At 41.2% G+C, this 144,179-nt stretch overlaps 3 protein-coding genes, 2 long non-coding RNA genes and 1 pseudogene across 12 annotated transcripts in view; 2 read left to right on the forward strand and 4 right to left on the reverse strand.

Moving 5' to 3' along the window:
- Window positions 1–1,024: 1,024 nt before the first annotated feature.
- Window positions 1,025–67,469, reverse strand: LOC101159301 (solute carrier family 12 member 7). Of its 7 annotated transcripts, none has more exons than XM_020712608.2 (26): window positions 67,153–67,469; window positions 38,646–38,740; window positions 37,913–38,044; window positions 32,702–32,848; window positions 28,761–28,815; window positions 28,485–28,615; window positions 24,076–24,317; window positions 23,758–23,969; window positions 21,794–21,961; window positions 16,073–16,171; window positions 15,753–15,810; window positions 14,840–15,014; window positions 14,650–14,768; window positions 14,392–14,490; window positions 14,066–14,185; window positions 12,645–12,749; window positions 12,215–12,383; window positions 11,673–11,868; window positions 11,421–11,590; window positions 11,186–11,317; window positions 10,284–10,391; window positions 9,918–10,034; window positions 6,208–6,383; window positions 4,675–4,689; window positions 4,060–4,193; window positions 1,025–3,058 (listed from the first exon to the last, which is right to left on the reverse strand). In XM_020712608.2, exons 1-26 carry the CDS (start codon window positions 67,382–67,384, stop codon window positions 2,967–2,969), a joined length of 3,498 nt encoding a protein of 1,165 aa, XP_020568267.1. In that variant the 5' UTR covers window positions 67,385–67,469; the 3' UTR covers window positions 1,025–2,966. The 7 variants fall into 7 exon arrangements, with proteins under 7 accessions (XP_020568267.1, XP_023805659.1, XP_004080951.1 ...); XM_023949891.1 differs by having other exon boundaries at window positions 67,158–67,357; XM_004080903.4 differs by lacking the exon at window positions 67,153–67,469 and adding an exon at window positions 54,394–54,684.
- Window positions 67,470–80,499: 13,030 nt separating this feature from the next.
- On the forward strand, window positions 80,500–83,741 carry LOC110017267. Its single transcript, XR_002292625.1, has 3 exons — window positions 80,500–80,761; window positions 80,858–81,069; window positions 83,146–83,741. It is a non-coding gene; the product is annotated as an uncharacterized LOC110017267 (long non-coding RNA).
- LOC101159540 lies at window positions 81,905–84,695 on the reverse strand (annotated as a pseudogene).
- A 10,669-nt stretch (window positions 84,696–95,364) lies between these two features.
- map3k8 (mitogen-activated protein kinase kinase kinase 8) lies at window positions 95,365–102,112 on the reverse strand. 2 transcript variants are annotated; one of them, XR_002292617.2, is made up of 9 exons: window positions 101,948–102,112; window positions 101,080–101,430; window positions 100,825–100,995; window positions 100,057–100,318; window positions 99,237–99,343; window positions 98,393–98,545; window positions 96,459–96,705; window positions 96,198–96,380; window positions 95,365–96,134 (listed from the first exon to the last, which is right to left on the reverse strand). XR_002292617.2 is itself a non-coding variant. In XM_004080905.4 (8 exons), the coding sequence occupies exons 2-8, from the start codon at window positions 101,401–101,403 to the stop codon at window positions 96,256–96,258; spliced, it is 1,389 nt and encodes a 462-aa protein (XP_004080953.1). In that variant the 5' UTR covers window positions 101,404–101,430; window positions 101,948–102,112; the 3' UTR covers window positions 95,365–96,255. The 2 variants fall into 2 exon arrangements, 1 of the variants encoding a protein (XP_004080953.1); XM_004080905.4 differs by having other exon boundaries at window positions 95,365–96,380.
- Window positions 102,113–102,330: 218 nt separating this feature from the next.
- mtpap (mitochondrial poly(A) polymerase) lies at window positions 102,331–121,031 on the forward strand. The gene is made up of 9 exons (XM_023950112.1): window positions 102,331–102,540; window positions 106,241–106,416; window positions 106,492–106,722; window positions 106,817–107,041; window positions 107,115–107,326; window positions 108,594–108,820; window positions 111,818–111,910; window positions 112,016–112,089; window positions 117,442–121,031. The coding sequence occupies exons 1-9, from the start codon at window positions 102,390–102,392 to the stop codon at window positions 117,778–117,780; spliced, it is 1,728 nt and encodes a 575-aa protein (XP_023805880.1). The 5' UTR covers window positions 102,331–102,389; the 3' UTR covers window positions 117,781–121,031.
- Window positions 121,032–136,139: 15,108 nt separating this feature from the next.
- The window catches only part of LOC111946667, a 13,728-nt gene continuing 5,688 nt past the window's right edge, over window positions 136,140–144,179 (reverse strand). The window contains exon 3 of the long non-coding RNA XR_002872390.1: window positions 136,140–138,753. This is a non-coding gene — a long non-coding RNA (uncharacterized LOC111946667). The remainder of the gene's footprint in view (window positions 138,754–144,179) is intronic.

A 144,179-nucleotide genomic window follows, 5' to 3' on the forward strand; every position in this document is an offset into this window, starting at 1 on the left:
TCAGTTATTTATTCATATGTACTTTTATTTTTATTTTATTTATTTATCCATTTTATCTTGTTTTATGAACCGACTCGTTCGCTGTGGCGACCCCTGATGGGAAAAGCCGAAAGAGAAACAATCTTGTTTTATGAACTTGAACCTGATTTTTAACGCATTATTTTAATTAACCTTATTTTAATGTTTTATTGTTTTTATCAATTTGTTTACTTGTTTATTCTCATTTTTATTCAATTTTATTTCCGGTGCTTCCTCAGTTGCATCCTCTCCCTCTGGGTCGGCTGCTGTTCAGCCACTGCGGCTTAAGATGGGGACCTGCATCATCTCTTAGCTGTGGTGGAGCGGTCCCCGCCTGTGATGCTGCATTTGGCTGTCTATGCGGTTGTTCACGGAGGGGGAGGTTCCAATTATTAGCTTTTCCAGCATCCTGTTGTTGTCACATTGGATCCAGCTGTCAGGAACTGGAGGAGCTAAAATGCAGCAAATTGGAGGCAGAAATGTAAACATTTAATAAACCTTAACAGGAGAAAAACCGTGGAGAAACAAAAAGCAGATAAAGCAGATGACCTGACGAGGCAGAACTGAAAACCAGACACGTCTATTCAAGATAATTCACAAAAATAAAGACCGTTGTGGATGATTAACATGAACCTGGAGTGACTGATAGAGGACAATAACATAAATATCCTCCAGTGTTTTATTGCTTTGATGTCTTCCAAGTCTATGATAAAGTTTATGAACTCATGTTTACAATCATTTGTTTACGTAAAAATTACAATTATTTGAGGATTTCAAAATTGAAAGGAGTCTAAAAATCTCAATAGTAGATGGTTGTGTTGATTTTTTCCCCCTTTTGTTTACAAAATGTGCTTATATTTTTCATAAAAGCTGTAATATCTTCCCCTTTTTGGATATTTTTAAAGAAATACAAATGAAAAACATCTCTATTTTTCACATCTGAAATTACATTCTGACTTTTGTTGTGACCACAGTTGTGAAAATGAAAAACAAACGGCCAAAAGAGTTTCTTTCAACATTTTTAATATTTATTCGGCGAGGCACAGAAGCTGTAAGCGCGCTACCTTCTTAGCGTGGGTGACTTCCTGGAAGAGCCAGATGACAGCAGAAACACAAAGATGACACACACACACACACACACATCCCTTCCGCTGGTCCTCCGACAGCTCAGCTCCTCCCATGGTCCACGTCTTCATCACCGCTGTGTGGTTGGAGCCCCTCCTCTCCAGCTGGGTTCTCTCCAGTCACCTCAAATTCCATTTCCGATCTTATTTTTGTGTGTTTGTCAAACGGAGAAACCACACTTAAAAACAACAGACATCCATCTTTAATAACTTATTTATACAGTTTTCTTAGAGTGAAACAATCTGGGTTTTCTGGTGTTTTCTCTTTGGTTTCTAAAAAAAAAGGTCAACTAAACAATGAACTTCATGTAGCATCAGAATTCCTCCCTTCATATCACTCTGTGTGTTCTTGTGTTCTTTCAGTCTTAAACGACTAATCTTCACAAAGTAACTCCGGCATCTTCCTCTCCTGCCAAACAAACATTGAAGGTAACAGAGGATCAAAAACAAAGCAGTGAACACAACAGAGAGAACTACAGTCACACGGAGAAGAGAACACAACGTACACCGTTTTCACAAACCACGCCTCGCCTTTTCCAGCGCAGAAAAACAAAACAACAACAACAACAAAAAGGAAAAACACGGCGACTTGCTTTACAGAATACTGCTCGGCTAAAGGAGAAAAAGAAACTGTGGAGGCGGGATCTCAATCCCCGCTGGGCGAGTTCAAATGCCCTTCAAACTGTGGAACTTTTTGGTTAGATTGAAAACGAGAAACTCTGTTCAGATATTTACCTAAAATGAGCTAAATGATACGTCCACAGTTTCTTTTTGTACTAACTTTGGCACTTTTTCCTCCTATGATTGTGTAGTCTGGGACTTAAGAGTCTAACATTTTTGACCTTTAATATCATAAATCAACACGAGGCATAAAAATACTAGAATTTGCGCTGAAACTGTCAGAAAGTGGTTCGGTTAACCAAACGGACCAACGGTTAAGTGCAGGAGAGCCTTTGTGCAAAGTGAACCGTGACAACAGCAGTACGGGAACAATTCACATCCTGTTACTCTACAATTCTCTGTTACATTTGGTTAAATGCCAGCGGTTCAGAGGGGAAATCGGATTTTGTATGTGCAAACCCTCCGGCTGATACGCCTGCTGTTAAACAGCTATAAGATTCAAAACATAAAAAGGGAACATAAATGCATTTGTTCCTGAACGAGCACTCGTCCTGACGGCATCAACACACACACACACACACACACACACACACACACACACACACACACACACACAAGCTCCTTTGTGGCTTTTGTCCTTCTTTTTTTAAAAACAGTGGGAGACAACTGGGAAAGTGGGCCGTCTCAGACTGTGAGCCCGCCCCTCTGCACACACCTTACGCCTCCGTCATGAAGCCACCTCTAAATCAGCTTCATTCACAGAAAACCGCCATCCTAAGGCTCCGTTTGCAGCGCCACCCCTTAAACTCATCTCAGGTGCAGAGCCCATCGCACCACACAAGAACAGAGTCCCCGCCCACAACCCACGTCCAGGTCGGGGCTGCTCAGACAGCCACCACAGCAACACACGAGGGGGGGGAGAACGATGACGGAACAGGACAGAAGGGGTTCAAAGAAAGAAATAAATAAAGTGTCTCTATGCTCTATGTTCCCTGTGGAGGGTTCTATGGCCCGGCATAGACACCCGGATGTTTTTCCACGCCGTCCGCCAGACACGAGAGGTCCCACCTTCCCAACCATCAGCCCCTTTTCCGGCGCAGTAAAAACAAAGAATCAAACAATTTGGGCCTCTGGAATGTCCGGTGAACAGTTTCCATGGCAACATGCCTGTGTGCAGGGTGGGGCACGAGTTTCTTCTTGGTTTTAAGAGTAGATGGTGATGACCTCTCGGCCGCCCCCTCGCACCAGCAGCACGCGGTTGAGGCCTTCCAGGAGGACCTCCAGGAACTCCATGTCTGAGTCAGCAGCAGTCAAGATGCAAACCTGAGCTCCGCCTTCATCACAGACCAACACAAACATTGACGCAAACAATTCATGACAGAGTTCCTTAACCCTATTTAGACCGTCTTAGTAGAGGTAAATACATTCTGTTAAACATTTAAAGGACATGCTAGTTGTTGTGACAGTTTCTCACCAGGTGGTGGCAGCATAACAAGCAGTTAACCCTGTAACACTGGAGATGTGGGCTAAATAACACGCTCTGCTCTTTAAACTACAGTAAATCTTTGACCATTAACATGATCAACGTGTTTGAGCATTTCACTGCTGTAAAGTGTTGCCTTTCAGTGCAGAGCTGATTTTCTCTGCTTCAGAATCCACTAGAATTAGGTTAATTGTGTAAAGAGTTAAAGAGTGACAGAAGTGGGAAGAGCACCAACACTGGAGCTAAAGTTCTGGTTACAGCAGTGGTTTCCAGCCTTTTTCAGGCAATAGACCCCTTTATTATTTTCACAGACTGGTTTGGTCTTTTACATGCAGTTTCCTCTTTTATTTTGAAGGCGAAGGATGTTCTTCTGTTCCTTCATTGGCTCTTTTCTGTAAAAACAAACTTTGCAAATCTGTTGGTTTTGTCAACCTTGCTAGCTCAGGGTTTTTTATTTAACAAATGGTCCAGAAAGTATCGGAGGTATTTATAAGACGTGACATTGGTCAATGATTCAGATGTGGGAGAGAATTCAGAAGTTTATCCAAATAAAACTTCCTTCATAATCAGATTACAAATAAAACAGAAAAGAGGTAGGTCGTGATTTTTTCTCCGGGGCCCTGTGCCAACGGTCCCACGTACCGGTACCGGTCTGCTGCCCAGAGGTTGGGGACCGCTCACAGCTGGGGGTCATTTCATTGTGTGGAGGTGACTTCTTGTTTGGATTTCCATGAATGGATCCCTCTTCAAAGCCTTTTCCTTTGATTGTGGGGCAGAAAGCTTTACCAGACTGTTGGACTTGGACAAGGATACAATTTTCGTCTCCTCCCCTGTTCTTTGGGGGGCCGGGCATGTTGAGCAGGACCAGATGAGCCCCCTGGGATTTGTTGACGACCACCTCGTTGAGCTTCACCGCTGTATGCATGCGGCGGACATTCGACTGGTTCCTGGTGGGGTGAGATGGTTGGACGGAGGAGAGACGGCCGACGTGAAAACAGAGTTACGAAAATAGAACTTATAGTGTAAAAACGTGTTAGCATAAAATACAGGAGGCTCGGTTAGGGGACTGAAGCGCTCTGATGGTGGAATAAAGAGGCAACAGTTAAAGACAGAGACGTGCAAACTAGATTTCAGCAGTGTTTGTAACTCTGAAAGCAGGTCCCGCCTCTTTAAATGCTGCCTCTTCGCCATCACTTCAACAACACAAAAATGTCGAACTGCCAGAAGCCACACCATAGTCAAACGATTCGGTCAGCATGCGATTTATGCACCACGCCGGCAAACGTGTTAGTAATCAGACGAGGCTTTTCATGCGGTCTGAGGCTGGACGATGCAGCAAACACAAACACCACAGAGGAGCACAGAGAAAAGCTAGAGTCACCACAGGAGCAGTACACAGAGGGCGGGGCCAAAGAGAAGGCAACTTACAGACTCTCCCACTCTCTAGAAGGAGGAAAATGGGACAAAACAACAGAAACAGGCTTAGATGCTTCTACGTCAGCTCTGCAGCTCTTCAGCACTGCGTGCTTCCCCCCATGAGCTCAGACGCTCCGAGGCCAGGTGACCCCAGCTCATCTGGATGGTGAGGTTTCATGATGGCACTTTTGGACTTTTCAACTTAAACTACCCGAACAAAAGTAAACGGCTCATTTTTCAATGTGAAAATTCTGACTTTGTGAAACAAACAGCTGAGCTTGTGGATTTACTTCATCATAAACATTTTAATAAATCTCTCTCTATAAATGAAGCAAACGAGGCAAAGAGAAAAAGAGGAGAAAAATTTGATTTTTGAAAAATCCGATTTCATAGAAAAGAGATATCATGATGTTTAGATAAAACTTGTAAATCTAAAATAAAGTAAAAACTCCCTGAAATTTAGACTGAAAAGCTTCTAGAATTAAGCCAAGGAGAGTATGGGGACATCTTGTGGCCAAGAGCTGTCATGACACCCTCTATTTGGATTGACGGTTTCAATCTGATGTTTTTTTTGTTTCGGTACTTTATTTATCCTAAATGTTGCAACATGATTTTGTCTGACTAAATAGAAGCAAATTATAGATTAGTCACAATAAAAATGTTGTAGCTTGCCATTTAAGTAACTTCTCAACCAAATTATGTTTCCTTAAAAAAGTGTTTCTTTAAAAAAGTGATGCAGTCTGGTGATCCACAGGAAATGTGGATTCAAAAGCAGAGCTGCCGAAAACAAAGCAGGATGGGAGACCGTTTCCACCAAGAAGAAGGAAGTAAAAAAATATGAAGACTGTAAAAGAAAAATCTAAACTGAAAAAGAGTTCCGACATCCAGAAGAAGCAAGCCGCCCTTTAGAGGCAATTAATGTAAGTTTCTACTTAGTGAGGACTCACCCGTCTGCAGTACAGATGACGTTCATGTGACTAAAGAGCAGCAGAAACATCTGCAGTCATGAATAAGATGTGAAGGAAAAAGGAAATGACAAATCCTCAGAACGTCTGTATAAAGGAGATTCAATGACGATGAAATGATGTCAGTGATGCATCTCACTTTAAGAGGAGGTACATTTGGTTAAACCAATTGTAGACGTATTAAAGCTAGAATGATCAGCTGTCAGGTTAGCATCATTTAAGTGAGTCGAATTTTACGAGGAACTTTTCTTGAACAGTGAAGATTCTTTAACTTTGAATTTGAAAGAAACAGGAATGTGGGGACACAAAATGAGGATGTTAGAGTACACGTGTGCACGTGGCCCGGCCATGCACTACTGCTAAAACACTTGAAGGTGTACACACATGCAGACATACAGCATGTTCCCCTTCATCGGATCAGAACCAGCCGCCTGGCAGCACATGCGGTGAGGCATCCTGATGCTTCACCTGCGTGAAGGTCGCTCGCCATGAACATGAAACCACACCATCCCGGCGACCCACGCCACACTCCACACTGCTCGGTCACCCGCTCCACCCGAGCCGCTGCAGGCGGACTTACGGCTTCATGTTGAAAAGGTCGCGAACGGCCACGTTGGCGTTGCACTCTCGATTACGGTTTCGCTCAGTGAAGAGTTTGTCTTTGGTCCAGGTCATGTGCACGCGCTCGGGCCCGGCCTCGGCTTTGTCGTTCGCTGCGGCGTGGGAGGCCATGTTCCTGTCGTGGATGAGCTGGGCCTGATGGGAAGAGGACAGAGTCACCTGTGAGTGGTAGTGGGGGGTCTAATCAAAGAAAGGTGAAAGAAAAAAAAACACTATAAGGGGCTGTGGCTTTCACACGTGCACAGACAGCAAACACAGGGGCTGAGATGTGGATGAGGGGAAGTGGAATCTCTGCAGACACTTTAAGAAAAGTCTCTCACATGACATGCATTCAGATGACACCATCATCTAGAAACAAAAGACGACAAACTAAGAGATTTAAATCCAACTAGTCTTACATGATACCAAATCAGTTTATAAGACTCCCTCCAATGAAAATGGTGTTTTTGATCTTTTAACATGTTTTTGTGGCATTTTTTTTGATGGACTAGATGGATAGAGGAAAAAAATAAAGAAAATTAAGCTCAACGTTAAGGATTTCTTTATTCAAATCAGGAGCAGATGAAAAAGTGCAGTTGGATTAGAAAAGGGGGCGGGGTTGCTCCCCACCATCATTCCTGCTCACAACTCAGAGGTGAATTTTGAATGATCTCCTGCCGCTCTGCAGAAACTATGTCCTCCAAAACGACACAGGTTAATTGATTTCAGCTAAAATCGGCATCATCATAATTAAAAAACCACTGAGAACGCTTTTGCAATAGATCAAAAGATGTAAATTCAAATTTACATTTTGTGCAACTTTTGATTAGAAAAGAGGCTTTACTGTATAATTTGACATGAGAGTTTATTTTTAAAAAGTGCCACTTGTGTTTTGTGTCAAATGACATAAATAACTCCGTAGACTCTGAATGACTAGAACAAGCTGAGCTGCGGTCAAACGCCTGCAGGTCCAGAGATGACTCAGCCCCCCCGCCCTTATCTTTCCATCAGATCTCCTGTGCTTCTTTAAAACCAGACTTGTTAGAAGCCTTTTTAAAGAAGCATCCTGAATATGTCTCAGATCAGATTCATTGAGAGGAAAGAAACAGCACAGATGTTGGGGAAGGACTGGAGTTCATCAGGTCTAACAACAAGCAGAGGAGAGCTTCATATTCTGGCTGCAGAGCTTCAGAATAACAATGGAGGTTTTGAACTGCCTTTAACACAACACTGACCCTGGTAATGCATGACTCACAACAGGGGGCACACTATTGACCTCATCAGTCATGGTTTACTACCAGTGTGCCCACTGTTGTGGACCTGCCTGTATCTGACCATTACTGTCTGCTTACATCACTGGTTTTAAAAAACAAGAGACCTCTGTGAGAACGGTGAAGAAACGCTCCTTGACTCCTGAAGTGGTTGAAACGTTTATTACATCTGTTCGCTCCTACTCTCCACCTGTCTTCCCGGCCCCCCTGTGATCTACTTGTTGAACGTTTTAACAGTAAATTAAAATCCAGTCTCGACTCAGTTGCTCCAAAAAAATCTAAAAAGATAAGAACCAAAGCCACGCCCCCCTTGGAGAACTGAGGAAATTAAAAAATTGAAGAGACGTTGTAGATCTGCTGAAAGACTTTGGAGAAAACACAAACTTGAAATAAACTATGACTATACCAGAACCAACTAAAACTATATAATCAAACAGTAAAATAGACCAGAAATTCATACTTTGCAAACATCATCTCTGAAAATAAAAATAACCCCAGGCTCCTCTAGCTGGTTTAACCCTTGTGCTATCCTAGGCACTTTACCATTGGGAGTTGGGTCATCTAGACCCACTAGACAGTGCTCTGAACCTTTTTTCTTCAATGATTTGAGATCTTCACTGGTGTCCATGGATTACATGAAATCTTTCCACCTTTATCCACCTTTGTCATGGTAGGGAGAACACGTCAATGTAAGGGTGGGGTCATCTAAGATAGCACAAGGGTTAAATGTCTTAACGGTCTTGCGCCTTCTTATTTATCAGATCTTTTAGTAAAGTATGAACCCTCGCGAATCCTGAAAATCCTCTGGCACTGGTCTGTTAACCATTCCGTATGTAAAAACTAAAACCTATGGAGAGGTTGCGTTTCAGCACTATGGCCCCCGTTTATGGAACAGTCTGCCAGAGGACCTGAGAGCCGCAGAGAGCATTAATGCTTTTAAAAAAAGGCTAAAGATTCACCTGTTTAACCTGGCTTTTAGCTAATTATTTACTACCACTATTAATGTATTTATTTGGTTATTTATTTGTTTATTTTTATTTATCCATTTTATCTTGTTTTATGAACTTACACTAGATTTTAATGTGTTATTTTAATTTATCTTATTTCAATGTTTTATTGTTTATTGCTTTTATCAATATGTTTACTGTTTCATTGTCTTTTTTTATTTTTTATTCATTTATTTTTTCCGGTGCTTCCTCAGTTGGGACCTCTCCCTCTGGGTCGGATGCTGTTCAGCCTCTGCGGCTCTGGATGGGGACCTGCATCACCTCTTTGCTGTGGTGGAGCGGTCCGCGCCTGTGATGCTGCATTTGGCTGGTCATGAAGCTGTTCACAGAGAGGGAGGTTCCAAATATCAGCGTTTTTGTGCTCAGCCTATTTCTTATTTCTCAATTCTCATTGTCTTTCCCCATCAATTAGGGGGTGGGATATGTGTAAGAAGTGGGGGGTTGTGTAGGTGTGGGGAGGGGGGCCCTATTTTTATTTTTATATATTTTTTTATGCTTGTTTATTTTAATCTTCATGCTTGTTTTGATATTATTTATTTTGTTTTGCTTTAATGTGAAGCACTTTGTGTTATTCTTTCATATGAAAAGTGCTTTATAGATAAAGTTTGATTGAGTCATCATAACAGCAGAGGAAACATGTACTGAATTATCTTTTATGCACACTGGAAACAGACGGCGTTTGTCGGGAAAGGTGAGGTGGGGTTGGAGGTGATGACATGGCGGAGGTGGAATGTGAAGACAGTGATGTTGAACACAGAGGAACCAGAGCGACTTAAACCTTCACCCCAATGGTTTCCAGCTAATGTGACAACACTGTCCTCTCTATGGGCTAACAGCCCGGGGTGGGGATCGGGGTGTGTGCTGGACCATTGAGGTTACAGGGGGCGGGGCCAGGGTTTCAGGCTGGGCTGGAGTTCACAAAGCAGCTCTCAATTGACTAGACAGTAGGCAGCACTACTCTGGTGCCATTCTGGAAGTTGACATGCTCAGTAACGGCTGATAGCTGGTTAAATGGTGCGACTACAGCTCCACACTGAGGCGCTCTGAGGGAAACCAGCAGGTTTGAGCTGCAAGGAGATGATCCAGAGCAGCGGAGAGGCTGTGATGAAACACCATTCATCTAACGGCGTCTTTCTGCTTTGTATGGAAGATTGAACAAACACCTGAATTCCCTGCAGCTAATCCTTAATTCAGTTGTTTATTTAGGAATCTACTTTAACAAACAGCAGGAAGATAATCTGATGTCCAGATGATGGAGTTTTGGCACGTTGGCTTTTTTAGAGTTGGGTGAGTCCAAATAACTGTCTGTCATTGGTCAGAGGTCACCTGCAGGCACAGATGGAGCTTTGTGAAGACAGCCCTGCGTTGTCTAACAGTGGGGGGGCGGCTGTGGACGGTTCAGAATCAGCTACCTCGTCTTCCTGTGTGTCCTCTGCCGTGGAGGACTGGCGGCTGAGGCTGGAGCCCTCGGTGGCGTCCTGGTTCTTCCTCCGAATGGAGCTACGCGACTCGTCAGTGATACTCTGAATCTGCGTGGGGCGGCGGGGCCCCCACCGCCAGCAGGTGAACAGGGAAAGGGGCCAGTAGTCATTTAGCTTGGCTCAGCTTATTTACGTTTGTCTGCTACTTATCACTCAGAGTGTTTACGTTGTCTCAGAGAAATGCATCTGACTTTGTCTGAGTCTGCATGCACAAATGTAAGATGGCCGTCTCACTTCTGGACCCAGAAACCAGTGAAAACAGAGAACAAGTGCAGGTGGTGCTAATGTGTGCTTCACCTCTCTTTCTCTCTCAGTCCTGGAGAGATGCATCTGCTTTAGCATCTGAGACCTCTGCTCCATCACCAGCGTCTTCTCGTAGGTGAAGGCTGAGATGTCGTTGTCGTGCTGCGGAGGAAACGCACACATGAAGGAGCCAGACATCATAGAGAAGTGACCTCCAACCTTTTTCAGGCCGCCGACCGGTTTGATGTCAGACAATATTTTCACAGACCAGTCTGAACGGGACCGAGGTTTCCGTTTAATATTTTTAAGCTTTCCGTTTCAGAAAAAACAATTTTTCCATTTAAAATGCTTCTGCAAAAAATTTTGATTAAAAAAATGTCAAAAAACATCAGAAGTTTGTTTTACAGATCATAAATGAAACAAAGTTGTTGATCCGTAAAAGTTGTTTCTGATTTGTCGCTGCGTTTTATCAGGCTGAGCGTGGAAACAACTGTCTCAATAAATCCATATTTAGAGGAAAACAGCTTTATTTTTCTTTGAAGTCAAAGGCTTTTCTTCGGTTTCTTCACCGACTCTTTTCTCCCCGAAGAGACATTCCAAATATGTTTTATTGTTGGTTTTTTATTCGCTTTTTAGCTTTAGGCCACCAACTTTGCGGTCCGAGCAGCTGCTTTAAGTCATGTGACGCATCAAAATAGACTGATGTGGTGAACAGAATACCGTATTCCCTTTTTCCAAAATAAAACAGTACCAGAAAATAAACTTAATGGAAATAATCAGAGTTAGCATATGCATTTTTTTGACCCACGGATCGGTACCGTTCTGCAGTTGGGGACCACTGTCATAGAAGACACTCTAAAAAAGTAGTTACTGAAATTCCCCAGCAGAGGGCGATGATCTTTATGATGTCATAAATCTTTGGCCCTCTTCCCAGTACATTTCCATTCAGGTCTCACCATCTCCACCACTTCCACCTCAGCATTGAGTCTCAGGTGATAGAGGAACATCTGGAGATCTTTCTTCATCTGGATGCTGTTGTCGTCCATCTGTGCTACGGTGAAGATGCGCATCTTGCACTTCCTCCAAACCTGCAGGATAACAAGTTGAAATGATTGTGGAACGGGCGAGCAGATATCTGCAGGAGAGCAGAATTATTGAGCTTTGAGGATGAACACCACCCAAACCACCCACCTTGTGCTGCCGCAGCAGGAAGGGCAGCAGCATCAACATGCCCCCATCATGGACCACCCACCACACATCGATAGTGCCCTCCCCCAGCCGTTCCTGGTTTGTTGGAAAACTGTCCACGTTCTTTGCTACGAGCAGAGCCAGGTGGGCAGCGGTGGTCTCCCTTATGGTCTCTGCAGAACCCACACCCTCAATGAGAACCACACCCGTGCAGAACTACAACCTGATTGTTGTGAACGTTCTCCTGCAGGTCACCTATGAAGTTCCTCCAGGACTGCGGGTCGTTGGATTGCTTCCAGGTTCCAGGCCAGGCCATCAGGACCGTGTTGTGCTTCATGCCCCCCAAACCTGCGGACTGGATGAGGTGGGAGACGCCATCTCTGAGGTTGGAGGAAACCACCACGTGGCAGAAACCTTTGGTGCGCTCAGCAGACATGGAGGACTTGATGTTCTGCATGAAGAAGAGAAAACAGGTGTTTAGATCCAAAAACTAAACAGAGACACAAATTATGGTTAAAAACAAACATAAAGAAAATGAAGGGTGCTACAAATCTCAAATCAATCCAAACTTTAATTTATGTTCTTCACTAGTCTAACAAATAACCCACTATTTGATATAAAAACCTACAAAACCTATAAAACTGGCCTTAACAAGTGCCCCAGTAGCTCAGCTTATTGTCTATTATTAAACCCCAACATTTACCACCAGGGGGGTATATATCATGGATTTGTTTACAAAAAAAGGGCAACTTGCTGTGCAGCCTCTTGCACACCGCAGCAGTGTCCTGCCTCTGTACCTGCTCGGCCTTCTTGGCCTCCGTCTCTTTAGTGAGGTACGTTCCCTCTAAAACGTATCCCACGATGGTCAGGCCTTTCCCCGCCTTCAGCTGCGTGGTGAGGGACAGCAGCCGGGGGTGTTTGACCGCTTGATCCGAGTCCAGGTTCAGGAGCACCAGCATCTGAGGTCTGTCGATGGTGAGGAGGCAACAGAGAGTCAATGCACTGCAAGGCTTCTGCTCAGCAGTGGTGATGAAAGCAGCTTTGACGATAGTCTGTAGCTGTCATCGCTGCTCAACAAGGCCGGATCGGACAAAAACAGGTTCCTTCAAGTATCAACTAAAGAAACACGGAACTTGACAAAAGTGTTCAGAAGTTCTGCTGGCGTTTGCTTTACACGACAGTGAAGAAACTCAGCACTACATCAGCTATTAACAGGATACTCTGTACCTCCAGTTCTTTGTGTGAGGAGGAGACTCCTCCAGCCGAATGAGGGCGTAGCGAGCAGCGTTAAGTGAGAGACCCCGGATACCATCTCCCCACTCCTTCTCTGCCCTGTTGATGGAAGACAAAGACGTTTCAATTTACTTTATCCGTTGTTCTGTGCTCCTGTCTGTTTTTAAAGATCCATTCCAATCATCTTTGATCTATTGTGAAAGTGTTCCCAGTTTGGCCAAAATAAAAAATGTCGTTTTTAACACTCACCAACTGCCAGCATTTGTTGTTTGCAGACTAAATGTTTAAACTAAATTAGCCATGTTTGTGAGCTCTTCATCAATGCTCCTCCCTACTGTGTGCACGCGAGCTAAACAAGTGCACGCGATATAAGCGTGTGGTACCCCAAATTCTCCCTTCTCTTGAAATAATGCCCCAGATAACTGGAAAATGCATATAAAGAGCTCTAATTTTCATAGTTCCTGGGGGAGGACCCCCAGACACCCTCTCAGTCCACACCTCGTGCCTTTGGCGCTCAGATGGTTGCCTCCACTTTCCTCCACAGTGGCTTCCTACTCTTGAGGCCTCTGATAAACTCTGGCTAACACGTTCAGGTGTTGGTCAGACTGACATTAGCTTATTAACAGAACTGAAAGGGTGTGTAGGCTAACAAGTCCTGACAAGCAGGTATCTCTCACTGTTTCTTCACGGCTAATTTGTTTGTTAAATGTGTTGCGTGTGCCTGGTGTACCACGTCTATGTCCAACATCATACTGCTGTCCACTATCTCCAGCATCAGAACGGTTTCTCACCCCTTTCTCAACCAAGTCAGTGGCCTAGTGGTCACGTGTCTGCCCTTAGACTGGAAGGTTGTGGGATTGAGTGGTAAAAACATCAAATGGTTCCTGAGCACCACACAGGAACCATTCAGTGAATTAACTTTGTCAGTCATGACACCCAGGTGTGTGAATTATGAGCTTCCCTACACACTTCATGGGTTTTTTAGACTGGATGTTGCTCCATCAACTTTGTCTCAATCTGTCCTACAGTGAGATTTCACGATTGCTTTACAAATAATCCCTGATCCAATCTGGGTGGGGCCCATATCTTTCCTAGTAAAATACAGAGCAAGAAATCCTGTCACTTTATAAAAAATCCTTGATTCTTTAAAAAACAGAGTGAGGCCACAAGAAAGAAACCTGCTAAGAACGAAGTAGGAGGGGCAGGACACTGTTTTAAATTGGGGGTGGAGCCTGCTTGATTGTTAGAGACGGACACAATCACACTGGAGCTTCTGGAGATAGTCACAGCTCAGGCAACTTTCTCAGTGAAACACATCCCTCTGTTTTCAAAGAGCCAGGATTTACATCAGTAACCAACATTTTTATGAGTTTGTTCTTAAAGCAGAGACTTCCAGAACCCAAAGGTCGTCATACCCTCTGTACTCTATGTATTTGTAGATGCAACCAGCGATCACCATAGCGATGATGGCATAATACCAGGAAGAGATGAACATTAGCGCAAGACACAAGCTCATTCCCAAGAAAGACAGAGTCCTGCAGAGAAGAGAGAAGAAAGATACGTAAAAATCTCAGGGAACTTCAAACCCATTTATGAAAATATTCAATAGATCAAATCAGGACTTTTTAAAGTGTTGCAATATATCTAGACATTTTTGATTATGTGGAATGACATCTTCTGATGATTTGTAAGGCTCAGACATAATACATTTATTAAAAAGTGTGCACATCGTCACACCCACCAGTGGTAGTACTTAAAACGGGGCCTCCAGTTTGGCGTTCTTAGCAGAGTTTGGACCGCACAGGCCAAGTTGACGAAGAGGTAGCACATGAGAAAAAACCTGTGGGAAGAGACAAGCCAAAGCGTACAAGTCACTCATCTTCTAAATCTGCACTTTATGACTTACTGTGGGAGGTTTAAGCCACAGAAACCTTCAGGGATCACAGCATTGCGCTGATAATCTGCTTTTATAGAAAGATGAGTGCAAACAAACACTGACATGGACAGGATGGGAGCGACTGAGTCCAGCGAGGCGATGAGGATGCCGATCTCACAAATGGCGGCGGTCAGCAACAGAGCCCAGGTGGGTTCTCCGTTAGCTTTCCCGTGACCAAACACCTTAGGGACACGCTCAGAGTTAGTGGGAGCACCAAAGTGACTTTCACATCCGTTTGTATTCGTTTACCCACCTGTAAGAAAGGCACAATGCCATCTCGGGCAATAGCCTGAAGCAGGCGGGGGGCACCTGTCAGACTCTGCAGACCCGCCCCGCAGCAGGAGAAAAAGGAGCCGATCACAATAACCCAGGGGGAGGGCCAGGAGAGCGTGCCTATGACCAGGTTCCCCTTCACAGAGTCACCAAACCTGCAGTGTACAAGCAAGCATTTGACAGATGGTTATTGCCATGAAAATGATTTTCTACAAGTTGTAAAAATCTTTTTTTCTCCTCAATAAAAGAATCACCTTCATATTTTACTAAATATGCACAGCAGATAAACTAACATGTCTTAAATGTCTTCATGTACTTTCAGCATCCCATTGCTCTGAATAAATGACATCCAAACTACCATTAGAATGTCAGGATTACTCTGCTTGATCCTCTTATATCTTAACAGTAACTGGAAGATCTATAGAAGTTTGGATGAGGAAATAAATTTTGAATCCATTAAGCTGCAGATGTTGGGAAATCAAAGACTTGTGCTTTAAAAAGTCCTAATTAATGGAGTTTTTGTGTTTCCGTATGAACCTCACAGCTCTTCTAATCAGGATAAAAAGATGGAAGGTTTAAAAATCCCAGATATGTTTTATACACATTAAAAGGTTTAAACCCACACTGGTGAAGGACAGAGAAGTAAAGCATATTAGCTACAGTAAGTTTGGGTTAAAGAAACGTGCACACATCTGGAGCTGCAGTCGGCACCTGCTGCATCTGGAAAACCTTCTTAATCAGCATGAGTGACTTCACGAAGCTCAACGTCAATCATCTTCATGACAAGCTTCACCACTGTGAGAACCTAGGCTGTAGTTTCTTAAAGTGATTCACTAAAAGTCAGTTCCTTTGCACCAAAGCTGTTTAAGTGTTTGACAGAATTTGGACCTCACTTGTCTCGAAGCAGCACTCCCTCAATGCAGGCACCAAACAGGATCACACAGGATACGTCTGAAGATCTGCTCAGGACAATAATCCACAGGCGAAGCTTTAGACAGACTACAGGAATGACACATATGCTAACTGCTGGACTTTATTTGTCTTTTCCCATGGCTTAATTCCTATTCTAAGAGCCTCCACGTTAAGAATTCCTGCCTGTTCCTGCAGCTGAAGGGCTTCTAGAAGGCAAATGCATATCAGCAGAAAAACAGATAGCTCCAATATTTAAATAAAGCTTGGACAGTTTTTGCATTCATTCATAACAAAAGGACACAAATGATGGAGGTGGTGGTGATAGCCAGGATGGTACCGATGGGGATGGACCTCTGTGCATCCCTCAAGTCACCTGAGCGGTTAGAACCGGCCATGATTCCTGAAAGCAGCCAGAAAAACAAAAAATTCAGAGCAGTGATGTGTGTGACAGAACAGTGATGTGTGTAACAAAACACTGATTTGGGTGACAAAACAGTTATGTGTGTCACAAAACTGTGAAGTTTGTAACAAAAGAGAGATGTGTTTGACAAAACAGTGATGTGTGTAACAAAACAGTGATGTGTGTTACAAAACAGTGATGTGTGTAACAAAACAGTGACTTGTGTAACAAAACAGTGACGTGTGAAACAAAATATTGACGTGTGTAACAAAACAGTGACATCAGTTACAAAACAGTGACGTGTGTAACAAAACAGTGATGTGTGTAACAAAACAGTGATGTGTGTAGGAAAACTGTAAAGTGTGTAACAAAAGAGAGATGGTGTAACAAAACAGTAATGTGTGTAATAAAACATTGATGTGTGTAACAAAAGAGTGATGTGTGTGACAAAACAGTGCTTTGTGTAAAAAAAAAGGTGATGTGTGTGACAAAACAGTGATGTGTGTGACAAAACGGTGATGTGTGTGACAAAACAGTGACGTGTGTGACAAAACGGTGACGTGTGTAAAAAAACTGTGACGTATGTGACAAAACAGTGATGTGTGTAACAAAACTGTGAAGTTTGTGACAAAACAGAGACATGTGTAATAAAACATTGATGTGTGTAACAAAAGAGTGATGTGTGTGACAAAACAGTGACGTGTGTAACAAAACTGTGAAGTTTGTGACAAAACAGAGACATGTGTAATAAAACATTGATGTGTGTAACAAAAGAGTGATGTGTGTGACAAAACAGTGACGTGTGTAACAAAACAGTGATGTGTGTAACAAAACAGTGATGTGTGTAACAAAACAGTGATGTGTGTGACCAAACAGTGGTGTGTGTAACAAAACAATGATGTGTGTGACAAAACAGTGATGTGTGTAACAAAACAGTGACGTGTGTAACAAAACAGTGATGTGTGTGACAAAACAGTGACGTGTGTGACAAAACAGTGATGTGTGTGACAAAACAGTGCTTTGTGTAAAAAAAAAGGTGACTTGTGTGACAAAACAGTGATGTGTGTGACAAAACGGTGATGTGTGTGACCAAACGGAGGTGTGTGTAACAAAACAATGATGTGTGTGACAAAACAGTGATGTGTGTAACAAAACAGTGACGTGTGTAACAAAACAGTGATGTGTGTAACAAAACAGTGACGTGTGTAACAAAACAGTGATGTGTGTGACAAAACAGTGCTTTGTGTAAAAAAAAAAGGTGATGTGTGTGACAAAACAGTGATGTGTGTGACAAAACGGTGATGTGTGTGACAAAACGGTGATGTGTGTGACAAAACAGTGACGTGTGTAAATAAACTGTGACGTATGTGACAAAACAGTGACGTGTGTAACAAAACAGTGACGTGTGTGACAAAACAGTGATTTGTTTAACAAAACAGTGACGAGTGTGACAAAACAGTGACGTGTGTGACAAAACAGTGCTGTGTGAAACAAAACTGTAAAGTGTGTAACAAAAGAGAGAAGTGTGTAACAAAACAGTGATGTGTGTAATAAAACATTGATGTGTGTAACAAAACAGTGATGTGTGTGACAAAACGGTGATGTGTGTAACAAAACAATGATGTATGTGACAAAACAGTGATGTCTGTAAAAAAACAGTGATGTGTGTAACAAAACAGTGATGTGTGTAACAAAACAGTGATGTGTGTGACCAAACAGTGGTGTGTGTAACAAAACAATGATGTGTGTGACAAAACAGTGATGTGTGTAACAAAACAGTGACGTGTGTAACAAAACAGTGATGTGTGTGACAAAACAGTGACGTGTGTGACAAAACAGTGATGTGTGTGACAAAACAGTGCTTTGTGTAAAAAAAAAGGTGACTTGTGTGACAAAACAGTGATGTGTGTGACAAAACGGTGATGTGTGTGACCAAACGGAGGTGTGTGTAACAAAACAATGATGTGTGTGACAAAACAGTGATGTGTGTAACAAAACAGTGACGTGTGTAACAAAACAGTGATGTGTGTAACAAAACAGTGACGTGTGTAACAAAACAGTGATGTGTGTGACAAAACAGTGCTTTGTGTAAAAAAAAAAGGTGATGTGTGTGACAAAACGGTGATGTGTGTGACAAAACGGTGATGTGTGTGACAAAACAGTGACGTGTGTAAATAAACTGTGACGTATGTGACAAAACAGTGACGTGTGTAACAAAACTGTTAAGTGTGTGACAAAACAGAGACATGTGTGACCAAACAGTGACGTGTGTAACAAAAGAGTGATGTGTGTGACAAACCAGTGACGTGTGTAACAAAACAGTGATGTGTGTAACAAAACAGTGATGTGTGTAACAAAACAGTGATGTGTGTGACCAAACAGTGGTGTGTGTAACAAAACAATGATGTGTGTGACAAAACAGTGATGTGTGTAACAAAAAAGTGACGTGTGTAACAAAACAGTGACATGTGTGACCAAACAGTGACGTGTGTAACAAAACAGTGACGTGTGTGACAAAACAGTGATTTGTTTAACAAAACAGTGACGAGTGTGACAAAACAGTGACGTGTGTGACAAAACAGTGCTGTGTGAAACAAAACTGTAAAGTGTGTAACAAAAGAGAGAAGTGTGTAACAAAACAGTGATGTGTGTAATAAAACATTGATGTGTGTAACAAAACAGTGATGTGTGTGACAAAACGGTGATGTGTGTAACAAAACAATGATGTATGTGACAAAACAGTGATGTCTGTAACAAAACAGTGATGTGTGTAACAAAACAGTGACTTGTGTAACAAAACAGTGACGTGTGAAAAAAAATATTGACGTGTGTAACAAAACAGTGACATCAGTTACAAAACAGTGACGTGTGTAACAAAACAGTGACGTGTGTGACCAGACAGTGACGTGTGTAACAAAACAGTGACGTGTGTAACAAAACAGTGACATGTGTGACCAAACAGTGACGTGTGTAACAAAACAGTGACGTATGTGACAAAACAGTGATGTATGTAACAAAACAGTGATTTGTGTAACAAAACAGTGATGAGTGTGACAAAACAGTGACGTGTGTGACAAAACAGTGCTGTGTGAAACAAAACTGTAAAGTGTGTAACAAAAGAGAGAAGTGTGTAAAGAAACAGGAATGTGTGTAATAAAACATTGATGTGTGTAACAAAAAAGTGATGTGTGTGAAAAAAACAGTGCTTTGCGTAAAAAAAAAGGTGATGTGTGTGAAAAAACAGTGATGTGTGTGACAAAACGGTGATGTGTGTGACAAAACAGTGCTTTGTGTAACAAAACTGTGAAGTGTGTAAAAAAAAAGTGCTCTGTGTAACGAAACAGTGACATGTGTAACAAAACAGTGATGTGTGTGACCAAACAGTGATGTGTGTAACAAAACAATGTGTGTGACAAAACAGTGATGTGTGTAACAAAACAGTGATGTGTGTAACAAAACAGTGACGTGTGAAACAAAATATTGACGTTTGTAACAAAACAGTGACATGTGTAACAAAACAGTGACATGTGTAACAAAACAGTGACGTGTGTGACCAGACAGTGACATGTGTGACAAAACAGTGACGTGTGTAACCAAACAGTGACGCGTGTGACAAAACAGTGACGTGTGTGACAAAACAGTGACGTGTGTAACAAAAAAGTGACGTTTGAAACAAAACAGTGACGTGTGTGACCAAACAGTGACGTGTGTGACCAAACAGTGACGTGTGTGACCAAACAGTGACGTGTGTGACCAAACAGTGACGTGTGTGACCAGACAGTGACGTGTGTAACAAAACAGTGACGTGTGTGACCAGACAGTGACGTGTGTAACAAAACAGTGACGTGTGTAACAAAACAGTGACATGTGTGACCAAACAGTGACGTGTGTAACAAAACAGTGACGTATGTGACAAAACAGTGATGTATGTAACAAAACAGTGATTTGTGTAACAAAACAGTGATGAGTGTGACAAAACAGTGACGTGTGTGACAAAACAGTGCTGTGTGAAACAAAACTGTAAAGTGTGTAACAAAAGAGAGAAGTGTGTAAAGAAACAGGAATGTGTGTAATAAAACATTGATGTGTGTAACAAAAAAGTGATGTGTGTGAAAAAAACAGTGCTTTGCATAAAAAAAAAGGTGATGTGTGTGAAAAAACAGTGATGTGTGTGACAAAACGGTGATGTGTGTGACAAAACAGTGCTTTGTGTAACAAAACTGTGAAGTGTGTAAAAAAAAAGTGCTTTGTGTAACGAAACAGTGACATGTGTAACAAAACAGTGATGTGTGTGACCAAACAGTGATGTGTGTAACAAAACAATGATGTGTGTGACAAAACAGCGATGTGTGTAACAAAACAGTGATGTGTGTAACAAAACAGTGACTTGTGTAACAAAACAGTGACGTGTGAAACAAAATATTGACGTTTGTAACAAAACAGTGACATCTGTAACAAAACAGTGACATGTGTAACAAAACAGTGACGTGTGTGACCAGACAGTGACCTGTGTAACAATACAGTGACATGTGTAACAAAACAGTGACGTGTGTAACAAAACAGTGACGTGTGTGACAAAACAGTGACGTGTGTAACCAAACAGTGACGCGTGTGACAAAACAGTGACGTGTGTGACAAAACAGTGACGTGTGTAACAAAAAAGTGACGTTTGAAACAAAACAGTGACGTGTGTGACCAAACAGTGAGGTGTGTGACCAAACAGTGACGTGTGTGACCAAACAGTGACGTGTGTGACCAAACAGTGACGTGTGTGACCAAACAGTGACGTGTGTGACAAAACAGTGACGTGTGTGACAAAACAGTGACGTGTGTGACCAAACAGTGACTTATGTAACAAAACAGTGACGTGTGAAACAAAACAGCGACGTGTGTAACAAAACAGTGACGTTTGAAACAAAACAGTGACGTTTGTAACAAACAGTGACGTTTGAAACAAAACAGTGACGTGTGTAACAAAACAGTGACGTTTGAAACAAAACAGTGACGTGTGTGACCAAACAGTGACGTGTGTGACAAAACAGTGACGTGTGTGACCAAACAGTGACGTATGTAACAAAACAGTGACGTGTGAAACAAAACAGCGACGTGTGTAACAAAACAGTGACGTATGTAACAAAACAGTGACGTGTGTAACAAAAAAGTGACGTTTGAAACAAAACAGTGACGTGTGTGACCAAACAGTGACGTGTGTGACCAAACAGTGACGTGTGTGACCAAACAGTGATGTGTGTGACCAAACAGTGACGTGTGTGACAAAACAGTGACGTGTGTGACCAAACAGTGACTTATGTAACAAAACAGTGACGTGTGAAACAAAACAGCGACGTGTGTAACAAAACAGTGACGTTTGAAACAAAACAGTGACGTGTGTAACAAACAGTGACGTTTGAAACAAAACAGTGACGTGTGTAACAAAACAGTGACGTTTGAAACAAAACAGTGACGTGTGTGACCAAACAGTGACGTGTGTGACCAAACAGTGACGTGTGACAAAACAGTGACGTGTGTAACAAAACAGTGACATGTGTGATGTGGCTGTGCTGTTTGTCATTCAGCATTAAGGTGTTTTATGAAGCAGTCTTGTGTGCGCTGCAGTCTTACCAGTGACAGAGGGGAAGTAGATCCCGACAAGCAGTGTGAAGAAACTGGTGATGTCGTTGACAACGTAAGGCATGTAGATGTCCTGGCTGGGGTCACTTCCCCCAAAAGATGGGACCCTCCTGTTTTCTACCAGCATGCCTTGCGGGCCGTACTCGGACCACATGTTTTCTGAAAGAGGAGCAGCAGTTACGTATAAATCCCCCAGCCAAAACAAAAGTGCAGCAATAAAAAGCTGACTGGAAATGAGTACCGGTAGGTGTTTCTGCATTTCTATGAGCGACATTAGACTCTGATGATAACACTACAAATTCAAGTCAAAAATAAAAACTCTAAAATAGGAGAAAACTCCAACACATACATTCCTAAAACTGAGTTTTTCTCAATATGTGACAGAAAGAAAAAACTTGTAATTTTAGGAATCCTTGTGTTATTTTTTAATCCTCTCACAAAATAAATCAGCAAGGAATTTTTTTGGGAGCTTTTCATTTGACTAAACCAGTGGAAGTGAAAAAAACATGGTTTGAAAACATTTCTAGAAAACTAGAAGCCCCAGAAAAAGCTGAGTAAGGAGGAAAAGTAAAAGAGATTCCATCATTTTTCCCATTATCCCATCACATAATGAAAAAACGAAGAGAATGCACGCCAGCAGACAGCTGGCAGTGAGACAGCTGTTACACAACAGAAGCGGCACTCACAGACAGTCTGTGCTGCAACAGATAAGAGTTACTGATCCCTGACTGATGTGCTGCTCATCCCCACAAGTCTTTCTACACGAGTTTTAGATCATTTCATCTCAAAACAAACATCATGTTTTCATTACAAGTATTTACCGTTTTGCCAACATCCATTTGTGGATACTGTTTATCTAATTATCAGTAATCTAAAAACAATATTTGTCATTATTGGAAACCTTCAAACATTTAGTTTTACTACGGCATTAGTCTTGTTTTGCTCTAAAATGTCTGCAGAATAAAATCATTTAAACTAAAACAAGTTATAAAACTTGGAAGTGGCATGTCAAATTATAATATTTAAAAGATTTAACCCATTTTTATATTAATGGCAGATATTTTTAAAAGTGCTAAATGTATCCTGATCAGACTTGATATTTTTAAAAATATAATTAATTAGGAAGCTACATTTGAGTTATTTACAATAACAGCTAAAGGTTTAACTATTCAAATGAGTTACATTCTTTGTTTCCCTTTAGTTTAGAAGACTGATCAAAAATGAAACAAAAGTAGGTTTTTGTAAAAAGACATTTAAAATTCACCACTAGAGGGAGTGCCAAGTTTTGTTTTTCATCTTGAAAGATGAGCACCAGTCTTCTTTTTGTCATTTAGTCATCATGTATGTAGTTTATGGCTGTGTCGGAATTCCCATTCTACTACATAACTACTGAAAAACTATAGAGTGCAGGACTATGTAGTGCCCTGAATTTGAAAAGCAATTCGGACACCATGCCTACTCCTTTTTGTTTTTATTTAAACAGCAAATATGAAATTTATTTCACGAAGTGAAAATCTCATTCATGAGGGTTTTGTGACGACCATTTATGGATCCACTGTGCTCTGAAGATGAAAAGATTGATATTTTGTTTTAAAAATACTTTAAATACGTTTTCTTTGACAAAATTGTGTCTATATTCGCCAATCTAGTGAACATTGATGCATACTGATTTTTGCGACTTCTGGGAGATTTCTGGGACTGTCTTGGGCACTCGATTTTGGAATTGTAGATTCGGACAGCACTACAAAATGGCGAACACACTATGTAGTGAGTAGTGAAGGAATTCGGACACAACTTATGTTTGTTAGGCTGTTTGGAGTCTGTGAGTTTAAACTGTAACTGTCATAATTACTGTAGGAAAGTAATGACATCTTGATGTTAGTTTTAAAAAAAAACCAACAACAATATGACTGTTTTAAGCTGTTTTGAAGCGGCGTCTTTAATGGGAGGCTCACCTGAGATGACGCCGCTGGTCAGTCCGGGGATGCCCTGCATCAGCGTCACGTTGTTGTTGCTAAAATACTCATTGCAGGTGGCGTTGAGCTCAGGACTGTCACAGAACAGCTTCCACAGCGCCGTGGTGACCGTCAGGTTGTCTATGATGTCCGTCTTTAGACACTTGTCAAAATCATTGTTCTTCAGAGTGCGATTGCCCAGCATGCAAACGCTGTGCAGAAATAAAGGAAAAGAAGTCACAAAAATGCTTTCCCTCCCCTCCATTATCAGTTGATCTCAGCATAAAAGATTGCTTAAAAAGAAAAAAAAAGCCTCACGGAAAATCTGGCGGCTCAAAGATTGTTTTGATGACTCCGGCGTAGATGGCAATGATGGACAGAATGACACAAGCCAGAAAGACCAGGGCCAACTTGTTGACATATTTGACCCCAACAAAGACGACCACCGCCATCAGAGTGAGACAGCAGGTGCCGTAGACGCGCATGTTGTTCAGCAGAGCGCCTGCCTCGTCCTCCTTCTTCTCTGCCTTGAAGATGGCTGCTGCAGGCACAATGTAGGTCTAAAAGAGCAAAAAAAGAAAAAAACATTTGAACATCCAACAGGACCAAACAACAATTATTTTTAATTGTACCATGTACAGGTAAATACTTAATTCTGATTGGCAGCAGGGTGTCCATTAAAAAAGTCATATTGCAGCCTTAAAAAAGCTGTTCTGGTGATATAGCCTGAATGTTTTACATTATTGCACTGGACTAAACACCATTTGGTTACAGAAAGGACCAAAACCCGGAACACGGACTCATAAATAACTATATTATTGATTAATGAAAGAAATTGTTTCTTTGTTGATACACATTTAATGATGGATTTTTCTTGCAGTAATAGCAAACTAGGAAACTGCTTGTGGATTTTTTTTTCTTTGAAGCAAACTTCTACTTCATCATCTGGACAAAAAAAGAGAAAAGAGGTGATATTTCCCTCTGAAATGTCGCTTTGAGTCACTTCACATGATTTAGCATATAGTGGTGGACAAAATTGTTGGTACCCCTCAGTTAAAGAAAGAAAGTCCACGATCCTCACTGAAATGATTGAAACGTTCAAAAGTAACAATAAATTAAAATGTATTAAAAATTAAATAATCAAAATCAGCTATTACTTTTGAGTTGTTGATTAACAGAATTATTTAAAAAAAAAACTAATGAAATAGGGCTGGACAAAAATGATGGTACCCATAAATTAATATTTTGTTGCACAACCTTTTAAGGCAATCACTGCAATGAAAGGGTTTCTGTTTTTGTCAGTGAGCCTTCTGCACCTGTCCACAGGTATGTTGGCCCACTCCTCATGAGCAAACTGCTCCAGTTGTCTCAGGTTTGACGTGTGTCTTCTCCAAATGGCATGTTTCAGCTCCTTCCACTGATGTTCAATGGGATTCAGATCTGGGCTCATAGAAGGCCACTTCAGAATAGTCCAACGCTTTTCTCTCAGCCATTCTTGGGTTTTTTTGGCTGTGTGTTTTGGACCGTTGTCCTGTTGGAAGACCCATGACCTGTGACTGAGACCAAGCTTACTGACACTAGGCAGCACATTTCTATCCAGAATGCCTTGATAATCTGGAGATTTCATTTGACCTTGTACAACTTCAAGACACCCTGTGCAGATGCAGCAAAGCAGCCCCAAAACAGAACCGAGCCTCCTCCATGTTTCACAGTAGGGACGGTGTTCTTTTGGTTGTATGCTTTGTTTTGAGTCTACGACCATAGAGCTGATGTGCCTTACCAAAAAGCTCCAGTTTTGTCTCATCTGTCCAAAGGACATTTTCCCAGAAGCTTTGTGTCTTGTCAACATGCATTTTTGCAAATTCCAGTCTGGGTTTTTTATGATTTCCTTTCAACAGTGGTGTCCTCCTTGGTCGTCTCTCATGAGGTCCACTCTGGCTCAAACAACGACGATCAGACACTGATGTACCTTGATCTATATGTTCACCTTTAATGTATTTGGAGGTTGTTCTGGGCTCTTTGGATACAGTTCCAACTATTCGTCTCCTCAAATTGTCATCAATTTTCCTCTTCCAGCCACGTCCAGAGAGGTTGGCTGCTGTCCTGTGGTTCTTAAACTTCTGAATAATATGTGCCACTGTCATCACAGGAACTTCAAGCTTCTTAGAGATGGTTTTATAGCCTTTACTTTTACGATGTTTGTCTATAATTTTGTTTCTAATGTCCTGGGACAATTCTCTCCTTTGCTTTCTGTTGTCCATGTTCAGTGTGGTACACACCTTCTCACCAAACAGCAACGTGACTATTTGTCTCCATTTAAATAGGCAGACTGACTGGTAATGGGTTTGAAAACAGCTGTGATGTCAATTAAAGGACATACCTGAGTTCATCTTGACCCCCTGGGCAATTAGTCTTCTATGGAGTCTTCTATGGAGGTACCATCATTTTTGTCCACCCCTATTTCATTAGTTTCTTTTTTTAAATAATTCTGTTAATCAACAACTCAAAACTAATGGCTGATTTTGATTATTTAATTTTCAAGAAATTTTAATTTATTGTTACTTTTGAACGTTTCAAGTCATTTCAGTGAGCATTGTGGACTTTCTTTCTGTAACTGAGGGGTACCAACAATTTTGTCCACCACTGTATACAACTTTCCTCCGCGGTTAGTCCTCACACACTAGCTGCATTACAGCCACCTACAGGTTCTGTAGCCGTTACCATGACAACGCGTCACACCGCATAATAAATAATAAATAATAATCTCCTTCTTGTGTCTATTAATTACTGTAAATGGACACCTGGAAGGAAATTGACTTCTTGGTTCTTCTGTCATCAGACACGTTGTGTTTTTCACATACCAGACATGTTTTAACGAACGTCTTCCGTCTTCGTCAGAGTCATCATCAGATGATAGTGTGTGACGTATATAAAAACAGTTGATTGTGACTCCGCCCCTTTTGTCCATTTTCTTCTGGAGGATGTTGCTCCAGGTATGAGAGAGCAGGACGGCCTCCTCATCCCGGCTCATGGAAGTGTGGGCTCGCTTTCGTATCATATACGTCACACACTACCATCTGATGACGACTCTGGCGAAGACAGAAAACGTCTATAGAAACATGTCAGGTATGTGAAACACAACCCGTTTATATGATCCGTCCATGAACCAACCCAAGCTGCAGAAAAACCTTTTGAATTGACAAAAACTGATGAAACTTTCAAATCTGTTCATAAAATGAGGGGAAATTAATTTGCAAAAAGAATGCAATAAAAGTTAATATCTTGTTTGTAGAAACATCATTTATATTTATTGTGATTTTTTTATTGCTATGAAACATTCACACTTAACTGTGCATCAGTAAATGAGTAAACCTATATACAAATTAGAGGTAAAATCTTAAGCCCGAGCCCGAGTCAGAATTTCGGGTCAGGTCGGGCACTAAATGACAATCATTACGTTCGGGTCGGGTCGGGCTGGGCTTCTCCCTCGCTGACTTATATATATATTGTAATGGCTGCAAACAATCTCCTTAGGCGGGCGGTTGTCAAACAGCCCTTTATTAATCCTGTATGTCAGAACGGTTACCCCACCGTTGATTGACATACACTGTGGTCCAGCAACTGGCAGAAAGAGGGGGGCGCCGGCCACCCGCAGCTCTGCGCACGTGTCGTGAATGTAATCTTCCCTCCACAAGTCAGCATCTATTTTGTTTAGGTATCCCCGATATGGAGCAGCAAGAGGTCAAGGATAAACTTAAGACAGGGGAATTGAAAAGGCAAACACACACCGCCGTGGCTGATGTAGTTCTCCACGTAATGAAGCGAGTGCGCATCAAGATCTCTCTTTCACTCTCTTTGTCTGGCCTCTTATTCTGTGTTCCAGCGTTATTTCGTTGTGTAAATGCATTTATCATGATCATAAAAATATGTAGATTATTTTAACCTTAAGAAATCTGGCGTTTTTTTCTGCCATAAATACTATGGGATAAATTGAAATTTCGGGTTTGCTTCGGGCTCGGGCCTGCAAATCAAGTTAATTGGTCGGGTTCGGGCTGGGTTTGGCTTTAATGCCCGCGGGCCTGTGTCGGGTCGGGCTGGATTTTTTAGGCCCGATCTTGCCTCTAATACAAATCAGCTGTTGTGCAAATTCATCTGAGAACAACTGTGCAACAGAAACTTAACTGCTTGACTGTTAAACCCGAGGACTTCTGGCCTTTTTTGATATTTAGGCTTCTCTCATCACAATGTGGGGAAGGAAACCACGCTTCTCCACATAAGATTTTTTTCTAAAAGCCTAGTTCTGTTCAAGTTTGTTTAATTTCAGTTTTTTTTAATCCATTATGAAGAAACAGGTTTTCTTTAATAAACCTTCCTATTTCCCATCAGACTGTTTGACCTCGATGCAGATTTTCTCAGAGTCTCCACCACAGTGAGAGGAGTGGTTTGTATTTTTCCCACGCATGAATTGTGAATTTTTCTCTGCAGAAATCTAAGCTCCCAATTATTTGAAAAAAGTTTCATAAGCCTCAAGGTTAATGTGCAGCAAACATTTCTGAATAACAAATTCTACTCCATTTGTTTTTTTTAAAAAGGACATGCTATTCAGCTGAAGTTTGTTTGCTTTATAGTAAGACACCCTACAACCAGATGACCTATTTAGTTTAACACCAGAAACCTAATTATAAGAGGGAAGCCAGGAGCAAACAAGTGTGAAGCGGTTTCCTCACCAGTAGAATCTCAATGGTACCTAAGATGTACATGGAACCAGCAAAGGTTGTACCCAGGAAGAAGCAGAGACCCACAGCGCCTCCAAACTCTGGACCCAGAGACCTGGAAATCATGTAGTACGAGCCTCCAGCTGTGCAGCAAACAGGAAGGAGAAAATACAGTTAGTGAATCTTTGTTGGAATGTGACCGATTTGGCTGAGTTAATAGTTATTATTCACTGTAACTTTCATGAGGAAAAAAGTTTTCAATCAAACAGAAAAAAGGAAAGTTCAAACCTGGAACGACCCCGTTTGTAGCTATTGCACTCATGGATATGGCTGTCAGCATCGTCTGTGTAGAAAAAGAACAAAAGAAAAGTTTGAGCCCCTCAAATCCCGTCTTCTTTCTGCACATGGACTGCTGTGTGCCGCTAAATACATCCTCAGAGCAATTTTTGATTTTTCCATTGAATTTTCCGCCTTTTCTAAACAATAGGACTCTCGTGGGGTAATCTAGCGTTTATTCAGTTAAATGCCTCTCAGGGGCTTAGGCTGTAAATCTTTTTGGATTGGTTATGGATACAAGCTTTTCCGTGAAATCGACCATTGTGGCTGAGGATCTCTGCATCAGCCTGTTACCTAATAGCAAACTCCGGACCGAGGAAGGTCGGTGCAAAGACGAGGGCAGAGAGAAACGGCAGCAACGCAGAGGACAGGAGAGGAAGAAGAAGGAGAACTCTAAAAAGTGAAAGAAAGAAAGGATTTGGGTGCATGAAGGGCAGACAGGAAAGAAAGGAAGAGCGGAAAGAAAGGACAAGGACGTGCCGAAGATAAACCTCCTGCTCTTTTCTGGATGTCCGATTTAAGAAGCGTTGGGAGTAAAACCAATTAGCTCAGTTAGTTTCCACTGAAATCCTAAGCAGCTATTCATCAGCTTGGACTTAACCACAAACTTAAGACGAGTCAAAGGCACGAGACTTTCCTCAATCATGACAAAAAGTCATTAGAAGAAACTTCCATGCTCCACACATTTGTCTCAGCCACTGCTCATGCAGCGGAAGTTCACTAACTTCTGGAGCTACATGATGCTTCTGAACAACAAGTTTGATTAACAAAGCAGCAGATTTCACAGACAGGCTTCAAAAATGCATGTGTGACTGCAGACAGATTTAAAATGCGGAAAGCTAAAAAAAAAAAAAGTCAACAGAAACTCCCACAGTAATGGCTTTATGTTTGATAACTTAAAATAAATTAAACACAACCAAACAGAATAATTAAATTAATTAATGTAAAAGTTTCCAAATTAATTTAGATTTTAAAGCTATTTTAAGCTAAATTATCTTAAAAATATGCTTCTATGGTATTTTTGTTTAGGCATTCAGCCAAATAGTGTAGTCCCTCACTATATCGTAGTTCCTCTTTAGCAGCTCACTATTTTTGTCTATTTAAAGCACTTTAAGCATGCTTATTTTTTTCAACAGCGCACTGTGCTCTGCCTCCTGATTGGCTGTCGGCCTTGTCAATCAACCTCCTCCAGGCGCGCCTGAATGCGTCCAATTAGCGAGATCTACATAAAGCTTTGTTCGCAATCAGATCTTTGTTTTCATTCTATAATACTTCTTTTTCCATGAAGGTTTGAACTTTAAGTTTAAACAAGACAGAAAGTGGGAAAATGTTCATTTCTGTCTGTAATCTGTAATTATTGTAAGAAATAAAGATAAATGCGTTATAGATTTCAACAATCGCAGGTCATTTTTAAAGCACTACTTCTGCAAAAAATGAGGGATAACTGTGATTTTTCCCTTGTAAAAATATCAAGGATGAAATTAATTATAATTAGTATTATACTAATATATGACGTGGACAGCCTTTTTAGTGAAAAATCATAGCAGCTTTGAATAACCAACTTTTGATTTAAGATACAAAGAAATCTGCAGACTCAGTTCATTCATAGAAATATAATAGATAAACAGCATGTCAGGCTTGGTGGCAGAAACCTGAAATATAAACTGAAACATGACAAAACTCTGGGAGCAACAAAGGAGTGACAAAACAGAGCAGAGCAGATGACCTGACACTGAGGAGCTGAGGGTGATTAAATGAAGCCAGCCATGAATCATCAACCTGAACCTGCTGAGACCGACAAGGAGAACAAAACATGTCAAAAAAGCACCACAAAGCCCAAGCAGAGAACCCTCACACAGGATCATCACTGTCAGCAGCTCTTCAAATCATCCGGGTTTGACTGGTGGGTCGTAAACTGTAAAGCGCCGTGATTTAAGAGCGTCAATGCTTCTCAGCATTCCTGTAATAACAGTGTGGACCTGATAACACATTTAGGAGTAACACGCAACATCAACACCACAAACAAACAAGAACTTATTTTTGGAATTAGAGTTAGTTCAGAAATTCACACATTTTATAACATGAGAAGGACTTATGGGAATCATTAATGTGTCCGATTTTAACAGATAGAGTCTTGTTGAAAGATCCGACTTGTAGATAAACTAATTGACTTAAAAGCCACCAGTTGGGATTGCTTTTGGAATGACACCCAAAACATATGTATCTTGTACAGAACCGGCAAGTCAACACACAGTAAAAATGCCATTAACATTACCACGGATACACGCTGACAACAAAAGATTTCTGCACTTGTGTGCTCTCCTAAAGGCCTTTTGTAGGATAAATGTGGACAAAACAAGAGCTGTATTAACTTCTACAGGTGGTGAGATGATGGTTGTCCATTTTCTCCCCGTCACATTTACGGTCTATGCTACTAAAGAAATGAAAAATGGAATTGTCATCATGCCTCACAACACAGGCAAACATTTCTTCTCCTGCTGGGCCTTCCACATCTTTTTGAATGTATTCTAGTGTTTCAGAAAAGAAAACAGAACCAATCAGGAAGTAAAGACTCATGCAAGAAGGATAGAAAAGAAAAAGAAGGTAAAAAGCTGTGATGGCTTTGGGTTGGACAGGAGTCTGGAGCGCTACTCTGTAATCATGTTTGCCTGCTGGATGACCTAGAAAACAGGTGGCTGCTGATGTGGAGGCAGCAGAGCGAAGTCAGATGTGGTCTTAGTAGTGAAAATGAACATTAATCTGTCTGACTAAGCCTGTCGATCTTATGCAACAGGGCGGTGTCAAGAAAGGGTTAACCCCCACAAACCACTCTGGAGAGATTATAATAACAGAAATGGAATTCCCGTCCTTCCAGGGAAAGAATTCATTCAGCTATGAAATCTGATCTAAAGTCAAAGCATGAATTATGTGGTGATGCTTGAAATGATTGCTCTCCATTTGTTTCCAGAGTTTAAGGAGTAAGGATGTACACTTGCTCACTAAGGTTTGTCAGCTACAGTTAGAACACTTTTTTTTTTTTTTTTTTTTTTTTTTCAAAAAGCTCAATAACTTTACCCATCAGTTCTTCAGTTCGTCCTTTCAGGACTAATCTGAAATAATCCAGCGTCTGCTGTAAGCTTGGCAGATATGACAGACAGATTACAAACTAGGTTCCATTAAAGGCAGAAAAAAATTGCACTAAAGAGCAATGTGTAATGAGTCCATTTTCAGTCTTACAGAATCTTGCACAATGACGCCTTTTGGGCTAAATTCTACTTTACAAATCTGTCATATCAGGGGAAAGCTGAGAGCTATGGTTTCCATCTAAATTCCTCCTGAGACCCACCAACAGTCAGGAGTTCACTTCAAACTCACAAAGACAGTCTGAATTAGGGCTGCACAATATGAGGAAAACTTGCGATATGCGATATTAGTGATCAATATTCCGATGACGATGTAACTTGGGATAAATAGCAACAAATAGCAAAAACAACAAAAACATTTCAATCTCACTGCAAAAGTTTAATTTAAATAAGAGTCAAAATACCTTAAATTATTCTCCAAATGACCCTCGTCTACTTAGGAGGGCAACATCTAACATAAAAGCTCCATCCGATTGGTCAGCAACTTGAAGGGCTCCATCTGATTGGTCAAATGCATAAACTGATTTATCTAATTCATTAGATAGTTCAAGTTGCTATAAGATTGTTTTAACACATTTAAGGTTCACCATTTATTACGATTTTTCGCTGACTTTTGCGATATGGATATTGCACTGCTTGAAATCAGGATAACGATAAATTTGCGGTTAATTGTGCAGGTCTGGTCTGAATATTGTTGAAGAGAAAGGTAAAGCTCAAAACTGACGATGATGACAGGGATGAAGTACTCACACATGAACAGCACAAGCCCACAATGACCAGAGACTCTAAAATCCCAGCGGTACCGACGATCCAGGTAAGGCGCAGAAACAGGATCACTCCCAGAATGTTCTGGAGGCAAGGCAGGTAGACACCCATGAAGGTCCCCATCTGAGGGCTCTGCAGAGACAACGGACGGAGCGTTATGCTGGGAGAGATTATTGAGGGGAGATAAGAGAAGATGACAGAACGCAACTATCTGGAAAAAACCTGACAAACTAAAAGAGACAGAAAAACAAACATCTGCTCTAGTCACATGCAGAGTTCAGCATGTTTATGTAGACAAAAAGAACCACCACCTTGACTTCCTGTTTGATGCTCATCTAAAAATGAAGTAATTGAAGCCAGGTCTCTTCACCAGGTAACCCCTAGGTGGGGCTTGATACTCAATGTAAAACTGCCCAACTTCACAACAGATACAGTGGTCCGTCGCAATATCGCAGTTCATCTTTCACAGTCTCGCTGTGATGATTTTTTTCAGCACAACCTTTTAATGTTTAATGTTTTTAAACAGCACATTGTGTTCTGCATCGTGATTGGCTGTAAACCTCAACATTCAATCTCCTCTGTGTTGTGTCTCCTCTACAGAATGTGTTTGTCAAATCTACATTCATTTTTGATCACGATCAGATCTTTGTTTTCATTCTCTCATACTGGACTTGTTTTTCTATAAAGATTTGAACTTTTAGAGTTTAAAGAAGAAAGAAAAGTGTGAAAATGTTTGTGTGTCGGACAAAAGTTTATACACTGTGCCGTGACGGATTTTACAGCCTTAAAACATTTTATCTATCACAGTTTATTTTTAGAACGCAACTCCCGTGAGAAACGAGGGAGCACTGAATATGTAGCATCCTGTCAGGCGATTGACAAATTCGTTTAGACGTATCGTTACGACATTGAGGAAACTTGATCTAGTCCAACACAAACCTCATGCTGTTTACCTGAATACACGTATACAGGGGGGCAAAAAAGTATTTAGTCAGCCAACAGTTGTGCAAGTTCTCCCACCTAAACAGATGAGAGGCCTGTAATTGTCATCGTAGGTGTGCCTTAACTATGAGAGACCAAATTAGGAAAAATAAATTATTGAAAATGACATTGTCTGATTTTTAAAGAATCTATTTGTAAATAATAAAGAAAAAAATAAGTATTTAGTCATCTACAAACAAGCACGACTTCTGGCCCTCACAGACCTGTAACTTCTTCTGTAAGAGGATCATATGTCCTCTATTCAATACCTGTATATTAATGACACCTGTTTGAACTCGTTATCTAAATAAAAGACACCTGTCCAAAACTTCAAACAGACACCCTCCAAACTCCACTATGGCCAAGACCAAAGAGCTGTCTAAGGACACCTGACACCAAATTGTTGACCTGCACCAGGCTGGGAAGACTGAATCTGCAATCAGTAAGCAGCTTGGTGTGAAGAAATCAACTGTGGGAGCAATTATTGGGAAATGGAAGACATACAAGACCACTTATAAACTCCCTCCATCTGGGGCTCCCTGCAATATCTCACCTTGTGGGGTAAAAATTATGACAAAATCCCAGAAAAAGTATTTCAAGGTCCTGCACTGGCCTAGCCAGCCTCCAGATCTCAACCCCATAGAAAACCTTTGGGGGGAGTTGAAACACTGTGCCCCAAAACATCACTGCTCTAGAGGAGATCTGCATGGAGAAATGGGCCAAAACACAAGCAACAGTTTGTGAAAACCTTTGTTAAGGCTTACAGAAAGTGTTTGACTGCTGTCATCGCCAACAAATGTTATATAACAAAGAATTGAGAAATGAACTTCCGTTATTGACCAAATATTTATTTTCCACGACATTTTACGAATACATTATTTTAAAAATCAGACAATGTTATTTCCTGCATAAGTATTTGGTCATCTACAAGTATCTCTGCAGAAACTACCGTGATTTCCGGACTATAGAGCGCACCTGATTATAAGCCGCACCCAGTACATTTTTAAAGGATAGAACATTTTGTACATACATACATAAGCCGCACCTGTCTATAAGCCGGATGTGCCCACATTGAAACATGTGTTCTAGAATGAGGATGTGTATATGCTGAAACCATGGACAGTGTGTGTAAGAAGGAGGGGAGAGCTCGTGCAGCGCAAGAGGGACCGGCTCTCACTCACTCTTGCACTGCTCCCGCTGCTTCCTCCTAAACAACGCAGCGTGCTGACACACATACACATCCTCATTCTACAACACCTATATAGTTAGTTCATAAGTTAGTTAGTAGTTTGTTGTTACTGTTATTTGTTAATAAAGTATACTGCGTTGTAATTATTACTTTTACCGATATTCACTTGCGATGTGGCCGCCGGGGGATTTAGTGTTTGTTTGTTTTTTTTGGGGGGGGGCACGCAATTCCTGCTGCTTCATCCCTGCAGTGACCAAAAATACCACACCGTCACAGCTCTATTCCAAACAGTGCCTGTGTGACGTGGCAGTAACACGGCAGCAATATGGTAGTGACAGTACTAACAGGGCTGGTAAAAAAAAAACATACCGGTAAAAAACACTGAGAGCAGCAGTCACTTATAGGCGCGGGGCTCTGTGCGGCACATGCCTCCTTTGCACTGAAACCATGGAAGTCTTCCCCCTCAGTGTCTGATTGGAATAGCGTCAGACATTCTTCACCACACACTCTCTCAGTCTCTCCTTCATTGTCCCTGTCAGTGTCACTCTGAGGCAAATTCACTCCTGAGTTTGCGCTGTCCTCTCCGTCACGCAGCAGACCGGCTTTTACAAACCCGTTGGTGATGGTGGATAATTTCCACACTACTTTTAACGATTGCTTATAACTTAAAAGCTGCGTCATATGCATTTCTTCTTGCATTTTCCTTGATCTGTTCGTGCTATTCATTCACAAAGCAGGATGTATAAATCAGCCGCATCATTGAATAAACTGCAGGGTTGAAGGCGTGGGACAAAAGTAGCGGTTTATAATCCGGAAATTATGGTAAGTCCTAGAAAACGACACAGGTTTTATGATTTGGGCTAAAAATGGCATGATCATAACTAAAGAACCACTGGGAATACTTTGAAAATAGATTAAAATATGATTGGACTGGAATTTAAAATGAAATAAGTTATGCTGTTTAAAATATTTTTACAGAAAATAAAATTCTGCTGACATGACTGAGGGAGGAACCGAGCTGTCATTGTCATGGTGGCCTGTCAGAAAGGGCGTCGACTTGGCGTCCTAGCATGATGCCCTGTTGGTTTACAGCAAGACGGAGACCTTCTGGGTCAGCTGGGTCGGGGTTTTGGCCAGTTCGTTCTGTCATGATCAGAACAAGGCAGAACCAGATGCTGCAACCCAGAAGGAAGAGGCGGTTAGGTGAAAGGTAAGAAATTGGTTTTATTTTGAAGGAGCCAGAGGATCCAGGAGGAGTCTGACAGGCCACCATGACAGTCATTAATGTTTGGTAAAGTAAAAGCGGTCAGCTTGGGTATTTGTAATTTTTTTGAACAACAGTAAAAGCTGCTTCTGAAGACTGTAGCCGATTCAAACACAAAATCCCAAACAAAAATGAGGCTAGTATGACAATGATGAGAAAAAAACTATAACTATGAAAAACCCTAAAACGATCAAAAAAAGTAATGTACTGCATTTGAATCACTATTCTTTTGCAAATAAATAAATAAACACATAACAATCCCATCCTAAAAACACTTTTATTTTTTATTAGCTGGCTATCTTTAAATATACAGTTAAGTCAAAAAAGCAGTGTAATGTCTGAACTTTATATTTTCTAAATCCTGGTTTAAAAGCATCTGTGCAGCAAGGCTGGACTTTGACTACATTTGCTTTTTTTTACAGGAAAAAATAATGTTGAATTAAGGAAATTACAGAAGTTGTATTTATTTAATTCAAATTCAGCTTTAGATTTAAAAGTTATTTTTGGTCTGAGATAACAATAACCAAACAGATTCCCTCTATCTTTATTTTGATGGGGGAAAAAAACTCATTTGAATATTCTGAGAAAAAATCTCTGTTGGACATGTGACCAAAAACTTAAGAGGAAATGTAAAAAAAAATAAAAATAAAAAGTTAAGATGCACAAAAGAAGAAAATGAGGCTAAAACCAAAGAAGTATTGGGGTCAAGAGAAGCGCAGGGATCGTGGGGTCAAAAACCCTCTTATGTAACATTTGTTCAGCGGATTTGAAAGAACAGCTGTTAATATGCAACTGTACAGCAGGCGGAGAACCCACAGCACCACAAACCCAAACATTCATTTATAATTCAGTGTCTGCTTGAATCATTCTTACAAAGAGCTTTGAACACCATTTGTTCATGAATTAAACGAGAAGTAAACAAAAACCATAACGTTTCAATTGACTTTTTAACCTAATTTGTACTCTTGATTATTGACTGTTATTGATCATCCCCTTTTTTTCCATTTGTCTTGTTTTAAATAAACATTTAGATGCCTCTCCGTGTATTTGTAATTTTGCTTTTGCTTTCAGCTCTTCAGAGTTTGTCAGAATTTGGACTATTTGGGTTACAATCCTGCTGCAGGATGAACCTCTGATCAATAAATTTGCTAAAAAACATCACAAACTAAGGGTGGGAAATTAATTGGGTTTATCGATTAATTCGAATTTGCCCCAGATGATTTATTTTTGGGAAAATCAAGATTTTATTTCCCCAGATCTCTAATCTCTTGCGCTTCCGTTGTTCAGAGTCAAGTCAGTCCGCCGGTCTCTCGTAGAGAGCAGATGGGAAAACAGCATCAAGCTAAGAGGAGCTACATCCGCAAGGCTGAGAGAAAAGAAAACAACCACACGGCAACAGAAAGTTTAACAAAAAGGCTGATTTACACACAGATGCTACGATGCTATCATGCTGTGGTCGTATGCTAGCGCGCTGTTCTGGGTGTCACCTGCATGAAGTCATGGACCGGTTTAGTCAGACTATATTTTCACGGAGGGAACTTTAAAACGTGGTGGATAAATGCAACAAAAGTAATTCATAGAGCATTTATACAAACTGCATTTTATAAATATAATAACAGGCATAAATCCACCTTGTATAGAACTTTATTTCAAGTGCCTTTCCAATGTTACACATTATTTATTTAGCCTTATCACCCAGCTCTACCCCAAACCCAGTACCTTATCAAGATAATTTCGAATAAAATAAAGTTTTTTTTTTCACCTTAACAGCTTTCTTCTTTGGCCCTTCATCTTCATCAGCCTCCTCGTGCTCCTGGGCTCCCTGGGAGAGGTTGGTGTAGTTTGCCAGTTTATTAAGAAGTGATGCCACCATGGGATTGCTGTCCATCTCTTCCTGCAATAAGCAATACCTTCATTAATCAATTTAAGATCATTTCTTTGTAATTTTCAGCCACTATCAGACATTTGTCAAGTCAAATTGAGTGGTGATGGGTCCAAGATTTTGACTTCAACAAAATGCGTGAATTCTGCTTTATTTTGGGTTTAAATTTTGAGTTACCCAACTATGGCAGACAATTAAATACTTTCCAGAGAAGCTGCAAGTTAGCAACCGTTAGTTCTCCCAAACAGACTGGCTGGATGAGCTTCACAGAGTGGAGAGCACAGAGGCCACAGAGCTTCTCTGATGGCATGAAAGAACCAGTGACCACAGAGCAGCAGGACTGCCAGAAGACAGCTGAGTGAAGTCAAGGGGACACAAATAAACTTAATTGTGTTTAAACTCTTTGATTGAACTAAAAACAGACTGGCATTTTCTGCTCGTTTGGTTCACCGCAGTCTGGTCTGTGACGGCAGCACGGCGTGCGTTCAAGAACACTTTGAGCTTCATGAACTCGTTTTAACACACACACTTTGAAAGATGGTGTAGGTGTGATGGCTCTGGGTGTTCGGACAGTTCTGTGAGTTCAGACTGCGCTCTGTCCACATGCACTTACCTCAAAGAGAGCCATGTTGGTGCCATCGTAGCTGTTGTTCTTGTCATGGTCTGTGCTGTTGATGAAGGGGCTGTTTTCCTTTGGGACGCCATCACCTGTACAGAAAACAAGAGCTTCAGCATGTGACTAAAGCTGATAGTTAAACCTGAGCAGAACTTCAGGGCGCTGACAAAAGTAAAGCTCAAAAGAAGTGACTCAAGCAGCTTTGACTCCATCTGAAACCCTGCTGTGGTTGTTTCATAGCACTTACATCTCTGTGTGCTGGGACTTTAGCCTAAGAAAATTAACTGTGGGAAGCAGTCCTTTGACACTGTTACAGCATAATCAAGTACTCAGACTGGATTATAATCCAGCCACAATTACTTTATCTCATGTTACCTTCAGTTTCTGCTGTCAGGGGTTACCACAGCAAAACACCCCAGGATTCACATGTGACTTGGCTTTAGTTTTATAGCAGATGCCCTTTTCTTTTTTTTTTTTTCAAAATCCCTGCATTTACCCGGACTTGGGATCAGCAAGAGGGAACACTGGAAAGTGACCCAGTGTGGTTGCAGTAACTTACAAACCCTTGAATTCCCAGTCAAACCCCATCCAAGGACTAACCAGGCCTCAGACCAAACGAGGCAAAGGGTTTTAGCTGCTGTGTTGCTGCTACTCCACAATAAAGACACCATGCACCACCACTATCTTATAGACATCAGCCTCACTCACACAGATTTTCAGTCAAGATCTGAAACTACTCTTTAGGTCTCATAGATTTAACTAATGCTCTAAAAGTCAAGAAAAAAAACTTGAAATGAGTCACACATCTCAGTTTGTTAAACACAGTATGGATCTTTCTTCAGTCCTTGGTTGTAACCAACATCATTTCTTTCCAACATCTTAATGTGGTAAACTCCCATTGACTGTACATGGGAACTGCATTGAGTGATCCCTACCCCCTCACATTTCAGACCGGAAGTACCTGCTGGCTCCAAGAAGCCAAAATCCCACAGACCTCTCTAGAAACAAACAGCTGTTACTCATATCACTTATATAAGTCAGAATAACCATTCTTACTAAACATGTTCTTGTTAATCCTAATTTAGTTTTCCCATGATATTTTTTCTGAATTGTTCAAGTTATAAACTGGCCAACCAGGTGCCTCAATGACAGCATGTGGTCTCATATTGGAAACGTTTGACAGATTTCGTGTTGCCTGCTTTCAAGTGGCAGGTGTGTGGACTTCACAGAAGCTCACGACTGATTGTACCGATTGGTGTTGACTTAGACCGACTCAGGTCTATCACTGCTCACTGACTATTTCTGGTACCAATATGGCGGCGTCTGTATGGAGAAAAAATGGCAACTGCACTGACTTCATTTGGAGCCGGAGGCAAGTCATTTTCTACTGGGTCCAGTTCTCATATACACTCAATAGTAAAGCCCCATACTCCTCATGAGAACAAAGTGATGCCTCTGTAAACCTTTCAGCAGGCAGGAGACCACTATTCCAATAGGTCAAATAATGGTAAGAGGTTATACAAGAAAAGTGAGTTAGATGATTATAACATTCAATCCTCTTTTTAGAAAAAAAAAACAACTGCTTTTGAATTCCAGTTTCAAGTCCTACCAGGTAGATCCAGTAAAGAAAACTCGAAAAGAATCCCATTTAAAGTCTAAGTCTTATTTTAGGTTTGACAAAGCTGCTGTCTGGGAAACATCACCTTTAGGTTAATGAAGTGTTTAAATTTCGTTTCAGTAAAGTACATCAACACTGTGTCTAAATTACAGCAGGAAAGGAAAAACAGATGAGCCTGCCAGGAAGAAGAAGTCAACACTTTTTCAAATGCACAAATAAAAGGCCTGCTGTGTATATAAGGGAAGCCAGACCAAGTCTCTGCCCTCATTTCATCCTCTATAAAGCATTTATCTGCTGTTCCTCAGTCATTACTCTGTCTGAAACACACATTACAAGTCATTGTTTTATTTTCTCCTATCCAAACAGTCAAGACAATTTCATGGGATTAAACTCTGAGGAGACTTGCTGTGAGACTGCTGCACGTCATAGATGGAGCTGAAACAAGTGCAGGAAGCATTCGAATTGGTCATTTGATCATCTGGGATCTGTGCTAGGCGTCCAGCCGTCATCAGTGGAGCTGTCATGGATGGAGCTCTGAGGAACTTTTCCTGCTCCATCCAGCTGCAGGGGAATAAGAGGCTTGCAGCTTGGCTTAGCCAGCTGGTAATCACACAGAAAGTCATTATGTCCTTGTACAGTGTGGCTCTTTAAACACAGACCTACCACAATAGGTGAGTAGACGGTTTTTAATAAGTGTGGATTTGGATTCTAGTGGATGCAGCAGCTGAGGGGTGAAGTTGTCTTTGAGTGCAGTCAGATGCTCCACAGCACAGGTAATCATTTTCTCAGATGACACAGGCTAAATCCTCTTTGGAACAACGTGGGAGGCTAAAACCGGCAGGACTGTTTCCAAATCAGGTGACGTTTCTGCTTTTAGCGCGCCCACGTGGAAGGTGGTTTAAAAGTCAATCAGGAAGTGATTGCTGATCCTTAAAGGCAAAAGGCTATTCAATGCCACAGTGTAGTAAAGAAAATGCTCAAACATGCAGGCACTGAGCTTTGTTCTCCGTGTCCTAGCCCTTCAGAATAAAACATTATCATACATTTCAAACCAACTTAGAATCAAACTTGTCACTGTCTGTCTGACTCCGAAATGCTTCCTAATACAAACAGCTAAATGTTTCTAAGGTTGTAAATGAAAGGTACTCCCATCCAATATCAGTAAATCCTGCAGTGACCCCCTGCTGCACTCTCATATCAGCACCGCAAAAACCAAAAGATCCAGCCGCCACTCATGTGAAAGAGCAGCCTTCGGTTACGGTAGCAGCACAGAGTATAACCAAAAACTTAAAGAGGTGAAGGAAATCAAAACACAAAGAAACACATGGATCCATGGTGGCAAGGCTATCACACTGACTCATTTATGTAAGGTGGACAGTTGGAGTTAAATGATGACATAGGGTTGGGATTGTGCTGCTATGTATGCAGTCCTGAGGGACGTGCTCCAGTTTTACATACAGTAGCAATTATAAGATACTGGCCTAGTTACAAGATGTTGGCCTCTGTTCACATGAATATACAGTCCTTCACCATCAGGTCACTGACACCTCAAAAGCTGCCAATCACACTGTCCCCATATGGTGACACCGTATGAGACAGAAACTGACAGAGTTTACATTAGAAATACAGGAAAGTTGAGATTGTTTTTCTTGTGATCTTTTTTCCTTTTGTCCATCTTTCTTTTTATGGTTTCATTAAATGAAATTGTTACTGTAAATGTTATCATCATGAAGTTAGGTGAAGAGCAGGCAAAGGAGGGAAATGAGCTGGGCTGATCTGACAGCAACGGATAGAAAAGCAGTTCAAGTACTAAGAGTACTATCCCTAAGATAAACTTTTATTTTTGTAGAGTGCACTTCCTTTCAGTTTTGTAGTCACTTTTTACTCTGTACGGTACTTATTTTGAGATGTACCTTCTACAAAGGAAAGTGAAGGAAAAAAAAAAAGTGCAGCTTTTGAAAATTGAAAATGAATCAGCACATAAAAATCACTGCGAATTTATGAGTAGATTATAAATGACATCAAAATATATATTTGTTAATATTTCATATTGTTGACTGGCTTTTTAGGGCAGTTTCTTACGAATTTATTAATATATTCACATTTTTAAAAACATTTTTTATTTAACTATGAAATTTCCGGTTGCGTTTGGTTTGTAGATAAAACGAATGAGAACATGAAACCAAATTTAAAAAGGAAACCAAAGCTAATAAAACACTACAAGAGGAATTAAAAAAATAAAGATGAATCTTCAGTACTTTTATAAAGTTTGACAGTGAAATACAGATTTTAATTCTGACAACTAATGAAAACTCCTGCCTATAATAACCACACTTCTTTTAAAAAACGCCATAACTTCTCTGATGGTTGTCTTATGGCTCTGTTCTCAGCTCCTCTCCTCTCATTTCAGGCCTCTTCAGCGCTTTCTTTGGTCCCTGGTACAAATGCACTAGCATGTGCATTTGTAGAATGTGCTAATGGTTCGGATCCTGCAACCCATGGCTATGACAAATGACCGTGCACACTATTTTTAACCCCTAAGCTGCATTCTGTGACAATGCAGTAAGCTGCCTAACACTGCTCATGTTAGCTCATGTTCACTGGACCAAAAAGTGATTTACAAAAATGTGTGACTGATGACAAGATCACAAATCTGTTAAAGGTCAAAAATGAATTCTTCATGCAGTTAGCAATGTTAAGGATTAAGAGGGACTCAGACCTTTTTTTAGTTTAATGTTTGTGTTTTGATTAATATTTCTAAAAATGAAAGATTAGAAATAAGTCTGCCTCATTTTTTTTGTTTGATCGTCACAACAAAAGGATTTTGTTTCTGAAATATTTGAACAATTGAAAGTGAACAGTTTGACACTGGACCCCTCAGATACATCAATAAAGACGAGCATCCTTATTCTAATCTAGATAAAGTTGGACAACACTCAAAATCAATCCTCGAGTTCCTTTAAAAATTAAGCAGAGTACAAGAAGGACAAGTGGAGTTTAGTTCCAGTTTTAAAGGACAGCACCAGCAGGAGAGAGGTGAAGAAACCTTACCCTTACGGCGAGAGGCTCCCCTCGGCTCCATTCTGAGGAGCCTGGCTACACAGGGGGGTGGAGGGGAGGGGGTCTTAGCACTGGTCCCAGGAGAACTCCAGTGATGGGGAGCCAGAGTAAAGAGATACCGCAAGTGATGCGTAGAAAAGAGGAATGCTGCCTGTGCTGTGAGGATAAAGTGAGGATAAGCTGTTTCTGTGGATGTGTGTGTGTGCCAGGATGTGTGTGTCTGTGTGAGAAAAGTGGCCTGTGACAACAACGTCAGCGACATCAGCCATGCATCACAAGGCGCCCTCACCCTCCCACCCACAGACCTGCGAGCGCAGACGTACGTGCACGCCCACAGACATGCAGCCTCCCTCATCTGCTGATCTCTGCCACAATTTCAGGTGCTTCGGCTGACGGGAGGTAAAAAAAAAAAAGGGAGGAGGAGCAAAGAAAAGCAAAGCCAGCAGAGGAGTGGAGGAAGCACAGTCGTTTTGAGGAGAACTTTATGTAAATGAACCCAGATAAACACACTGTGATTTCAGACTCGAGACCAAACAACTCGGTTCCTCTTTCCATCTGACCTTCTGTCTGATCGCTCAGGTTACAAAGGTGGGAAGGGCTGATTGATCAGAGCGCCACGGAGAGACAAACTCTGACAACACACAACATCCAGTCCGATTCACAAAGTCCCAGATAGATTTGCCAAAAAATCTTTCAACATAAGCAAGAAAAAGGGACTTCTGTCGTCACGAGACACTGACAGAGATAAAGTTTGGAACAAAACAAGGTAAACAATGGCAGACAGAGATCTGCCCCTGGTGTTACCTTGCTGAACTTAGCACTCTGCTGTCTTCCTTTCTGCTGTTTAATCTGCTCATCTCAGAGCATGCAAAGTGGGCAGTAATCACTTAACCAGATTAGGCTAATCCCAAACTTTTTATAAAACAAGGAGAAACGTCGAACCGGGGAGGCTGACGATAGATGTGGCTCTGCAGCCTAAGTGGCGTCCGTCAGGGGAAAATGCCATGTGTCAGCTGCAGACATGCTACAGTCATTAAAGAAAAACTCTGAAAGTCATCAGAGACCAATAAGGCAACAAAAGAGTTTCCGGAAGAGTCAGGGTGAGAGACTTAAAGTCAATAGAAATGTCAGATAATTGTGTCCAGCCTGGATCTGAAGAACCAAAGTGAAGACAGCGCTGAACATCTGCTGCCGCCGTCATTAAAGTGACAGATGTGGCAGGGCAGCACTCACAGAGGGGCTTCATCACACGCTAAGAAGGATTAAGTCTATCAAACCCTACTTGGTCTGGCATTAGATTGCTGCTGACGGCTAACGGCTGCAGTGGTGTCGCACCAAAGCGGCCTTACAAACCTCTATTACTGTAAGAACATAATGGAAATGCCTCAATTAAAAGCAGCAATTATATAACAGACTATATTTAGGCTGATAGCTGAAAGCTGATTAAATAAACGTGAATTGTTTCTTTTTTTTAAATCTTTTTGTGACAATTATCAGGAACATTGGGTTGCATTTTATTAAAAAGCGAAGTGTTTTATGATGACTTTTTATTAATCCACTGTGTTCTCATGATGAAAATATTTGGTTATTAATTAAATTATTTAAATTCATAATTTTTTGCCAAAAATGTTCAAATGCAATGCATTGTGGTCTATAATGGAATAATTTGGCCGGTAGATTTTGTTTTCCACCAGCCAACTTGGATGGCGAATCAAAAATGAGATTTAAACCTGCAGCATCAAACCAAACGCAAAATCAAAGCAGGGAGAAAAAAAACAATTTAAATCGAATCTAGAATGAAAAAAATCTGAGATATTTTTTGGCCATTTCGCCCAGCTCTCGTCATTAGTTAAACATTAGTCATAACTGCCCTCACGGCTAGATATGGGCTGTCTGTGGGAGGAAATGGGGCAAACTAGTACGGGGCACAAAGGAGCGTGCACGTCTTACATGAAAAGCAAATACAGGAGCCGTGCTCATTTGACAGGGTGAGTGGGGAGTTCAAAAAAGTAAAAATCTGTACAACAAGGCTGCATCTTACCTCCTTCACCCTTCCTGTACCCTTGCATGTTGTTTACGTGTTTGGTACACTCGTATACCCATAGAGAAAAATGTGCAGGAACGTTTTTGCTCTAAGGCTCACCGACCAGCCTTTGACCTTGATATTTCATGCGAGCCACCAGAGTGCTCCGTATAGGTTTGCCTAGTTTTCAGCCACTGGCATCCTGTACCCACCCGTAAGGGCAGAAGTGACAGCACCATTAGCTGGGTGAGAACAGATGAGGCCTCTTCCTCCATGTGGCAACTTTTGTTTTAGAGCCGCATTGAAACTGATAAGAGAAAAACAACTAAGCAGGGAGGGGCTGCACGGTGGCGCAGTGGTTATCGCTCTTGCCTCACAGAAAGAAGGCCCCCGGTTCAAGTCCCAGCTGGGGGACATGAAAAACACAACATCAACGGGGGACCTTTCTGTGTGGAGTTTGCATGTTCTCCCCGTGCATGCGTGGGTTTTCTCCGGGATCTCCGGCTTCCTCCCAGTCTCCAAAAACATGCTTCATAGGTTGATTGGCAACTCTAAATTGTCCATAGGTGTGACTGTGAGAGTGAATGGATGTGTGATTGAGGATATTCTACCCTGCAACAGACTGGCAACCAGTCCAGGGCATCCCCTGCCTACGCCCAAGTGGCCGGGATAGGCTCCGGCAACCCCGTGACCCCGAAAGGGAAAAACGGTCAAGAAGATGAATGAATGAATGAATGAACTAAGCAGGGAGGAGTGAGTCACATCCAGCATAATCAAGAACATCTGTTTAAAGTCAGATTAAATTAAATAATCAACTATTTAAACTTTTGCACTTGCACTTCCATAGGGGGGGCAAAAAGGCCTCAAATTCTGAAAATACCAGATGGTGATGCAGGCACACACATGGCCCAAAGGTCTGGTGATTCATGTTAACAACACGAGTCTAAGGTAAATTACTGAAAAATTGCATATTTAGAAGTTGGGTTCAATTTTTGACAATAATGGTAATCAGAGTATTACTGTATCAGTAATTTGATGGATGTATGGAATACTTCTGTAACCTTTAAAATCCAGCATTAGGAGTGATAACTGCAGTCAAGAGATTACTCCAGTGTGTGATTACACACTGTCCAACTTAACTGATGTGATCCAAACACAAGATGGTTTCAAGCTTTTTGTGTGTTTAGGGTTTACTCGTGTACAGTAATCGTTAGCATGCTCCTTTTAATTATGCCTCTGGGCTTCAAATCTGTGACATAACAAAATCTCTTGTGCAACTCAGAATATGGGAGCAAGAGCAAGGCCAAGAAGAAAAAAAACGAGTGCCATTACATAAAAGAAGTTTAACCAAACTCCCCTTCAATCTAGTCAAAATAACTGCTTATCTTTTTTCTCTTCCAGAATCGACACCGTCTTAAAACACACATTCAAAAATGTTACATGTGCAATAACAAACCTACACATAGTCTTTAAATTGGCTGGTAAATTTGTGTTACTGTTTGACTTTCATCTACTGTTTTACCTCAGATGTTTACACTGATAAGACTGAGGGACTTCTGAACATGTGAACGCTGCAATTCTCATCCTGACCAGCAGGTGTCAGTGCTGATAAAAGATACTGAATCACAACTTTTATCCGCTCTCATTTATTTTGGAGTGGGTTTTTCAGTAACTTTGACATGAATTTGACATTTTAAACGTTTGAACTGCTTATTTCAATGCCTAAAAAACGATTTGAGGGCTTACTGCTGTATATAACTTTTTACAGCATGTTCCAGCCGTTAAATCTGTCTCTCTTAAGTCTGGAACACACACACATCATGAAACCCCTGCTGACAGAACACAAGCACACACACTCATGACAATGCACAGAGAGCCTTAAACCTCCACGTACCTTCCCTTGAGGGTGGTTACTCATTAGGATAAAAAAAGGAATGTTCCACCTTTTCATTTAATGGTGCTGCTGGTTTAATTTTGTCTTAGGGTGTTAGGCTGAATGCTACAACACACAAAACTTTATGTTGCTATGTGTATAGAAAATGACAATAAACTCTTTCTAATATTACATTATAATGTAAACAAATAACCAACTGATCAAAACACTATTAAAACAATTGTTTTTAAATTTAATATTTCCACATTTGGTGGTTTTTTGCATGGTAAAAGCAGTCACCACAGGACAAAAACACAACCATGCATTCAAAAGTTAAAATATTCAGATGTTTTAAAAGTAAACTACCAGTTTGTGTTCCACCCCCTGTGATAATAAAAGACAAAGCTGGTACTTTCCAGAAAAACATATAATATAGGTTTAAAATAAAAGTCGACTATAATCAAATCTTAATTTAAATAATATGTTGTGAAAAAAACTATGGAAACAGTTTTTCTGTTACACACAAGTAGAATGTGTAACAGAATGATGACTGTAAAGCTGGGAGCACACAGGGCTGCATTTTGGATTTGATCGTTTGGTTTAGGGAAATCAGAATCCTCCCAAACAAATCAGCAGGAGTCTGCTGCTGTGGAGGAGGGTGGGTCCGAAGAAAAAAGTACAAGAGAGGTCAGTTAAGGTTTCTTACAGTGCCACTCACATCTGAGGTCTTGTAATACACAGGAATAATTGTAACGATAATGGACTACAGAGTATTTTAATATTATTAAGTTTTGTGATGATAATTTATGTATCATCACATACAAGATAGAGAAAAACACATGCAAGATAGAGTGAAAAGGGTAAAGTGGTGCAATATTTCTGAATACTGATGGTGGAAAACTATTTTTTTTTCAGTGTAAATAAATGTATGGTGAACAAATCCTTAATAATCTTATTTTAACATTAAAGAAAAATTCTTCCGTCTGCTTCTCCCGGCTGGGACGGGCTCCATGTCGACTCACTGAACCACAACGGCATGGAGCCGGCTAACAAAAGAAATGAAAGAATCTACCACAATATTTGGTCTAAAGTCAGCTTCACACAACAAGAAAACCTCCATGAAGTGGTTCACTGAATAAGGATGTATCATGTGACACCCTATTGTGTTAACAATCACATCGGTTTATTACTGATAAAATGAGCAGTATGTGAACAGTATCAGAATACTATGAATATATTCAAGACATATATAGATTATTAATGTATTTCTATACAAATATGTCTAAATGTTTAAACTGTGTAAATTCCAAAATGAGTTGAATCAAATCGAGTGGATCGGAAGCATCGAATCGTTCCAGGCTCTGGTGAATCGAATCAAATTGATTCTGGAAATTATTGGTAATACCCAACACCAGTAAATCCTTTAGCTTGAACATTCATCACACACAGATCACATCTGTTCTTCTCTACTAGTTACTCATGCTATTGCGTAGCAGAAATGTCTGGATTTAAATCATTAAAAAAATTAAAATAAAAAATAAAAACACAGTTTAATTCTGCTTTAACATCAACGACTCAGTTTATCATGTCCAAAACAAAGAAGAAGACAGGGCAAGCAGTGTGCAACAATGGATTACAATTGAAGCAATCTAATTATTTTTCTTTTATACATTTGTCATTCAATTTAGAAAACTGTATTATTATGCATCACTTTCCCTTTATACATTCAACCTTTTCACGTTTTGACGATATGGCTGTTTAACCTTCCATCCAACCCCCTTTTTGAGATTGAAAACTATTGGGCCCCCCATCACCTCAACCACAACAGCATTGTATCAATACAGTGTTTACTACTAAGCCAACTACCATCCCTCTTGTTGTCACTGATAAATAAAGGTGATTTTTAAAAACAAAGTTATGTAGTTATTGCACACCAAACTCATTTGGCACATCTAGCACCTGTGACATATTTGTAGTCAGGATATAATAAATAGGTCTCAAATTACCATGGTAACACATTTTTTATGGTTTGTTTCTGTGGTTATTAAGTGACCCCCCCATCATCAACACCACAGCAGTATTCTGTGCCCCCCCACAGGTTGAGGAGTGTCTTATGCAACAATGGGAAGAGCTGCCAAGTTAGATATCACTTGTTTTTAAAGCTGAAAACAATGGAGGAAAAATGTGACGTGACGCATTAGATACTGTATGTTTGCTTGTTTAAGTGGCTATTGTTTGGATTTGAGGAAAATGATCAGACAGCTTCATTTTATGCACTACATTTCTAGGCAAAAAATAATAATTTTTCTTTGCTTAAACAGTAACAACAAATATTTATATACACAACACATAAACAGAAAGAGACCCGTATTAAATGAAGATCCTCTTCCCTTCAGCCAAATTGCGACAAATGCCATTGAAAATTATGCCACAGAAAAATATGTCTTAGGAGAAAATCACACATCCACGAAGAAGATGGTTGAGGACTGCAATTTTGGAGTTTTTACTGTAATAATTCCTGTAATAAAAACCAATGAGCAAACAGTTGTCTTTCAAAAATTCTAATGATGTAAAGTTTGTGAGGACTTTTTTGCCCAACTCCAAGTGAGAGAAGCCAGAAAAACAATGCTGGACTGATTCAAACATAAATGGAGTTGGTTTTTCTGCCATGAGGGCAATGATATGTGGGAAAACCCATAACTCTGAAACATAATTTATATACTTTATAGCTGTTAATCCAGAACAAGGATCAGTTTTACGGATTTTAACGTGTGCCTGTCTGGAAGCACACTTAAAACGACATCCGCCTGAACACTGATGATGGCAAAGTCTCTGTCTTAATCCTGCTAGACCTGAGCGCTGCCTTTGATACTGTTGATCATGGGATCCTTATGCACAGACTCCAAGACTGGGTTGGCATCTCTGGATCTGCCCTAAGTTGGCTCAAGTCTTATCTAGAAGACAGGAAATATTTTGTTGAAATTGGGAGTTGTGTCTCAGACTACATGGGCTTGAATTGTGGTGTGCCCCAGGGATCGATCCTGGGACCCCTTCTGTTCAACCTCTACATGCTGCCACTAGGGCAGTTAATACGCAGTAATAACATATCTTATCACAACTATGCAGATGATACTCAGATCTATGTGTCACTGACAGCAGGTGAATATGGGCCGGTGGATTCACTCAGCCACTGCCTCCAACAGATCAGTGCGTGGATGCAGAACAACTTTCTCCAGCTAAACTCAAACAAGACCGAAGTTATTATTTTTGGCCCACAGAAACAAAGAGAAAGAGTCAGTAGCTACCTTCATTCTCTGTCTCTTAAACCCTCAAATCAAGTCAGAAATCTAGGGGTAATCATGGACTCTGACCTAAACTTTAACAGCCATATCAAGTCAGTAACATCAGTGGCATTTTACCATCTGAAAAACATTGCCAAAATCAAAAACATAGTGTCAAAGCCAGACCTGGAGATACTTATTCATGCATTTGTCTCCAGTAGGTTAGACTACTGTAACGGCCTGCTCACCGGCCTCTCCAAACGAGGTGTAAAACAGCTTCAGTACATCCAGAATGCTGCTGCTCGAGTCCTGACCAGAACCAAGAAGTATGATCACATTAGTCCTGTGCTCAGGTCTCTGCACTGGCTCCCTGTACCTCAAAGAATAGACTTCAAAGCAGCTCTGCTTGTGTACAAGTCTCTCCATGGTCGAGCACCAAAGTACATCTCTGACATGTCAGTGCCATATGAACCATCTCGTACTTTGAGGACCTCAGGGGCCGGCCTCCTGTTGATTCCCAGAGTCAGAACTTAACAAGGGGAATCAGCGTTTCAATATTCTGCAGCTAAAATCTGGAACAGCCTCCCTGAAGGCGTAAGACAGGCCTCTTCAGTGTTCATGTTCAAATCTAGACTTAAAACATTTCTGTCTAGCCGTGTATATGACTGAAAGGTCCTATCTGGTCCTATCTACACTTTTCTTTCCTTTCCTTCCTTTATTTTTAAATCAATTTTCAAATTTTTTCTTTTCTTTTAAAGTAAATTTTACGTTGATTATTTCTATGATGTATTGTGATTTTAATGCATTCTTCTGTTTTGTGAAGCACCTTGAATTACTTTGTGTACGAATTGTGCTATACAAATAAACTTGCCTTGCCTTGCCTAAAAGTCTGCAGGTCAGTTCATGATGAGAGCAGATGTGTCAGTTTAGAATTTGAACCGATCATAAACCTTTCGCATCAAAACAGGTCCTGTGGCTCTGGTTTGTAATAAATGAAGCATTGTATAGTTAATAACAAGTGAAACAGATTAAAGGGCGCTAGTCTGATGTTAAAAGTGCAGATGCTGAAGCCGTTTACGGAGTTAAAGTGTCAAAAAGAACACCGCATAAAGGGCCTCACCCAACTCCAGCTGACTGTGAAAGAATAGATAGGGTGAAAATAGACAGTCTTAGAGAGGAGAGCATGCTTACGGGATAAAAGCTTATCAGAGACAGCAGACTGAAAGCAAGTAGCTGGTAAGGGTGAGATCACAGAACAGGAAATGGGGAAGAAGAGGTCACTGAGGGCAGGACAGTGGTTAAATGACCAAATGTACAAAAGAATGCTTTCATCTAAAAAAAAGAGCTTTTCGTTTTATGAGGGTGCATGTTAAAGGCTCACTACTTCCTTTAAGGTGTCGATTGGATGTCCAAACATGTTCCACCTTCATCAGAAACGGCTGGATGTTCAGCCTAACAATACATGCATTCTTTCTAATAAATACAGTGCACAGTAACAGTCACATATGCAGATTTTGGTGACATAAACAATCTCCAAACCATCGCATTCTCTTTGGTCCCTTTCTCAGTATGTGCTAGCAGAGATAAGAGACAACTGAAGTCCTGCCAGACTAAAGCAAATGACTGGAAACTGGCTGGTGAGTGTGATTGTTGTTGTTGTTGTTTACGTTCGACCGCTGTTTGTGGTCAAACAGCTGTAGACCCTCAATGAGATTTACATCCAGCAAGATAAAACATAACTAGCAACGTCGTTGAGGAAAAACAACAGTTTTGGCCATAGAGAAGCAATGACTGGAGTTTTAAGCAGAACCAGATCCAGGCGAAGAAATAAACAGAAACACATGACAGAAGATGTGCAAAAACACCAGAGGCTGAGGCAGTGACACCGCGACAACTTCACTTCACAAGGAATGTAATAAGGAGCCATCGTGGACATTGTTTTAAATGACAATAGATACTATTGTAAAAGGAAAATTACACTGCTTCATAAAATGTTGCTCTCAATGAGTATGAATCCATTGTGTAAACTTTCTTTTCCTCCCATTCCACCTAAACATTTGGCTCCCACATCTCTGGAACACTGTGTTCTGTCCAACATCTGCATGCTTAACGCAATGAGGGGAAGCAACCAGTGGCTGGGCTTCCAGACCATTCTAAATACCAGTCATTTAAACAAAGAGATGGCAGGGAAAGCACGGCTGCATTGGAAACAGGAGCCAACAGCTTTGATACACTGATTACTTTTCTTCACCAATCACAAATAAAGCTCAAGTACTGAAGACTCAGTGGTTTCAGATTGACTTTTACCTGTTCCCTGCAAACTTTCTACATCCGTAAACACAGTGCGATTCAAAAGTATGTACATCCCTGGGGTGAAAATACTTAATGGGAAGCAAAATGGAGTACAGAAAAAAAAAAGTTAGGAAAAAAAAAAAGGATGTGAGGAGGGCAAAGAGGAACCCCACGAGGCCAACACAACATGGGACAGAGGTGGAGTCTTACCTCCCCCAACCAGCAATCCAGAGCAGCAATCAATATCAGTGACTCCTGTTTGACTCAGTCATGAGCTCTGCAACATGCGTACATCGTGGAGCCTCCCTGGAAAAAAACAACTTCCCCCTCTTCCAGTTTGCACATATCCCTGTTGCTAAACAATCTGACGTCTATTTACTGTAAAAAGAACAAAAACACGGATGATATAAACAGGCTAAAGAATGGGATGTTACAGTGGATTGAGTTTAAAATCATGGCATGCCAAACCGCTCTTACAGCTGCTGCAGCCGTCAGTGACTTAAAGTTTCCCGTGGGCAAAAACAGGCCAACGGGAAAGTAAAGCATTGTGATTTCTTACATAAACATCATAAAAAACGCTATTCTTTCCCTCACAGTCTGTAAACCTCGTGCTCAGCATGTGGCTGTAATTGCAGCTTCTCAGCAGAAATTAAAACCCTGGGAAACCTTTTCACACTGCTTTGTGGAAAAGCGCCGTAAAAGTCGCAACTTCACAAAAAGAGTTAGGAAAAACAAGGAGTTTGTTAAATGTACACTCCGTGACCTGTCAATGCTGAAAACTGAGGTGGTGTGCTCAGGGTACGGAGTGTCATCAGATAACGGGACACCTGGCTGACAGCGTGGGCTTCATGAGGGGGGAAGAGGAAAGGGGTTTTTGCTCCAACGCCAAATCAATACATTGATTTGTTTCCCTGCAAGACGAGGGCTAATAATTGAGCTAAACATTGGCGGGTCAAAGCTAGTCCAGCAGCCAGACGCGACATCAAGCTGAAGTAAATATCTGATCAACACGAGGGACAAAGCAGCAGCTGCTTCAGTTTATGAAAAGCGTTCACAGAGACATGTAAGTGTCACCAAAACCTAGATATTCTCAGCAACACCTTGAACTGTGGTGGAGAAACACACAATGAAATGTGAGTGGCCTCATCCAGACAGAAATCTTTCATTGAACTCTGTCAGACAGAGTAAAAAGACTGACTGACAAGAGCTGCGGGGTCAGACCAGAAGATATTGTGGAACAAAGGCTCATCTCCAGCTGCCTTGAGTAGCTGGTTCCTATGAGGGACACTCACTCAGTCAGCCGAAGAACAACCAAACCTTCCCTCAAACCCTGTCCTCCTTTCACATTATCCACCCCCATGCAGCAACAAACAGTTTTTCAGAAAAATACAGGCTCCAACAAGCCTTGCAATAAAGCCCAATTCTGGGCTAGCTTTTGAATCTGTAAGAACTTTCTAGAAGAACCCACTTATTTTTACAGTGACAGGATAGACTGGGATCCAGCTTTTTCAAAAAGTACAAGACGTACTCCTGAATTGATAGATCTTAATCCAAACTGTGCACCTGAAACGGGGTAGTAAAGCGGTCTCCCATCTCACCTGTGGCATCTTCCTCTTTCAGCTCACTGATGTCATCCTCTTCCTCATTCCACTCTGCTGCCTTGCGGGTGTTGTCCTTCACCGGGACTACAGTGAAGTTAGTTGGCATTTTTTTTACACCATGTGCTTCCTCACTGCCTTCTGAGCGTCGCGCTGCTGTCTTCCTCCCCTCTGCCTTCTCCTCTTCTTCTCATTCAACCAAGACTTTTTGCTCCCAGCTGTCTGGAAAGACACAGAGTCCTCCTTCTCCTCCGTTTTAGCTTCAGTCTCTAGATTTCTGCTGTCCACCCATGTGACCCCGACCCCCACCGCTATTAACCCAAATAAGGAAGAGCGAGACGGCCCCGCCCAATGGGGGCAGAACATACAAATACATGCTTCCAGGAGCACAACATGACATGCATTTGTGTTCATCAGTGTGTTGGAGCATATAAATAGCTGTTGTGAGCCTGGGGGCAGATCCCTATCCTGGTATGCAGCTCTGTCCCACAAACAACCAAAACAGCCACAGTTGGCTGGTGTTCAAAGAGAGGAAAGAGCTCACCGTGGCTTCATTCAGGAAGATCTCACACCTCTATTATCTCAGCCGGCACTGTTCATTTAGAGGCTTTTAGATGGCAAGGAATTATATTGTTGCAATTATTGCAAAAAACAATGGAAAACTACAGCAAGTGGAAGAGTTTAAAGCTCTAATCACCGGAGCTCAGAAAAAGAATGTGGGATATCTTTTCAAAAGGACAGGAAAGGATGTGATAAAATCACATTAGCACTGAGGTGACCTGATCACCTGCAAACAAAGAAATCACCTCCAGAAGAAGTGGAGTCCACAAAGACATTCTCACATGAAATAACCTCGTGGAGAAAGGGGCTTGTTTGGCTTTTCCACATCCCTTAAAAAGTTACCCACCCCCACATATATAACGTGACAGCACGCCAGATCAATACAGAAAGAGGAAGGGTGGTGGTGGTGGTGGGGAGGGGGGGGCTGAAGGGAACAGGAAGGGAGGAGGTGAAAGAGAAGGTAAAGAGAGAAAGGGACCATTATGAGTTCACAGGAAAGCATGTCCTCTGGGTAACACTGCTAGTTATGCAAAGTGATTTTTTTTTAACTACCTCTTGCAGAGGCTGGAGTGAATCCACATGTTGTCGTCTGTTCTGTCTTTTTCCCCACACAATCTGGCCTGGAGTCACCAGACACAGGGGTAATATTAAATCATCTGTTTTCTTGGCTTATGATGACTCATAAAGAGCTAAATATCCTTCTGTCCAATAGGTAGGTGTGACAGCACATGTGGAGCCATCCTTCACTTAAAAACACTTTAGATCCAACTTCTGCCAGAACAGGGATGTTTTCTGACTGTTTTTAAAAAGTCAAACAACATCTAAACAAAGTCTGACTTTCTGCAACACAAGCGTTCCTTATGCGTGCAGGCTGCACCGGTTCAAGTTCTCTCTCAGGGATAGACAATCAACTAGGGCCAAAACCACAAAGCCCCTCTTGTTAAAGAGTTGACCAGTTGCTGGGACATAATGAGTGTTTTATCGGATTTAGATTTTAAAAAGGCTTGAAGCATTGACTGTATATAAAGAACTGGACAAAGTGACCACTCCCACTTGCACTCCAAATAGGAAGTACCAGCTCAATTTGTCAGAATCACCATTCTTGCTCTGCTACCTTCTTTTTTTTTAACATGTTCTTTCTACAATATTTGTTCTTTATTGCAAGTTATTGAAGTTACTCAACTGACCACAGGGCTCCAGACTAACTTTTTTCACTAGGAGCACAGTGGCCCCTAACTGAAAATTTTAGGGGCGCATACCGTAAATCAACATGCTAACCAAATCTACTAATTTCCACTGTATTACTAATAAATACTTTAATAATAGATGCAGAAATTACAATGTGCTGTTTCAAATTCAGTGTCACATTTTATTCTGCACTTTTGAAGATGCAACAACGAGGTAAACTGACAGCACCATCGCTGTCATGACAGTACAAATAGTTAAGAAAACGGATGGAAATTTATCTTTGTGACACCAAATAGGTGCAGCCAAGATGCACAATAAGCGTGTTTGAGATCACCCAGGTGAACTCAACGCTGCGCAGATCACCTGGTGTGTGACATATATTTTTGTTTTTGCTCCAACATCAACTGTCAATCATCGCAAAAATATCGCGAGAAAGGGGTGGGAGCAAGGGGCAAACCTACCCGGACACAGCTGGAAACTGAACTGACTGAAAGCTGCCCTACAGACTACAAAACAATGCATAATGGGACATGTGTCCTGATGGTTTTTGTAGTGGAGTGACTAATTAAAATAATTTAAAATACCAATTCATTAAAAAAGGCTACATACATTACAAAACCTTAAAATAATCATAAAATATATAATAACACAGATCATACTAAGGGTGAGAAGAATATTAAAACTAAATTGAATGTTAAGGACAACTCCAACTTCCTGTACTCCTTCAGTCTTGCTGTATTCGCCTTCATCTCACAGCCCCCCCGCCTGGTCTCCCCAACGATCCAGGCGAGGTGCCGGTTCATCTCAAACACGTCTATCGTTGCATTTTCCCCACGTATTTTCAGTGTGTCTAAAACTAATGTTGTTTTTGCTCGCACGTGTTTAAAGTTCAAGCCCCGTTAGCTGTCACGCATGTAGGTGAGGGACATTTATTCTCCTCAGCTGACCCGACTCCCGCGGGACAGTTTGCGGTGTGCTGCCGTAACCCGTATGATGCGCCGCCGTAACCGTAACCAAAACCTAAACCTTTACGCGCGCTCGATTATCTCTAGGCCCCTCCCCCTACACGCATTTTAGCCACTCACAGTGGCTTTCCCTATTCTTCTCACACGCAGTGGCCGCCTCACACACAGGCATCACGCGAGAGTGTACGTGCTCGCGTTTCATGAGTATGTGCGCGAGTGTGTGTGTCTGCCTGCGTGCGTGTGCGCTAGCGTCTCATTGATTATTTCATTGATCATTGACGTTCCCCTTCCACGTTTAATGTATAAAAAAAAACGGAGGGTGGGGGGGGGGGGGGGCAAATTTACTGGTCGCACATGTGCGACTGGATGTAAAATTCAGTCGCACACTCTCAAATTTTGGTCGCAAAATGCGACCAATTGCTGCAGTCTGGAACCCTGGACCAATCAGATGGCAAAAGCACCTTGTGCCTACTAGCCCCCCAGTAGAATATTTGATTGACAGATTCTCCCGAGCTTGCTTTCAGTGGGAGGGGTGTGGACTTCGAACAAGCTTTCTTATGACTGGCGACAGTAGTTGTCATAGAAACGTTGATTCAGACCAATCACTGCTGTCTGGCTCCAACATGGCAAGGTCTGTTTCGCAGAAAAATGGCGACTGAATTGGCTTCATTTCACTGGAGCTGGAGGTAAGGAATTTTCTATGTGTGATGTCACACCTGCTCTGTCCAGTTTTATATATACACAGTCAGTGGTTTTCTACGATGTCTGATCATTATTTGGACAGTATTGCTGTCTGAAATGATCAGACAGCGTAGAAAACTACAAACAAAAGGCTAACTTTTGGTCTAAATAAAAGCCAGAGTTTTCTTTTTAGTGAAATTGCTTGGATATAATTAAAAATGTAAGTATCTTAATAAACTTGAATTTTTTAGGATTTGTGGATGCATCGACAGAGCAGAAGTCTGGGCCCCATAAATGGAAATCTTTACATAAAGTTACCTAATCGCCAATAGATGTTAAAGTAAATAGAAATATGTAATATTTAGAACAGAACAATTCTATTTTTGTAAAGTTTAATAAGGAAGTTGAAAATTTTGTATTGAAAACAGTGGGCAGTCAAAGACAACATTAAAAATAGAAGAAAAGGTCTCGTTTTTGCTTCTGTTCTCATACACACAGATATTGTTGCTTACCATAAATGTGCTGAAAGATCCTCATGATCGCAACAGAAAGACTGATCACTAGATACAAACCTGCTTTCTTTTTCCTTTTGCTTTATATAACCAATGAGAAAACAAATTAGATTAAATACTTTCAGTAAAAAATGCAGTATAAAAGTGTTTCTTTTAGAAACAAACAACTTCTATAAGTAGGTCAAAAGTATAAAGACTTTCATTTTTTCACCAACATTTGAAATGTATTGGACAGTCCAGGATGTCAGGCATCTATCTGTTCATGTAATAATACTTTATATTTAATGCAAGAATGTGTTCAAAGTAGTAGTTACAAAGTAACAAAGATAAATTGTTTAAGCATTAAACTCCAGGCTTTTTAAACATCCAAATGATATCATCCCAGTCTATTGTTCAGCTAACAGCAGCTAGATGATCTGCAGTTTTTGTCGGCGGGCTCAGATTTCTCCTCTCCAAATAGACATATTGATTGACTGCATAAGAGAACGGCGGGTGTGAGAGGATATGAGACATCTGCAGAGTGCAGTGAAGGGCGCGGATCCGCTCTCCATCTTTCAAACCAGGCAAGACAACTCTGACTACTGGTATATGCAGCTGACATCTCCATGGTGTTTAGCATGAAGAAAATTGAGTTCCAGTTCTTAACTTATAAACAAAAGGACAATTTCCTTGTTGTCCCTTAGAGAACACAACTTGCATGTTTGCATAAAAAGAAAACCCCAGCTGTGCATTTGCTGTAAAGCTGGATGTGTAGCAGTGAACGCAGTGGGCTATACCGTCCAAACCCAGGCTACATTTCAGTTCCTTACATCTTTACCGTCTTGCTATGATTGACCAAAAAAAGGCTGAGGTATTTTACACTCAGCTCGACAGGACAGGAATCATTTTAGGCCAGTATTTCCTAAAGTTGGGTGTTCATTGTCTTCAGGGACTTAAAACAGCATAATTTACCAGGAAACTCCATGAACTTGGAATAAAAAATAGGGAAAACAAAAAAGGCATTTCTTTAAGTGACAGTATCTAAAGTTTAAACATGTAACAAATATGTATACTTTTCTTATGTAAAAACTGAAAGTGCACATGTGTTTTTCTGTTTCTTTAGGATACAAGAAATATGAAATAAATAAAATAGGTAAAAAATAAAAATATATCAACCCAATAGTGTCAGCACGTTTCTATGTCAGTAAAAAAATCTAACTTTTAAAATAAACAAAGAGAAAGAAAACCCTTGATCTAAGCAGAAGTTGATTTGTTGCATAACATTAAATGTGTGTGTGTCAGCACCACAGAGAGGATGACAGCTTCCAGTAAATCATCAACATGAAACTACAACTCACTGGAGTTCTAATAAGAATTGTGGACTAACAAACCAGCTTCTGTTCTTGTTCTTGTTTTATGAGTTGACATGGAGTAACATTTCATTCCATTATTTTACAATTCCTACTTCATCTCTGGCTTCAGCTGCAAGTCTGTTCCTGAACTACCTAAAAAAAATCCTAAGATTATGCAAAGACATTATGTTCATAATGGACTCTGGATCTAATTTATTCATTCATCTTCTTCCGTTTATTCCCTTTCGCTGCCGTGGCCCTGAGAATAAACCTTTCTGGGGAATAAACCCCGAAAGGGACTTATACCGCAGAAAACCCACTTATGCACGGGGAGAACATGCAAACTACACACAGAAATGTCCCCCATTGATGTTCTGGTTCAGGTCCCCCAGCCAGGACTTGAACCGGGGACCTTCTTGAGTGAGGCAAGAGTGCTAACCGCTGCGTCACCATGCAGCCAGATCTAATTCAGTTAGGTTTTATTACTCCCAAACAATGGATTGGCAAAAAGTTGGTTTAATGATGCTACACTGCCCTCCAACGACCACAGGAAGAATTGCAACTTCAGGGAAAATCTTCTTAATATCTGTTTCAACTACAAAACAGAAAGGAAAACTCCACAGAATGTGGTGAGAATGGAAAATTCTACAGTTGAATGAGTCAGGCTTTTCCAGTGTTGACCAGGAAACCACAGAAAATCATTTCTTTTTAAAACATTTCTGTGACTTGGTGTCATTTGGATTGGAAAGAGGCCATTGTCAAAGATGAACTCGAGTCATATGATGATGATGATGATGATGATGATGATGATGATGATGATGATGATGATGATGATGATGATAATGATAGGAAAATCCTAATTCTTACAACTAGCACATTGAGATGATTTCATAAGAAGCTGTGAAGAGCCCTCTGCATGATAGCCCAAAGTCAAAAATGATAGCCCTAAGCCCAAAGTCATGGGTAGCTGGACCTAAACAATCTCAGATGTCAGAACTCTATCCAGTCATCCATCCATGTAAAGTTAAGGAGGTGGAAGTAGAAGAATTTGACAACAAGCCGAGTCTCTTCATAGCTGGGAACTAAGGTTTTCTCATTTAAATCCCAGCAGGATTTGAAATTAAGGCATTAAATCTGTTATGAATCTAAACCACTGAAGCCAAATTAAAAATATATTTATACCGCGGCTAGAAGCCTGTACTGCATTGGTCACGCTAGTGCTGTTTAACTAGACTGCAGTCATGTCAGCTGCTGATGACAGTGTTCATGACCTCCAGGCTCTGCATTCACACAGAACAAGACACCTGCAGCAAACATCTCAAAACACATTCTGACATGGCATCCTGATGCTTCACTAGATACTAACAATGCAAGCTGCTTAAACTTTCAGGTCGGGAGAAAAAGTGCTCCTCATTAATTTAACATGCAAACAATTATGTGGGATGAACCTCAGAGAGGCACTGCAGGAACTCATTCATGATTGATGTGACATTTGGGAAAAGATCGACTAACTCTGAGAAAAGTCCTTACAGAACACTTTTTTGGATTCAGAATAGTATATTTTTGGTAACTTAAAGGAAATAATTCTTTCATTTTTGAGCTCTCATAACTCCATATGCAAGACAGGTGAGTAAATATAATTTTAGGGTTTAAAAACCAAACAGCAGTTCTGTTTAAAACACCACTTTGATGAAAGGTTATCCTTTTTTACATTACATTGTTACATTACATCTCTCTAAAGCAGAGATACACAATAATATTCCCAAAATATTGCTCTCAACAGTTATGTAAAGTCTTAGTTAAATGGGGGAATGACCCATACAGGTGCTGCAGGTTTTGGGTTACCAGGCCCATGGAGGGTTGTAAAGGACATACCTCCCTTGGGGGAGTGCAGGTATGGCCTGCAGTTCCCTTTAGGCTCATATGGCCACCTCAATGGTCATCATGAAAATGGAACGTATGATTGCTGTGCATGTAGTAAGTGTATTATGATGCATTTGTGAGGCCTTTAGTTGCACACATTTATGATGCATAGGTGATGCTGTCATACGACACCCTTATGTCACACTCTGGTTCTTGGTAAGGTGGGAGTCTTGGCTCCTTACTGGCCACGCACAAATACTGCACGCACGGGGAGTGCAAGTTACACAAGTGCCTGTACGACACCTGGAGGAGCTCACACAAACTACGCTCTGATTGTCTAATTTCCTCATTTCTAAAAGACTCCACAAAGCACTTATCACAAGAAGAGGACAAAAGCTGCTTGTGCAGGACGCAGGATTTTGGGAATTAGAACAATTAAAAATCTGTACAAAACGCCTGTGTCCCACCTACTTCAACCTTACTACCCTTGCATGTTGTCTAAGTGTTCGCTACAACCTGGCCTGTAGAAAAAAATGTACATGAACAGTATTGCTCTAAAGCTCACTGAGCACTTTACAACCTTAATATTTCATGCACCCTGTCTTCGTGGCCCGTACAGGTTTGCCCGTCTTTGTGGCCCGTGTGCACCGGTAGGGGCAGTCGTGCTTAGGACATAAAACTGCTGCAACTGTTCCTAAGTATAGCTGTTTCAGTGTGTCAAATGCAAGGAATCAAACATGCTCACAATGGATTAGGTCTTTTAACACCTTTTGCAGATCTCCATCCCTGCAAAACTTCCTTCATCTGTCACAGACAGTTTAATTTCTTTAAGATGTAAACGTAATCCGAGTCATCCTCAGCATCCAAGACAAGCCATCAGCCACGCTCCGACATCCAGAAACTGCAAGGCATTATTGGCTGACCCTCACTTATTTGGCTCTCTGATTGAGAAACAGAATGTATGTCTATGTATCCTCTACTGTTAATGGGGTACAATATTACCCACGGACAGAGGAGTCTTATATAACCAGATAGTTTATTTCCCACACTGCTTTTCCCTAATTGTTGCATGTCTCAACATGAAACCAGAAACAATGAGATATTTAAATCGCCTGACAGAAGGCGAGCCAATCGAACAGCTGCTTCTTACTAAACACTAATTATGAAGCTTATTTACACTTCAGTGTGCACCAACACCATGTGACCATGCAACACAGCTTTCTGAAGGCCAAACCAGCTGGAACCTAAAATTAACAAGCTTTGTCCTGAGACAGTTTTTATATAACTTCATTTGTTAATTTCACCTATTTTTCTGGACTACAGTGAAAGACCACCATTGACAATGGAAACAAAATTTCAAATTAGATTTTAACACAGGAAAAAAAATATTGTCAATAGATGTGCTTAAAGAATTATCTTCCAAGCACAGGACTGTATCATAGGGATAAAATAAACATGGGGAAACAAAAATATGGAGACGAAAAACAAGAAATATATCTAGAAAAAAAGCATTTAAAGGAAAATGAAAGTGATCGTGGGTAACAACAAAGGTTATTTAGAAACAGACTTTTTTTTCAAACTTTTCCAAAAAGATTTGTCTTTTCCAAGACTTCAGAATGCGCCTGAAACTCTAAATATATCTAGAAAAAATATCATTTCCAAAAAAAATGAAAGTGGTCATGGGTAAAAATAAAAAGTCCTTTAGAATCTGAGATTTTTATCTAAATTCTTTTTTTGAATGATTTTGAGTCTTCCCTTAGATTTTAGAGGAACTTCAAAGGAACCGAAGCATTTTTTAAAAACCATAATGTTTGCTTCAAAAAGAAAACGCTAATATTGACACAAACTGTAAATTCGGTCAAATAAAAGACAAAACTGTTTAGCTAAGAACAGAAAAAATATTTAAAAAAAATATTTTAGTTAAGAAATGAAAACTAATTAAAAGAAAAGATGCTCGCAATAAAAGTAATCCTTAAAAAGTGTACTATAGACAGGCCTCTCAGAAGTGAGTTATTTTATGATTAACAATAAATAGCTTTATGAGTTCATAAAATCTGGGTCATAAACTAATAAATGAAAGGTCTGGGCATTTTTTCATGATGGCATAAATGGCATGTTTAACAGTGCTGATCTCAACCTTAGTCAGGAAAAAACCCCATCATGACATCCTCTTGGCAAACATCAGATATTACACGTTGAATTAAAAAAAAAAAGGAAAAACAAATTTGGAATATTTGGTTTTAGTGAAAATAGCTTTTTCAGATAGAAAATACTGGTCTTTTGTGTTTTTATAACCCCGTTGACAAAAAGCTCTGTGACTAAAAGCTATAAATGTTTTCTTTTTTTATAAGCTGCATATATTTACTTGTCTTAATAAAAATCGCAAATTAACCTTTGAGCCGAAAAAAACAGTGTAAAATCTTGATTTGTGAGCCAAATATCAGATTTTAAAAATAGTCCTCGGGTAGTTTTAGATTATGCAAAACTATTTCCAGCCTCTTTTTAAACACCTTCTCTAAGACAACAAAAACAAAATAAAATATAAGCTAATTTAACCTTTTTTCTAATGGTATACCATGGTGGTACAATGAACACAAGCTGTTCCATGCTTCTAAAAATACCAGTTTCACTGCTGAGGAGTTAAACTGATGAGGAGCTGCCTCCATAAACAGCAAAACATGCAGCAATCATTCATCTACTGATTATAATCCAGTTAAATGTCAGACCCTTGGACAGAGGGGAAATGAATAAGACGCAAAAAAGATAATCAACTTTGTCACTTAAGAACATATCAGTGATTAATAACATGGGCTTTTATTTTGAGGTTAATTTGGAGCAGACACATTATTCCTGAAGATTCCACTGTAATGTAAGGTAATAATTACTATTTAAGAAAAAATGTGATTTTATGGACAAACAAAAAAAAAAGAAAAGTAATCAAAGATAGTGGCATCTGAGAGGGTTTGCATCATGAGCAAATGGAGCAAACATCTTAACCAAAAATCGTGTTTTTAGAGAGGAAAAAAACGGGAAACTGAACTCATAAACTATTCAACCGCACAGAGATATTTCTTCATACTTGCACCAAAAAGGGCAGACAGGTCCCAACTTGTTGTTTTGTTATACAAGTTGAAATTCATGGAAAACATGTACATGTTCCCTTGCTCTGTGATGGTTAGACTTTGTTAACCACACCCATTAGCAATTTTCTAAGCCACAAAGCTGTGCCTGAGAACTTCCCCATGTGATATCATATTTGTGTGTATATTTTGCTCCTCAGGGGACTATTTTATTGTTTCTGAATCAACAATCAGAAGTCTGGAGGGAAAAATCAGTTCACTCTTTTAAGCAAAACACATCCCACATTTCTAAGAGTGCACAACAACTGAGTGGAGTACAGTAATCTTCATGTCTAAAAATATGTTTGAGAATTTAACAGTCATCATCAGAAGCTTCAGCGACCATCCACCCAGACTGCTAAACTGACTCTGGACCAAACAAACCCATAGTCTCCATTTCTACAGTTTTTAAAGGACTAAAAACTCAAGAATGTGTTCATATTAGGGTTGTGCCGATGGACGATATCATCGTCCATCGTGATGGGTGACTGACATCCCGATGGAGAGACCACCATCGTGATGCCACGCCCCCGCCACGTTGCGCGTCGACACCAGAAGCCGCGGTTACATGTACAAAATATCTTGATGGGATCAATGGTCGGATTAGAATCCAACCGTGTAGATGGGCCCAGAAAAATGTTTTCAGAATATAAAAACGTTCACTAAGGTCACAATTTCGGTCGGAATAAATCATTTGCACATGCGCAGTATTCGCACATGCGCAGTTTGAAAACCGGAAGGGGATACAACTTCCGCCGAGCGGCTTTTTTTCCAAACTTTATTGAATGTTACAATTCAATACAAAACGATAACAGCACCGAGCGGCTATATACATTGACATGTCAGCTCGGTAAAATACGAGATGATCTTCTAAACGTGCTTTTAATAATGTTACGGTTATTATGAAACATCTGTTCGCTCATCATTTGAATTTTAATCCATGTGGTCAGTGCTTTTTCTGAACGGAGCCAGGATTAGCAGTATGCTAACACGGGCTAACAACATTAGCTTTGGGTGGCGCTGCACGTAAACGTGTAAGAATAACATCAGCCTTTATTTAGTCGGGACACGACTGGAAACACAAATCCGCGTGATTGTTTGAATGTTTTCTAAGGACTGAGCGACATTTCTGCTTTGATGCTCAAACCGCTGTGTGTGCTGACGATACGAGCTGTGCTCAGACACACGTTTAGACCCGGTTCTGAGTTTGATAGCTCGTACCCCTAGAGCTGCGGGACGGATCGCAGTCTTAAATCTCCCACACATACCGCTCATGTACCCCCCCCCCTTCCCATCAAACACAAAGCTGTAAATCCGCACTCCGCCGGTCCACTTCGCTAAGTGCGGGAGCGGACTACTTCTTTTCTATCTTGCTTGTTACTTTTTCTGTTAAAGTCACTTCCCTCAGTTGGATCATCGCGGATTAACCATTAGTTGGGAAATAAAATGAAAAAAGCAAAATAACGAATAGCAGTTATATAAGAACGAAAAATGTAAAAATACCCCCCCCCCCCCCCCCCCGACGATATCATCGTCCATCCCGATGGTTGACAGCAAACATCGTCAACGGCCAAATTAGGGGACATCGCCCAACCCTAGTTCATATAGTCCTTAGGTACTTGTGACTTTGCTGTGATCAGCTGATTTAAGCACACAGACTTAGTCATGGAAAAGCAACATCCTTAAAAACACACACACACACACACTACTTCTTCATATGTTTGTCACAGCTCAGGGCACATTTCAGCCACACAGAGTAGTGATCCCTAATAACTAAACGCCGCAAAAGCCTGGATCATGTCCACCCAGCACATCCCTGTGCTACCATCATCCCGCGTGCATGCCTGGCTGGTCCAAGCCGTCATCCCGCGTGCCTGCTTGGTCAAGCTGCCTGCTAATTGTTCCGGCACCTTCCATCTACCAACCTGTTGCCATAGAGCGCTTGTTTGTCAGGCTCGTCGAGCAAAGTGCAGCTAGATTGTGTGGCTGACTTCTTTTATAAAAAACAAAAATAGCTTTGACGCAAAAGAGCCCATGTTATTTGCAGAAGCTGTCTTATCTATCAAACTGAGATAAATGTCCCTCCTTTTTTCTTTTATTCAGATGGGCTGAAGAAATCAGATTTTTTTATTCTATATGTATGACGTCCAACACTTGGGCAAAACCGTTTTCTATTATTCCCTGATACGAGAAACAAACAGCAGAAATCAGCCGGAAGTCCAGACTGTACCAAAATTTACTCAATCGGGTGAAGTAACTCACTCATTCTTCCCTTTTTTATAAAATAAAAAGTCAGTATTTTTTTTAAATAATCGGGAACTGCTAAATTTTCTTTTAAAAATGTTAAAAACAAAAACAAAGCGTTCGGCAGCATTGTATTTAAAAATGTCAGTCTATTCTAATCAGCCAGAAGTGGTTTCTGCCATCATTAGTTTCGGGGTACCGTCACTTTGACCGGCAGACTCCTGTGAAAAGCCTCAGGACTAATAATCCCTGCAGATAAACGAGATAAGAAGTGGGACACACAGAGCCGTCTTACCGTACTTGTTGGGCTCTCTGTTGTAGTCCAGGATGTGCAGCACAGCGCCGGCGTCCGCAGGTTCGAACACCGAGTCCTCAAAAGGCTCATTTCTGTCCCAAATTCCGCCGGGGCTGCCGCTGCTCGCGCCGCCGGGGTCCGGTACCGGGCCAGCGACAGTACCTGAGAGCCCCACTTGTCCGGAAACCGAACCCGCGCATTCAACGGGGACTACCAGGAACCTGTCGCCCATTTTTTTCAGTTAATTTCTAAAGCCAAACTCACGTTGGCGGGCAAACACGGGCGCTCGTGCGACTTGGCCGCAAGAGAGACACGCGCACTTTCCGATCAACGGATTGATTACAATAGAGCAGGGCCTGCCTCCCGCCTTCGCTGATTGGCTAAACCGCTAGAAGAGCGCTATCAATCTCCACCGTAAGCCAATCAGAACTCTTAGTTCTGATTAATGACTTTATTTACCAAATATTCAAGTTTTTAATATTTTTATCAATCTGGTCATCCTTTTGATTCATTTTCTCTTCTTTTCAAAATTTTTGCTTACATTTTTAATGCCAAATTTTAATATAACTTTAGTCAATTCTAAAATGCACCTAATGGGGCAACTATATTATTTCCCCCCATAAAACTGGGGGTTCAGGAAGTGGAAGAATGCAGCTGAACAGAACACTTCTTAAAATAGAGCTACATTAGTTATATTGGTACAGCACATGTAGCAGCATGTTACATTACAAGCTGTCCTAGTGGACTCAAAAGTAATAGAGCAATTAACACTTACTCTGTACATCTTCACCATATAAAAAGACTTTTGTCATAAAAGCTTCATAGATCATTCTAATTTAAAAAAGTAATAGTGGTTTAGTCATTTGCACACACCCTGCCTTATAACTGTGGTATGTTCCAGCTTGGAATAAATGGTGTGCCAATACCTAAGGATAGAGTGACCGCTCATATTTCCCAGCAGTTTTGACACATACTCTCCGAGCACGCACATCAAAATTCAGCAGGACAAACTGTTTTCCATACAAGAACAGGAAGGGCTGTGACTCAAATGGAACACAATACTTAGATGCATTAAAGTTGGTCTAGAAGGAACCTTTCAGTTTATGTTTTAATTTACAGGAAACAGACAGCGTTTGGGTGTTAGAAATCCATAATCACAATATGAACTACATTGCATGTTCTTTCAGGAGGCGCAGAGGTGCCCATCTGTTCACCAAATACTAGAGAAATCCCCTCGGTGGAGATTATGTAAGCCCGAGAAGACACAGCAGGTTATTTTGCTGAGCAACTGGATCACACTATAGCAAAACAGTTTATGAAGCGCTGATATTTCAGGTCAGTAGGTCAGACATAGTTGAGTTCCTGCAAGAGGAAGCCTCAGATGTGAGACTAAAAGAACAGAATTGAGCTTTGTGGAATTTTTCTTTTTTTATAAGAAAGAGATTGGGCAGATTATCTCATGAAAAGGTTTTTGCTGGATATTTACACAAAGCTTGCACATAGATCACATATCACAGCAGCCAGATTTAGTCATACTTTGTCAAACAGGTTTGCTAAATGTTTGAGTTTCAAGGCAGAGAACGTAGAATGGAATACAACTTTATTTTCCACTAAAGTGCAAGATTGTCTTTGGCTTGCCAACATCAGAAAAGACAAGATTTAAACAAAAATTGACTAAATTATAAAAATTACATTGACAAAATGTGTCGTAAGGAATGACTGAAGAAGGCTAAGTTATAGTACCATAAAACAGCTCACAAACACTGCAGAACGTAAGAGAACAAACAGATTCCAACCAATCCAAGTATCAAGTGTCTCCACCAGTCACAGTTTTGTAAATCATTCCTAATCATCTGTCATTTTCTCTTCTGTCAATGTCTAGACTAGAGAGAATATTCTGGATGAACTCCAGAAACCGCTCAGATAGGAGCTACTTGAAGGGTGTCCTGTGGACCAAAATAGACAGCTGGCAGAACAGTTGGATGACTTATGGGAGGGAATGTGAGGGGCTAGTTGAGTGGCTGTGTTGACTTTACAGCAGCAGTTAGAGTCAGTTTAGTGTGGTGTTAATATCAAAAAGAGGGCAGAAAAACAGAATGATTAAGTGCAAAGAAGTCCAGTGTGTATTTCTGAGCTTCCTTGAATTCACTTTGGGCAGATGAGGGACAAAACAGGATGTGGGCGAAAAGATAAGGTGCTGAAATTAGTAATCCTCCGTGTCTGTGTTGTTTTAGTCATCCGGAGCTAAACTCATCACCTCAGTGCTGAATGAATTAAAGGCCTCAGCTGTTATTTGTTCCTCCTCCCTTACTTTCCCTTCAAAAAAAGGACAAAATGAATACACAACCACAATACTACAATGGTGGAGACTTTTATAATGGCAGAAAACAAAAACTCTCCTAAATCACATCAGCCGTTTTGAATTAATAAACACAATAATCAATAAATGCCGGAACAATTCACAATTGTATCCACTAAATGAAATGTGCAAATGTGATGGCCACAGTTCCTTCATATAGTTGGGGTAGGCATTTCTGGTGTAGCATCTCCTCTTTATGGTAAAGCCGATTAAGGATGTTTGGACAGAAAAGTTTCTGATGTTATGAAATTTAGTCCCATGTTTTGACTGAAATGGTTTCCAGCAAATGTTCCACTTTTTGGAGGCAAAAGAGGAAGTTCTGAATGTTGCAGTTCCTCAAAAGACCACTGGAGGCAGAATTCACAAGGAAGCGAGTTCACTCCTGTTAGATTTTATCCCCAAAATAAATGTATTTAAAAGTTGATGTCAACACTTTTTATGTATAAATCGCGTCGCAGTGAGAAGGCCCTGGTTCAAATCCCTTTCTGTGTGGAGTTTGCATCTTCTCCATGTGCATGCGTATGTTTTCTGTGGGCACTAAAGCATTCTTCCAATGTCACAGAAAATGCTTCATAGGTCAATTGCTCACTCTAAATTGTCCTTAGGTGTGAATGTTAGTGACTTCATGTGAGTGAGTGTGTGGCCCTGCAGCAGACTGACTAACTGTTAAGGGTGTACCCCATCTTTGCCCAACAGTAGCTGGGACAGGCTCCAGTGACCCTTAAAGGGAGTTGGTAGAATCACAAAGTGCATTGATAGATTTTTGATTGGCAGGCGAGTAGAGCCATTGTTGGTCTAGCAAGTCTCTTAACTTTATTCAGCCAGTTTGGTCATTTCAGCTTGTTTTTGAGTTGGGGGAGTAAACTCTAGTAAATGTGCCCATCCCACATCTGGTTTAAGTTTCGCTGTTGCTTTGGGTGACGTCAGAGATTATCTAGCCATATGTTTATGGCTTCCAGCTGCTGAAGAGTATTTAAATAATTTTTTATTAAAAAAGGGACCAAATGTTCTTTGGGACTGCTATCTGAAGCAGAAGGGAGAACATTTTCCGGTGAACTGGAACCTTTATTTTGAAGGAGACTAGGGTCTACTTATTGGGTCTCCATCAGAGACCCAATAAGGTAAAGGCTGCACAGTTAAAACAGTTGACCTTTGCCTAATCAGGGACTCAGATTTGGTAGTACCGCGTGGATGGCGCCGTTTTTGCTTCACAGAAGGGCTAAACGTTTGAAAATACATCATGGAGGAGAAATTAATAATTGTAATTTGTGTCTTTTATTGGAACAGAGCTGTGAAAGAAGCCTGGAATGAGATTCATGAGATTTGGACCGCTTCGACATTTCACACCCAGCCTCTTTCAACTTTAGGTGGCGGTAGCGGACATGCGCCAGTATCAGGTAGCAACAGTCCACACTACACTTCGTCATTCTTTTTATTTTTTATTTTTTTTTTACTTGTCCTGTCCAACAGCTAGGCAGGCAGATGAGAGCTGAGGGCCTCTTGTGTTGGACATATTTTACTTTAACAAGAGGGGTTATTAATCTTCAGACAAACCAAAGGTGTGACTGAACAAACCCCTTTTGTAATTGAGGCCAAACTTTATTCATTTCAACCATGATTGAAAATCTTTGGTGTTGGACCGGACGGAAAAGGAAAGAAGGGAAGAAGAGGGAGGGATGTCAGAGGGGGGGGGGGGGGGGGGGGTATTAGTGAGAGGGGGGGGTAAGACCATGAAGCAGCATAGAGCAGACAGGTTTACTGGTTGTTTATCGTTACGGTACAGTTCAAATGTAGTACAAAACGGGCGGGGCCTGTTCACACACACTCAAATATTATCAACACACCTGCTAGCTGTAAAAATGTCAACATGTACACAAAACAGATAGTGTTCTCGAACGCATACCTATGCCTTTAAACCAACCAGTGTGAAATCTTTCATTCATTCAATCATGCAAACTATAAGTGCAAAGGTGAGCTAACACCTGTGCTCAGGTGAGTGTTTATGTTCTTCTAAAATGGATGGTGGAATGTGAAAAGAAGGAGGAGGAGCGCCCAGCCACCCCCACACCCAGACCCCCGCCGCAGCAGCAGCGGCAGCCGGAATTCCCCCAACGCCACACGGGAACAGGCAGGGAACAACCGCCCCCCGGGCGACCAAGACCGCCACCCAGGCCAGGGACAGCAGGACCGCCGCGAGGCCCCCAGAGCCAGAGAGCAGGGAGGCGCGGAGGGAAAGAGAACGCCGCCCCAGCCCAGCCAGGAAAGCAGCCCCCCCGCCGCGCCGGAAGAGCCCAACGCAGGGCCCCACCGGAGAAAGACGCCCACAGCCCCAGACGAGCACCCCACCACCACCCAGGAGTTCCGGGCATCCCCCCGCCCCAACCCCAGGTACGAGCCAGGACCCCCCAAGGGAGACCCGCTCCGCACTCCAGGCAGCCACCCACCCGGCCCACGGTTGGTCCAGGGAGGAGCAAGGCAGGGGCCCGCCGCCCCCGCCCAGGAGGGGGGAACCCCGGGGAAAAAAGGGGTGGCCCACAAGGGGTGTTATAAATATGGCCCGACCAGGCTCGGCCATGTTGGAAGTTTGGCGGGGCCCAGCGCTCAGGGGCAAGGACCAGGACCCACCCCCCAGGGACACGAACACCCCCGGCTCAGGTGTAATATGAACCCCCCCACCGTGCGGAGAGAGCACCGCCGGGCCCAGGGAGCCGGCACCCAAGGGACACGGCCGCCATCGCCAAGAGGCCCGCACCCCCCACCAGGGAAGGGGTAGGGGACAGATGGACCCAGGTCCCACCTTCCTTGCAAAATGTGTGTGCGTGTATGTGTGTTTGAGAGGGTGTGTGTGCATGTGTGTGTGTTTATGTTGGAATGTATATATTGAAGGGGGAGGGGTGTGTGTACTAAGGGGGGTGCAGTTAAAATTGGCGAGTAGGGCACTAAGGGGACATCTCCTGATTACTCACAGTGATGTCCCCTCACCCTCCCCACCAAGGGGCCCTAAATGTCTAAGGTGCGGTTAAAATTGGCGGGTAGGGTGCCAGGAGGACATCTGCTGCTTGCTTGCAGTGATGTCCAAGCACCCCCCCCTACCAAGGACCCTACATGTCTAAGGTGCAAATAAAACCGAAAGAGGGGGGGCCCACTCCATACGGCAACCATAGGAGGAGGGCCACTGCCAAGTAGCCCCCCCCCCCCAAGGTGCATCGCAGGCTAGACCCCCCACCCCCTCACCCTAATATGAGGTTATATGAGGAAGGGGGTAAGTTGGGGACAGCTGGTAGACTGTCCCCCGGTGGTCAAACAGCTGTCCCCCAGCCCCCCCCCCAGCAAAGGGGCCAGGGCCACCCAGCCCAGGGGCCACACCCCCGGAGGCGCCGACACCCCAGGCCCGGCACCACCCACCCCACACAGAGAGAGAGGAGCCAGAAAGCGTCACCCCCCACGGAGCAAGCCCAGGCCCCCACCCCCAGACGCCGGCCCTAGAGGAGCTCTGGTCAGGCCTTGACGGGACCGAGGAGACCAACCGGCCGAGGCAACCACTGATTGCCTCAGCGGAGACCCCGACCCGTTAGCCCCCCCGACCCGTACCAGTAATGGGCCCCCCCTCCCCCCCAGAACGCCCCCCCCACAGGACAGGGCCGACAAGCCCCCCACCCCACCCCACCCCAGACCCCGCAGCCGAAGCGGATGACACCCAGAGCGACCGGGGGCCCCGAGAGGGTTGTCCCGTCCCGTCCCAGAGCCAGGGAAGGGCCGATCCCAGCCCCAGGTGCAGATGGGCAGCCCATCCGGCGCCGCTTTGTCTGGTTTTAGAAGAAGAATTATGTTGGCTGAGTTCATGTTAGATGGCATTGATTGGCTCTCATTTAATAGATGTGACCGTTTTATAAAATGTTGGTGCCAGTTGTTCCCAGAATTCTTTATAAAACTCAGCAGGAAAGCCGTCAGGCCCTGGTGCTTTACCATTGGGCATAAGTAACAGAGCTTCATGAAGTTCAGACAGCGAGAGCGGAGAATCTAAGTTTGTGATTTGATCCTCATTTAGCCTGGGTAGGTTTACATTATTAAGAAATGAGTCAATACTTTGCTCTGACGGATTGATCTGCGGTGTGTACAAGTTTTTATAAAAGTTTTCAAATGCGTTATTAATCTTGACCGGGTCATGAGTGACATTTCCTGTTTGGTCCGTAATTGAGGTGATTGATGATTTTTTCTCTATTAATTTTAAGCTGATTAGCCAGAAATTTGCCAGATTTATTAGAGTTTTCAAATCTTTCAAGTCGTAGCCTTTGTATTTGAAATTGTGTTCGTTTATTAATGATGTCATTTAACTGCAGCTTTAAATTTTTCAGATCTCCCAGAATGTGTTCCTGTGCAGAAGCAGCATAAGCAGTCTCTAGGGTTTTGATTTTATTTTCTAATTCTAATAAATCTGCTTTCTCTTTGCGTTTTTTGTGCGTTGAATAAGAAATGATTTTCCCTCTCATGACTGCCTTTGCTGTTTCCCAAAGAACGCACGGTGGGATGTCTGGAGTATTGTTGAAGTCTAAGAAGGTTGCCCACTCTTTTTTAAAGAATTCAAGAAATTCCTGGTCCTTTAACAGAGACGTATTAAACCTCCAGGTTGTACCAGAGGGTGTGGATTTTTCCCTAGAAATGTTTACAGAGACTGGTGCATGATCACTGATAATAATTGGATGGATATTGGAGCTTTGAATATTTTTCAAAAGAGAGTTACTGATTAATAAATAGTCTAAACGGGAGTGTGAATGGTGAACTGGAGAGAAAAAGGTGAACCCTTTAGTGTTTGGGTGACATGAGCGCCACGCGTCGCAGAGACCCAAATCATTCATGTACTGCTTTAGAATACTTGCAGACCGCCATGTACGCTGATTTGCTGCTGTGCTGAGTCTGTCAAGTTCAGGGTCCAAAACAAGGTTGACGTCTCCTCCTCTAATGATTTTCTTCCTCTTCCTTCTTCCACTTCCTCATTCTTGACCGCGTTCTTGATTCGTGTGCGGGGTGAACGTAGAATCTGATTTTCCTTTTTTGGGTTTTTATGTTGACCTGACGTCATTTAACTTGAAATGAATAATGTTTGTCATATAATTATATTCAGCTGTAAATGAGATATACTGTCATGGCGCCTCTGTCAGCCCCGCCCCTCTGCTCTGCTCCTGACTCCACCAGCTGTGACCAATTCATCCTCATCAAATCTGCCTTCTTAAGGAGACCCAGCTCCACAACTCATCGCCAGATCGTTACCCCTTATGGTGACTAACCTGGTCTCAGTCTCGCTCACGTTTATGCATCCTATGCTGATCTCGCAACTAACGTTATTATTCCTGTCTCAGGATTCCTGCTCTCGAGTGTCACCTGTGTGGAAGTCAGTTCGAGCCCACCTGCTGTTCTGGAAACATCACGCTCCGCTAGCCGCACTACTACCTCCAGCCACGCCTCAAGCTTCGCTCCTCTCTGGATCACATTCATGCTGTCTCCATCTTCCTGGAAGGAAAGAATAAAAATCCTTCCTTACTTCTCACCTACCTGTGTCCTCATTCTGGGTTCCAGCATCTGGGTCTGCCGCTCCTCCGAATCATGACATGTACACCTAAGTGATTTGAAAGTCATTCAGTTTTCATTTCATTTGATATTTATTTTACATGACAACAATTCCAGGATTTAGATTGTGGCTTTGATGTTTACCTGTGCTGAATCAGCGGTCCTTTTACTCCGTGCTATAGCAGAACAGAGGTGAGATTCATTTCTGCTCCTCTGGCAGAAGAGAGCCCTCCCAAGGGGGTCTTTATGAATCTGCTGTTGTGTATCCATTCATGGTAGGTTACGCCGTTATAGAACCAAAGGAGCGTTAACACTAAGACTCAAAGTGGTCAAACCACCTGATGTATACATCCTGTGAAACATGGAATGTTTGGAATGTATGTACTAAATGAATGGAATGTATTTACCGTGTTTATTTGAACTGTATATGGTGAAATTTGAGCACAGGTGATGGTGTGAGAAATGTTGAAATTATGCAATGTTTAAAAGTGAGCAGAAAATTATAAGAATAGTATTCATTTCTTTTCCTTTCCAATCGTGAAAATGTTCAATAATGTACAACAAACATGTAAACATATTTGACAATCAACTATTTTCATGAAAGGAGCAAATAAATAAATGAAATGAAATAAATGAAAACAGGAAAAATGGGAGGCTTATAACAGTTAATGAATCTACATGTGCTTGATTTTGTGGTTTTTATGTACCACAAGTAAAAATGTTGTGTCAAATCAGGGGTGTTAAAACTCCTTTTCACTGAGGGCCACATCAGCATAGTGGCTCCTCAAAGGGCCAGATATAACTTAAACATGTAACTAAATGTAATGAAACATAAATGTAACCACTCCTTAATGTTAAATAACTCTATTTATTTATTAGACCTTTTAAAGTTACAATTAGAGTTGCACAAAACAAGTTTCCTTGTTATTCCAGCATAAATCCTTTGAAATTTGATTCTGTTAGGTTACATTATGCGGACAGTGTTTAAGTCATAATGTATAGTTGCCCCAATCCCATATTTCAAGTCCAATTCCCCCTGTATATGAATAAATACACATCAATTTTTATTTTAAGAAATTAAAAACTTTTTTGCTCTCGCAGGCCACATAAAGTGACATGGCATGACACATTTGGCCCGCAGGCCTTAAGTTTGACACACGTTAAATGCTCTACAATGGATACGCACTTAAGAAAAGCAAGCAGTGATCAAACTGAATTCTTTCAAGGCAAAAGAGTAAAGAAAAGTGGGCCTCAGGAGAGCAGACCCAACTGAAGGCAAGTTAATTAGTTTGTTATGGAATATACAAATACAATTCTGTGTGCTGGACCATATGTCATGTATGTTTTCATTTTTGCGTTGACTTTTTTAATATCTGTGTGATCATGTGGCACATTCTTCCAAACAAGGCAACCAACGTGATTTTTTTCCTGCTCACTGCTTAAAATATGTGTCTAAATATGCTGCTTTTGAGGTCCATGACCTTTAGAACACACTCCCTCTCAAAAAATGTAATTTTCTGTTCCAACTGTGTTCTTCTTTGTGAAAAGCATTCTTGCAGAAATGCTCACAGAACATAAAAAGAAATCAACCAGAAAGGTGGTTAACAAAAGTCAGGAATAAAAACGCACAACATCGTCTCAACATTGTCTGTCTCTGCAGTGGCAGACATGTTTTGTTGTTACCCATTCATGCTGCACCCATTCCACCTCTGAACCCCCCCAAGAGGCAGATTGGAGACAGAAAGAAAAATATGTTGTTGCATAATGGGCCATGTGTAGTGCACACTGAGGCATAAAATAGACACAACTGAAGGGAATGGCACTTAAAAGAAGCTAATGACGCCAAGCTCCCAATATATGGGCCTACTGTAACTGGCAGGTTGGATTGATGTAGATGACTCAAAGAGTGATGTGTCTTCTTCGAAAAATATTTTCTGCAACATTTCTTGACCAATTGTACATGGGAGGAAATAAGTATTTGAGCCCTTGCTGACTTTTTCAGGTTTGCCCCCTTCAAAAGAAACTGACAGTCTGTCATCCTAATGGTAGGTTCAATTAAACAGTGAGGGATAGAAAATCACACAAAAAAATCTAAAAACTGACTTAAAAAAAAGTGTATACGTTTATTTGTATTTCACTGAGGGAAATAAGTATTTGAACGTTCTTGCTTGAAAGATTTAGTACTTTGTAGCAAAACCCTTATGGTAAATGGTAAATGGCATATACTTATATAGCGCTTTTCTACCATGTTCGAAGGCCCAAAGTGCTTTACAGTCACAGTCCCATTCACCCATGCACACAGACACTCACACATTGTCTTTCACATAGGTCAGATGTTTCTTGTAGTTGATGATCTGTTTTCTGCACATATCAGGTGGAATTTTGGTCCACTCTTCTGTAAAAATTATTTCTAAATCATAAAGATTTAGTGACTGTTGTTTGGCAACTCCGAGCTCCATCTCGCTCCATAGATTTTCTATTGAATTGAGATTTGGAGGTTGGTTGGGCCACTCCATGACCTTGATCCTGCCTCTTCTTCAGTCATTCCTTGGTTGTCTTGGGTTTATGTTTCGGGTCATTATCCCGTTAGAAGATCCTTTCATGACATATTTTAAACTTCCTGGCTCAAGGAGAGGGAGGTTCTCACTCAGGATTTGATGGTACACGGCTCTGCCCATCCTCCCGTCCACACATGAAGTAGCCCTGTGCAAAAAAAAAAACACCTCCAAAGCATAATTCCTCCGCCCCCATGCTTTACAGTGGGGATGGTGTTCTTGGGGTCATAGGGAGCATTTCTCTTCCTCTGGGTTGATTTGATGCCAAATCTGACCACAGCACGTTCTCCTAATTTCTCTCTAAATCATAAAGGTATTTGTTTGCTAACTTCAGGCGGGTCTGAACATGTGTCTTCTTTAGCAGGGGAACTTTGTGATCCATTGTGGTGTAAAATATTACCAATGGTTTTTCTTGGTGACTGTGGTTCCAGCTGCTTTGAGATCATCAACTCAGTCCTGCCGTGTTATTTTAGGCTGATTTCTCTCTGTTCTCATCATCATGGAGCCCCAGACCTAAAGGTGGACGGATGGTCATGATGCAATTCTTATATTTTGACACCAATAGGTGTCACCTTAACTTCCAGCTTCTTGCTGATGGTTTTGTATTCCATTCCTGAGCAGGTCTACAATCTTCTCCCTTAAATCTACTAAAAGATCTTTAGTCTTTCCATGTTGGAGAGTTTGGATTCTGATTCTGACTGATTCTGTGGACAGGTGAGTTTTATAAAGGTGATTCATTCAAACAGGGTTTTTTAATTCAGGTGACAGGTTTATTAGGAGACTTTAACTGGTCTGTGTGAACCAAAACTCTTGAGGCTAACAAGGGGATCAAACACTTATTTCATTCATTGAAATGCAAATACATTCAAATTAATTATTTTGTTTTCTTTGCAATTTTCTTTCCCTCACTGTTCAAATCTCAACGCACATATAACAGGTAGACAACAGATTGGAGTTCACATATGAGGGGTTTTAAAGCTCAGACATTCTCAAAATAGAATAAAAGTAAATTTAATTAGAATTTGGATGCTACTTTAGCTTCAGCTACAACAAAAGAGGCTGACGTTTCATCTCATTGAAGGTGGATTTCTCACAAAGCTATAAAACGACAATTCAGCGTAAAAGTAAAAAATAGAGAGGTTTTATGCTGCGATGAAGATCCTGTCAAATTTATTTGAAAAAACAGACCAGGTTTATTAGCATCAAGTAAGTAGATCTAAGGAATGAATTCATTGAACACACTTTCTATCCAAGTATAATACCTAAAGTCCCACTTTCCTCAAACTATATGTTCCTACTTTACCTTATATCTAAATACAGAACTTATCTGTTGGTCTAAAAATTGGCTGATGCACGTGCTATAAAGAAATATTTTCAGATTTCCAACTAGAGTTAAATCTCCCACTGAGCAACACATTGACAGGGAGGGTGCTGATGTCAAGAACAGGACTAATAACCTCATGGTTAGCACACAACTGCTCTGCCCCTGTAGCTACATCTCCCATAATTACTCCATGAATTCCATGTCCACCTGACATTTGACGACTGAATCAAAAAGTGCAGTTTCAGGGGTGAGACAAAGATGAACAAGGTTGATAAGCAGCTAAAATAATCCCAGAATTTTGAAAAGAAAAGGTGTTTTGTGGAAGAAAATACAGAGAGTTGATTTATACTAGATTTTGGTTTGCCAACCACCAGCTCACAGCCCGCTTTAAACAACCAGAACTGTGTGGTTGGCTTCTTCAACGAAATAGTGGGCGAGTCCCATACCTGAAAGCACTCTCTGTAAAACTCCAGCCGGCTCTCATTCCTCACAAATTGTTTTTTATGAAGTCACTAAAGGGCCTGCGGTAAAGTTGTTGTCAGAGGGCCTCGTTGCTCTGCGCCCCACCTTTTCTAATCCTGTTTCAGGCTCTTGTAACATTTCATCTTAACATCCAGTGATAGAGAGGCATTTGGTTCTGAATCAAAATAAACTTTAAATGGTGCAGATCAATGCTGCTCTTTTTCAAAGCAGTGAAAATTGTGTGTATTTTTGTGACTTTGGCATGTTCTTGTGGCATTTTTTTCATGATGGATGACATATAAATAAAAAAATTAGGCTTTAAAATGTGTTTCTGAAAATTGTATTCTTTCAAATTGTGAATCAGGAGCAGAACAAGAGCTTATTTGTGACATAAAAAATATGCTGAGCATGTTACAAACGCCCTTTTCTACGAACTTATTGAGCTTCCGAGCCAATGAGAGGAGGAGAAAGGTGCTCAAAAGAGACCTGGGAGGTGTTTTTGGGGACTTGTTTTTTGTCTGAGTGCAGATGGCATGCTGTCTGTAACAAGATCCCCTGGGTGGTTATATGTGAAGGGAACAGGTGTTTGTAGTGTGCGTGTGTGCTTTTGGAAAGAAACAATGGGAGACAACAGCTAGGTGAGTTTTCATAGAAAAGGCAGATTAAAATCTGTAGTATTTTGGAAGCTTATATTCAAAAACATGGTTTTGGTCAAAATGCTGCACTATCTCCACACAAGAAATTGATGAATGCCTGATTCCAAATTTGCATTGAAAGGAATATATTTTACTCCACATCTTTCAAACCAGGAATACTGAAACTTGGATAGAAAACTGGACAATTGAACCCACAACCCATTGTCTGAAGCAAAAATTAATAATTGTTATGAAGTCATAATGAGGCTGCACTTTGGTATAGTTATATATATAGTTATAGTTGGTTAGTGCTGTCAACTCAGTAAGAAGGGCCTGGTTCAAATCCCAGCCGGGTCCTTTCTGAGGGGAGTTTGCATGTTCTCCCTGTGCATGTGTGGGTTTTCTCCAGGCACTCCAGCTTTCTCCCACAGTTCAAAAACCTGCTTCTTAGGTTAAGTGGTAAATTGTCCATAAGTGTAGAAATGTGTGTGTTTGTGTGTGACCCTGCATTAGGCTGGCAACCTCTTCATCAATATTGGCTAGGGTTAGGGTTAGGGTTGTTACTTTTCATGAATCTAATTTGATGTTTTGATTTCCTGGTGCTGAGGGGAGAACTGTGACTGCTGCTGGAACCATCAAGGCAGGACTAATACAAGAATTTGTTGGGAGTGGATAACTGAATCCAAGTGCAGACACAAACTGGTAGAAGGTAAGTTATTTGGGCTGGCTGGCTGGCTATGCAAAAGTTATTTCAGTTGCTCTTGTGTGTAAAGGATTGTTCAAAGCCAAGGACTTGTTACCACAGGGTGAACAATAATCTGGCGCTGGCTGGAGGTCCTCCTCAGGAATAAATAGAGTCTGTGATGGCCAGCAAGTGTGGAGGTGCTGATTGTGGAGATGAGCAGCAGGTGTTGTGACCCAGGAGGAGGCATGCTCAACAGAACCACAACAGAATGCATGCCAGTCAGCAGAGGCCTCATACTCTGCAGGTGGCTAACTGGACTTTACCATTGCCCGGTGGGGAAAAAACTCTATTTGTAATGAAAATTGATTTGCTTTAAAATGTAGTAAATTTTCATTAATTAATTTATATTTGTGAGGTAATTTGCTATAATTTTTGTGTGTTTACAGTATTTTGTAGCTGGTCTTACTCTTTTACAGTTTCCTCTTTTGTGTCTAGTGGTCTGCTCAGCCACTGCATTTGTTCTGCTTGTGTTTGCAATTAGGTACAGTAGGTCAGGTCAATTAAGTTTGTTAGTCTGTTCAGTTCGAAAAAAGTTGTCCTACGTAAAATTACTTCTTTCTAATTTTTGTTGTTATTTCAACCTTGTTTGTCTCGTTCATCTGGATGTCTTTTAAAAATACATTTTATGAGTTTTGATGTTACTCATACTGTTCTGGTCTTGTTCGGTCCACCACAAAGTCACTTTTAAACATTCCTCTGGACTAAAAGCTTCTGAAGCGTTCAATTATCAAAGAAAAGGTCCATTCTTTTTCAGTCTTTTTTGGGTAAGTGAGCAACATTTCTGCTGTGTTGCATCATTTTTTTGTTTGTTACTATGTACTGTATTTAGTTTTTAAAGATGAACAAACATTTCCTCATGTGTCTCATGGGGTTTGGGCTTTGGCAGTTTGAGTGCAATCACACTAGGAGGATTTGGGAACTCTTTGGTATTACTCTTTTTATTGGAGTAAATTTTGAGAAGTAGTCACACTTTTTAATATTCCCATGGCCTAAAAATCTTCTGGAAATTTTACTTTTCTAAGAAGGTGACTATTCTGCGTAAATGAGCACAATTTCTGCTGTGTTGCATCATTTTTTATGCGATCCATTTAGTCATAAAGAAAACACTTTTATCCAAATTGTTTTTAATCCATCTTTTGGAAAGTTTGGGATTTGAACTAGATGACTGGCAGACTGCCCTCAACCCAGCCTCTTCATGCCTTCAGATGTTTGGGTCTCCATCTCCACAGTCTCATAGTCTTCATTTGAGTCCTAAAAATGAAACGACAGGGAGATCTGCTGTGGTTTTATTGCAACACAAACTCTTCTGGAAGTAGACATGAACTTCTTATTCCCCTTAATAAACACCATCCAGATAACCATCTCAAATATGTTCTTACCTGTATTAAAGCAGCAGGAATGCAACCATGATGTTCCTAAAATATTAGAACAAATTTAAGTCAGCTGTTATTATTATATTACATTATTCTAAGCTGTTCAGTTCACCTTCTCATGTCTGCTGGAGAATCTGGTTTGAAACCAACTGAAAGAAAAGCAATGAGAGTTTTATCTGTGGTTTTCTGCAGGAGACCAGCTGATCTGAACCATTACAGGACTGGAGAATCGGTCTCACCACTCAAAAATGATAATTGCTGCAAAAAGCATTAAGATCCCCAGAATCTTCAATGAAACATAGAAAACCCCGAACTGCTTATTATCTGTAATGAGACATGAAGGTTTATTTAAACTAAAGTCCAGCTTATTGAAGTTTTTCCAGAATAAGCTCATGTCACCTGACTCCTGCAATCTAGTATCAACATTCAGAGTGTAAAAGCTCTAAAAACAGCTTTTCCATTTACCTCCAACAATCAGATCAATCTTTGGAGACGTCTGGTTCCCCATATCATTTGTAGCCACACAGTAATAAACTCCTCCTCCCTCTGTTGCATTCAGGCTGTAAGATTCTCCTTCAGCTACTTTCACGTCTCCATCTTTGCTGCTCCTGAACCAGATGAAGTTGCTGACAGCAGGCTTGGCTCTGCTGGAACAGGTCATTGTCACCCAGCTACCTGCTGACACTAAACCTGATGGACTGATGGATGCTGAGGTCTTCTTAGGAGCATCTGAGGAAAATGTGACACAGAAACTTTATTCATCAGAAGCAGCTGAAGTGTGATGTGCTGACAGATCACTTACATGAAACACTGAGAGTCATGTGTGTCTCTGCTGTCTTTGGTGGTCCTCCATTCACAGGATATCTGGCAGAACAGATGATGATCGATCCATCATGAGTGTCTGACAGAGTGATGTTCTTTTGGATTTTAGTCGTAAAGCTTCCATCTGTGTTTTTCTCTGTTTGTCTCTGAAAGTCTGGTTGGAGATTCCAGGTGAGTTCAGGAGGGGAGTGAGGACAGGGAGTGGGAGCCGAGCAGGTGATGGAGACAGACGCCCCCTCCTTCAGACCATCTGGGATTTCAATGCTGGGACTCTGAGGAGAATCTGTGCTTCCACATCAGACAAGAAGGGTATAAAGAAATAAAATCATTGATGACCTCCAGATGGGTAAAAAGCTAAAAAGTGAATTTAATAAAAGCTGTTGAACTTTCTTAAAACTATGCTCTAAGAGACATTTTCAAGTTTCAGACTGACAACCAGGAAACGTTTGCAGCAACTTTACAGTTTGTATCAGAAGAAAGTGAAGCCATAAATCTCCAACATTGAACTTTTAGACAAATATTTCAGACTTTGAAACACTGAAGTTTGACTTTTCACTAAGCTGTAAACTGCAATTATTACAATTAAGATAATAGTTTTCCTAAACCTTTCAGTCAATAAATAAGTGAGGAGTTCTGCAAAGTTTCCCACTTTTGTTCTAAATTACTGAAATAAATTACTAATTTGATGATATTCTGATGTACAGAGGCACAGTTGTGGATCTATTTAATAAAAAAATTGTCTTACCATTGACTGTAACGTCAACAGGATCACACACAGCTATATTGCTGAGCGGCCCCTGCATGATTTTAAAATAAAACTTTTTTGAATGCTCTTTGGTCAAATTAGAAATTAGGGTGGTGCAATTTTTCTGCTTCAGATTTTCTGTAATTAAAAGTGGTGGGTGGAGCATCCTTCTCTCTAAATATTTTGTTTCTTTTATCTACGCTCCAAAGGGTTCCCCGATGTTTGTTTCTGGTTGAGCTTTGATGCTGCATGGGATTAATAAACAGGATCCAATCAGAGCTTCCAGCTTCTTTGGTGCAGAGATGAGAAGATCACATTCAGCCAAAACTCCTAACAGAATGGAGATAATGTGGATGAAAACCAGCTGAAAGCTCCTGAGTCATAAACGGAAGTGAAGCTTCAAAATGAAACATTTGAAAGCAGAAGAGATTGAAAAATGTCTGCAGATAAAAGAGAATAAACTCTGACCTGGAAGGAAGAAGAGACTCAGGAACATGTTGACTGTCAGCACCTTCACAGATGGAGCTGCCAGCAAACTCCTACATTCATCCTTCATCTCTGTGGAAATTAGATGAAAAGGTTATTTTTTGTTAATTACATAAAAACACATTTGCGTTTCCTCACCAAATTATTTTTTGATATACTATTGATACAAATTGTGTTTTTCTTAAAAAAATAATCTTAATCCAGATATTAACACAGAAATCATTCTCACCTTGTAGATCAGTTGATCGGCTCATAGAAAAAATTCTCATAAAAAGAAAGCAGAAGTCTAACATGTCTCTTAAAGAAATAAATCATTTCCGCTCAGAACATGAAAGAGGAAGCAAAAATGTTTGCACCATTTTGTCTTTGTCAAGATTTTATTGGTTCATGTAATTTCAAAGAAAACTATACTCTGCAACTGTCTGCTTCAGCTTTAACACAATAGTACACATCTGGTAAAACAATTGTAGTGTGTGTTCCAATGCCAAGTATAAGTGTTTCTTCAACAGAAGCAGATCAAATAAACCTAAGTGTTGAGAGCAGTATGCTTGTCAGGTAATACTTTTTTATTCTAATTTCTTCCCAAACATGGTGCTCTGTGCAGATTAATGTTAAGATTCTCAAAGAGGAACCACAGTCCTGCTCCTGACCAAGAGTGTAGCTTCTATGCTCAACCATGATGTGGGAGACCTCTATGGGCTCTGAGTGACATTTCAAAGTCACTTCTCTCTTTTTTCATTCTCATTTTACGTCATTTATTGATCATGTGTTGAACATAACTAATTTTATTTTTCCCCATAATTGCTAATATCTTATCTTTGAGGTAATAGTTCCTTTATATATATTTATATATATATATATATATATATATTTTTTTTAATCTGGTCCAATGATAGTATCACTCCATTTTTTAAACTGAGGATTTTTACTACACAGAAACAAGACTTAGATCCACTGTTGGTAGTAGCAGTTATATATTCATTCATTTTTTTTGAATGAATGAATGAGTTATATATTGGATTTCCTAAAAGAATCTTATCTTAAACCAAAAATTTTTACTCTACATTTTTCCAAGAATTCACTTTTCTAGTTTTCCTTAAAAAATAAAAAAATATATTTTCCTTCTATAATGCCTTAGTTAAATTTGTTTTTATGTTTGATGTAGTTAGTTAGAAATTCACCAATGAGTTGTGGGCGGGATGGAGTTGTTGGCATGGAGAAACCGCGCCCCCTTCCCCTACTCCTCTGGCTCCTCCCTATTGCTCCAATTGTAGGGGCACTTGGAGCTGTAGTGGAGTCCGATCATGTTTTTTTAGGGGGAAGCTGTAGGGATTTAGGGCTGGGAGGGTGATCAGCTTCACATTTCTTTTTACATTGGGGTAATGCAGGACTCCTCATTTACTGTGCTGGGGAAAATCTTTGCCAGGTGTGTAATCCTGATCCTCTAGCAGTTGACAAGTCCTGGGCTAGATGTTAGTGGTAAATGAGTGCATGGGCCCACCGTGCTTGGTGGTGGGTCGCGTGGGGTCGGGGAAGAGCTGCACCGGGCTCAGTGGCAGGTAGCTTGGTGGTCGGCTGCACCGGGCTCAGTGAAGGTTGACACCTGTTATCACCCAGTGTGGCAGACACATGCAGAGCAGACAAAGACAGACTGAGGAGACGCGACAAACAGATGATTGACTTTCACCAAGCGTTGGAATGACAACAGACTGTGGAATCAATGACAAGCCTGCAGCAGGGCTGAACTGGTGCTGTCCTACGTTGCCAAAGTGTTTCACCATTCCTCATCAAAACTTGCAAGTTTCGTCTAATCATACTTTAATTTGCTGAAATGAGATCTAACAAAACAGATTTAAAGTTTTAAATGACTGAGATGCTTGAACCAGATTTCCTGTTGAAATTCTTGTTTCTTTGTTCATTATGCTCTTGTACCAGCAGGTGTCAGTGTTTGTTTGGGGATAGTCAGTGGTTGATCAGTGTCAGAGGTGAGCCTCTCAGACTGAGCTTCCCACACATGGTCCCTTCAGAAAAAGGAAGATGAGGCTCGAAACACTGATGGATCTGAAACTCTGCAAGTCTCAGCTTGTTGGGTTTCCCTTGTGTAAAACTAGCAGCCGATACCAACCGTGACAAGGAAGGACTACATTTGGTTAGATTGTCTGTTTGAATCAAACTGCTAGTTGGGAAAGTCAGGTGTTTCCCTCTCACATTGTCCTTCTGCTGAAATACTAAAGAAAACATAGCTGGGTTTTTGTCCTTGCACTTTTGTTTTTCATTAAAATTGTGCTAAAATAGTTAACAGCAGGAGATAAAAATGTTTAGTTGTTATTTAATTTAAGATTAAGGAATACAGCTATTAGCACTTAAAGGTTTGGCCTTCTGATAGAAAAGAGTGAAAACAGTATCATATTTCATTTTTATGTGTCATTTCTGACTGTTTCTGGGTCCTGCTGCTTAATTATAGTTACTCTGCAAAAAAAAAGATTGCTAGTTTGCCCCCTTTCCCCCACACCTATAGATATGTGTATCAGTTTCAGAGAGGATTTTAAATTGAAATTTCATCAATTTTCAGATCAGTGAATGGATTCATGTCATAAAGTTAGCAAATGCTTCATGATTTAGCAGAACAGAACGGTGCCGCTGCTTTCTTTACAGTGCGTTCCAAGATATTATGCAAATTGTGAAAAAAAAAAGAGGAATTTTTCGTTTTTTAATTAAACTCATGGATGATATTTGGTCTCTGGCCTCTTCGGATCACTGAAACCAATCTCAGACCCCTGTGATAATTAGTTTGCAGGTGAATTCAATTAAAGGAAAAACTACTAAAGAAGGATGTTCCACATTATTAAGCAGGCCAACATTTTCCAGCAATATAAAGGATCGCTGCTGCTGAAAAGTGAGAAACAGTTAAATGCCTTGGACTACGTAAGAAAACATTGGATCATATTTCACAAAACCTTAAGCAATCACTGTACTATGAAGAGATTTGTGGCGGATTCAGTGCACACCCGGGTTTGTGGAGATAATGGCAGAATGGGGTTTCTGCTGGACAAATGCAGTGGCTTAAGAGAGCAGCTGCTTAAAAAACCATGACAAAGCAGCAAGCACATATTTGAAGCTGCTGGTGTCTCTGTAGTCTGCTGAACATCAAGGTGTAAGATCCTCCAGAGGCTTGCAGTTTTACGTAAACCTTCTACTCGCCCCCTCCTAAACAACACCCAGACAGAAATGGCTGCAGTGGGCCCAGACATGTATAAAGACTCATTTTCAAACAGTCTTGTTCGCTGAGACAACCCTAGATGGTCCAGATGGATGTAGTAGTGGGTGGTTGGTAGATGGCCATGTCCCAACAAGGCTGCAATGTCAGCAAATAGGTGGCGGAGTCATGTTTTGGGCTGGAGTTAATGGGAGAGAGAGCTGATTGGCCCCTTTAGGGTCCCTGAAGTTATCTCTTATGTTTGATAAATAATTTTTCCAAAAATATGAATTTTCTCCTGATATAGCAAGGAAACAGCATGGAATTTGACTAAGAACAGGGTGTTGATGGCCTAGATCGGCTGGCATAGACAACACGGGGGTGAAGTTTGTTTCCATTCACAGCACTCTCATAGGTAATCCGATGTGCACAGCTGCCCGTTTGAATGTGGCAATGTAAAAAACAAGCTCCGGTTAGGATTTTAAAAACAGGGTGCTCAAACCCACCATATTTACCCACAAGACTATTTCCTATTTTCTAGAGACTCATTCGATGTCAGATTTGAGCTGTGCGACAATTTATTTTCTGTCTTTTCTGGTTGGTTTTAGTTAAACCACAGTTGATTAAATGATATCTTTATGACATGCAGTCACACAAAACTTATTTCACCCCCATTTTATTTAACTACTATTTATACCAATGATCCAATTTTTAGGCAATCTTATGGTTGTCCGAAAGGTCAACACAATTACCAACCTTTAAAAGGTTTAAAACCAAAGTAACAGGAGCCAAAATAAAGTCAACCCTTAACTGATTTTGAAAGCTAGGCATTCCAGTGTAAAACCTAACATTACAGTAAAAACCCATGTGGTTTGATAAATTTTCTTAACTTTATTGTTGGATTTTTTGGGGGGGAGGAAACTGAGCAAGGATGGATGTCAACGGTTCTCAATATTTATTATTGGAAGTCTCACTCCAATTATATTTTGATCTATTTTAAAAATGTTCCCAGTGGTATTTTACTTATTATTATGACATTTTTAACCAAAATGTAAAAAAGCTGTGTCGTTTTCTAGGACATAGTTTCTGCAGAGCGACAGGAGTTGATCAGAAACACGCCTCTGAGTTGTGGTGCGGAGGTCATTTCCCATCATCCCTGTATTCACACCAGGGGTCAGCAACATTTATGACATGAAGTGGCACATTAAACTTTTATCTGTTACAACGGGGCCATCATCAACTATAATGCGATCTCTGATACAAAGAAATACAAAAAACATTTCCATTATATCTGCAGCAGGTCAAATAGCTTTTTAAAACATATTTTGGCAATAACTCAAAAAACTGCTTTCAAGGAATATAGGTCAAAGTTGAAATAGTATTGCAACTATGTTTGTTTAAAACGGAAAAGTACTGCATATGTGGTTTGTCATACCTACAGCAATATAATTTGATATTTCCGAACAAAATACCATCAGTATTTCTAAGAACTTCACAACCATTACCGTGAAAAAAGGAAGTTACTTTTGGCTTATTCATTTCTTGCTACGTGATATGAGACAGGGTCTGAGTAACTTAATTAAGTTCATTCTGTGATGGAGCTTTTATTGCATGTAACATTTAATGATTTTACTTTTTTCTTAGTAAACTAATTATAGTCCTACATTTTCTGCGATTGGACAGCCTCATTCTTCATTATTGTCATCCTCAGTAAATGGAGTGGCAATCAGCTTTAATATTAACTTGTCTACATTTCATATTAATATTTGGAAGAATACATAGAAAGTCTGCGTGTAAGCTGGTTCAGACTTCACAGTGATTTGTAATGGTTTGCGTAGCAGTGGTCACGTGGCCATTGGCGTGGAATCGCCCTCGTGACTCTCTAGAATGTGATACCCGCTGGTAACGTCACGATTTTGATACCGGGAGTGCAATCACATGCAAATCGAGTCATTTAACTTGAATTTTATTTCAGGGATTAGAGAACGGGATGACTGAGGACATTTTTTCTGTCCAGAAAAAATGTCTTTGAAGACTGAAGATGATGAAAACTTAACTGAAGAGTTTTAGAAAAGAGACATGATAGAGAGAGAAAATAGAGCAAGTTACTGGAAAGATATGTCTTATATCTCATATCTTCTTGTAGCACTAGAAAATGCAATTTGCCCCCACCTTGGCTTTTTTATATCACCTGTTTGTGTTGCCAGCTTCTGTTTAGTGGACGAACAAACCACTGACTTCCTCATTTGTAACTCTGCGTTCACAGACGCAGCAAGTGTGCAAGTAGGATGTTGTTCATAAAAATAATATCACGTCATTTGAAAAACTATAAAGTCTGAAGTTTACCGGGAAGTTTGGATACGATGGTTGATCGCTGTGACGTATAAACCGGTCTTTATCTGACTTTGCTTGGCTATTATTCAACAAACTGAATTTATAACGTGATAAATGTCAGCCTCTGCGACGCCAAATGTTAGTCATAACGTGTGCAGCTCGCGGATCAGCTTGGCGCTTTCCCCTCTCGCGCACGCACGTGCCCACGTTCCAGCCGCAGACACGCGCTCATTTCACCCCACCTTTCATCTTACCCGCACGTTTCAAAACACAGGGGAATTATTACAGCGTGTTCATTTCACAAATTTAGACCGCCCGTTCATAAAGGCAGACACGGAAAAGCGGCAGTGTTTATATAGGTGGGCGGAGTCACAGTAATAACGCTGCGTGATTGGACCCTTTCCTTATGACCCTATATAGGGGGGGGGGGGGGGGGAAGCTCAATATTTGAGGACATTGCCACTCAAACCCTTTCTTATGGAAGCAATTCTGTAGCATTAATAAAAAGCAAAGTCAAAACCAGAAATGCTTTTTCATTTTCAAAATGAAGCTGCATTTTTTGACTCAAAAATAAAATGAAAAAGTAATCCACCAAAATGCTTTTTCATTTCCTTCCTCAACACAGCTTATTCTGTCACTTAATTAAAATGATAATGAAAATGGTATTTGACATTTCATTTTCAAGACGTTCTCTGGTAAATGTGTAGCATAATTCATTTAGAAATGTCTAATTTGACATTTAAAATGGATTAATAGAAATGCTTTTTAATTTTCAAAATGAAGCTGCATTTTTTGACTCAAAATTAAAATGAAAAAGCAATATACCAAAGTGCTTTTTCATTTCCTTCCTCAACACAGCTTTTTCAGTCACTTAATTAAAATGATAAAGAAAATGGTATTTGACGTTTCATTTTAAAAAAGGTCCACGGTAAATGTGTAGCAAAATTCATTTAGAAATGTCTAATTTGACAATTAAAATGAATTAACAGAAATGCGTTTTAATTTTCAAAATGTAAGTGCATCAAATGACTCAAACTTCAAATGAAAAAGCAATATTTCAAAATGCTTTTTCATTTTATACTTAAAACCGCTTATTCTGTGTCATAATTAAAACGAAAATGCAAAGAGGGGATTGCATTTGCATTTTAACATCCACCCTGGGAAACTTGTAGCAATATTCATTTCTTAAAAGCATTAACAGAGGGGAGGCTGGGCGATGACATCACTGCTTTCTCCGTGTGTACAGCCGCTGTCGCTGAGAGACCTGGTGTGTCTGTGTTCGCATTGAGATCACCTAAAACCGGGTCCTGTTCACAAACCGCTGGACCTGGACTGCTCAAACCTGGATTCCTGGATCTTAATGCGAGAAATGCAGCAGAATGTTCCTTTATCTCCCTCGCGAATCAGAAGCTGTGAATCGCAAACCAACTTCTTCAGCGTCGTCTGACCGCACGGATTTAAAAACATATGATCGAGCAGAGCAGGCCCTTAATAATAATCATGACAGTAATAAAAGCACATTATGTAGATAGTCTCTTGCAGCTTCGCGCTGAGTGAGTGTTTTGGTCCAAGCAGCAAACATTTACCACGGTGAAATCTGCTATCTGTTGATGGGGCTCCAGCTGTCATCAAACAGCAAATTCAGCGCGAAGCTGCAAATAAATGTGTAAATATGTGGGAATCAGTCTTTATTTTGTTCTGGACACCACTGGAAACACAAATTCATATGATGGTTTCTCAGATCGTAGCAGCATTTCCGCCTTCAGCGATCGTCGGGAGCTTCGCGCTCCGCTGTGCGAAGGCAGCTGGCGGTCCGAAGAACAAAAGCTTGTCCGCGGTGCGTCAGGAGGAGGACTACTGCAGTAGGCGGACATGCAGCTACTTAGTCCTGAGAAGCTGTGGAAACTCATCAGAAGTTCACAACCAACTCAAAGCCGTCTTCTCTGCCGCTAACACAGTCTGCTCCTGGTGCGTGAGTGTGTGTCAGCGGCCGGACACACGGAGAAAGCAGTGACGTCATCGCCCAGCCTCCCCTCTGTTAATGCTTTTAAGAAATGAATATTGCTACAAGTTTCCCAGGGTGGATGTTAAAATGCAAATGCAATCCCCTCTTTGCATTTTCGTTTTAATTATGACACAGAATAAGCGGTTTTAAGTATAAAATGAAAAAGCATTTTGAAATATTGCTTTTTCATTTGAAGTTTGAGTCATTTGATGCACTTACATTTTGAAAATTAAAACGCATTTCTGTTAATTCATTTTAATTGTCAAATTAGACATTTCTAAATGAATTTTGCTACACATTTACCGTGGACCTTTTTTAAAATGAAACGTCAAATACCATTTTCTTTATCATTTTAATTAAGTGACTGAAAAAGCTGGGTTGAAGTATAAAATGATAAAGCACTTTGGTATATTGCTTTTTCTTTTAAATTTTGAGTCAAAAAATGCAGCTTCATTTTGAAAATTAAAAAGCATTTCTATTAATCTATTTTAAACGTCAAATTAAACATTTCTAAATGAATTATGCTCAACATTTACCAGAGAACGTCTTGAAAATGAAATGTCAAATACCATTTTAATTTTAATTTTATTTAAGTGACAGAATAAGCTGTGTTGAGGAAGAAAAAGAAAAAGCATTTTGGTGGATTGCTTTTTCATTATATTTTTGAGTCAAAAAATGCAGCTTCATTTTGAAAATAAAAAAGCATTTCTGGTTTTGACTTTGCTTTTTATTAATGCTACAGAATCGCTTCCATATAGTGCAGGGAGCTTTTGCTCTGCTAATTGTATATTTTATGTAACAACTACAAGCTTTTTCAAATGGCCTTTTATTTGTTTGCTCCGGATTCACAATTTGAATACAGAAATACTCAGAAGTTCAATTTTAATCTGAATTTTCTTTGAATATTCCCTCCATCATAAGAAAAAATCTACAAAAAACACAACAATCATGAGTTGATCTTTAATGTTTGATGTCAAAACCATAAACAGTTTACTTCTCAGCTTTGTAACAAAATGATTGAATATTATTATGGTTTTTTAGGTTATGCTTCTTTTTAAAAGCAGATCCAAGACGTGTTAAGTTTTTTTGAATTTGAAGAATCTATAGGCCCGTTCACACCGGGACGAATTTCGCCGGCGATTTTCGCCGACGTTTAACGCCTCGTGACTAAACAAAGGGCACCAATGAGAGTGTGCACACCGACGCGAAAAAACGCCACGCGTCAAAGCGTCACTTTTTAAAAAACGCCTCGGGTTCGTTTTTTTGTATCGACGCGTCGATCAATGAGAATGGCGCTTTTGCACACGTGTCTGGAGCTTCTGAAGTTACAGTAAAACACAACTTGGGGGCGCTCAAACACAAAACTGCCTTGTTGAGCACACATACCAGCGAAGAAGATAGACGCCAAGTAGCGTCTACACTGCCGCGAAGAAATAATGACGGACATTCTAAAATATCCCCGAACCAAGCACCAGTTGGAGCTACTGATGCTTGAAATATTCATGTTTTCTTTGTATTATTCTGACAAGCGCTAAAATACTTGCTCTCTTCTTCTGAGTAAAAAGCGACTTTAAGAAGCGTAAAGTTGCACAGCGCCACCTTGTGTACAGGAGTATTTCTGTTTACATTAAGCGCCATCTAATGTCAGGGAATGAGATTGCATGTTCGCTCGGCTCATCAACTACCCCTGGCTGCAGCCTGCAGAACTGCACAACATAGTGGAATGCTGGAACGCTGAGGAATGTGAACACGCTGTGGAATGTTAACCCCGCCCACATTGAGCCTGTCTTCTTCTTTGGTTTTACAAGTTTCAATGTGCAATATTGCCACCTACCGGTTTTTAAGGAGTTTTTCCTTACCGTGAAGGGGGGGGGGGGGGGTCTAAGGGCAGGAATATCAGTTTAGTTTAGTGTGTTTTGTTAAAGTTTAGTATTTTCCTAATGCATTCTTTGTATTCATGATCCTCTTTTTATTGTTTTTCATTGCGCTAAATAAAAATAAATAAATAATTGAATTGGAGAATTTATACAGTGATTCCTGTCTTCTTATGCCTTTTACAAGTTTCCATGTGCATGTATAAGGGAGTTAATAAATTCTGTCTGGCCTCACAGACTCAAAAAAATAACTCATTGGATGAACTCAATTTAAATGTTTTGTCAGGATTTACATCCAATAAATATGAGTAACCCAACCTCAAAGAAAATTCTTCCATGTAACGAAATATAATCGAGTTAATCGAACTCAGTTTTATCAAGAAAGGCAAAGGAAAAAAAAAACAAGCAACAGCGGTTTATTCAGACTCAGAACCTCTGAGTTATAAACCCGCCAACTAAGCCACTGAGCTACCACTTCGGTGATGAAATGAGGCCGCCGGTATAAATAAATAGATTCCTTATTTCTATAAATGACGCTCTTCGTGTATCGTCTTATTGGGAGAAGCCGAGTTGAAACGATTTCATGCCACAGTTTCGTTTTTTACGTGGAAAAAACGAACTAAAGTTTTCACTTTTGAAAAGTCGAAGGATTTGAAGGACTAATAGTCCAGGCATTACATTAGATGAAGGAGTTGAACATTTTAATAGTTGAATGGTTAAAATAGGTGAAAAATTGTAGCCGTGAGACGGCAAAAAGCATAAAGAGAAACAGGAAAACAGCATTCAACAGCATGCCCCTTACTTGAACTCAATTATTTTGGATTACTGGAGTTATAGGGGAAACTATTAATACATTTTGTGTTAGGTCAATTAAATTTAGATACAATCTTTTAAAATAAATATTTTTAAATAAAACAAACAGAATTTTATTGTGTTACATGAAAGAGGGGCTTGAATCATTTTTTTGAGTGATACATAAAAAAATTGCACCATTCAAATTTCCCTCCCTCTGTTCTCTTTCTTCCTCATACAATTCACAATGACACAAAATGCGCTCCACTGATTCTTCCCCTTTCCTGCAATCACAACTGCTGTGACAAAGGTGAATCAAATGCACGGGCTCAGCGTGGGCGGGGTTAACATTCCACAGCAGACGGGCTCAGCGTGGGCGGGGTTAACATTCCACAGCGTGTTCACATTCCTCTGCGTTCAAAGCATTCCACTATGTTGACCCATTCTGCAGGCTGCAGCCAGGGCTTACGCGAGTAAGCCGGCTCATCGTCAGCGAAAATCGCCTGGGTGTGAACACAAAAAACGTGGCGAAAAACGCTGGCGAATATTCGTCCCGGTGTGTACGGGCCTTTACAATCCCCTTTATGTCTTTTATTGTTTGCAACTCAGCGGTTTTAGATCTGCATGTGCAACAATATCCAGGCACCCTTTCAGTGCAATAAAGTGATCAAATCCAGTCATGTAAAGCTAAATCTGCACCCACAGTATTCAGTCTTGAAGTACTTTTAGGCATTGAAACTGGTCATTAAACTAAATCCAAGTGCTTGTTAGTTTCTGAAGTTCAGACCTTTTGTTTGAGGGACAAAAGCAGCAGTCATTAGTGAAGTCTCAATGTCATTTAAAAAAGTTTCAAAATTTCATTGTCACTTCAAGGAGCGTACATAACTTACCCAACAAAAGATCCTATCAAAAAGTAGAAATGACTAAGCAGTGCAGGTCATTTTCAAACACACTCAGACAGCTTGAGACTTTTATTTTTTTTAATTGTTCGAACAGCACAGTGAGCCAAAATCCTTTGAACTTCTGGGTCGATTTAACCCATTGATGCCTATTGATGCAAATATGCCACCTCAGCTCCAAAATTACCTTAATTTAGCATTTACATAAAAGCAAAAAATAAGTGATTATGTTTTTTCATAGCTGGAAATAAATTCAGGCATCAAGGGCAGTGACCGCTGAAGTCAACTGTTGATCATCCATCTAGATGTACGCAACACAAATCATCAATGTAAAGAAGTTTCATTTGCATAGCACAAGCGCTAACATTCACATTCCATAGGAATTAACAGAAGGTCCGTTAAGAACTACCTAATTACAGTCTGTGTAATGCACACAATTGAACAATAATATTTTTAAGCTATAGCTTAAGTCAAATAAAATAATGAAGAAGAAAAAAATTGCATACATGTTTTACAGTGACATGTACGACACTGTTATAAAGTAAAAACAGCACACGACAACTCATTTTGTCCAGACACGTGCTGTCCATTTTTACTTTTGGTAAATCCACTGTCCAAACAGTGAAGTCGCTAGTACCTTTTCAGAGACCAACATTTGTTCTATCCTCTTAGACCTGGCAATTGTTTTTTCAGCCATGTTCCTCTTGTTTCGCGGGGGCCACTTTGGCCACATAAGGTCACTTCCAGTTAAACGACAGCAGTAAAAATGGTCGCCTCCAGGTCGCAGTGAGACCTTCGTGAGCAATCTGTCCTTCTGCCTTCAGCAAGGAGCTGTGCTGCCGATGAGGTTCAGCTTAAAGAATGCGAAGAGGTAAGGACATCCAGCTTGAGCATCTTTTTCAGCTGCTTCTCTGGTGGTTTGCGTACAGGTGTTAATCATATTCTGAGGACGGGGGTCCTGTCACTAGTTTATGGTAGCCTGACAGAGCCCCCAGGTCGATGTACAAAGAGCCTTTCCTCTTGATGTGGCCAGAGTCTTCAGAATATAGAGAGGATTCTGCAAAGAGAGTAAATGTTAAGATCTGGCTTATGACTGATCAGGAAAACATCACGCAGTCAGTCTGCTGGAGTATACCTTGTGTGGTGTCGTGGTGCTGGCTCTGCTGCCGCGGCAGTGTGTGGGTGGCCTCTTCAAGGGCGGAGTCAAGGCTCCAGCAGCGAGGTTGATCCTCCCTGGGTGGATTGATAGCCTCGTCCTTCAGGAGCTCAGATGCCGAGCTCCGCAGTGTTGGGTTCCTCTCCAGGCATCGCTTCAAAAAAGAGCGCATGGAGGCGCTGCAGTCCTCTGCTATGTCTTCCAGAGGCGGGGCCTGCTTGTGGATCTGTTGGGAGACAGATAAGACCACACTCCTTTAAAAAAAAAAACAAGGACAAAAACTCATTACTTTGATTCTTAGTGGCTTTAAATGCCCGTAGAAGGGATTCCACGCTCTAACACAAGCACTTCCCCCCTACAGCAGTTTCATGGGGAAGTGAGTAAGTGCCTGAATTAGAGTAAACCAGGCTTATCATCATAAAAGGAAGCTGGGCTGCATAAAGGCAGAGAAGTGTGTAATGGAACAGAAAAAAAAGAAGCGGTGACTGTGAGTTGCGCCACAAGTTTTGCAGAACAATCAAGAAAGCGTTCCATGACTCTGTCTGATGACCTATTTCAACTCATGAAGGAGTAACGTGATAGCAATCAAAGTGTTAACTTTTATTTTGAGCTCATGTCCAACTTGGTAAAAGCTATTAAAAAATGAGGTATTATAGCAAGCTGGAGGACTAAATTCATAAAGTAATGAAAGATAAATGTGGTTTTACACAGAGCACACTTCCTGTTCTGTACTAGCCTTGATAGTATGGTCAGTTAGATGTTTTTTTTGTTTGTTTGTTTTTGTTCTTCTGCATTGAAACATTGCACCCCTTGCAGAATTTTAGCTGTATTGAAAAACACAGATTTCTGGAATTGCTTCTTTCTGTTGAATGACCTCCATTCTGGTGAGTGACACACAAAAAAAGGAAGTTATCTGCTCTCATAGCCCAGATGAGCTGCACAGCCCATCAGCTTCATGTTAAGAGTTTCAACATGCTGTGGTGGCGTGCCGGAAGCACACAGTTTTGTTTTTTTCAGAGTTTTACTATGAAGTGATAGGAAGCTAAAAATCAAGACCAAAATCTGATGCAAATATAGTATCTATGTCACTGAGTCTGCTGTCTAACTGATGGCAGGTCTAAGTCTCCTGTTCAAAATAAATGTGTCAACAGTGGGGATCTTCATGAGTGATAAACACCTTTTCATGAATTTCTGTCATGTGGAGTAGACTTTTGGAGTGAAGGGATTCTTTGGATGTTTTTGATTAAGTGCATAAGCTGTGAAAGTTAAAATATTGTCTAGGTTTGTAAGAAAAAGGGATTCGGTAAAGGTGGGGCTGCACAGTGGTGTGGTGGTTAGCACTCTCATCTCACAGTAAGAAGGCCCTGGTTCATATCATAGCTGGGTGCTTTCTGTGTTGAGTTTGCATGTTCTCCTCATGCATGCGTGCGTGTTCTCCTCCTCCACAGTCCAAGGACATGTTTCATAGGTTAATCGGGGGTTCTTAACTGTCTTGTAGGCGTCAGTGTGAGCGCTGGTGGACTGGTGAACAATCTAGGTGTATCCTGCCTTTGCCCAAAAGTTAGGTTCCAGTTACCCCATGGCCCCAAATGGCACCAAACGTGTTTGGTAGATGGATGGATGAATGGTAGATGGATGGTGAAGGCTGAACAAAATCAACCCCCAACAGATCGCTCCAGCTGCACTAAATTCCATTGAAATAATCGTAACTCTGACTGCTGACTCAATTAACGTCACTTGAACTGATTCTGAAGCGGGGAAAAGCGGCATTGCACCACGTCAGAATCCACTCATCCCACATAAGTATTTGAGTAATCAGTCAAAGATTTATGATTCGTCATAGGGCGTGTCTTTTTCAGTTGCCACCGGCGATGGCTCAAGTGTTAAAGGGTTGATGTGACACAAATACTTACAATGTACAGGTAGGATGGGTAGGCAGTGCGGGGGTATCTTCTGACCCATGGAGGACTGCCAGTCTGCATGTGAATGATGCTGGTGCCCAGGCTGTAGATGTCGGTCTTGGTATTGTGTCCCCGGCATAAAACCAGCTCGGGACTCATGTACATCTGTGTGAAAGACACAGCAATCTCAGTCAGTGACATACCTGCAGATTCAAACGGCCAAATAGGGGAGGGAAAGCGCTTCCTCTTTTACTGGTAGCCCTCTCAAATTCTTTGTACACGACACATAACAAACAGGAAGTCTACTCTTGCAGGGGGCTTTCTGCAACAAACCAGTTAACCTTTAGAAACTGGATGTGTATTTCAAAGTAAGCACAAAAGTGTGAAAAGAGTAAACACAATAACAGCTTGTCTCTCTTTTTTTTTTCTTCCTCTCTCACCACTGGAAATTCCAGCTTACTCTCCCGAGTTAAGGTATGCCTGCGCAGCCAGTCGGGTCTGCAGACTCTGCCCCTACTATTATTGCATCTGGGTGTCTGCTTTGGGGCTTTCCACAGGCCACAAGAAGTGCAGGGTGCATGCACGAAGAGCCACATGTGGCAAACAAGTCAAAAGGGGAGAAAACAAGGATGATGGATGATGGGAAGCCTTTTGGATTTAATCCTAATGTTTCCAAGCACTGAGCGTCAGCAGCTCTTGGGTCAGAGAGTGCAGCGATTACTCCTGCCGCCAAACTACTGACGCGAGCTTCTCTGTGCCTAGAGAAGACAGGCGAGTGCTGACTAGTCCATAAAGTAATTTAGAGCCTAGAAGTCTGCTGACTCGTTAAATGAGTGCATGTGTCTAGTTTTCTTACCTCTGTTCCTCTGAGGTCTCTTGGACTGTAGACGTCCTCCGTCATCTGCACCGCCAAACCAAAGTCCACCAGCACGGCCTTGTCTGACATCAGGACGATGTTGCTGGCTGAAGTGACAGAGACCACAAATTACCGACTCGAAGACACCGTCTAAGCAACTTGAGGAATTTCTGCTGCAGCCGATGGCATTTAGAGTTTTCAGGTTTGTAGTTTTCAGCCCCTCCCCCTCCTGAGCTTGTTTTGATTGTAACAAAGCAAAGGCCACGAAACCTTCAAAGATGTCAAGGCCTAACGGGGTCAGGCCACTGGGTGTGTAAGCAAAGGGCTCAGGGTGAGGGAAAGCCCTTTCCCGGCAACAGCCTGATCATGCTGTCAGAGCCTTGTGTTGACAAACACCACTAACCACGCATGAGGCACAATGCTGCTACTCCCAGACTTAAACAGCAAAAGAGCAGCTTGAAGCCTGGAATTTCCACTCTGTGGCAAGACCGTTCTGGCTTTGATCACTGACATGCTTTGCTCTAAGCTGCATCAAAGAATGGGGCAATGATAGAAGCCTAGAAACACAATGTCATACGGCAGCAAAATGTTGATATGAGTAGGTTTTTTTTTTAAATAATACTATCAAGTCAGTCGAATGTCAATGGTTTGTGGTTGTTTTACGTGAATCACTCCTTCTTGTGCTCCACTATTGTTTCCCCAAACGACATCCTTTAGCGGTTTGCCTCTGACGTAAGGAATGCTCAAGCAAAATGACGGCTTCCTGCTCCTCGGCCTGCAGGAGGTCCATTGACATTTTAGCAAAGTGTTGCATACTCACGCTTGATGTCGTGGTGGATGACGTTGTGCGAGTGCAGGTACTCCAGACCCCGCAGAACCTGCTTGGCCACCCAAATGATCTCAAACTCCCTCATGGGCCCACAGCTGTCCAGCTTCTCCAGGACGGAGCCTCCTTCTCCCGCCTCCATGAACAGGTGGACCGTCTGGTCCCAGAGGACAGCGCCGAACAGCTCAGCGATGTTGTCGTGGCGGAAGCGGGCCTGGAATTCTACGTCAGCCGCCTTAAAGTTCTCCAAGGGGATCTGGGGGGAGAATGGGTGGGGTTTAGAAAAGTATCAAAGCAATTTTTGAATAAATTACAGGAACAATTTTATGTCGTCTTTTTATTGCATTTTCTTTGAGAACATATTTTCGTTTCATGCTCTTGTTTTACGCTAGGATTCTATTAATTAATTCCAGTTCGCATCTTAATGGAATCACTTTAATTATACTCTGATGATAGCTGAAAATCATTCTAAACTCTACAGCTGAGAAATTCCTGCAATTTACCCCAGATCAGCTGTAAAAGGGCAACGCAGAATTTCCTTGCTTACTTTAATCTTCACCCCCCTTTTTTTTTTTGTTAACTTGGTTCTTCTTTCCAGCGCACTGTTCCTCTTTTAGGACAAAGGAAAACTTTGCAAGTGTCATGTGTCGAGTGCACATGAGCAACTTTGCAGCCGTACTTGCACGGGTCGTTCTCAGCAGGGGACCCGAGTTTTGAGAAGCTGAGAGCCTCAGTTGCAGGTGCACCTCAGGCAGAACTCACCAGCTTACAAGCCATTCTCTTCCTAGTGGTGGTGTCCTGAGCCAAGTGGACTTTCCCAAATGAGCCCTTGGGCACGAGGCCAGAGCCGGGATTCTTGTAGGTCAACCTCCAAGCAAACAAAAGCACATCTATGTTGATCTGGTATCGGCCCTTTTTCACAGCCATGTCCTTCTGTAAAGCAGGAAAAGTGGTTACGAAAGTCAAATCATTTGAAATGTTATACAGTTTTTACTTTTAACAGAAAAGAAATATCACCTTATTTAGGAGAACTCCTATTTCCTTTGGCAGGTGTTGCAGGAGGGGCGTCTGCATGCTGGATAGCAGGTTTACAAAGGCCAGGATGTCTGGCACTGTCCCATACCGAACCCCGCTGACCGCGTCCTCCTGCTCAGCCACCATCTCCTCTGTCTCCTCGATCTCATCCATCTCCTCCTGGGAGAGACCCTCTTCATCAAATGATAAGCCTCCCTCCTCTTCCTCCTCCCTAAGCTGATAAAGAGTCTCTGCGGCGTTGATGATTTCCTCTACATTCATGTGCGCCAGCAGCAGTTCCAGTCCAGTGTCGTATTTGTAATCCATTTTGATGCTCTGCTCGTCCTTCTCAGCCTAAAGTCAAAGTGGAGAGCAAGAGTCCATTTTTAGCACAGAAGGGAGCAGTCAGGGCTACAGCATGTGCAGCCAGTACTCTGAGGCTCTGTGCTGTGCTGCAACAGGCTGAGTGCAGCTGGGTGGAGCTTACACCACTGTTTTTCAAGGAAAAAGGCAGATGTAAGCTGGGAAACCCCAGGCCAGCATGGACCTTCACTCCTGTTTATGATTATCTATGCTTAGTATTTGAAAGTTTTTCCAAAAAACATGAACATTCATTTAAGTCATTTTTCATTCAATTGTGTTGTGACAAACAAAATGTTACATCAGTTTAATGATATATATGTAATTATAATTTTTTAAGGCCAATTCTGTCTTAACTTTTATAAACATAATAATAGCGTTGTTGTAATTAATTTAAAAAAAAGTTTAAGAAATGGGTTTTTATGATGATGGTCCACAACAATAAGAGTATCTGCTATTTAAACATGACAGAATTTTTTTAAAAAAAGAAAAGAAACAGGCAAAAACTCACAGTAGTTTCTCTCAGAGCGTCTCCATGATGCGTGTCTGTCTGCTGTCGTCGGCTGTCTATTCGAACTGGCGGACGTGAGAGACCGCTGACTACTTTAGAGAAGGAAGTAAACACAATGGAGGTGCGCGTGGGTTCGTGCTGTGATGTCAGACTCCAATGCTTTGCCCTGTCTTGGTTTCGTTTTCCCTTTTCTTGTTTCCTAAGAAGGAAATTTTTGTTATTTTCTTTATCTTTCCCATTTTTCTAGGTTAAAATAATAATTAATAAAACACGAGTAATCATGCTTCAATTAAAAAAATATGCATTTTTTTTGTATTTTTATTTTTAATTTAAAAAAAGTTGTAAACTTGTTTTTTGGGGTTTGTGGCGCTGTTTCATGGCTTCTCTCACTCGCCGTAGATGAGTTTGTGCGCATGCGCCTTTCAGCTTCGCTCCGGAGGCCATGGCGTCCTCCTTGCCCGTGTGCAGGTTGTCTGTTTGGGGCAGAGCCAGCCTGTTGAGATGCTCACGGAGGACCGACACGGTTATCCACAGACGAGTTGGAACTAACACTACTGCTGCACGGACGGAGTCAGCTCGAAGAGACGAAAACGGTGAGTGTCGTGGAGTTGGAAACATGTTAGCATGGAGGCTAGCCCTGAAAGATGCCGCGACAGTATGAACTCCATAGAGAAAAGCTCAGGTTTTATGAAACAGACGCGGCAGTGGGCGAAGTTGACTTTGTTTTTAATCACAATAATATCTGAAATAACAAGATGAATAACACCTATTATTCGGGATTACGACGGTCTTAAAGGACTGATAGAAAAGTTGATTTGCGGGATTACAGAATTACATGTGGCAGTACAGTCAGTTGTAAAAAAAAAAAAGTACAGATAACAGAATGAGTAACAAAACGTGCACTAAGCACCAAACTTTACTGTCATAGAAACACAATCTGAAATATTAGCTTTGTTAAAAGGAAACGAACTTTATCAAAACAAACGCAATGCAACAATATTATTAAAACAAGGAATTAGTTCAAATGTGAAAGTAAGATCCAAACCCTCACATGCTAGTACCAAAAACACAGCAGCACTATTTAAGCATGGTGGTGGTGGCATCCTGGTTTGGGTCTGATTTAATCATGTTAATTTAGGAAAACTGGGTGAAGACTGATAAATCCTCTACTTGTACTTTTACCATCACTGTCACGGTTGAAACTAATACACTGAAAGGTTGGAACGGTAGAGCGATATCTAACCCAAATCATGAAAGGATGTGTGGTGAATAAATCAGGTTTGCAACCATTTTGCAGCATAACAATTTTGGCATGAGACCCAAATTACTAGGTCAAACTCCTCAGCTCTTTTTAAATAGACAGTGCTAGATCCAAACATATTTATGTCACAATTTGTTTAAAGGTTGCTGAAGGGCATACTTGTTTCCATTTAGCATAACTTGCTAGATTAGAAAAACAAAACAAAAACATATTTCAGATATGACAGATGGGCTTTTTAGGTATTTCTTAGATTTAGATATTTCCTATACATTTTGTAGGAAATCTGCAATTAGTTAAGTATAGTTGAACAATTATCCTATGTTGTAATAAAAATATGAATGAAGTAGCTTAATGGTGGTTATCTAGAAACATCTATAAAAAATATGTAATTACAGTGGAGTAAATAGATAATTGATCTCTTGCTGATTTTTGTAGGTTTGCCTACTTGAAAAGAAATTCACAGTCTGCCATCCTTCATTGAACAGTGAGAAATAGAAAATAAAGAAATTGACTTTAACCGACAAGTTATAGTCTCCTAATAAACCTGTCACCTGAATTAAAGAACCCTGTTTAAATTAATCACCTGTGTAAAACTCACCTGTCCACAGAATCAGTCAATCAGACTCCAAACTCTCCAACATGGAAAGACTAAAGATCTTTTAGTAGATTTAAGGGAAAAGATTAGACCTGCTCAGGAATGGACTACAAAACCATCAGCAAGAAGCTGGAAGTTAAGGTGACACCTATTGGTGCCAAAATACACGAATTGCATCATGACCATCCGTCCACCTTTAGGTCTGGGGCTCCATGATGATGAGAACAGAGAGAAATCAGCCTAAAACAACACGGCAGGACTGAGTTGATGATCTCAAAGCAGCTGGAACCACAGTCACCAAGAAAACCATTGGTAATACTTTACACCACAATGGTTTAACATCTTGCAGAGATCACAAAGTTCCCCTGCTAAAGAAGACACATGTTCAGACCCGCCTGAAGTTAGCAAACAAATACCTTCATGAGAAATTAGGAGAACGTGCTGTGGTCAGATTTGGCATCAAATCAACCCAGAGGAAGAGAAATGCTCCCTATGACCCCAAGAACACCATCCCCACTGTAAAGCATGGGGGCGGAGGAATTATGCTTTGGAGGTGGGTTTTTTTTTTTGCACAGGTCTACTTCATGTGTGGACGGGAGGATGGGCAGAGCCGTGTACCATCAAATCCTGAGTGAGAACCTCCCTCTCCTTGAGCCAGGAAGTTTAAAATATGTCATGACTGGATCTTCTAACGGGATAATGACCCAAAACATAAACCCAAGACAACCAAGGAATGACTGAAGAAGAGGCAGATCAGGGTCATAGAGTGGCCCATCCAGTCTCTGGACCTTATAGAAAACCAATGGAGAGAGCTGAAGCTCAGAGTTACCAAACAACAGTCACCAAATCTTTATGATTTAGAAATAATTTGTAAAGAAGAGTGGACCAAAATTCCACCTGATATGTGCAGAAACCTGATCATCAACTATGAGAAACATCTGACCTATGTGCTTGATATCAAGGGTTTTGCCACAAAGTACAAAATCTTTCCAGCAAGAGGGTTCAAATACTTATTTCCCTCAGTGAAATACAAATACATTTATATAAATTAAAGTCAGTTTCTTGATTTTCTTTCTCTCTTTTTCTCACTATTCAATGAATTTACTATTAGGATAACAGAATGTCAGTTTCTTTTTAGGTGATGATAAACTACAAAATCAGTAAAGGGATTAAATACTTATTTATTCCTCCACTGTAACTGCATTTAGAGTTTAACAGCCAAGTTCTAATATCTAGCTTTTAAATGCTAACTGCTATATTAGCTAAACAAACTGTAAAAAAGAACAAAAAATGAATGGAAAAAGTAAAAAACAATGCTAACATGTTCATTATATTCCGGAGTCATTAATAACCCATTGAAGGCCTTTGTGATACATGTTCAGTAAAATAAATAAGAAGAGCAAAATTTAAATAGTTAAAGTCAAAATAGTTACAAATTGATGGGTGCTTTCAACTATAGTTGAATAAAATGCAGCGTTCGAAATAAGCGGTTATCCTGTTGTCCCAGACAACCAGATTTCTCGGAGGACAACCAAAAATGAACCTGATGGTTGTCCGTGTGACAACCTGGTCTTTTATCCAACATTTTGGTATTTTTTCGACTATTTTTCAAAGTTTTTGGGAAACCGACGTCCGACTTTTTAAGATAAAACCGAGTGTACACGAACGATGTCAGGTTACTTCTGAACGAACCGAGTCGCCTGAAGACATCGCAAAATGACAACATTGCACCTGCATGTCTTAAAAATGTTTAAAAGATCAGGGATATTAGTCTTTACTGCTACTGCAGCGCACAATGTAAACATGGTATCATTTAGACATGTGTTTATTTGAAATAGATGTTATATCATAACTTTTCATCACATATAAATATTACTTTATATTTGGAATGCTGTACTAGTCCCAGTCCATACAAGTGTGCTAAATTTTAAAAATACTCATTAGGTTACAGTGTTGGTTAATGTAATCAATTTTCTGATATATTATAGGGTAAGATAAAGTATTTTCATTTGACCGTAACAGTATTTGATTTACATGGCAATACTTTGTGTAACCAGATGCTTCAATATTTAGTAAAATGTTTGTTTTTAATATTTAAAGAGTTTTTTAAATGTTCATCATAAGTTGATATTAGATGTATAGAAGAAATAAAGATGTAAGTACTGACATCTGAGTAGGTTTCGTTGCTGTTGAATATTGGTATCAAAGGACAACCAAAAATCGGGGAGGACAACCAAATATTACTTGCATTTTTTCTCTCCTTATTTCTAACACTAAAATGAATGTAATTATTTGAAGAAAAGGGTGCTTCAATTGGTTTTTCTTGTTTTTTGTTGTTGTTTTTCCCCCCTTATAGTCACTCAGAAGGCTGTAATACCTCTAAAGCATTTGCTGAATTAGACAATCTGTTAACGTACATTTTGTTTTCACGCTGCAGTTCTGACAGAAGAAACGAATGGTCGGAAGTGTTTGCACACTCTCCTGGTGGAGAGACAAGAGCAGGCGGAGCGCTCCGTCCTCATCAGCTGCCAGTCCGGGACCAGCGAGAAGAAGCTCTTCAAGTTTTTATCTAAACACGGCGACGTAGAAAAATACTTCTTTTATGAAAGTTATGTAAGTGGGAGTCTGTGCTCTTGCGTTGCTCTTGTGCTGCTGTGGGGCGACGTTTCTGACCAGTTACCTTTTTAGGGCATGAACGCCGTTGTAGAGTTTGCCAGCCGGGACGGCGTTGCCTCTCTACTGGAGACGGCCACCATCCCTGCAGTCAACCACGAATCACTGGTGCCTTTCAAATCCAGACTGCTGTCTCTCCGAAACCTCAGCTCTGTGGACGCCAATCCTCCGTCAGGACTTCAGTTCCAGCCTCAAAGCACAGTTCCCACCAATGAGCTCATCCAGAGGCTGTCCCAAGAGGAGAGTGTGAGTTCAGGATCTCCACCACTAAGTTCTAGGTGCAGATTAAACTGGTGGAATTTACAGGATCTGTTTTGGTGTTGTGCCTCCTCTTCCTCAGATAGACCAGCAGATAATCTCCCTGACTGAACAATATCAGATCACAGATGAGAACAGCAGGCTGCGGTTCCTCGTCTGCTCTCTGCTCAAGGATGTTGCTGCTGCTTATTTCCCAGAATGCACCATCAAACCTTTTGGCTCGTCGGTAAACGGCTTTGGAAAGCTGGGCTGCGACCTGGACATGTTCCTCGACCTGGACAGCATCAGCGGGTGGAACGTGAAGATGGTAATGGCGTGTCCCAGTCACGGACGAGGATCTGTCCACTCTCATCAATTCTGTTCTCTCTGTGCTTGTTCAGCCGAAATCGGGGCTTTTCACGGAGTACCAGATGAAGCGCGCCAGCTCTGAGCGGGCCGTCACCCAGAGCGTCCTGTCTGTCATCGGGGAGTGCTTAGACCACTTTGGACCCGGATGTGTCGGGGTGCAGAAGATTCTGAACGCTCGCTGTCCTCTGCTGCGCTTCGTTCACCAGCCGTCTGGTTTCCAGTGCGACCTCACAGCCAACAACAGGTACACTCATGGCGCACACACTCGCCTTCCTCCGGTCTTTTTCTTGCAGCGTTTCAGATAAAACGGGTCTGCATCACAGATTCAAAGGGTCACGCCCTGAAATGTCAGCGTTCAGCTCTCATGCTGTCATAGAGCGACTCCCTTTTCACCACTGCTGCTTTGTGAAAACCCCAAAACCGTTTAGTCAGAGTGTTGCAGCGGTTTACTTACCACTTTGAAAGTGAACAGGAAGAAAGAGGGGGGGCCTTTTCTGCGTTTCATTTCTTCCACTCCAGGCCCAAAAGTCATCACGTTATCAGCTGGAACGCCACCTTTGCTAACGCACTAAAAACCAACTAGAGGTTTCTCAGGAAATGTCGGGGAAGCTCTCGCCGCCGTGGGCGTGAGGGGAACTTTTCTCAAATCGTGCCCTGACATCTCTGAGGCACTTTCCTCCCAATGAGGAACCCTGCAGTCTGATAGTGATCGGCGACAGAATAAGAGAGCTTTTACCTTTAGGTCAGATGATCGTCATCGTTTCAATGGTGCTGATTGTGTTTTCCACTGATGTGAAAACTAAGCCTCTCAGATGTTTGATGTTTCTAGTTATGACATATTTTCTCCAGAAAATTGATCAAACTCTGATGTTGGAATGTATTTGCGAAAAATAGAAAGTGGCAGGAGCTCAGTAGTGCAGAGTAGCCTTTTTAAAACATTTAAAAAAAGTAAAAAAAAAATTCAGAAATCACAGTTCATTTATTCATGCATCTTCTACTGTTTATTCCCTTCCGGGGTCACGGGGCTGCTGGAGCCTATCCCGGCCACTTGTGGGCGAAGGCAGGGGACACCCTGGATAGTTAGCCAGTCTGTCGCAGGGTAGAATGTCCTCAACCACACACCCACACACTCACAATCACACCTAGGGAGGATTTAGATTAACCAATTAACCTATGAAGCATGTTTTTGGACGGTGGAAGGAAACTGAAGTCCCCGGAGAAACCCACACATGCAAACAGGGAAAAAATGCAAACTTCACACAGAAAGGTCACCCATATTGGTGTTCTGTTTTCAGGTCCCCCAGCCGGGACTTGAGTCAGGGGACTTCTTGCTGTGAGGCAAGAGCGCTAAGCACTGCCCCAGAAATCAGAGTACTTATTTAATTTGATAAATATTTTCTCCACAGTCTGGCTTTGGATTGTTTTGTAATTGCCAATTGTTTAATAAAACATTTTAACTGTGATTTTAGTGAATGTAGACTTAGGAATGTCCTGCTGTTTCCTCTCCACAGGGTGGCGATGAAGAGCACAGAGCTGCTGTACTTGTATGGAGAGCTGGATCCGCGAGTGCGCCGCCTGGTGTTCACCGTGCGCTGCTGGGCCAGGGCTCATGGCATCACCAGCAGCATCCCCGGCGCCTGGATCTCCAACTTCTCCCTCACCGTCATGGTGCTGTTCTTCCTGCAGAAGAGGAACCCCCCCATCATCCCCACACTGGACCAGCTACGAGATCTCGCAGGTTCTTTTACTACTTAGTTTATGCCAGTTTTTGGTTTCTTTAGACAAAGTTTTTTTTTTTAAGTGGAAACATGAACAGACATTTACAGACATGTTTCTGCAACACCAAAATACTAGTACATGAAAAATATTGAAAACAAAAAACAATAGGAAAAAGGGTTTAGCAGTCTTAAAAAGCCTGAATAAATAAAAGTCTCATTCCAAGTTTAGTTTGAGGATCTCAAACATCCACTCTCAGTTCTCTGCTAAAGCTTCAGACATCTTTAAATTATTTTAAATTTAGCTTCCAAGGATCTGAAGTTTACCAGCTTTGCAGAGGGGAGCGTTTGGTCTGTTTGGTCCACTTCTTTATAAATGATGGTCAGAGTCAGGGTTGCCAGATCTTGCTGGTGGATTTCCTTCCTAGGTGCCACCATTTAAAAACTAATACGAAATCAGATGAAATATTTAAGCTGTGTTCAATTTGTGTGGCAGGGGTGTCCAGCTTTAATGTGAATTCAATGGACAGACGCCATGAGAGGTCCTGTGTTGGGTTTTGAGCGTTGGCCGTGGGACAGCTGTCTGGCAGCAGCGCGTTTCAGGTGTCATGGAAAGCTGTGGTACGATGTTTCAATATCTTAACTTTGGCAAAGTAATTGCGTTATCATCCAATCATTGACTGAGCTTTGGCTCGTGATGTGTTGATGATGAAGGTTCAAAACAAACAAGAAGGGGAAGCTGATCGTTCCATTTCTAAACTTTAGGATATTTTCCTGTTTGTATCAAGACAGTAATAAAAAGTTCCTCTAATTTTATTTCTAGTGTTATTTTTTCCTCCTCGGACGAATCCAGGACAGGGAGTCGTCAAACTGGGTCACAAAGACATGGAAGTCCTGCTGAAAGTGGCCGTCATTCAGACGCAGTAGATGGTGAAGCTCACCGCGCTGGGAGAATCTCTGAATGACCTCATAAACCCAGACATGGAGACCTATTTACAGATGTTTTTGTAGAGCTCTGCAAAAAAAATAAACCTGATTTCTCAACGTCATCCTTGTCTTCCATGCATTAACTGTAAATCAGATATGCAGTCCATGCTTCCATTGAAAACCTTGGATAGTAGCTCCTCCCACAAGCGTCTAGAGCGTCAAGTTTATGAACACATTTTTGGACAAATGTCCAGACGGGAACTCATTACAGTGAGTTTTCTCTCTTAAACACACGAGTTTGGTCTGTAATATTTATCATAGAGACACTTCAACTGTGACAGAATGGAAAAAATAAGAATCCAGGGAGTCGCATTATACGGTTTTAAAAGTATTTATTTGTATTTTGGTGCAGAAAAAAACAAAAGTTCATCTCAATATTTTGTGACGGAAGCCTGGTTGTTAATGTTCAACATGTTGAACACAAATTCAAGTTCTTTTAAATTCAAAGAACATTTTTACATAATAGCAGGTATTTTAAATGTAAGTATAATATATTCTGTAATCCTTTACATGTTTTTTTAAAGGATTACAGAATATTAGACGCTTTCTTTATCTACATTTTTTTTCAGCTCTAACAGACCAAAACAACGGTGATTTCCTTCCTGTACTTTCCCTGCTCTTCATTTTCTAATATGCAGGACATTCTACAAATGAGACCAATGATTGCACAAAGGGTTTCTGATGTGACTCATAGCTCAGTAGTTATTCACTTTAACACTCGTCATTGAGGTCTTGAGTACAAGTTGTTAAAGTCCACCTATCGGCATTTCCCTTCAGGGGTCACCACAGCGAATCAGCAGGTGGTTTGGCAGAGATTTTTACACTGGATAAAAAATTTACACTGGTTCCTGACGCAACCCTGTGTTTTATCCTGGCTTGGGATTGAGGGACCCAGACTTGGGCCCCTTTGTGGCTACCTAGTTAGGCAGTAGTACGGGGATAAATGCCCCCCCATGAGGCTGTTATAGATTCAAAATGATCCATGTTCTTCTAAATTTAGAATTTGATTTCAAATCAAGCTTCGAAACGGGAGAAAAGAAGTTTCAGAATTCCAGAATGTACGTTTTTTATTTTTATTTTAAATGTGAACTCTTGACCTGGATTTGCAACCATTTCCCTAGTGGTTAACTGGGGAACTACATCAAGCTACCGTTTTTACTTTTTAACGTGTTTCAATTCGGAAGTCAGAGATGCCTCTTTGAGAAGCAATGTGAAGCGAAAAGAAAAATGTAATTTTAGTCCTTTATAACTATTAAAAACGAAATGTCTTCATTTGAATACATACATAATGATAATTACAGAGGGCTGTTCTGGCTCTGAAATTACTTTTTTATCTCATGAACCCAACAACCCCTGGGTTCTGTATTTGAGGGGCCTTGGTGAGGTTAAAGTCCTGGTTTGTGGTTGCAGAGGTCGTATCTGTGTCTCTAAAAGCTGTCGTGCTGCTTTTAAGGAGGGCCTATGCCGTCAGTTTTACGTCATGTTTCTTAAAAAAAAAGACTTTATCTGTCCTTTGTGGTTGGTTTGTGTTTAGTGCACAGCCTTTGACACATTCATTTTTCGCTTCGAGAATCGAGCCATTCTTGCACCAAGAGTTATTGTGTCTTAATAGAGTTAAGTTTGTGCTTTAACACAGTCAGCAGCTCAGCAGTGTGCAGCGTCCGCACCTCTCCTGCCTCTGTCACCTTGACTCCCTGATAATTGCCTTCTAAAAGCAATCAAGCCGTCCTCCTCTTCCTCTCCCCCGGCCTGCTTTGCTCAGACTCCATCACTAAGAATGCTTACAGGACAATAAAAGCTGCATCCCTCCTGGAAGGCTGAGCTGATGCACGCGCACTATTACACGCACGCCCGTGTGAAGGAGACTGGTTACAAAGGCGCAGCTTGAGGGGGAAACCAGCCGCCTTTTGTTCCCCCGCCTCAAACCCCTCCTGCTCTTTTCGCCGTCTCCTCCAGATACGCAGCAACACATTCATCTGCGCCTTGTTTATAGCTGTCATCTTACCTTGTATCCCTGCTCTCGCCCCCTCAAGGTCCCGCAGACAAGAGCGTGATTGAGGGCAACGACTGCACGTTTGTCAGCGATTTCACCAAGATCCAGCTCCGGAGGAACACGGAGGCTCTGGGTGAGCAGCCGAGCGCAGCCTTAAAGGCCGCAGGGCAGCAATTGGCTTTCCAGATGGCGGCGCCAGTGCTAATGGGGCTACACGCAAAACCATACTTTGTTTCAGAGCACCTGCTGTACGAGTTCTTCGAGTTCTACGCCACGTTTCCTTTTAGCAGGATGTCCGTGGACATCAGGAAGGTCTGTATCAGAGTTTGAAATACAACACATAACCCTCACTGCTACAAAACAACACATCGCCATAGACGGACGGGTCAGTTTTATTTAGAGATTTCCATAAAAAACAACTGAGTTACTTGTGTTGAATATTTAAAGATATTTCACGTTTTATTTAGTTTCTTAAGCTTTTATTTTTTAGATATTCTTTTAAGGATTACATCAAATAAAAACATCAACAAAACCTGTCATTTCTGCAAATTGAAATAAGAAATATCAAAACAAATCCTGAAAATCTGGTCACTTAATGAATAAATCCTCAAATTATCTTTGCTAAATACACACCAGGCACGTGAGGTATTTTCAAGAATCCCCAGAATGTGGGTTTTTGAACGTGCATCTAGCTTTCGGCGTTCACTCTTGTCTGTTGGTGCGACAGCTGCAAATCTTGCTCCAAACTTTTTCTTTCATAGCTCTATTCTGAAACATGAAAGGCTCTGTGTCAACCATAGAATTGTGTCCGGGCTCAAACCGCTATTATTAATTTCTCCTCCGTGGTCAACTTTCAAGCATTTGACACTTTAGCTAGTGAAAGGGGACGTCCTCTGTGTGTCAATACCAAATCCCAGTCCCTGATTGGACAAAGTGCGACTGGTTTCACTTTTGACGGGCGCTCAATCGCCCCACGTTTTGTATGTAGAGCCCCGAAAAAACCTTCAAAAGTATCATTTTGTGATTGTTTGGTCTTTTACCGCAGAACACGCATATACACACGTTTACATAGAGCTTTCCCTGGAAGTGGCCGGTCGAACGCATGTTTCTGAGCCCGGTGTTAACTTACCAGTATAGTTCCTGAAACTGGACTAGGAAGTCATTAAAATGATGGAATTGCCTTAAATATAAAGTAAGTGGTTTCTTATTTTTTTGTCTGATCAACTCCATGAAACCTTGAGTCTGTTGGCAGTTTTCAAGTGGTGCTGTCTGTCGTCAGGTCGTGACCTTCTCAAAGGTCATCCTCTACAGACAGCTGATGAGCTGAAATGTGCAGGAGTCTGAAAGTAGAAAAATGTAGATTCCAAAAAAAATATTGACCTAAAAATGAGGAATGTATATAAATGGTGGCTTAAAGCTGTGGGCATAAATCATTAAATTGACCACTTGACGGACATGATTCATTTCCAGTTCATGTGAGGTCTAAATATTGGTTTAAAGTGATTTAAATTACTTTAAATCTTAGAATTTAAACTAATTGTATTCATTTTAATGGTTGAACTCCAGAAGGAACATCTGTTGGCACTAAAGACGGAGTTTACTGGCAGCTGTTTTCTCTCACAGATGATAGTTTTTCTCATTGATGTTAGTCAATCTTAAATGTTAGTCATGGATTTATGTATTATTTAAAAATAGTTGTAGTAAATAAACTAGCAGTGTAAAAATTTAAAGTAAAAATGAAATCGCCTCCCAAAATCTGCTTGTGCTGCTAACACTTCAGTTCATAGGTTCATCAAAAATAAATTAATCAGACACAATGTAATCCCAGACTATCACACTACCACCACCATGTTTGACTGTCTCTTCAATGTTATTTTACTAAAATTAGTTATAACAGTTCACACACCTTTAAGAACCTTTTTTTTGTGTCAGTGGTGCACAGAGTGTCTGATTGAAGGTATTTTTGGATGATTCAGAGGTTTATGTCTAATATAAGAAGAGTTTTTGACGATTCATTTTTACAAAGAATGAAGGCATTTAATAAATTATGGTTACTGATCTAATTCGATCCGATTCACTGACCTAAAATGGATTCAGGACATCTTCAGCCAAAACTTCAAGCACTGTGACTTAGAGATAAACACCTGAACAGAGCAGGTGATATTTTCCAGATTCGCTGTGTTTCTTACAAGATAATCCAGTGTAAATTAAATATGTGTACAAACAAACAAGTAAACAAGAATTAATGGCAAATGTATTCACATTTTAGTATCATACATTTCAGCTCACTGTTGTTTTTCCACATTGAATAATCCAAAGGGAACATTATTAGAACATTCTACATTCTGCATGGTCACATGACTTTGCTAAATATCAAGTGTCTCCACACATTGGACTGGAATGATGGACTGATCCTTTTTTGCTGACATCACATGTATTTTGTCTCCTCTGGTGACACTTGGTTGATTTGACATTATAGTAAAATAAACCTACCATGTCTCAATCCATATGGTATTTTCCAAGATCAATGAAATTCAATGTATTTCATTTTGAAACAATTTTAGAATGTTGTAAATCGATACTTTCCTCAGACAGATTGATTTGGTTGGATCGTAGCAATGTTAATCTATTCATTGATTAAGTCGACTAATTGTTACACACCTAGTTGAGTGACTTCTTCCTGCCTAAGTTTGTTTTTTTTCATGTCTTGCCTTTTTTTTGGTAAATTCCCTGTCAGTGCATTTTTTTACTCTTTAGCCTTTTAGTGATGTCTTTGCAGCTTTGAAGCTTTACTTTCTCAAATAGTAAAAGGACAGAAATTAAACATTTTTACCCCTCATAAATTCAGTTGTTTTTTTTGTTATTTAAATTTTTTTTTTCTTTTAATAAAAAGTAAAGAATTTATTATTTTTATTTTAAATGCTTTATTTCAAGCAATCAAATAAGAATAACTGCAATTGCAATCATCAGTTATACATTCATACATTGATGAATCAAACTTAGATTTAATTAGACATTAGGGTTGGGCGATGTCCCCTAATTTGGCCGTTGACGATGTTTGCTGTCAACCATCGTGATGGACGATGACATCGTGGGGGGGGGGGGGGGGGGGGGGGTTGTATTTTTACATTTTTCGTTCTTATATAACTGCTATTCGTTTTTTTGCTTTTTTCATTTTATTTCCCAACTAATGACTAATCCGCGATGATCCAGTATAAACTGAGGGAAGTGACTTTAACAGAAAAAGTAACAAGCAAAATAGAAGAGAAGTGTAGTCGCTCCCGCACTTAATTAGTGAAGTGGACCGGCGGAGCGCGGACTTAAAGCTTTGTGTTTGATGGGAAGGGGGGGGGGGGGGGGGGGTACATGAGCGGTATGTGTGGGAGATTTAAGACTGCGATCCGTCCTGCAGCTCTAGGGGTACAAGCAACCGAACTCAGAACCGGGTCTAAACGTGTGTGTCTGAGCACAGCTCGGATCGTCAGCACACACAGCGGTTTGAGCATCAAAGCAGAAATGTCGCTCAGTCCTTAGAAAACATTCAAACAATCACGTGGATTTGTGTTTCCAGTCGTGTCCCGACTAAATAAAGGCTGATGTTATTCTTACACGTTTACGTGCAGCGCCACCCAAAGCTAATGTTGTTAGCCCGTGTTAGCATACTGCTAATCCTGGCTCCGTTCAGAAAAAGCACTGACCACACGGATTAAAATTCAAATGATGAGCGAACAGGTGTTTGATAATAACCGTAACATTATTAAAAGCACGTTTAAGGCCCGTACACACCGGGACGAATATTCGCCAGCCGTTATTCGCCAGCGTTTTTCGCCACGTTTTTTGTGTTCACACCCAGGCGATTTTCGCTGACGATGAGTGGAGTGAACATGCAATTTCATTCCCTGACATTAGATGGCGCTTAATGTAAAACAGAAATACTCCTGTACACAAGGTGGCGCTGCGCAACTTTACGCTTCTGAAAGTCGCTTTTCACTCAGAAGAAGAGAGCAAGTATTTACACGCTTTTCAGAATCAAACAAAGAAAACATGAATATTTCAAGCACCAGTAGCTCCAACTGGTGCTTGGTTCGGGGATATTTTAGAATGTCCGTCATTATTGCTTCGCGGCTGTGTGTAGACGCTACTTTGCGTCTATCTTCTTCGCTGGTATGTGTGCTCAGCAAGGCAGTTTTGTGTTTGAGCGCCCCCAAGTTGTGTTTTACTGTAACTTCAGAAGCTCCAGACACGTGAGCAAAAGCGCCATTCTCATTGGTCGAGTAGATTTCGACGCGACGCGTCGAAAAAAAAAAAACGAACCCGAGGCGTTTTTTTTTTTTTTGACGCTTTAACGCCTGGCGTTTTTTCGCGTCGGTGTGCACACTCTCGTTGGTGCCCTTTGTTTAGTCACGAGGCGTTAAACGTCGGCGAAAATCGCCGGCGAAATTCGTCCCGGTGTGAACAGGCCTTTAGAAGATCGTCTCGTATTTTACCGAGCTGACATGTCAATATATATAGCCGCTCGGTGCTGTTATCGTTTTGTATTGAATTGTTACATCCAATAAAGTTTGGAAAAAAAGCCGCTCGGCGGAAGTTGTATCCCCTTCCGGTTTTCAAACTGCGCATGTGCGAATACTGCGCATGTGCGAATGATTTATTCCGACCGAAATTGTGACCTTAGTGAACGTTTTTATATTCTGAAAACATTTTTCTGGGCCCATCTACACGGTTGGATTCCAATCCGACCATTGATCCCATCAAGATATTTTGTACATGTAACCGCGGCTTATGGTGTCGACGCGCAACGTGGCGGGGGCGTGGCATCACGATGGTGGTCTCTCCATCGAGATGTCAGTCACCCATCACGATGGACGATGATATCGTCCATCGGCACAACCCTATTAGACATATTAATAAATATTGCTTGAAAGGGAGTGGAAGGAAGCGAATATTCATATAATCCCACCACAGTTCTACCGTATCTGATTTATTACATGATTTATCATTATCTGGTTCATAACTTTTATCAGACAGAATCAAGAATCCTTAGGTATCAATAAAGCACATGACAAAGATGAATTACTTAAATTACTATGGAAAAAATAACTTTTAGAAATCAACATGTTAAATGCAGATCATTTATCCAAAATATACGCAGACTATGTTACTTATAAGGTAAAATCTTTTCTGCCGTCAGTTATGTATCTGGGTGTGTTTTGTTCTCTGTTAGAGAGCTGAGACTTGTGGGAAAGACAGACCCTCCGGTGTAATTTATGACTCTAATCGGACTGTGGACACGGCTGAGGAGTCCTGCAGGTGGAGTGCGGCCGTGACCCTCCGCCTTCAGCCGTCCACCAGCGGGGCTTCAGCATTAAATCTGCTTTACTGTGCCGCAGCGCTCTGACTCATTCCCAGCCTTTGACTGATGGGTTTATGTTGCCATCTTCCTCTTCATCCCTTTATCCTTCAGTCAGGCTTAAGGTGGATTACAGCATGCAGAGAACACAGATTACAGCCATGCGTTGCTCCCTTTTAAGATGATTTGATACTGTTTAGATGCATTCAGCTTGGCAGAAATACACTTTATTAGCATTGGAGTTTTCAATTTAATGATCAAGATTGACATTTTACTTCTGAGTTGACGGCATCCTCTCCCCTGACTCTGTTCAGGGCAAGGAGCAGAACAAACCCGAAGTGGCTCCGCTGCACATCCAGAACCCGTTTGAGACGGCGCTGAACGTCAGCAAGAACGTCAACGCCACCCAGCTGGAGCGCTTCGTGGCACTGTGTCAGGAAAGCTCCTGGCTGCTCCAGCAGAACGAAACCAACACACCCAAAGGGGGCGGGGCAGGCAAGGTTCACACCCCGTGGGGGCTTTCCACCTTGCTGCTGCCTTCACAGGTCGCGGGCATCAAAAGTCGCAAGAGGAGGAAGCGGGAGCCGGCCAGCGAGAGGATCAAGAGTTTGTTGGACTCTTTGAAGAATCCAAGTCCAAAGAAGTCCAGCTGAGGACTCAAAAACTCAGAGGTTCAAGTCTTACGGCAGAGAAGAAGCTGCAACTCTATCGCTCTACAGTTCCAAACATGGACACTTGAGGGTGCCAGCGATGCTTTCCTATTCCTGTGCTGCTTCACGACTGAACTTGCAGCATCAGTCACTGTAGACGGGCTCCTCTGTGATTATTATTTAATGAAGTCTCGTGGACGATTCTGGGTTAGATCTTTACATTTGAAACACGGGATGCTCTCAGCATCAGAACACAAACAGATATTTACACCATTATTCAGATCTTTTTTAAGATTAACTGACTGTAAACACTCCATATGGAGCCTTAGAATACAAAACATTGTTTGTGTCTGGTTGAAAAAAAGTATTTTTTAATAAGGATCCAAAGTCGATCTTCTGAATCAATTAATCTTCTTTTCCATCTCTCCATAACCATTTCAGGGGGTTTAATTCTGTTTTTTTTAAGTCAAAGGTATTTTTTCTTATATCTGGTTAATCCTCCAGGTTAAGCTATAATGGTTGAGCTTAATGAAAACATTCAGTTTTATACAGATATTGCCCAGAGGCCAGTTTCAAACACAAATTCACGTTTATTTGCTTAGAACTGTGAACACACCAAAATCATGGAAGATGAGAAATAATCACGGGGTATTTTAGGCTGAAAACATAAACAGAAATGAGACAAAAATTATTTCTGAAAAATGTATCAAGTAACATAAACATTTAGGAATCAAAATTAGCCTCTGAGGTATATAATATGACACTGCAGTTTTACATGCTCAGCAAACCCACACCATGATACTGTCACCTCAGTGCAGCCGAGACAGTTTTCTGAGCTGTTGGGATTTTCTATTCATTTTTCAAGGTTGTGCCGTGATTTTTTTTGTCCAAACATCTGTTTTAATCAAAGCTGAATCATTAATTCCAGCCACGGTGTGCACTGTGGAGACATTCAGAGAGGAGGGAGGGAGGGGGTAGGGGTGCACAATTAGTTGAAGAATCGAACAAGACCAAAAAAGCTAAATGATGCGAGAACAAAAAAAAAAGCCAGATAGCAACTACAAAAGCTGCCAAGTCAGGCTTAAAAATGCCGAAAAGGCCGTAGATGATGCAGTTGCCAGGCAGAATACTGAACTCTCTATCAATCAAAACGGCCTGTCTCAGTTCTTCAGTAGGAATTATGATTTTATAAAGACCTTTCTGAAGCTGAGTTCAAGTCAATGTTTGAACAATATTTTCTGGTGAAGGACGTCCTGCAGTTCTTAGCTCCCACAATCACTATTTTTTTTACTTAAATGAGGAACAAACCCACTCCAAAAACCACAGAAAACCAAGCGTACCTGCAGGAATGTCTTATAGGTGCTGAACATGTGGCTGAAAAACTGACAAACGGGAAGACTGCAAAAGGAGGTCGCTTAAAATAGGAAAAGAACACAAGCATTCAAAAAGGGAAAATATGCTAAAAAAGGTAAATGTTACTTTAAAATTTTGTTTTTCAGCCCAAGAATAACTTTTTTTCTTGCTACTTCTATGCCATCGATTGGTATTTTTTTGAGTTTTTATGTATTTTGGTGTACTTCCTTATAACAGGGACAAAAAAACAAGTGTGATAAGAGGAAATTACTCATTTAAGAACACAATGAGAATATAATCTGTAGAACAAGTTCACCCATCTTGATAAATCCTCATATATGTAATCTAAAACTAGCACTTATTTTAGAACATAAATCTTGATTTGGAAACCTAAAGTGTTCAAAACAGAGATTTAACATGTCTTCTCCCTTCTGCTAAACATTTCTTAAATTAAGCAGCTTGATTCTCAGGAAACTGCAGCAAAATGACTTTGACTCATTTTCATAATCATTTCCTTCTCTCTTAATAAGAGAACAAACTCTTGACTGTGGTGATTTTGAGAAAAGCATGGAAAGGTGTAGAGCCAAGATAAGTTGAAACAACGTAAAACCCGGTGATGTTGAATGTCTAAAAACAAGGTTTTAAATCTTTGCAAGTATCAAATGGTTAGCAGTGGAGGTTTCAGGTGCAGAAACATGAAGGGAAGCAGCATCTCAGGAGAGTGAATGATGGTGCGTCCGCCTCGGGGCTCTCTGCACACATAAACCTAAACTGTAGTAAAACTGAAGATGAAATAGATGTTGGTTAAAGTTTAAAGCAGCAAATGATCAATAGGCTTAACGCCGCCTGCGTGCGTTACATTTATATGGAGTTAAACAGCACATCAGCAGTTTGCTGGAGCGCAGTCAGCAGCTCTGAGCTGGAGTCGATCGAATGGATTGACCCCTGAGAGAAAAGCAAAAAAAAAAAACAACTCACACTTAAGAAAACAAGCGTCTTTTTGGGTTTAGCAGAGTACATCTTTACGTAACATCAGACAGGATATAGGTTCTCCTCCTATGAGACTGCCTGTTTGCATGTGTCTGTTTCAGGCCTCGGAGACGACGCTGCAGAGGTTGGGCCCCACAGCTGTTTTTCCACTCATTTCAATGGGAGGTCAAAGGGAAGTGACAGGACGGACTTTTAACTACCTCCCCTTCCCTTCCGGCCGGCACTCCGGCGAGGAACAGGAGGAGGAGAGCACTCCTGACTCCACTCACCGTCCTCTCCCTTCCAGCTCACAGTTCACTCAAAGATGCGCCGCTCTGTTATCTCTGTTCAGCTCACGGAGATGCCGCCCTTCTTTGAGGTTTATTTCCACGAGCCGGTCTCAGGCTGCCGGATCTGCTCTGGTGGAGCAGCGGAGCGGTTATGAAATGTGGTGGTGGTGGAAGGGGCTCTGGGCGGGGAAGATCCTCACCTCGGGGGAATCTGATGAAATGTGACCGCTGGGTGTTCTGGGTTTAATTTGCACGCAGATGCATGTCAGCGCTGCGGATCTGCTGATGTTTAGGTGGTGGTTTTGAATCTGCACTGCTAGGTTTTTCTGTTTTACAGAACCTCCTCCATGCATCCAGTGGTTTGGGAGGTAATTACAGGAATGCATAAAAATTACAGCCACAAAGGTTACTATAGGTCACAGTTTGGGTTTAAAATAATCTTTTTTTAAGGCCTCTGCAAAATCAAGGTCTCTCTTTCATTTGGTGCACATTTTCTGTAGAAAGAATGTAAAAAGGTGGCTTGAAGTTTTGGGAAAACATGCAAAATATTCCAGGAAACTCTGTGAAAGAAGGGAAATTTCGCTGCTTTTGAAGATAATTACCACCCAAAGTCTTGAGCTGCTGCCCCCCCCCCCCCTCTTTCAGATACAGCAGTCGGCTTGATGTTAATGCCCTGCGCTTGTTGTGACGGTCTTATCAGTCGGAGCATTTTCATAAGTGATTTTATCAGGCCGTCTGATCGCTATGGCCCTTCTTCCAGCTGCTCCCACAGACTCCACGCGCTAAACTCAGCCAAGAGTCCCCAAAGCGCTTCCCCTCGCGGTTCCGATAATTGTCCCGTCAGCCCTGAGAGCAACGTTTATGTTGGTTTTCATACCTGAGAGACCATCTGTGACTCCAGGCCACAAGTGGAGGCCCTGCAGAGCCTCGCTGCAAATCTGTTGTTGGTTTTTCAGAGAACACTCAAGAACCTCCAAGCAGAGAACGATCCTTGACTGCACATTGTGTCTTTACAGTGTGTGAAAGACGTTTTTGTATCCGGTGTTTCAACCATTGTTTTACTGCAGCCTGCAAGTGCTGCCTGACTGGAGCCAGGGAAAATTTCAAACCCATTCGGGGGCTGGTTTAGAAGCTGCATGTTGAAAGTGGAGGTGAGGTATCACCTGGCCCACATGTGTCAAATTCAGGCCCAGGGGCCAAATTTGGCCCACAGTGTAATTATAATTGGCCTGAGAGATCATATTAAATATGCATTAGAGCTGGGCCGCGGTACATACTGTACCACTAAAACTACAAATCCCACAATGCTTTGCTGGTCAAAACCAACAAGCGCTCCTTTTTTCTGTTGACCGTCGTTGACAACCATGCTCCAGTCACAACGGACTAATTCATCTCACCCTCCACATAAAATGGCCAAACAAAAGCTTTCCAGACAGGCCTGCTAAAATACTAGGCTTTCCTCAGCCCAGAGCCTGACCTCAAACATTGATGAACTGGCATTTAAGAAAAGATGCCAGGTATCTCAATGTGCAGAGTAAACCAGAGTCTAGCAAACTGAACTTGAAAATATCTGTTTCTTAAGCACTTTTTCTACTGCAAAGCATGTTCTGTTCATAGTTGAAATGTCGGATTTTTATTGAATGATATTAGTTTTTGTTCTTGGCTTTAAAAAAAGATTTACTTTAAAAAGGAACTTGAAAGGATACGAGGAGAGACATACTCTATTTATTTATTTGTTTCAATAAGAAAAGAATACCACTGATGTCTTCTATTTCAAATTAAATGTTTTATGTGTTTTTGATATCAAGCTTTGGATGTTCTAGATTCTGTGTTTAAGCAAAACTAAAGTTTGTTTCCATAATAGACAAACCTTACATATTAGTTGCAAACTCAATAAATATTGAGTTTGGCCCGTGACTTTACTTCACTGCTTAATTTTGGCCCACAGTGAGTTTGAGTCTGACCCCCTGACCTGGCCAAACACTAATCAACAAGGCTGCTGCCGCCTGTCATCCTGGCAGTGGGTCTCTATGGAAACTGGTTCATCCGTGCTCTGCTGGATGGGAACATAAGGAAACTTGTTTACCTCAAAAAGGTGTGATCTAATTTTAAATACATGAAAAAAAAATGTTTTGAAAACTAATACTGACTTTGATTTTAAAAAGTCCCACTTCAATCATATTTTGTTCTGTTGTAAACGCATTCCCAGTGGTATTTTAGCCATGATTAGGCTATTTTAGACAAAAATCAAAAAAACTGTTTTGTTTTTTATGACATAGAGATTCATCAGAAATTCACCTCTGAGTTGTGGACGGGACCGCTGGCGTGGAAGTAATCTTCTGCTTATATCCCATCATCCGTTTGTTCACACTCTCTCCTGCTAGCTTACAGCCCCTCACACCCCCAAACTAACATTACAGGCTCAACAAAAAGGGCGAGTGATATTAGAGCTTTCCAGCCGTACAGTTTAGATTCAGATTCCAGCTCAGACGAGGAAAACAAGGACGTACGTTGCTGTATTTGTCTGCAAGTGGATGCATCGGAATGGAGCGGAGGAGGGAGACTTTGGCCCGGCCATTTCACTCACTGCGGCATAAACAAGACCTTTTTCGAACAGCAGTTTTTTGTCTGTTTCTGATTTAAATAAAGAAATACTCCGCAATACGGTTTTAATCTTAATTTTCTTTTTAATTATGTCCATATACTGTTACGCTGGAGACAAATGCTACAAGAACATGTTAAAAACACCAAAAACATGGTTTTCCTTGGAGTGGGTCTTTACATTTCTAATGATGGAGGAAATGTATGAAGTAAATTAAGCATAAGTTTCTATTTCTGAGTATTCATTTATTTAAATTGTTGTGAATCAGGATCAGTCAAATAAAGAAGAATTACATAATCTTGGAAAAAATTTGGATGCATCCTCTGACAGACAAATAGATCCATGTACGTCTTTGTTTTCCTCGTCTGAGCTGGAATCTGGATCAAAACTGCTTGCCATTTTAATTGCAGAAGGAGGAGAACGTGTTAACAGATGGGTAACGGGAAGTGGGAGCAGGCTTCCTCTGCGCTAATGGTCTCGTCCACAACTGAGAGGCTAATTCCTAGTGAACTTCTGCAGAAACTTTGTCCTAGAAAACCACACAGGATTTTAGATTTTAGTTAAAACCAACATAATTATTGTTAATAAACCACTGGGAAAGCTTTGAAAATAGATCAAAAGAGGATCAGTGGGACTTTAAAAGATTATATTTGTATGTCAAGCTAAAAACCAATGATACAAGTCTCCTTTAAAGGATCAGAGCAGAAGGTCCAGAAAACCATGTCTCTGGGAAACTTGGCTCAAGTTCTCTGTAAAATGTGAAAGACAAGAAATCCTTCTGGAGCTCCATCGGAAGTTTTGGAGTCTTAAGGGATAAGCAACATTTCCAAATAGTTTACTGGTCCCAGGACAATTAAAGGCGTCACTGCAAAGCCATGAAGAACAACAAAAGAAAAACTGGGTGTAGTTAAAAATGTAAAAATGTTTTTGAGTAGAAAGAAAGACTCACAGATGATTTTGGGAACAGTTGTTGTGAAGGGACAGTTTCTTGGCTGATAACGCAGCGCATCACATTCAAGCAGAAGTTTGTCCTCAAACGTTACATTTCTTTTATTATTGATTCCAAGCAGGAGCTGCTAGAAATAAAATGTATGTTTCCTTAAATTAAGGAGTATCTGCACAGTTCTCATTGAAACACAAGGTGGGGGGAGCACAATTTGCTCTGCTTCGCTGTCTTGGGACAGGGAATCTTGTCTGGTTGCAAATGATAAAGAAATTGAGCAAAGAAGAACTTTGTTTAGGTATTTTAGGCTGGATTGGAAAGAAATTTGCACCCAGTACTTTCCATAAGGCCGTGTCACACAGCCAATATGTACATTATGTGCATATTGCACAGATGACAATTGGTCATTCATGAATATAAGTTGACAAAGTGAGAAAAGTTGTGGTTTTACGTGAAAATTTCACAGATCTCTCACCAATGAACCTCGTTAAAACCACGGAGAAAGTACTAATATACCACACAAAGAACAAATAGCTCTACGTAGAACATAAACCGTGCATGACTATTGGGCTGTTAATATTCAATATATTAATAAATTGTGCATCAATTACGTAATTTGAACATGATATTTGTGCCGTATACGTGATTTAGAAGTTACACATCGGTAGTACAAGTGTGAAAAGTCCATTAGACATACACGGAACTGTTATGGAAAGCCACATATTTGCGAATGCATCCTGCTAAAATCACGCACAATTGCGTAAGATTTATGTAACAATTGCATATAAACTACGTAAAATAAATGTAAACTGCATAATTCTCAACCGACCAAAAATTTTGAACAAGTCAAAACCGGATTCATGTAAAGAACCGTCGGCTGAAACCCCCCATGGACATCTGCACACATCAGCAAATGACGATCGCAAGAAAACCTTATGAATTGCGTGTATCACGACAAGCCGAAATTTCATAAGTGGAAAATGTGCAAAATGCACGTAGTTGCTGTGTGAAACGGCCTTTAGGTGACCAAAATAAACTTTCAGCAAGACAATTAGCCAAATGACAAACTCAGAGGTCACAAAAGTCCAGTTAAAAGCTGATCTGTGGCCCTGATGGACCTGAGACGGTGGACATTGGTTTACGTGCAGATCAATCTTGGTGTCAATCACTTCAGTGTGAATGAAGCACGCCGCGGTGAACCAAAGGCAGTAGGCAGAGTCATGAGACATTTTTTGTGTTGAGATAAAACAGAAACCCTTTAGAAAATGTGGAATACAGGGGTCTGCAAGCTTTAACGCTAAAAAAGCCATTAGGTCCAGTTTCATTTCAGGTTATTTTGCATTAACCTCATGATCTGTTGTACCATTGGACACTTTCCTGAATGTGACTTTTACGGACTTAGTGAGAGCTATCCCGGAAATGTTTTTAGATAATCAACAGTCTTCTACAGTTAACAAAGTGAAATTGTTGGAATGATGGCGTTGAATAAAAAGACCTTCCAGCTTGGCCACTTGGTCATCTAGAGGAGAGTCAAGGCTGTTCCAGGGATGAGAGAGTAGAGGGGGGTGGAGGACACAGAGTTGGGACTGCAAAGATAACAATGCCCCCCCTCCATCTTTGTGAACCGGCTTTCTCTCTCCCTTTTCTATAAGGGCTTAATCTAAAGTCTGTGGCAGAGCCAGCGAGGGTCTTATCAGCTCTGAGAGCCTCTGCATGTTTGCTCTGGCCTTGGCTCCCTAAATGGGTCAAACCTGTCGGAGAAGACACACGTTTATGTGGACTCTCCCAAGGTTAAATCAAGTTTACTCAGCTCTGAGAGAAACACAGCAAGGTGAGATAAAAAATGTATGACACGACAAGCGTTTTGCTGACGAGCACGTTCTGGGCCTCGTCTCACAGCCAGAGACTGTTTCTGCAATGGAATCAGACTGGTTATTAATCCAGTGTTTCCTCAGAACACAATTTCCACCCCAGAGTCAGCTTCTCCTCAGTTACAAGATGTTCCAGGGATATTTCTGCATTTGGGGATAACATTGGTTCTCTTTGAACAGTACCTCCTTCAGTGCATAAAGCCACCGAGCACAAACTGTCTATTAGATAACTAATGTATATCTGTTGTAGAAGTCTACTGGACATCTTGGACAACTCTACTTCCTTACTCTATGAGACGTCTACCAAAGGTTTTCTGAAAGATTTCTGCATGTAGAGGTCTACTACACATCTAGTCTTTCTCCATCTAATCGTTGGATATATTTTGGAAGTCTATCACAGTTCACTATCACTATCACTTTTTAAAACATTTACTTCATGTAAAATAAACACTGCTAAAATATAAACATTGATTTTATAATTACTTTTAGAGTTACTTTGTTCACAGACAACTAGTAATCACAAAATTTCACATTCCAAGAATTGGCAAAAATTTCTACTTAAATCTACCTGGGGTTCAAATGTCTCCAAAACTTGCATCAAATCAACAATGAAACATATATTATGCATCTTTATGTGTGAATGGCCTCTTAATTCAGATTCTCAACATCACATCTTCACTTCTAAGCAATTTTACAAGTCAAAACCAAACTTGGGACATTTTAATCACATATAATCCCCTAAAATAACAATACAGATAGGAATAGAAACAGGGTAAGCAACCTGTGCGTGCCAAATATAAAAATACTTGAACGACTTTGAACAGTCATTTTCTCCAAAGTAAACAGTTTTTAGACACCACCAGATCGCCCTTTAGCATTGCAGATCTTGTTGTACCCATCTCAGAGACATGTGCATGTCTGAGCAGAGCAGCCGGACTCATGGCTTCGTGTTTGCAGGACGGGAAGGGTGCTTTGTTATGCAACGGAGGAAGCTTCGGACCGCAGTCCGTTCGGCTGTTCTGTGTGAGGTGGCTGCCGGTCTCAGAAGAACCGTGTCTCCTGGGAGATTTGTATCTCCAGACAGAGGACGGGTTTTGGGACTGTTTTAATTGAACAGTTCTAAAAAAACGTGCAAACAATCACGTGGATTTGTGTTACCAGTCTGGTCCTGCCAGATTTAAGGCTGATGGTTATTGCTGTTTAAGTTCATCCACGGCTAAATATTGTTAGCATGTATTAACCTAATCCTAACCCTTCTTCAGGGTCAGTTCAGCCAGAAAAACGCACTGGCCGCACGGATTTAAAAGAACTATAAGTGAGCATGCACTTATTCATAATCATAACAAAATAAAGGCCCATTTAGAAGATCCCCTCGCTCTGTCGCAGCTCGTTACAACTTCCAATTCCTTCGAACACGCCCTGCGACTAATGATGACGTCACACTATTTGATTTACTGTATGTTGGTCCGATAACGTGTAAGATAGTGATTGGTCTGGACAAATTACGGTACGACCATAGAAGAAGAAATTGGACGTTCCAGCAGTACGAGCACAATTGATTATTGTTTATTCTATTTTTTAATTTTTTTAACCACTGGCACCTGGAGGGCTCAGTACATTTCTCCATGCAGGGCAAAAAACGTTGGTTGGTGGTTATCCAGGAACTGGTGGAAATAGCTGTAAAATAATTCTTAGCAGCCGGCAAGGAAGCAGACGGCCCGGCATACTCCTCATCTCTGCTCCCCTCTTTGTGGTATGGGCTTCCATGTCTGAGTGGCCATATAAATGGCTGAACGGTTGTCTTTCTTTGGGAGATTCTGCACACGTAGGTCAAGCAGTAACTCATAGACTTCCAGATTGAAGCAAAGTGGAAAAGGAAAAGTAAGTTAACCCTTTACCACAACTGTTTTAGCTTCATTGTTCACATTCTTTGGACTACCATAACTCTTCAACTGTCTACGCAATTAAAGTAAATCTAGCAGCTTCTGAAGCGGAGAAAAGCAGCAACACTTTACACTGGTAAGGTGTTTATGCAGTCAGCTAATTCTTTTATGCAACACTGTAGCCACTTTTCTCCACATTAGAATCTGTTGCAATAATGTTAATTGCGTGAACGATCGAAGAGTTTCCGTTTGTCAAAGAGTATGTGTTGTTTAGATGTCACCAGCAACATCTCCAGTGTGAAAAGTGAGATTTTCTTTTTCCATGTACATCAGGAAAACTTATGGCCGAGGATATCACATTTGTCTCACTGCCCTAAATGTGGAGTTCCCAACATGATGTCCAACTCTGGCCTTATCGCATCTGTCATCGAACAACTTTTTTTTTCATTGGTCAATCTTTTTTGGTGCATGTGGTTGCCTGGGAGATTAGACTCAACTGTATAACCAGAGATGGGCAAAGTGACATCTATGTATAATCTTGTTTTTTTTTCAAGAAAACACAGTAATAACAGAAAATTGCTACCATTGCTGTTGGCTATTTGCTGTTAAAGGATTTTGATGCTCAATCCCCAGCTCAGGTGTCTTTGCTGCAATGGGATGGCCCTGGTAAGGCTTTACAGGAGTTTTGCAATTGAATTTGTCATGAAGTATGAATTGTCCCAGCTCTAAAAACAGTATTCTTCCCTCTTGCAGAGTTTGAACCAACTTTAATTGGAGTCATACGAAGTTCACCCAGTAAGCAGGGGCTTGGACTCAGGCTCGCCCCCATTCTTTCAAGAAACAGGTCCCCTCATCTGCCATCTATGCTCCAAAGGATGAGTTCACTCAGAGATACTCAAAACTGGAGTGATGGTCGGCAGGACTAAGTCTGTGTTCAAATGTACATACACTATATTACCAACAGGATTCACTCACCCATCCTAATGATCAGAATCAGGTGCCCTAATCACTATGCGTGGCCTCAAGTGTATAAACTCAAGCACTCAGGCATTCAGACTGTTTTTACACACATTTGTGAAAGAATGGGCCGCTCTCAGGAGCTCAGTGAATTTCAGCCTGGAACCGTCATAGGATTCAGAACCTGTGCAACAAATCCAGTCGTGAAATTTCCTCGCTCCTTATTACGAGGTGGCCGTGGTGCAGTGGTTGGGCGGTTGACCTCTGATCAGAATATTGCAGGTTGGATTACCGCCCTGCCCAGCCATGTGTCTGAGTGTCCGTGGGCAAGACACTGAACCCCACCTTGCCTCTGATGGAAGGTTGGCGCCAGTGTTTGGCAGCGGAGCCGCCATCAGTGTGTGAATGTGTGTGTGACTGTAAAGCGCTTTGGGCCTTCGAGGAAAGTAGAAAGCGCTACACATGTATACGCCATTTAATATTCCACGGTCAACTGTCAGCTCTATCATAACAAAGTGGAAGAGTTTGGGAACAAAAGCAACTCAGCCACAAAGTGGTAGACCATGTAAACGGATGGAGAGGGATCAGCAGATGCTGACGCGTATAGTGCTAAGAGGTCGCCCACTTTCTGCACAGTCAATTGCTACAGAACTCCAAACTTCATGTGACCTTCATGTGAGCTCAAGTACAGTATGCAGGGAGCTTCATGGAATGGGTTTCAATGGCCGAGCAGCTGCATCCAAGCCACACATCACCAAGTGCAATGCAAAGCGTCGGATGCAGTGCTGTAAAACACGCAGCCACTGGACTCTAGAGCAGTGGAGACGCCTTCTCTGAAGTGATGAATCACCTTTTTCCCTCTGGCAATCTGACGCACCAGTCTGAGTTTGCAGTTTGCCAGGAGAACGTTACATTTGGGACTGGATTGTGGGATATTTGGTGGAGGAAGAAAGTAAGGTCCATGAAGACATGGATGACAGAGTCTGGTGTGGATGAACTTGACTGGCCAAAACAGAGTCCTGACCTGAACCCCATGAAACACCTTTGGGATGAATTAGAGCGGAGATTTAGAGCCAGACCTTCTCCACCAACATCAGTGTGTGACTTCACCAATGTACTTTTGGAAGAATGGTTAAAAATTCCTATAATTACACTCTTCAACCTTGTAGACAGACTTCCCAGAAGAGTTGAAGCTGTACTAGCTGCAAAAGGTGGACCGACATCATATTGAATTCTATGGGTTAGAAATGGGAGGGCACTTCAGTTCATATGTGAATCAAGACAGGTGAGCCAACACTTTTCATAATATAGTGTATTTGAATCCAAGGTGAACGTTTTTTGATGGTCTGTAGCAAAGGTTTGACCAGTCAAATAGTCAAAAACATTTGCTCTTTTTAACGGCAAAAAGAAACAAATTCATCATTGAAAATTGATGAAATGGTCTTTAAAGTCCCAGACAAATGAAAATATGGTTTGGTTGTTTTTAACATGTTCTTGTTGCATTTTTCTGATAGTAAAGGACATATCTAATAACGTTCTAGAAAACAACACAGGTTTTTTTGATTTGGGCTAAACAAGACATAATAAAAGATGATCAGAGTGGGACCTTAAAACCCAGTTAAGCTTTAAAATGTCTGTGTTTATGTTTCTTTGGCTTTCACCCACTGCTGACTCTCAGTCCCCGTTTTTCTGCTTTCTTAATCAAAAAATGAGCTCTGATTTTATTTCGATCAAAACAACAATATTGCGTTCACTCTCCATGTATCACTCCTCCAGCAGATTATGACTTTCACGTGTTTCCCTCCTGCAGAAAGTATTCAGTCCCACCCGAGCTTCATCTCAGATGTCCCATGTAGGTGGTTACTGGAATGACCCTCAGTCTGCAGAGACATTTGTTCATCCTCTTTCAACACCCTGCTAAGAACCTATTGTTAGATTTTCCAACAAAAAGTGAATCAACAAACGTTTCAGCAGCTCTTTTTTTCTTCCTCCAGCGTCCTTCATTACAGTGTGGGCGTGAGGGTGGAAGCAGCAAAGACAGCTCTCTGTTTGGGCTTGACCTCTGCAGCCACAAAAACTAGTATTGTGTCTGCGGATTGTCCGTGGGATGTCCCGCCCCGCTTCCATGTAACATGAACTCATCCAGATGTGCGGAGGAAGGAGTGTGAGTGAGAAGCCTGCCCTCGACTCGGAGAGAACGCAGAAATGGGTCGCCGTAAACGCTCCTGTCAGGCCTCAGAGCTCACGTTTATCTTTGCTGCTAAAACCGGGAGCGCATATCTTCCATCACCTCTCACACTCTGACGGGAGAAGTCTGCGTACAGAGGATGGATAAAAATAGAGCCAGAACTAACTATGGAGGTCCTCAGAATAACACCCATATTTCTGAAGCATCACTTGTCACGCCTCGCCTCAAAGCGGTCCTGACGCACGCCGTCGGCAGAACAGGAAAGAGGTTAGCTACGCAGGAAAGGGAGCAAACATCAACTCATCCTCTGGAGTTTTAACCTATTTCTGCAACCCATTTCTAGTAATCTCTCCCTCTGAGTCTGCCTCTGATTTTCTTGAGGATTGGCGGGGGGTGGGAGGTGGGTGGCTGCTTCTCCCCCCTCACTCTCATCCTCCTTCACCTTCGCTGCTTGCTCCCAATAAACTAGATCAGGGTGCTATTGCATAATAAAACCCTAATAAACCCCACTATTTGCTTCCTGTGCAGGTTCATGGTCTGGTTAATGAAGCTGCTATCAGCTCACAGAGCGGGACACGGTCTTATTAGAGCCAGTGGAATGCAGCAAGGCTCGCTGGATCAGAGGCCCCAGCTCATTAGGGAGCATCTGTGGCAGCACACACACACACACACACACACACACACACGGGAGACTGGCTGGCTGATTGGATGAAGGCCTACTGGCTGACTGACTGACCACTTTTTTCTGTTTTTACATATTTATTTGCCTCCGTGCGTCTTGTTTACCCCAGTGCCTGTTTGTTGTTTCCAGCCAGGGTTGAGTCTTGTGAAAGGAACTGACAGCGAGGCGTAATGCTGCGATTAATCCTCTTTGTGTTTAATGTTAACTTGGCAACAACATCTTAACAATCGCCGGTTTGGAAAAAATGGCATTGCCTAATTTGCTGGGTTAGATTAGTGGAGCAGAACGGGATGTCGTTGACATAACCTGCTTTTTTTTTTCATTTGCCCACATGGGTGCAGTACAATAAACTCCCAACTAATGGAAGAACCTTTGAAAGGTCAGTTGTGTTTAAAGAGAAAAAGTGTCTCTGGTGGATTTTACTTTAATCGCTGAAAATTGTCATTGGGGTCACGCGAACAAGAGCTGAATGAAAATAAACACAAAAGGTCAGAACAAAATATTTCTTATAAAAAACCCCACAGAATACATTTCTGAGGATTTGGGACAACCCACATTAAAATAGAATCCTATATATTATTTTTACATAATACATGACATAAACTATAATCCTCAAAAATTCAGCGGTTGAATCTTTTGTGTCCCGTTTGAGAAAAGCAGAGCTGTGAGTTAAAAAAAATGTTTCAGGCTATGATTTCAGTAAATTATCTAGTCTTTTAACCACATCTTAAAACAATAAAGCTGTTTAAAATGATGCAATTTTTTTTCTGTGCTTCATCACATGAATAGAGTTGAGGAGGCGGGGGGTCCAGCTAGGACCTCCAGGATAAACAAAAGGGAGGCAGTCGAATGGTGAAAACATGAAAGTAAACAAAAGTGGCGGACTGTGCTAACTAGACAAACATCATCAACAAACTGTAAAGGAACTTAAACATGTAGTAAACAAACAATAAATGTCTTTTTTTGCAAAGGGAAATGATAAAGTGAGGAAAATAGAAAAGGATGTTATGGGATGCACATCTCTTTTAAGTTATTTCTAATATTTTTAGAGTGTACAGAGTTTTTACAGAGTTCAGCATTGTTCTGCGTATACTTACATTTGCTAATGGTTTCCAGTGGTCGACAGTAAAAACTGTAGACAAGGGTTTTTACTTTGTTTTCTGCCAGCTATTGTTCACAGAAACACACACAAGCTACCTTTGCTTCCCCATGAGGACTCAGTCCAGTCTGCTGTCTGATCCAAAATAACATGGAACCCCCTGCTGGTAGGTAAAAGAGTCCTTTGGGGGCGTATGAAAGTCCTGCTGATTGTCTTTGACAAAAAACCTCACAATTCTCTGGTGTCTTTACTATTTGTTGTTTGGGTTCAAACACCTTCCAGTACCACAGACACAGGAAGTGTCTTTCTCAGTGAGCCAATTGGCGTACGTATACTAATTAGGCATGATTAAATGCAAATTTACCTTGGAAATGCAATCATCACAAACAAGCTATTTTTTCCATTAATAAATAATAAAATGATTTATTGGCCTAAACACATGTTCACTCTGTATCAAGCAATAGGTAAGCAAGACTCTGGAATAAGCTATGCCCTATGTTCCAAGTTTCTGTTGTTCTGGTCACCCACTTGTGTTTAGACCAGCGCAAAACATTCAGGCAATGTGAAGAGAAACTCCTTTTAGGGGTCCATTATCACTGTCCAGTATCACTTTTTAATGGACACCCTGCAGCCAATCAGAATCGAGTATAGTTATCGTAAAAGACGGGGTGTCAAACTCATTTTCACCGAGGGCCACATCAGCATAGTGATTGTCCTCAAAGGGCCAGATATAACTTATACATGTAACTAAATGTTATGAAAAATAAACGTAACTGCCCCTTAGTGCTAAATGACTCATTTATTTATTATATCTTTTTAAAGTGACAGTTACAGTCACATAGAAAACATATGTTTGCTTGTTACTCTAGCATAAATCCTTTTAAATTTGATTCTGTCAGGTTAGGTCATATGGACAATGTTTAAGCACTAATGTATAGTTGCCCAATCCGATATTTCAAGTCCGATTCCCCCTAGATATGAATAAATACACACCATTTTTGTTTTTTATTTAAAAAACTTTTACTTTAAAAACGTTTTTGCTCTCGTGGGCCACATGAAATGACATGGCGGGCCAAATGCGGGCCTTAAGTTTGACACATGTGGTATAAGACATCGGATTATGATAGCTGATAGCTTGAAAAATTAGATATTGGTAGTGCTTGCCCCACCCCTATGGCTAAATTGGCCTATCGCAGTATAGGTATTTATAACATCAGAGGTACTGAAAGTTGTCCTGGAAAAATTGTGAAAAATCCAATCAAGATCAATCAGTGACAAAGTATCAGTCAGAAATGGTGAGGATTTTCAGTTTTTACATCAAAGAGTAAAACTATATCAATGTTAATGTTTTTACTAAACAATTCTATATATGAACTCCGGCCATATATATAAATAAGTATCGCTTGTTTTGATGAACTAACCAGCTTCTTTTTTTTTTAACACAGAATAAGACACCTAAAGAACATGCGCTTTTTGGCATACCACACATCTTTGACCACTTACACGATCAATGCGAAGAACAGTGGCTTTTTATGCCACCTCTGCACCAATATGATACATAATATTTGGCATAACAGAGCAAAGCCACTTTTCCTCACATTAGAATCAGCTGATTCACATTGATCACGTAAACACTTAACTACTGTAAAGGGTTGCATATCAGCAGAAAGCTGCTTTTCTCCGCTTCAGAATCCGATAAAGTTTTAATTGTGTTGAAGAATTGCAGTAGTTGGAAGAATGTTAAATGGTTAAACTGTTAAGAACAAAGGTTGCTCCTAAGTGCTTCTAAAAACAAATAACAGCCCCTACAAGAACAGCAAAGTCCCATCAAGCCAGAGGTGGAGGCTGGGATGTCTTCACAATATCCAGTGTGAAGTCAACCCTTTAGTCACAGACAGGAGGAGAGATTTCTGTATCAATCCAGCGACTGAAGCGTTTTGAGCTGTGAGCGAATCTGCGGATGGATCTGTGTTTGACTGACGCTGTAACTGGATTCTCAGAAAGATTAACTGTCTAATTTTCCCCTCAGGACATGCTGGCTCGGAAAAAAACCCAGCGTCTGCGCGTCTTTCAGTAAAAGTTGATGGATGGGGGTAATAATGCGTGCATTTTCAAAGCCTCTGCCTTTTTCTAAAGCATTATCATCATGATTCATACGTTGCTTTCAGACCAGCCTTTTGTGCAGATTTTCCTGAAGGATAGTGTCTTTTTTTCCCTCCCTTGTCTGTTTAAGTTTTAAATGTCTGACACATTTTAACCCCTTGCATAGAAAAACAACATCCTTGCAGAAGAACTCCTTCATAAACCATCAGTGTTTGATCGGAAGAGGCCCGAATCGCTGACTGTCAGGGTTAGCTACAGGCTTCTTCCAAGCAGCAATAACAAAAGAGTGACTGGAAGAGAAGTTAAAGGAGCCACTTGGGATGAAACGGCCGAATGTTGACTGGGGAGCAGACAGAGAAGGACTTTGCTGAAGGGAGTCGCTCTGGAAACCTGATAGCTCTGTCTGGAAGATGCAGAGAGGGGAAGGAAGCCTGCAGGCGGTGGCAGCAAGGAAGAGTACCATACTGGGGCCTTTTCTTTTTTCAGGATGGAGAGTCTGCTTCCGCAGGAATCCAGGATTGCATCTCCTTTAACAAGAGTGTTGTTATCCCACAAAAAAAAGCTGTTCTGTCAGAACTGGTGGGTTTGCACAAAGCCAGCTGATAAAGATGCAGATAGGAAATGATGCCATCCATCCATCCGTCCGTCCGTCCGTCTGTCCGTCCGTCTGTCCGTCCGTCTGTCCGTCCGTCCGTCCATCCGTCTATCCATCCATCCACTTCCACTCATCCCCTTCCGGCCGCCAGAACTAACTATGGAGTTCCTCAGAATAACACCCATATATCTGAAGCATCACTTGTCACGCCTTTCCTCAGTCTAAGCAAAGATGTCCAGACTTCCCTCTCCCCAGTACAAAGATCAACCGGTAAATTGAGAGCTTTGCTTTCTGGCTCGGCTCTCTCTTCACCACAACGGACCAGCACAGCTGACCCATAACTACGGACGCTGCTCCAATCCGCCTGTCAATCTCACACTCCGGTCTTCCCTCACTCGTGACCAAGACCCAAAGATATTTAAACTCCTCCACCTGGGGCAGGAACACTCCACCATCTGAGAGATAGCAGACTCAGAGGCTCCTTAAGCCAATATCCAGTTACGTCGCTCATATTGGTGTCACCGGGGCCCCGCTCTAAAGCCAGGCCTAGCTTGAGCCCACCACCTGTAGGAGACCTCAAAAGGAGCCGTTGCAATGTTGTTTGGGTGGCAGTCAAAGGCGGGGTCCTCGGCTGCCCAAACCTCAGTCATGGAACTTGGCTTTTGGGGCATGGGAGGGAAGGAGCCTGAGCTTGTGCGAGAGGTTGAGAGGTACTGGCTAGATACAGTTGGGCTCACCTCCACACACAAAATAATGTTTCTCCAGATACTGACCGGTCCCCAGTTCCCAGACCCCAGACCCTCCCCCAAATAAAACAACACAGCACATTTCAGAGTAGCCTTTTATTGTCGTCAGTCTAAGGCACACCTGTGCAACAATCATGCAATCTAATCAGCATCTTGATTTGGCACACCTTTGAGGAGGAATGGATTATCTCAGCAAAGGAGAAGTGCTTATTATCACAGATTTATGAAAACAATTTGAGAAAAATGTTTTTTTTGTGTTTGTAGAAAATGTTTCAGATCTTTGAGTTCATTTCAGGACAAATGGGAGCAATAACTAAAGTGTTGCGTTCACCGGTATGTTTGTATTCAGTAAATTTTTATATGATGGTGCTCCTCCTTCCTCCTTTGTTTTTAGAGTCCGGATAGAAAATAGGGTACAGCCTTCCCACTCCGACGACAGGTTTTCATTTTGCAGGCTGGTTATCTTCGGCAGACGTGAATTGGGATGTGTGTTTTCTTTCCATCAACAGGCATTCGGGGCATGTGCGGCCTTTTTCGTGCCTATATTTTTCGGGTAGTTACGGGGAGGGGTCGCTTCTTTCAGCTACTTCTCAACGCATTTCACTCCTCGTCTTTCCCATGTTGGACCTCTTGCACCAAATTCCACACATGCCTTTAATTTGGAGCGAGGCGGTTCAGGAGTGAAGTTATCTGGGAGTTGTGGAATTTTCCACTCTTGGTTCCGACGTGAGCGCCGAAGCAATTAAAGACGAAGAGATGTAGGTTTTTTGTTATCAGATTGGAGAAGCGGAATGGCAGCTGGCTGACTGAAGGGAAGAGCTTTTTGCTCCTGTTTGCTGGAGCCTTTTGTTTACGAGCAGAACAGGGAGATGATGATTAAAGGTGAGGGGTGAGTCGAGGAATGAATGCCGCTCCCCGTGGAGGATGAACTCAGAAAAGCTAGTAGAGAGAATATTTATCCTTAACCCAAATGGCCCCAGCTGTTATCTCACTCCCACCCTCATTCCCTCATTGAGAGAGGGTCTGCCCCTGAACCCAAACGTTAGGATCCCTGTTGCTTCAGAGGAAACTTCAACACTGGGACAGTCTGGCAGATGATTTATTAATGTGATGCTTATTTTTTTTTTTTTACACACAATATTCGTCAAAGTGAACAGTAGTAAATATTGTGGTAAAAAAATAAGATGGACAGATCCTGTGATCATGTGACCATCTGGTTAGAGTCAAGCCTATTTAAAGCCAGTTTCTCAGCTCTGTGGTCGTTATCACCTCAGCTGGTTATGATGTCATTGAACGCCTTCTTTAAAACATGGATAATTTAGTGGGTGAGGCTTGAACTACGATTTTCACCTTAAATATAACATAAAAGAATAAAAATTCGTCTTCAAAACAAATTTTTGGGATAAAAATAACATGAGTTTGGATAAAAAGGTTTTAAGCCACACTGTTTATTTGAGCTGTTTTACATTAGATTAGACAGAAACTAACGTGTAGGAACTGGCGACCTAGTGGTCATCTGGTGAACTGATTTTATTCTATTTACCTTCTATTTCTAGCCCGCCTTTAAGTTTCACTCTGATCATATTTTGATCTGTAGTAAAAGCATTCCGAGTGGTCACGATTATGACATTTTTAGCCTAAATCACACAACTTGTGTCATCTTCTAGGATATGGTCTCTGCAGAACAGCTGGAGCTCATTAGAAATTCCTCTCTGAGGTGTTGGTGGGGAGTAAGCACGCCCTCTTCCCATCATCCATCTGTGTATATATGCTCTTCTGCTGGCTTACAGCTACTCACAACCCCAACCTAATACAACTGGTGCAACAACAATGGCGTGCAATATTGGAGTGATCCAGCCGTACAGTTTTGATCCAGATTCCAGCTCAAATGAGGAAAACAGAGACGCACATGAATCTATGTGTCTATAATGGATGCATCAGAATGGAGCAAAGCAGGGAGCTTGTGGCCCGCCCAGCATATTTATTTATGTCACAAGCACACAATGGAATTTTTTACGACTGCTCCTGATTCACATCAATTTGAATAAAGAAATACTCTTTAGCTTTGTCCTCCATCATCATAAAATGTCTCAAGAACATGTCAAAAACACAATTTTCACTGGAGTGGGTAAGAATGAAGCAACAGTGTGTTCCCTTTGAAAAAAAACCACAAAAGAAATCCAGGCAGTACTCCCATCTGCTCATTTGGGAGCATTATGGTTCAAATGAAAGTGAACAGGGAAAAAAACACAAAGAAGTAAACCAGCTATTCCTACTTGACCTTTAAAGCAAATATATACAGAATTTACAGGCACCACAGTGGATTAACACAGAAGTGAAACACGTCAGGACACTTTTATAGAACAGTATTCTGATGCGGTTCAGAATTTGCTTGTTTAGCAAAGCGTTGCTGACACTGATTCTTTTTGTGCGGATCAAACAATCACCAAGCTTGTTTGTGTGTTCTAAGCCTGCAGTACTCTACGGAGTAAATGACAACTGTTTCAATGAATCGGAAAGGACATCATTTCTACTTCCCCTGTAAGCAGCTCCTCTTCGGTTTCCTCCTCTGGGGGCTCTAAACGTGGTCAGTAACCCAATCTTGGACTGCATGATGAATCTTTCAGCGACTGAGTTTGACCGGGTGGCCTGGTTTTGTCCTCTGGTTCTGGTGTTTGCTCCCTTTGTCCAACTTCTGAGGAAAAAAGATGGTTATTATAAAAAAAAACCCACTAACAGTGCGTCTTTGAAGTTTTCTGTGAGAAATTGTGCCGAGGAGCAGGGAAACAGTTGAGTCTGTTCTACTTGAAATAGTAATTATGCTAATGCTTTGATATTCAGGAAACTGGGGGAGCATATACTCAGACTTTTCACTCTCTGAGCTGTAATTGGGAGGAAAAAAAATCTAGATTATAGCATGGCTGATGCTAAAGAAATAATTTCATGCCAAAGTGACTTCAGAGCAGTTTTTTTTTCTTACCTCATAAAATCTGAAATGAAACCAATTTTTGAGCACTAATTGATACAGAATCTTCTGATCACTTTTTAGCCCCAGAAAAGGAAAATGAGCAGGGTAGGTCAGCGCTGCACGAGGCCACAGCCTTAATTACTTCAGGTCATAACCTTCGAACGGATCTAAATAAATACTTGATAGGAGCCTTCCTTGGAGTGTGCATGTTCTCCTCATACATGCACTGATCTTCTCCTCCGGTTTCCTCCCACAGTCCAAAAACATCTTTCATAAGTTTGTTGATGATTCTACATTGTCCCTAGGTGTGCATGGGAGGGTTCAACAACCTGTTCAGGGTATACCCAATGTGTGCCCAACAGTAACTTGGTTGGCTTAAGCAACCCTTTGACCCCAAAAAGGATGAAGTGGGTTTGGACGATGGAAGGAATCTTCATTGACGGATGCATTTACAGGAGGAATAGGGATCCTGAGGTGCTGCACTCACTAACGGCTGTGTCACAGCCACTACGTACATTTAGTGCATATTGCACAAATGAAAATTGGTCATATATGTGGAAAAAGTACAAAAAGTTGTCGTTTTTACATGAAATTTTCACAGATGTATCAATAATAAACCACGCATTGCGCTCTTTATATGTAATTCATTAGTGATTTGTGCGTCAATTACGTAATTTTAATGTGAAAGTATATGTGATATAAAAGTTATACATCAGTGGTACATGCCTGAAAAGTAAGTTAGACATACATGGACACAAATTTTGTATGCATCTTGCAAAAATCCGGCAAAATTTATGTAATAGTTGCCTATAAACTATGTAAAATATGTGTAAACTGCGAATTTGTCAATCGACTAATTTTGAACCGCTCAAAACCGAATTCACATAAAGACCTTGATGAACATCTGCGAAGATCGATGAATGACGAACGCAAGAGACACTTATGAATTAAGTATGTCACGCATTTATCCCGACAGACAAATGTACGAAGTGGCTGGGACACAGCCTCAACTCTCATTGTCTCTGTTGTCACTTTTCCAGTAAAGCCATGACTTCCCTGCGCTGTGCGATTAGCTGGATGTGTTGGAGCGAGTGGCTCCGAGCTCTTCGCTCTGATTGGGTTACATGAAACCCAGCCTGAAGTTTGGGCTCACCGCTGCTCCCTGAAGCAAACCAAACACGGGTGTGAGCCGGCCGGATTAAAGACTAGCTGGACAAACCTTTTCTTTCTAGAGTGTGAGGAAGGTCTACAGCTGAAAAGAGAAAATAAAATCCTGGAACGAGGTGATGACAGCTCGCCGTTTTCATGTCTGGTTGCTTCCACAAAGTGTAAAGTACAGACGGTGAGAGGGGGAAGTGAAGGACGGTAACTGTGTGAAGAGTTGTCTGGTCCAGATCTGGCCTCTTCCTGAACTCAAAAACACAGAGGTGATACTGCTTTCTGCCCCACAACAGTCAATATCAACAACCGCATTAGACGTCACTGCTGAATGGGGGAGGTAGCTGCTGTCTGTTGGAGGGGCTTGTCAACCTACGACGACCTTTAAGGCTGAAGTCTGGTGGCCTTTGTTAGAAATCCTGCTCTGCTCTTGTCTTAACATTAGAAAAAATATTTTCAAAGGCTTTTAAGACATAAATAAAACACCCGGTTGACAAAAGCCTCTTCTAAGACGGGTGGAAACCTTCAACCATCACCTGAAGCTTCAGCCTCCATGAAAGCAAAGGCTAATTAAATATACATGATGTGCAGCATTGTTGCATTGTCATATATCACTGTCGCTGAGTATCTGAGGAAAACCTGCTTTCATATCCCTCTACCATACTGCTTGATCTTCTTGTTCTACAGTTAGGTAAGAAAGAAAAACATTAATGATTGATGTATCATGTCATACAAAAAGAAAAAGATCCTTAACGGTTCTGAAAATGAGCCTAATAAATTCTTAAATGATCACAGACACCAATGAACCAGCTTTTGAGCCTTTGTCGCCAATACTAAGAATACTATACGCCTTCTATTGACCTTAGACTTAAGAAAAACACACCAGAAGTAAAATATTTCTATAGTTTCTTCAAGTTTAACTGATATGTTGAATCAATTGTAGATATAGGATACTGTATGTCTATATGCAGCTTTTCAAAGACCAACTCCAATGAAAAGGTTGTTTTTGGTATATTTTACAAGTTCTTAATTATTTTTTTAATGATGGAGAATATATGTAAACAAAATTACGGTAAAACTGCATTTCTGAGTTGTTCTTTATCTTTGTGACTTAGGAGCAGACAAAAAAAATGCAGTTTGAAAAACATTGTGCGACATTGAAATTACAGCAGGCGGGCCACAAACTCCCTTCTCCACTCCATTCTGATGCATCCACTTGTAGACAAATAGATCCATGGACCTCTTTGTTTTCCTCCTCTGAGTTGGAATCTGGTACAGAACTGTATGGCTGATTAGCTCAATGTCACAAGAACAGGCAGACAGGCAGACGTCTGGATCTGAATGCAGCAGGTTTATCAGCTCAGCTAAAAGTCCACAAAGCTAAATCAGGGTCAGGCAGGCAAGGGTCAATAGCAGGCATCATAGGAGAGACAGAGTAGTCAAGATCCAGATCAGAGTCGGGGCAGGTGGCAGGCAAACAGGGTCAGGAGGCAGAGGATCAGGTCTAAATACAACACTCAGTAAAGAAGGCAGAGTGGCACAAACAATACTTCACACTGAGCTTCACTCAGCAGTGCAGAGCTTGAGTATGCTGTGGTTGATGAATGAATGAGAGTCAGGTGTGCAGCAACCAGGAAGTGTGCGCTGGGGTTGCTGGGAGTTGTATTGTGGCTAGTACCGTACTCTGGCGACGGCTCCCGCTGGAGGGGGAGACAGAGTTTTGACTTCTGACAGTTGCACCACTAATATTACACTCTTAAAACACTTGGGTTATTTCTTCAACCTCATTCGTGGGTTTTTGAGTTGGGATGTATTTTTGGGTTCCTTTTTGGAGCAATACTGATGTCTTTGGTTCATATACTTTAAACCACATTTATGTTTTGTTTTTTTCTGAGTAAAATAAGTCAGAAAAAGTTATCTCCTAAACTTGGAATTGGGTTATTTTAACTATAACTGGTAGTTATTAGTGTGTAAGTTGTAAGGGTGTGAGGGGTTGTAGGCTAGCTGGAGAGCGCATAAACAGAGAGCCCTCAGTTATGGGAGATTTTCCTAAAAAACAATACAGGCTTTATTTATTTATTGCTAAAAATGGCATCCTCGTAATTAAAAGACCACTCAACGCTTTTACAATAAATCAAAAGATGATTGAAGTGGGACTTGAATTCTTTTTACCACTTGAAACCACAGATATTCTGTCAGTACATGATAGGAATTAGTTGCAGAGTTAAAAGGTGCTGCAATTGAAAAAAAAAATAAGATGAGCTTCAGAAAGAGAACCTTTATTTTCCAAACATCATTAAGGTTGTGCATACATGTTGTTGGGAGCCACCTTCAAAAAACTGGTGAAGCTTGAAGACTCATAGGAAGCTGTTAGGGTGTAGTTGGACTGGTCCGGACCGAGTCCTGAACCTTGTGCTTAGTCAGTATTCAGACTGCCGTAAACCGGACTTCTATGTTTTAAACCAAAGCTTGTAAACTAAACCATGTGACTGAAGATCTCTTCAGTCATTGGCTAGGATGAGAGAAAGAATAATGTCATGGCTTTGCAATCCCTGTCGGTATAGTTAACTTATTGAAACTGTATATTTTGCTGAGCAAATTGAACATCTGTATCAACATCAGGTACAACTTTTACTCATGTTTTAAGGCGGTTGCTAAGGAAACGTCGGCTAAGAAGGTACGCTGCATAAAGGGTTTATGACATATAGATCGTCGGGCGCACAGTGAGAAGCAACGTTAAAAGTTGTTTTAATGAGCCTGCATTCATTAGACCATATTTCAATGAGTTGCTGTGTCTCATTGTCACGGTTGCTACGCTCCTACTTTGCATAATGCTACACTGACTGTCTTGGTTCAGTTATTCAGCTCCGGGCTTAGAGTGCATTCAGACTGTGCAATCTCACAGCAAACTGGAGCTCAGTCTGATTCGTAACAAACTGAGACCACCTCGATAGATGGGTCAGAGAGGGGCTCCTGGTCCTGGTCCGAGTCCCCTTTGGAGTATTCGGACTAAAAAAATTGTTCCAGATTATTGGGGGAAACGCTTTAAGTAATCCAAATGTGTCCAGTCTGAGTACAACCTTAAAAGTGGACTGAAGGACTAGAAAAGTAACACAAAGCTAAGTTAACAATACCAAGTATGCTAGCTAGCCAACTGGTTCTTAGAGGATTGGTCATGTTTACAAGATAGTTTTCTTTATATTTAAACATTTAACAGAAATAATACTGACAACTAAATGTAGAGTTTTTTTTTAACTTGTTATCAATGACCAAGCTAAGTCTTAGCTAGTTTGAAAATAGTTCATTTATTTAAAAAAAAAGGATTGCATGTTCACTTTAAATCTGCTGGTGCTTTGGAACCTTTGAAGTCTTAAATGCTGCACACAAAAAAATAACAAAAGTTAAGCTCCACACATAATTCTCTAGAGACTTCATTAGAGACTTTAACCCAAAACTTGCATTGTTCCTACTCTAAAACAAGCAGCGGGTGTTGATAAGAACCACAGACTCACAGGCAAACCAGTCCTCCTGCAGGAGATGTTCACCCATGTGTGAAAAAAGGCTTTGAAAGTATTATTTCCCAATTTCTTAAACCAATAACCTCAAATCTTACAGTTATTTCAGCTAGAAATGTCACAACCCTCTGCAATTTAACAGATTTTTTAGAACCCAACCCTTTCTCCAAACAACTTCACTTATGGCATAACAGCCAGCGTCTGTTTGCTTTTATGCATGTTAATGGGGGAGCTATAATTGAAGCTATTTTGCAGCATAAATTAAAGATAACTTTTTACTGTTGATCATAGACGCTACTAAATCATAAGGTTACTTCAATTTTCAAACTGCGCATTAATGTGAAGGTTAAGTTTATTCCTTTTTATTTACAAATCAAATTTACCACACCTTAACACATCTTTTTAAATCTAAGGGTGTATTCAGACTGGAAAAGTCCATTGGTATGGACCCATTCCGCTAAATTTGGTCCGGATCGAGTC

This window comes from Oryzias latipes, chromosome 20 (assembly GCF_002234675.1).
Source record: "Oryzias latipes chromosome 20, ASM223467v1".
Taxonomy (NCBI): Eukaryota; Metazoa; Chordata; class Actinopteri; order Beloniformes; family Adrianichthyidae; genus Oryzias; species Oryzias latipes.

Bases quoted from the DNA above. Each gene is read 5' to 3' on its own strand.
- LOC101159301 (XM_020712608.2), bottom strand. From the start codon at position 67,384: ATGGGCGACAGGTTCCTGGTAGTCCCCGTTGAATGCGCGGGTTCGGTT. The intron at 21,962-23,757 runs GTGAGCCTCCCA...CTCCTCTTTCAG, and splicing joins GACCAGCGGCGTCATCTCAG to AAAACATGTGGTCCGAGTAC. The intron at 12,750-14,065 runs GTATGACGACCT...TTCCATCAACAG, and splicing joins AAATACATAGAGTACAGAGG to GGCAGAGAAGGAGTGGGGAG.
- map3k8 (XM_004080905.4), bottom strand. From the start codon at position 101,403: ATGGATTACAAATACGACACTGGACTGGAACTGCTGCTGGCGCACATG. The intron at 99,344-100,056 runs GTGAGTATGCAA...CTGTCACTTCAG, and splicing joins CATCCACCACGACATCAAGC to CCAGCAACATCGTCCTGATG. The intron at 96,381-96,458 runs GTATACTCCAGC...CTCTCTTTGCAG, and splicing joins GCACCACGACACCACACAAG to AATCCTCTCTATATTCTGAA.
- mtpap (XM_023950112.1), top strand. From the start codon at position 102,390: ATGGCGTCCTCCTTGCCCGTGTGCAGGTTGTCTGTTTGGGGCAGAGCC. The intron at 106,723-106,816 runs GTGAGTTCAGGA...CCTCTTCCTCAG, and splicing joins GGCTGTCCCAAGAGGAGAGT to ATAGACCAGCAGATAATCTC. The intron at 107,327-108,593 runs GTACACTCATGG...TCCTCTCCACAG, and splicing joins GACCTCACAGCCAACAACAG to GGTGGCGATGAAGAGCACAG.